The 104,708-nt window shown below is 41.7% G+C and overlaps 8 protein-coding genes across 12 annotated transcripts; 3 read left to right on the forward strand and 5 right to left on the reverse strand.

Annotated features, from left to right (window-relative positions):
* The first annotated feature begins 1,087 nt into the window (after positions 1-1,087).
* LOC110494661 (guanine nucleotide-binding protein G(I)/G(S)/G(T) subunit beta-1) lies at positions 1,088-24,747 on the forward strand. The gene is made up of 11 exons (XM_021569926.3): positions 1,088-1,549; positions 15,341-15,449; positions 15,650-15,688; positions 15,984-16,090; positions 18,081-18,144; positions 18,344-18,506; positions 18,649-18,715; positions 18,835-19,036; positions 19,348-19,564; positions 22,781-22,896; positions 23,026-24,747. The coding sequence occupies exons 2-10, from the start codon at positions 15,393-15,395 to the stop codon at positions 22,885-22,887; spliced, it is 1,023 nt and encodes a 340-aa protein (XP_021425601.1). The 5' UTR covers positions 1,088-1,549; positions 15,341-15,392; the 3' UTR covers positions 22,888-22,896; positions 23,026-24,747.
* A 958-nt stretch (positions 24,748-25,705) lies between these two features.
* Positions 25,706-30,172, forward strand: LOC110494662 (TAR DNA-binding protein 43). 3 transcript variants are annotated; one of them, XR_002469302.3, is made up of 6 exons: positions 25,706-26,540; positions 26,737-26,900; positions 27,433-27,573; positions 27,719-27,889; positions 27,983-29,033; positions 29,698-30,172. XR_002469302.3 is itself a non-coding variant. In XM_021569927.3 (5 exons), the coding sequence occupies exons 1-5, from the start codon at positions 26,300-26,302 to the stop codon at positions 28,484-28,486; spliced, it is 1,221 nt and encodes a 406-aa protein (XP_021425602.1). In that variant the 5' UTR covers positions 25,708-26,299; the 3' UTR covers positions 28,487-30,172. The 3 variants fall into 3 exon arrangements, 1 of the variants encoding a protein (XP_021425602.1); XR_002469303.3 differs by having other exon boundaries at positions 25,708-26,540; positions 27,983-29,508; XM_021569927.3 differs by having other exon boundaries at positions 25,708-26,540; positions 27,983-30,172.
* cenps (centromere protein S) lies at positions 29,869-33,167 on the reverse strand. Its single transcript, XM_021569928.3, has 5 exons — positions 32,890-33,167; positions 32,645-32,768; positions 30,923-30,956; positions 30,579-30,645; positions 29,869-30,375 (listed from the first exon to the last, which is right to left on the reverse strand). The coding sequence occupies exons 1-5, from the start codon at positions 32,974-32,976 to the stop codon at positions 30,268-30,270; spliced, it is 420 nt and encodes a 139-aa protein (XP_021425603.1). The 5' UTR covers positions 32,977-33,167; the 3' UTR covers positions 29,869-30,267.
* rbp7b (retinol binding protein 7b, cellular) lies at positions 33,060-37,624 on the reverse strand. The gene is made up of 4 exons (XM_021569930.3): positions 37,391-37,624; positions 33,975-34,153; positions 33,614-33,715; positions 33,060-33,523 (listed from the first exon to the last, which is right to left on the reverse strand). The coding sequence occupies exons 1-4, from the start codon at positions 37,461-37,463 to the stop codon at positions 33,470-33,472; spliced, it is 408 nt and encodes a 135-aa protein (XP_021425605.3). The 5' UTR covers positions 37,464-37,624; the 3' UTR covers positions 33,060-33,469.
* Positions 37,625-42,435: 4,811 nt separating this feature from the next.
* h6pd (hexose-6-phosphate dehydrogenase (glucose 1-dehydrogenase)) lies at positions 42,436-52,231 on the reverse strand. Its single transcript, XM_021569931.3, has 5 exons — positions 52,135-52,231; positions 49,152-49,827; positions 46,098-46,215; positions 45,717-45,986; positions 42,436-45,332 (listed from the first exon to the last, which is right to left on the reverse strand). Exons 2-5 carry the CDS (start codon positions 49,800-49,802, stop codon positions 43,984-43,986), a joined length of 2,388 nt encoding a protein of 795 aa, XP_021425606.3. The 5' UTR covers positions 49,803-49,827; positions 52,135-52,231; the 3' UTR covers positions 42,436-43,983.
* Positions 52,232-59,226: 6,995 nt separating this feature from the next.
* LOC110493270 (ephrin type-A receptor 2) lies at positions 59,227-79,509 on the forward strand. 2 transcript variants are annotated; one of them, XM_036950737.2, is made up of 15 exons: positions 59,227-59,458; positions 60,360-60,427; positions 61,838-62,477; positions 69,824-69,979; positions 70,181-70,641; positions 70,788-70,965; positions 71,076-71,175; positions 71,692-71,747; positions 74,329-74,454; positions 74,565-74,750; positions 75,389-75,660; positions 75,892-76,041; positions 77,093-77,286; positions 77,407-77,562; positions 77,897-79,509. In XM_036950737.2, the coding sequence occupies exons 1-15, from the start codon at positions 59,245-59,247 to the stop codon at positions 78,015-78,017; spliced, it is 3,078 nt and encodes a 1,025-aa protein (XP_036806632.1). In that variant the 5' UTR covers positions 59,227-59,244; the 3' UTR covers positions 78,018-79,509. The 2 variants fall into 2 exon arrangements, with proteins under 2 accessions (XP_036806632.1, XP_036806633.1); XM_036950738.2 differs by having other exon boundaries at positions 71,079-71,175.
* Positions 79,510-81,496: 1,987 nt separating this feature from the next.
* On the reverse strand, positions 81,497-85,696 carry LOC110494666 (rho guanine nucleotide exchange factor 19). The gene is made up of 12 exons (XM_021569932.3): positions 85,289-85,696; positions 84,696-84,860; positions 84,539-84,615; positions 84,156-84,424; positions 83,865-84,025; positions 83,324-83,476; positions 83,110-83,239; positions 82,885-82,959; positions 82,687-82,779; positions 82,360-82,511; positions 82,056-82,226; positions 81,497-81,983 (listed from the first exon to the last, which is right to left on the reverse strand). The coding sequence occupies exons 1-12, from the start codon at positions 85,519-85,521 to the stop codon at positions 81,899-81,901; spliced, it is 1,764 nt and encodes a 587-aa protein (XP_021425607.3). The 5' UTR covers positions 85,522-85,696; the 3' UTR covers positions 81,497-81,898.
* A 1,045-nt stretch (positions 85,697-86,741) lies between these two features.
* On the reverse strand, positions 86,742-97,835 carry LOC110494667 (uncharacterized). Of its 2 annotated transcripts, XM_021569933.3 has the most exons (9): positions 97,349-97,835; positions 96,720-96,849; positions 96,195-96,476; positions 95,936-96,062; positions 95,606-95,733; positions 95,073-95,201; positions 94,793-94,896; positions 94,474-94,666; positions 86,742-91,220 (listed from the first exon to the last, which is right to left on the reverse strand). In XM_021569933.3, the coding sequence occupies exons 1-9, from the start codon at positions 97,484-97,486 to the stop codon at positions 89,626-89,628; spliced, it is 2,826 nt and encodes a 941-aa protein (XP_021425608.2). In that variant the 5' UTR covers positions 97,487-97,835; the 3' UTR covers positions 86,742-89,625. The 2 variants fall into 2 exon arrangements, with proteins under 2 accessions (XP_021425608.2, XP_090062406.1); XM_090206280.1 differs by lacking the exons at positions 94,793-94,896; positions 95,073-95,201; positions 95,606-95,733; ... (2 more) ...; positions 96,720-96,849; positions 97,349-97,835 and adding an exon at positions 92,944-92,994 and having other exon boundaries at positions 94,474-94,561.
* Between the last annotated feature and the right edge of the window lie 6,873 nt (positions 97,836-104,708).

Here is a 104,708-nt window from a genome sequence, read left to right on the forward strand (position 1 = left end):
AGGACCATTCTGGAAGAAAACCTGATGGAGTCTGCAAAAGACCTGAGACTGGGACGGAGATTTGTCTTCCAACAAGACAATGATCCAAAACATAAAGCAAAATCTACAATGGAATGGTTCAAAAATAAACATATCCAGGTGTTAGAATGGCCAAGTCAAAGTCTAGACCTGAATCCAATCGAGAATCTGTGGAAAGAACTGAAAACTGCTGTTCACAAATGCTCTCCATCCAACCTCACTGAGCTCGAGCTGTTTTGCAAGGAAGAATGGGAAAAAATGTCAGTCTCTCGATGTGCAAAACTGATAGAGACATACCCCAAGTGACTTACAGCTGTAATCGCAGCAAAAGGTGGCGCTACAAAGTATTAATTTAAGGGGGCTGAATAATTTTGCACGCCCAATTTTTCATTTTTTAATTTGTTAAAAAAGTTTGAAATATCCAATAAATGTCGTTCCACTTCATGATTGTGTCCCACTTGTTGTTGATTCTTCACAAAAAAATACAGTTTTATATCTTTATGTTTGAAGCCTGAAATGTGGCAAAAGGTCGCAAAGTTCAAGGGGGCCGAATACTTTCGCAAGGCACTGTATATATATATATATGTATATGTATGTATATGAATATATGTGTATGTATGTATATGTATGTATGTGTATATGTATGTATATATGTGTATATTATATATATATATGTGTATATGAATATATGTATATATCTGTGTATATGTATGTATATTTGTGTGTGTGTATGTATGTATGTATATGTATGTATGTATATATGTGTATGTATATATATGTATATATATATATGTGTATATGTGTATATATATATGTATGTATGCACATGTATGTATGTATGTGTGTATATATATATATATATATATATATATATTATATTTTAATCCATTTATTAATGGAATATCAACATAGGCCCATTATCAGCAACCATCACTCCTGTGTTCCAATGGCCCAACCCATAATATACCTAGATTAATTAATTTATTGGACAATTAATTCGATATTTTGCACTGATTATTGGCCTATATTGTACTTTTTCTAAACGAATGTACAATCTAATTTTGTGTTTATGCGAGCGTTGCTGCAGAGCGTGGGGTTTCCCATAGTTTATTGCAGGGTTACCGCGCCCATCTCGCGGTTTGATTGCCGGGTGAAGTAGTGACTGAGTAGTACCGAGAAAGAGTTTAGGGCGGCCAAAGGGGAAGTTGCTTCTTAATGAAATATACATCGGGAACAGACAGTAGTGAAATTGATTATTGAGATTGTCAATAAGCCTACTTGCACTTTGCAGCAGGGATCTGTGTCCCGTCATCAGCAGGGAGTGGTGTGATTTTTACCCCCCCCCCCGGTTGGTCCAGGTTGTTGAAAAAGCTTACTGGCCAGCCTGGTTACGTTTGGGAAGGGTTGCTCCTCTGAAAGCTAGCTAGTTTGTAAACTAGCTGTTCGTTGATGCGTGGATTGGAGGAATAACTACACTGTTACCTTTTCCAGTCAATGCTAAATAAACAAGCCAACGCCAACTGAGAAAAAGGTAGGATGGTCACGGTGCAATGTCGCACATTTGGAAAACAAAATGCTAGTGTAATTGTTGGCCGATTTGGTAACGTTAGATTAGCTAGTTTACGTTACTGTCCGGGTGGGTTAACGTTAGCATAGCCAATTTTAACTGCTTTCCAGCTGCTGCAGACTAGTTCTAATGTTAGATAACTAACTCGGCTGGCTATATCGATCCTAATTTCAGCATGTATATTGAAATACTCGTATGTATTGTTAACGTACCTACCTAACTATATATCCAGCCTGATTTTGCAAGGGACGGGTTGGACCCTGTCCAATTCATGAGAAGTGGACAGCAAACACTTTCTTGGACAAGTCATTAACCAACTAACGTCAGCTAGCTAATTTGGTTAGGTACCCAAATAGCTGAGGTAGACCGCTGCGTTAACTAGTTAGCTACCAGCAATGTTGTCCAGCTAGCTTAATTTTTTTCCATCAAAAATATTAACCGTGCCTCAATACCCCTTTAATTTAAACTGCATTTCAAAACAACCATATTTAACTTGTTTATTAAAAGCGGACTTGTTAGCTGGGTAGCTAACATCCTGGAGATGGACGACTGTGGCCTAAAATGCAAGCGGTAACTAGCTAACGTTAGTTATCTGACTTGTCCATTGCTAGCAATTTATCTTGGGCACTATTCATAATGGGATGTGTTTAAAATAAGTTGAGGCATGGTTAGATATGCCGTTTTGGTAGTCAAGTATGATCACTTTTGCCAATCTACCACCTAGATAGCCATAGTTATAAATTCAGTTAACGTTAGCTAGTTAACTAGATGTCTGTTAAACACTAACGTTAGCTAGTTTGCTAACTAAAGTTAGCTGGATTGATGTTAAATAGCACAAACGTTAGCTAACTGCTAGCTGGTAAATAAACAATTTGTACCATTTAAATATTCTCCACCTTAACGGTAGCACAATTGCTTTACTTGGCTCTTGTGGTTTACATCAAATTAAACGGCTACTGCTGGCTTTAACGACATGGCTACTTCTAGTTAAGTAGGTAATTAATTGGATTTTCTTCGCCAACACTAGCCAGCTAACTCCTTAGCTAGTTGCTGGAGTAATTTAGCACACGTCTAGCACGGGGGCGAAACGATAGGAATGCTGGATCAGTGTGTTATATTCCCTTTGGGTGGGACTTTTCTGTTTGTCTGCACCCTGTTTCTGATAATCCCCGACGTCCGTTGTCGGAGAGTGAAGTTGGGCTGTTGTCTAGTAGCTAGTATTGAGGTCACTGCTATTGAGCAGGGTTATTTGGTTAGAAATCGTTGAGGCATACATTCTGATAATGGAAATTGAAATATAACATCTCGGTCTTTTCGCATGTTGTATTAAATACTGGGATTGCACATTTATTTTCACACGTGACATAGCATGAAAGTAAATCAATATACGTGTCTAGTTAGCTTCGATTCTTCAACCCTAGTAGCTAGGCCTATAAACAGCGGCAGCGAACAAGATGGCGTTTGCTGCCTCAGTCTCATGTTTCCATCGATGCAAGACACTAATTAGCATGCCATCGGTTGAGGCTTCATATGTGATCAGTGTAACTGTAGTAGTGGTAGCTACCCCAACTTCTTTAACATCAACTTTCAAGCCAGCTAATTTGCTTTTCTCTGTAAATGACAGACATCTGAAAGAGATGAGCGGGGGAGTTCTTGCATTTGCAGCATTGTAAGTTATCTACAATGAGCCTGAATTGTTCAAACAAATATTGTAGCCTCATCTGAATACCAACGGAGAGTGATTCATCAGTTTATTTGCAGGTGACATTCAAATTGGATGCAAATAGTGCTAATGGATTGCAAGCAAATTATTTGTACCACTATATTTGAGCACAACAATGTTTCCCGCTGCAGTCAAATTACACCAGGACAGGAGTGTTTCAAGCTTAATATCCAACCTGGTCTCAGCATTTTGTATAATTCTGTACGTAAATCAGAGACACTCATTTAATATATGTTTCGTACGGTATGTATAATTTGTGGATGTCCCTCACACATTTCATATATGTTCTAATTTACAGTTAATATATGCTACGAATTTTCAAAAAGTAATAGGTGGCTAACGTTAGCTAGGCGTTAAGTCTAGCAGTAACGGAAAGGGTTAACAACGTTGTAGTCCCCAATGTCTGTAAGGCTACTTGTTGTAAGTATGTTGTCGTAGAGACTAATGCCAGTGTGAATTTTACTGCAGGGTGTTGTTTTGACTGTGGTACACACAATTACATGAATTGTTGTATGACAAACTATTAATTATACCCCCATCCACCCTCTCAGCCCGATATGTTTGTTTAAGCATTAGTCCATTTTGATGAAAGGACCACATTGGTTACTATCTTGTGGCAGTGAGAGAATTAGAGATTCTCCTGTACTTTTGTCTACTTGGCTTTCAACCGTGGCTTAACCGTGGCTTTCAAACTAGGGTTTTTGTGGTTAATTGAGGTAAAACAGTAATTCTGCTCATAGATTATGCATGTATAAACGGGAGGTAAAAAAAAAAAAATAGTAGTCGCCAATGTCTTTAAGGCTACTTGTAAGCATGTTGTCGTAGAGACTAATCAGACATGCTTTTTTCAGAGTGGAAAACTGATTTCTGACTCCGGTGTGAGCTTTTGCCAGCTGTTTTCCTGTTAGTGGGCATAGATTGGATTAAATATTTACTGTCTGGATTTGAGCTTTTAGGATTACAGGCTTGGTCAGTGATAGTGCTGGTTATGGTCTTTTCTGTGATCCAGCTTTAGCCATATGACATTTGTTGCACTGATATAATAGCATCAAGCTTTCTACAATGCAGGCCTACATTTTGTGCTCTTTTAGTGTTTTATTATGCAATAGCGGAGGTGTATGAAGATGGCGGGGCCCCATGCATTTACCACAAATTCCTTGATTTGTTAAATTTGCCATATTTGTTCATTGCTCTCCGCTATACTTCTTTTGTATGGTCATTGGTAGGGCTGTGGTGGACATGACATTTTGTCAGCCAGGTGTTGTCGTGTAAAAGACTGCCGGTCTCATGGTAATTTGCCGTTAATTAACATAAACACGTTTAGCAAGCCACTATTGCGCGCCTTTGAAACATCTACATGTCTAATGAATCAGTTGAATTTACACCATCATAAATCAATGTATTTATTTTAGTCAGGTCTAAACAAACATGATGTGAAGAAAATGTATTTCAGAAGAACAGCATGTGTTGGCCTACAGCTTATCTGGCAGTGTGCCATGCATAGGCTTGTTTATTTAGCAGACAAGATATTCTTAAATCCTGTGCCATTATTTTATAGTAAGACTAATATAATTGAACTTAGCTGAATAAAATAGAAAGGATATTTTTCCCATTCAGGAGCATTTTGAGTGTAAAAGTGATCATTTTTAAACAGGTTCTATACGCTAGATTTAGAGTAACTTGACAACTTTAGTTGTGAATAATAAACATTTAGGATGCCTTGAATATCAAAAGATGTATGGGCTGCATGATGAAACTATAGGCTATTGATGATTTGAGAAAGTTGCAAAAAAGCTTGCGGTCTGTTCCTTGCCTCAGGCTGCAAATGCTGTTCTCTCATCAAGTGATCATACTTTCACCCATCAAACTATTCTCAATTGAATCTTGTCTTTACTAATATTACTAGAATTGCACATTATCAAATGTGTGGAACAGGGTCAGGAGAAAAAAAGATGTCATCTGTATGTACTCGAATAGCGAATGTAGGACACTTTCTGCTGCTTCGTTTTTCACTCATGTTGGGTAGGCTATTCTGGTTATTTTATTCCACACATCAACCTCTGTTTGAGGAGCATGCAGGGTCTCTCCGCAGCACAGGTGATATTTATCCCGACCTCTGTGTACCGTGGGGTCTCCAACCCTGTACTTGAAGCTACACAGTGCTTAATTTGGGAAACCAAGTGAAATCTGTTTGGGATCATTGATAGTAATACTTTTTCACAATGAAACATATTTAATTAAACTGTTAATAGCACCTCTCTCTGCGTGCTCGAGAAAGGTATGAAGGGAGGAGATGGAAATGCACGGAGGCGAGATATTCAATATTCTGTACCTAAAGGTAATGTCAACCTATTAATTATGAAAATATAAAAATGCCCTATTACCAGGCTATTTGAAACCATATACAAAGTCACTAATTGTAGGCCAACTCTAAATTATTAAATTTATGCAAGACCAATTATGTACCCGTTTTAAAATAAAATAAATTATGTTGTGCATAATTATGCGGTAGACTGTGTTGTATAACGGCATAATCATTTTTAAAAAAAAAAAAAAAAAAATGTAAGCTTGTGTGTGCACATTAGGGACAATATATCGGTAAGCATATCGGAATCAGATGAGATTAGCTAAAAATGCCAGCATCCGGTCTATGTATAACGCCAATGTGCAAATCCGATGTCAAAGCTGACGTGCATACCTGTAACATAGGTAGATGTAATGATGCCACGAAAAATACAGAGCTACATGTGCAACACAGCATTCCTAACCTAGCCCACAATGTCTGCCGTGTGGATCTATTTTGAAGTTTCCAAGGAAGATAACAAAAAGGTCATATGCAAAGTTTGTGCTGCTATTATTTCCAGAGGGGAGAAAGTGAAATCTTTCAAAACCACAAACCTAATTACTGATTTGAAAATCACCCCCAGACGTTCACTGACTACTTAGAACTAAACCAGAAAAAAAACTAAGCGCGCACTTCCAACAACTTAAGTTCAAGTCGAGCAGTCATTTGAAATAGAATTTCAGCGAGACAACTCAAAGGCGAAATTCATTAATGCCAAGATAATGGAATTAATTGCCCGTGACAATCAACCGTTCTCTGTCGTGGATGACGTTGGCTTTTGCCGACTGGTCGAGCACCTCGAGCCCCGGTACACACTACCAAGTAAGTGCTATTTTTCAGATGTTGCCCTACCAGAGTTGCATAGTATTTTTGAAACTCACATCCGTGAGCTACTTACAATGGGCGTCACTGAGATTAGCTTCATGACTGACATTTGGACTAGCGATATCAGACCCATGAGCATGCTGAGTCATACAGCACAGTGGGTCAACAAGGATTTCGTACTGAGGAAAGCCGTATTACAAGCTCAAGAATGTGCTTGTTCTCATTTTTATTTTTTTAAAATGTATTTTTTTAACCTTTATTTTAACTAGGCAGGTCAGTTAAGAACAAATTCTTATTTTCAATGACGGCCTAGGAACAGTGGGTTAACTGCCTGTTCAGGGGCAGAACGACAGATTTGTACCTTGTCAGCTCGGGGATTTGAACTTGCAACCTTACCACTACAGCCATTTCAATGGCATTTGAGAACATGTTTGAAACTTGGAAAATCCCCAAGAACAATGTGTTAATGCACGTAACATGACAAAGGCTTTGGAAGAATGTGGAGTCGCCAGCAACTGGCTGTGAATTAAGGTGTTTTGGCCCAACGCAGCATATCTGACACAGTGGGAACAGGTAGGAAGATAGTGGGTCATTTTAAACACTCGCAGCTAGCATACATCCATCCGCCTGCAAGCAGTACAGGAGCAGCTTGGAGTGAAAATGAAAAGGCTTAAGCAATATGTTTCCACCAGATGGAACAGTACTGTTTACATGGAGAGCCTGCTGGAACTAAAACGAGTGCTTGGCGTGTACGCAGCTGACTGAGTTACCTGCAACAATCAGTACAAACCAGTGGACTCTCATTGACATGAACACACTCCTAGCTCCATTGAAACAACTGCGAAATAAGCTCATCAACTGCGTCTGCAGCAGGCCCTCTCATGGTATTGAAAAGACGGCTCAACAAAACTGCCGACACAGACGTGGGGTTCAAACTTGCGAAAGTACTCTAGTAGAGGCTGTGAACAAGTGATCCAGTGGCATTCTCTCTGAGCCTCTTTACTGTGTCACCACCATGCTTGATGCTAGGTACAAGGACTGCTACTTCAATGGTGACACGAAACAGGGTTTGTGAAATGTTAAACACAGCTGGACAAGATGGAAACGGACACAGACAGTGAAGCACCGGGGAAGAGGACCCATGACAGAAGAGGCCACAGACAGGCAGACAGCTGAAACTTCACTGCTTGACATGTATGCTGAAATCATGGTTGAGAATGAAATGACTAAACAAATTAACAATAAAACAGCACAGCAAGTAAGTGAATAGGTTTTGATTGTTTTACTGGTAATGGGACATATGTAGATAACTTTTTAGTCAGTGTGTCTCTGTTAGAGACTCTTTGTATTGTCATTTTCTGTTACTACATCGGCCAACATTAGCCAATGTTGATCTATTCCTAATGATCCTTTGGAATGCAAGAATAATGAAATATGTTACATTAAGTGTCTTGGTGCTTCCCTGTACTAGTATGGACAGTGAGTGCCTTTTCAGTGCAGCTTCACACATTGTAGATGAAAAAGTAATAACTCTTGTGACAAAGCCAAGCAGGTCCTCTTTGAAGAAAAACCTCCCCCAACTGTTACAATATGACTGCCTATTTACAATTTTTAACACAGCCATTTCGTCACTGGGAAAAGAATGGACCAATACCAATGGCTTTTCTGTTTATTCATAGATGGTATAGGTGATGATTTTCATTTAATTTGAAACAAATCAGTTTTGTTTTTATTTCTTAAATGAAAGACAAGATGTGTTGTAAATTTGCTCGCATTTTACTGGTCGAGTAAGTTGAGCACATTTTAAAAGTTTAAGTTGTGCAGTCTATGACCGCCTAGAGACAGTCATTTTTTTTCAAGCAGTTAAAGCTAAATTGATTAACTGCATTTTAGTTTCAACCAATATTTGTTTCAAAGCATTTTTAAGTTTCTCCATACAGTCAAGATTGGATAGTAAGAAGGGACACTGACAACTTCACCACCTTTGTAATGTGGGGCAGCTAAAATATTTCTGTGAATATCTGTTGAGTGATCAATTTTTCTAATTTACAAGTTATTAAACAATCAGTTCCTAACTGAACAAAATAACATGACACTTTGTTTCAGCTGTTTAACTGTACTAGAATGCTTAAAAGCTGCTAACTTTAAATATATGTTCATTAGTGTTACCAGCCTCAGAAATTGCAGCCCAAATAAATCTCAACATCAACTGTTCAGAGGAGATTGCGTGAATCAGGCCTTCATGGTCAAATTGCTGCAAAGAAACCACTACTAAAAGACACCAATAATAAGAAGAGACTTGCTTGGGCCAAGAAATACGACCAATGCACATTAGACTGGTGGAAATCTGTCCTTTTGGTCTGATGAGTCCAAATTGAGATGTTTGGTTCCAACCAGTGTGTCTTTGTGAGACGCAGAGTAGGTGAATGGATGCTCTCCACATGTGGTTCCCACCATGAAGTGAGGAGGAGGTTTGGTGTGGGGGTGTTTTGCTTGTGACACTGATTTATTTAGGGTTCTAGGCACATTTAACCAGCATGGCTACCACAGCATTCTGCAGCGATACGCCATCCCATCTGGATTGCACTTAGTGAGACTGTCCAGTTGAAAAACAAATTACAATGACCCAAAACACATCTCCGGGCTGTGTAAGGGCTATTTGACCAAGAAGGAGGGTGATGGAGTGCTGCATCAGATGACCTGGCCTCCACAATCACCTGACCTCAACCCAATTGAGATGGTTTGGGATGAGTTGGACCACAGAGTGAAGGAAAAGCAGCCAACAAGTGCTCCGCATATGTGGGAACTCCTTCAATACTGTTGGAAAGTCATTCCAGGTGAAGCTGGTTGAGAGAATGCCAAGAGTGTGCAAAGCTGTCATCAAGGCAAAGGGTTGCTACTTTGAAGAATTTCAAATAGAAAATATATTGATGTGTTAAACACTTTTTGGTTGCTACATGATTCCATGTGTTATTTCATAGTTTTGATGTCTTAACTCTTATTCTACGATGTAGAAAATACTAAAAATAAAGAAACCCTTGAATGAGTAGGTGTGTCCAAACTTTTGACTGGTACTAATATACACTGCTCAAAAAAATAAAGGGAACACTTAAACAACACACTGGAACTCCAAGTCAATCACACTTCTGTGGTGTGTCATTTTTGTGCATGAGAGGAGATTACCGTGACTCAATCGTCACTTAGAATGTCACTCATGACTGCCGGTGTGGCGGTGATAGTCACCGCAACAGCTCTAGCCATTAGTAGAGTATACATGATCCCAATTTTAGCTTCAAGACGGCAGCAATTTGGAAAACCAAACCATATCGTGTGCCGTAGTTTAAAAACACGATGGATGGTGCTTAAACATTTCTTCCATTTTTATTTTTTGTTGGAAAAGGCAATAGAAACATCTGAAATATGGAAAATGTATCAACGTAAAACTAAAATAATCCTGAACACTACTGATATCATGCTCTGAAAGGTGAATTTGTATGGCTGCATGGAAACAAACATTATGAAAACATTTATGTTGAGCAGCAGACTCCGGCTGCCCTCGAGACCTCAGCAGTCAGTAAGCCACACCTCCAGGCTATTTGTCACCACTCCCTGTTTATCATGCTGTCAGCTGATTCCGATCAGGCGCTTGGAGAAATGAGGGGCAGAAGAACTTCTTACAGTAAGGGATTATGGACAGACTCAGAGCATCTAGTTCACCCACATTGCAGAATTTGTTCTTTGTTTTCTTACCCTGAGGTAGTGTAGGGATGAACTGTGACTGAGTCCTATGTTTAGGTTTGAGCATCTTCTGAATTGTGCCTGCATTGACTCCAAGTAACTTACAACCAAGACTCAACATCGAACTCAATGAATTAGGTGTTTGAACAAATGCCAGTGCAGAATGTAGTTTTTAATTACATATCCTCTCCATGATTAATGTCATTCTATGTCCCACATTCGGATGCCACAGTAATAGTGTGTTATACGGAAGTCGAGTCCTAGTGTCTCCCTCCTGATTTTGTTACTCACCCCCCCCCCCCCTCCCCTCTGATCTTAAGGACGGATGTGGATGGCAAGTAGTCATGGAATTAACAGTGATATTTTTATCAGAGGACCTTGAGTGTGATTTGCTCAGTTTAGAGAAGATCCTCAGTCTAGCACTCAAACACTTTGACCGTACAGAGTGAAATACATGAAGGTGATGGGGTTAGCTAGGAGGAAGAACTGGGGCTAAAACCAAAGGTTTTGTTTATAGTCCTTATGTTTCATTCATATCCAAATGTGCTAATCCAGTCTTCTGCGAATGTGAGGTCAAGGCTGTTTCCTGTATTACTGGTACCTTTCACAATGCTGGTGTGTGGATAATCTCTCTGTTTTTCACAATAGAATGTTATCCTAGCAGTTAAGAGTAACTGAAAGGTCTCTGGTTAGAATCTGAGCCTACTATGTAAAAAAAAATATCTGCCCTTGAGCAAGGCATTTAAGCCCAATTGCTCTGCTAAATGACTAAAATGTTAAGTGTTTTGAAAATGACCTCTGTTTTCTCTGACCATGTTCTGTATTTGACTAATAGGAAGATCAGTGCTTTAGGCTACTGTTTGGGGTAAATTATGTGTTTAGGTTGCCCAGACGAGTGTGATCAGATAAGCCTGTATCGCTATAAATGGTTTAGATTATCACTTAGCACCGTTGGCTGATCTAGTGAGCATCAACCAGTGGATTGGGGTCAGCAGGATAACTGATTTTCAGATCATCAGTGAAATTGCAGGGCACCAAATTCAAAACAACAAATCTCATAATTAAAATTAAAAAGTATTTTACACAATTTTAAAGATACACTTCTCGTTAAACCAACCACCGTGTCCAATTTCAAAAAGGCTTTTCGGTGAAAGCAGAATTTTTATTTTATTTTTATTTGTACCTTTTTATTTAACTAGGCAAGAACAAGAACAAATTCTTATTTCCAATGACGGCCTAGGAACAGTGGGGGCAGAATGACAGATTTGTACCTTGTCAGCTCGGGGGTTTGAACTTGCAACCTACCGGTTACTAGTCCAACGCTCTAACCACTAGGCTACCCTGCCGCCCCAGAGAGTCAAAAGTCATAAATAGCATTATAAATCTTCACTTACCAGGACTCCCACTTCCACAAGAAATGTTTGTTTTGTTCGATTACGTCCATATTTATGTCCAAATACCTCCGTTTTGTTTGTGCGTTTAGTTCACTGTTCCAAAGGCACAATGCACGAGCTCAAAATCCAGACGAATGGTCTGGAAGGTCAAGAGTTCATTACAGTTTGTAGAAACATGTCAAACGATGTTTACAATCATTCCTTAGGGTCTTTTTTATAATAAATCTTCAATAATATTCCAACCGGACAATAGCGTATTCATTACAGAGGAAAAAGAAGGAACGGCGTGACCGCGCAGTAAACAACTGATTGGCCACCGCCTAGTCCACTTGTTGAAACCGCGTTTATTTGACACCCTTCCACAATAGAAGCCTCACAACTTTCTAAAGACTTGACATCTGCTGGAAGCCTTGGGAAGTGCAATCTGGCCCCATAGACGCAGCATATTGGATCTTCGTCGGAACTCTTCTTTGAAGATGGCAATGTCCATCTATGCAATCACTTAAATGAAACTACAAACCTCAGATTTCCCACTTCAGGTTTTCGGCTGCCATATGAGTTCTGTTATACTCACAGACATCATTCAAACAGTTTCAGAAACTTCAGTGTTTTCTATCCAATACTACTAATAATATGCATATATTAGAATCTGGGACAGAGTAGCAGGCAGTTTACTCTGTGCACCTTATTCATCCAAGCTACTCAATACTGCCCCCCTGTCACCAAGAAGTTAAGTGTGTCTCAGGATTATGTCAATGACAATGAGGTGAGAAGATAGGACTGTGAGTCAGTAGCAGAGTTGTGAGGGCAGGAGAGGCGCTCTAATGTAGGATATGAGTGTATGGGCCTGCTGCACTGGCCAAGCCAACAGAAGTACTGTTATGTAGGCTATGAGAGTGTAGGCCTGCACCAGCCAAAGCAACGGTGTTACAGCCTACTTTCCCTTCCGATGCAATTTGTCGTTTAATGACTGCAAAACGTTTCCCTGTGGAAGGAAAGTAGTTACTAGTTCAGAAAATCAGTTTTCTGGTTGAGAGAGTTCTTTGAAGAGGACAATGTCCATCTATGCAAATGTGTCATTAGCCTATTTCTTTACCAAAGACTTGCACCTCAATCAGACCGACAGCATCATTGTATGTTGGTATATTAAAGTACATTCATTTCCAATGGAATTCTGCATTTGCCTTGCACCATTGCAGTTGTGTTTTGTGTGGTGCATACATTGGATTTATCCAACGCATGTGTCAAATTGTATGTGTAAATTTGACAAATAGAAGCAAAAGGTGAATGTTTTGTTGCACAAATTTCCACTTAAATGTTGGATTACATACAGTGCATTCGGAACGTAATCAGACCCCTTGATTTCTTTCCACATTTTGTTACGTTACAGCCTTATTCTAAAATGAATTGTTCCCCATAATTATCCATAATGACAAAGCAGAAACCGGTTCTACATTTTTACAAATGTATTTATTTTAAACGTAACATTTTACATAAGTATTCAGACCCTTTACTCAGTACTTTGTGTCTCGAGTCTTTACCGCCTACAAACTTGGCATACCTGTATTTGGGTTGTTTCTCCTATTCTTCTCTACAGATCCTCTCAAGCTCCATCAGGTTGTTTGGGGAGTGTCGCTGCACAGGTATTTTCAGGTCTCTCCAGAGATGTTCGATCGGGTTCAAGTCCGGGCTCTGGCTGGGCCACTCAAGGACATTCAGACACTTGTCCCGAAGCCATTCCTGCGTTGTCTTGGCTGTCTGCTTAGGGTCGTTGTGCTGTTGGAAGGTGAACCTTCGCCCCAGTCTGAGGTTCTGAGCGCTCTGGAGCAGGTTTTTATCAAGGATCTCTCTATACTTTGCTCGGTTCATCTTTCCCTCGATCCTGACTAGTCTCCCAGTCCCTACTGCTGAAAAACATCCCCACAGCACGATGCTGCCGCCACCATGTTTCACCGTAGGGATGGCATTGGCCAGGTGATGAGCGGTGCCTGATTTCCTCCAGACGTGACACTTAGCATTCAGGCCAAAGAGTTCAATCTTGGTTTCATCAGACCAGGGAATCTTGTTTCTTATGGTCAGAGTCCTTAAGTTCCTTTTGGCAAACTCCAAGCGGGCTGTCGTGCATTTTATGTAGGAGTGGCTTCCGTCTGGCCACTCTACCATAAAGGCCTGATTGGTGGAGTGCTGCAGAGATGGTTGTCCTTCTGGAAGGTTCTCCCATCTCCACAGAGGAGCTTTGTCTGAGTGACCATCGTTTCTTGGTCACCTCCTTGACCAAGGCCCTTCTCCCCCGTTTGGCTGGGCAGCCAGCTTCAGGAAGAGTCTTGGTGGTTCCAAACTTCATTCATTTAAGAATGATGGAAGCCACTGTGTTCTTGAGGACCTTCAATGCTGCAAATATTTTCGGTACCCTTCCCCAGGTCTGTGCCTTGACACAATCCTGCCTTGGAGCCCTACGGACAATTCCTTCGACCTCGAGGCTTGGTTTTTGTCCTGTGTCTTTCCCAATCATGTCCAATAAATTGAAATTATCACAGGTGGACTCCAATCTAGTTTTAGAAACGTCTCAAGAATGATGAATGGGAACAGGCTGCGTTAGAGCTCAATTTCAATTCTCATAGCAAAGGGTCTGAATACTTTTTTTCTTCCCCCGGTTTTTATTTTTAATACATTTGTAAACATTTCAAAACCTGTTTTCGCTTTGTCATTATGGGTAGGGTATTGTGTGTGTGTGTGTGTGTGTGTGTGTGTGTGTGTGTGAGTAGATTGAGTTTTATTCAATCCATTATAGAATAAGCCTGTTATGTGGAAAAAGTCTAAATACTTCCCGAATGCACTGTACATAATGAGAGAAGTTTGACTGCAGAATTGATTACGCTGTATTGATGTAATGGCGCTGTCGTTCTGATCGAGGTGTTAGGCCTATCCACGAATGACAGGTGATTTTATGTATCGTATGTTTTGTTTTCTGGAACAAACAGCCTTTTGTGACAGAACATCATCTAGCTTTGTTTGTCTAAATGATGCCATTTCAATGCTTTCACAGCTCAACGAGGGGAAAACATGATCAGTTGGTTACATAATGTGTATGAGTGACAAGCGATCTGGTGACATATTCCATCGCATTTTCAACTCTACTGATGGTTTTGGGAAAAATTTAAATTGCGTTATATTGAGAATGTGCCCACTCTGGTCTTGGCACATGCACTTTAGTCAACAGCTGGCAGGTACAGTGTGGGTAGGATAGCCTACATGATGACATTATGGACAAAATAGATACATTTTTCAAAAGGTAGCCACGCATTGATGTCTCCAGAATAAGACCCTCAATATTTATTGGACAGGAACATCATACCCCGATTGCACTTTCAACACCCTGTGAATTTCATAATTTATTTCATCTGTAGCCTAATAAAACGGCATTCTTTCCTGAGTCGTAGTGGGGGGACCATACGGTAGTGGGGCGTGACTCCCAAGTTTACTTCGATTTGATGGTTATTATATCAATATTTGTGCATAAAGGCATTTCATCGCCATTTCTCTCATAATTAATTTTATCGACAATTAAGGATCCCACCTTGACTAGCGTAACATTTGTCTACAATGTTTACCAACATTTGCTGTTTTCACCAGGCCTGTCGTGAATTAATTTTTTTGCCGATGTACTTTATTCGCATAAAAAGGTTTGCTGGAAACATGATTACTGAGACTCTTCTTTCTTCCTCTTTCAGATTAACAACTGTCCCAGCAGCTGGAGCGAGACAGACCTACTAGCAGGGCAAAATGAGTGAACTGGACCAGTTACGCCAGGAGGCTGAGCAGCTCAAAAACCAGATCAGAGTGAGTGTTTATCCCTCCATCTACCGTCAATGGGCAGGAGCAATTGTTTAAAACATACAGAAATGGCATATTTCAGAAATAATTGAATTGTCTCTGCGCTCATAATCAAGTCTCAACAGTGTCATAACAAAGCTACATAATCTTCTGACAGTGTTTGGTTGTTAAATTTGTGTGATGGTTTAATTGTCTTACTTTTGCAGGATGCCAGGAAAGCATGTGCAGATGCCACGCTATCACAGGTAAAAGTTTAGTTTTGGTTTTTGCGTCTTGTACTTTCGGTTTTGTACTGCAGCTTCAAACAGAGAAAAATACAATATTTTTGGTTATGGAAAATATATTTAACAATGGTTTATATGGTGCAATGATGCTTGCTTGCTTGTTTTGTCAAACCGAAATTAGGCAAACTTACAATTTTAACAACCATAAAATTGTGGAGTGATTTCTGCATAGTACATCTTTAACTAGGGATATGCAAAACATTCAATGCAATCTGCTATTGATGGCTTTATGTAACTGTGTTTGTGTGTTTTGCAGATCACAGCCAATATTGATCCTGTTGGCCGTATTCAGATGCGCACAAGAAGAACACTGAGGGGGCATTTGGCTAAGATCTATGCCATGCATTGGGGCACTGATTCCAGGTAAACCCAAGTGTAATTTTTATAGTGTCTTTCACAAGCTAGGAAGGTAATTTCCATTTGTTGTTCTGTACTACAAAAAAAACAGCTTGCTTGCTTTTTGGAGTTTTTGCAATGACAAATAGTTGAATGATTCCAGTTGTCAAATATAAAAGTTGGCATGGTATATAATTGTATAACCCTTGGCATGAATTGGATATTATGTACTGCTCAAAAAAATAAAGGAACACTAAATTAACACATCCTAGATCTGAATGAATGAAATATTCTTATGAAATACTTTTTTCTTTACATAGTTGAATGTGCTGACAACAAAATCACACAAAAATGATCAATGGAAATCAAATTTATCAACCCATGGTGGTCTGGATTTGGAGTCACACTCTAAAGTGGAAAACCACACTACAGGCTGATCCAACTTTGATGTAATGTCCTTAAAACAAGTCAAAATGAGGCTCAGTAGTGTGTAGCCTCCACGTGCCTGTATGACCTCCCTACAACGCCTGGGCATGCTCCTGATGAGGTGGCGGATGGTCTCCTGAGGGATCTCCTCCCAGACCTGGACAAAAGCATCCACCAACTCCTGGACAGTCTGTGGTGCAACGTGGCGTTGGTGGCTGGAGCGAGACATGATGTCCCAGATGTGCTCAATTGGATTCAGGTCTGGGGAACGGGCGGGCCAGTCCATAGCATCAATGCCTTCCTCTTGCAGGAACTGCTGACACACTCCAGCCACATGAGGTCTAGCATTGTCTTGCAGTAGGAGGAACCAAGGGCCAACCACACCAGCATATGATCTCACAAGGGGTCTGAGGATCTCATCTCGGTACCTAATGGCAGTCCGGCTACCTCTGGCGAGCACATGGAGGGCTGTGCGGCCCCCCAAACAAATGCCACCCCACACCATGACTGACCCACCGCCAAACCGGTCATGCTGGAGGATGTTGCAGGCAGCAGAACGTTCTCCATGGCGTCTCCAGACTGTCACGTCTGTCACGTGCTCAGTGTGAACCTGCTTTCATCTGTGAAGAGCACAGGGCGCCAGTGGCGAATTTGCCAATCTTGGTGTTCTCTGGCAAATGCCAAACGTCCTGCACGGTGTTGGGCTGTAAGCACAACTCCCACCTGTGGACGTCGGACCCTCATACCACCCTCATGGAGTCTGTTTCTGACCGTTTGAGCAGACGCATGCACATTTGTGGCCTGCTGAAGGTCATTTTGCAGGGCTCTGGCAGTGCTCCTCCTTGCGGTCCTGCTGCTGGGTTGTTGCCCTTCTACGGCCTCCTCCACGTCTCCTGATGTACTGGCCTGTCTCCTGGTAGCGCCTCCATGCTCTGGACACTATGCTGACAGACACAGCAAACCTTCTTGCCACATCTAACATTGATGTGCCATCGTGGATGAGCTGCACTACCTGAGCCAGTTGTGTGGGTTGTAGACTCCGTCTCATGCTACCACTAGAGTGAAAGCACCGCCAGCATTCAAACGTGACCAAAACATCAGCCAGGAAGCATAGGGACTGAAGTGGTCTGTGGTCCCCACCTGCAGAACCACTCCTTTATTGGGGGGTGTCTTGTTAAATGCCTATAATTTCCACCTGTTGTCTACTCCATTTGCACAACAGCATGTGAAATTTATTGTCAATCAGTGTTGCTTCCTAAGGGGACAGTTTGATTTCACAGAAGTGTGATTGACTTGGAGTTACATTGTGTTTAAGTGTTCCCTTTATTTTTTTGAGCAGTGTATTATTCCACATGATATAGTAGGAAATGTAAGTAGGTGTTATTATGACTAAGCATGCGTTGTTGCTATGATTGTCATTGCTTAGATTTGGCCCCAAGTTACAATTCAAAGCAGTCTTAAATTACTTTTAGTTTGCTTTTCTATTCCATATAGAATTTTAGCAAGTTATAGTTTGATTTTAAATAATTGCCTACAACTTCTTAAAAGGAACTGTAATTCCATGACCTTATGTTTCTGCTCTTTCTCACAGGCTCTTGGTCAGTGCTTCCCAAGATGGCAAACTCATCATTTGGGACAGCTATACCACTAACAAGGTCAGACTTCAGTAGCTCAACTTCCGTAGCTCTGTTTAGAGGACGACTACAACGTTTCCATTGCAATTATAGGCATTGCATTTTGTCCCTTCAGACATTCTACTTTAGTTGTTTTATTCACCTACACACCTGTAATAAGAGCTCATTACTTCAGGTGTGCAAAGGTTTCATGTTTTTTTTATCCACCACCTCCTTGCAGGTCCATGCCATTCCTCTGCGTTCTTCCTGGGTCATGACCTGCTCATATGCACCTTCAGGAAACTACGTGGCATGTGGAGGTCTGGACAACATCTGCTCTATTTACAACCTGAAGACACGTGAGGGGAATGTACGTGTGAGCCGGGAGCTCGCTGGACACACGGGTAGAGAGACTACAATTTCTGTTTGGCATGTTATTTGTTATGAAATCGTTCTCTCATTTTCTGCTACTTAAAACGCACTATGGGAACATTTCTGGGTTTCATTTTCTTTTTTAGTAATGCACAAATGAACTCTAATTTCCAGGTTATCTGTCCTGCTGTCGCTTCGTTGATGACAACCAGATTATTACAAGCTCTGGAGACACCACCTGGTAAGTAAAGGAATTACTCAGTGTCCTGTAAGGATGCTGCTCAGTCTATTTCCAATACAACATTGTGAATTTGTATAGAAACTCATGCCTCTTGTTTTAACCAGATGTTGTTTTTACAGTGCCCTTTGGGATATTGAGACTGGCCAGCAGACAACCACATTTGCTGGTCACAGTGGTGATGTCATGAGCCTCTCATTGGCCCCTGACACTAGGCTATTTGTCTCAGGTGCTTGTGATGCCTCGGCTAAACTCTGGGACGTCAGAGAGGGCATGTGCAGACAGACCTTCACTGGGCATGAGTCTGACATCAATGCCATATGTGTAAGGGCATATTTAAAGATAGCTATGCACACGTATTGCCTATTAGGGCATTTTACATTGAGACATCTTTATTTTAGGTTAAACAATTTGTACATTTTAAGAACAGTATTTAAAAGTACAAGAAACCCAAACCCATCAAACCGTAAAAACACTTATTTCCAATGTGGTCCTCAAATCATGAAATATAATCTCAATTTATACATTTCAGTTCTGATTGAAAAAAAATATATGTTTTTGAGATACAAATTTTAATTAAAATATAGTCAGTTATTTGCTCAGTAAGTAATTACTGTATGATCTGTGCTTTGCAGTTCTTCCCCAATGGCAATGCCTTTTGTACGGGCTCTGACGACGCCACCTGCAGACTCTTCGATCTTCGTGCCGACCAGGAGCTGATGTGCTACTCGCATGACAACATCATTTGTGGCATCACCTCTGTTGCTTTCTCCAAGAGTGGCCGTCTCCTCCTAGCTGGATATGACGACTTCAACTGCAACGTGTGGGACACACTGAAGGCTGACCGTGCTGGTGAGTCACTGATAACACCCCAGAGATGTCTCGTCACACGCTATAAAACTTCGGTACTTTTTCGATACTACAACATGAAAACGGTTCGGTATAAGTTTTTATATTTTTGGTTCTTAATGTCGCGTACTGCATGACAGGATCAAGTCTGTCTATCAGCCAATGAGCCTCTTGCCTGGTCCAGTCAAGCTGACCATACATTACACGATTTTGAACCGCAATAAAAACAATTCTCCCCAATTTTGTTGTATCCAATTGGTAGTTATTCTTGTCTCATCACTGCAACTCCCGTACGGACTTGGGAGAGGCGACGGTTGAGAGCTGTGCATCCCCCGAAACACAACCCAACCAAGCCACACTGCTTCTTGACACAATGCCCACTTAACCCAGAAGCCAATGTGTCGGAGGAAACACCGTACACTTGGCGACTATGTCAGCGTGCACTAAGTCTGGTCTGCCACAGGAGTCGCTAGTGCACGATGGGACAAGGACATCCCTGCCGGCCTAACCCTCCCCGAACCTGGACGACACTGGGCCAATCGTGTGCCGCCCCATGGGTCTCCCGGTCGCGGTCGGCTGCGACAGAGCCTGGACTCTAACCCAGAATCTTTAGTGGCACAGCTAGCACTGCTATGCACTACCACTGCGTCACTCTGGAAGCTTAAACTGCGATTTTGTAACGATTTCGGGATCGACCTGGGATCGCAGGTCATTTGTATGCTCCGCTCAAGATGTTGTAGGTCACATAATGTGAGCGGGTGAAAGAAGTGCGATTTATAAGTCTTGCACTCTCCTGAGCTGCATCTTCTGTCCCGGTTTGATTTTTCTGACATGCCAGAATTCGGACTTGTGCAACTCGTGAGAATGAGCCGTTGCTCGGCTCATTCTTGGCCACGGCGCCACAACATATATAGAATTCACAGGACCGGGCGGGGTCAAGATAAATCTCAATGTGAGCAGACTAAAAAAAAAAAAATACAAACATTTAAATGGAGGATAGGCATGCATAGGAACAGAGGTTTCAAAAAAATCCAGAAAATCACATTGTAGGATTTTTTATGAATTTATTTGCAAATTATGGTGGAAAATAAGTATTTGGTCAATAACAAAAGTTTCTCTCAATACTTTGTTATATACACTTTGTTGGCAATGACAGAGGTCAAATGTTTTCTGTAAGTCTTAACAAGGTTTTCACACTGTTGCTGGTATTTTGGCCCATTCCTCCATGCAGATCTCCTCTAGAGCAGTGATGTTTTGTGGCTGTTGCTGGGCAACATGGACTTTCAACTCCCTCCAAAGATTTTCTATGGGGTTGAGATCTGGAGACTGGCTAGGCCACTCCAGGACCTTGAAATGCTTCTTACGAAGCCACTCCTTCGTTGCCCGGGCGGTGTGTTTGGGATCACTGTCATGCTGAAAGACCCAGCCACGTTTCATCTTCAATGCCCTTGCTGATGGAAGGAGGTTTTCACTCAATCTCACGATACATGGCCCCATTCATTCTTTCCTTTACACGGATCAGTCGTCCTGGTCCCTTTGCAGAAAAACAGCCCCAAAGCATGATGTTTCCACCCCCATGCTTCACAGTAGGTATGGTGTTCTTTGGATGCAACTCAGCATTCTTTGTCCTCCAAACACGACGAGTTGAGTTTTTACCAAAAAGTTATATTTTGGTTTCATCTGACCATATGACATTCTCCCAATCTTCTTCTGGATCATCCAAATGCTCTCTAGCGAACTTCAGACGGGCCAGGATTTGAGTCCCTGGCGGCCTAGTGTGTTACTGATGGTAGGCTTTGTTACTTTGGTCCCAGCTCTCTGCGGGTCATTCACTAGGTCCCCCCGTGTGGTTTTGGGATTTTTGCTCACCGTTCTTGTGATCATTTTGACCCCACGGGGTGAGATCTTGCGTGGAGCCCCAGATCGAGATTTCTTCGAACCAAGCTGCTTACCTATTGCAGATTCCGTCTTCCCAGCCGGGTGCAGGTCTACAATTTTGTTTCTGGTGTCCTTTGACTGCTCTTTGGTCTTGGCCATAGTGGAGTTTGGAGTGTGACTGTTTGAGGTTGTGGACAGGTGTCTTTTATACTGATGACAAGTTCAAACAGGTGCCATTTAATACAGGTAACGAGGGGAGGACAGAGGAGCCTCTTAAAGAAGAAGTTACAGGTCTGTGAGCCAGAAATCTTGATTGTTTGTAGGTGACCAAATGCTTATTTTCCACCATAATTTGCAAATAAATTCATTAAAAATCCTACAATGTGATTTTCTGGATTTTTTTTCTCATTTTGTCTGTTATAGTTGAAGTGTACCTATGATGAAAATTACAGGCCTCATCTTTTTAAGTGGGAACTTGCACAATTGGTGGCTGACTAAATACTTTTTTGCCCCACTGTATATGCATATTCTAGTTTCTGGGGCTGAGAAATAGGCAGTTTCAAATGGGTACGTTTTTTTAGCCAAAAACTAAAATACTGCCCCTTACATGCAAAATGTTAATAACTCAATGCACATACACACTCCTATTGAAAATGCATTCACCTGTATTGTGAATATGTCTAGGCTACATCTTGATTTACCAAGTTTATCAATAGAGATTTACCATTCAAATAAATGACTACCGTTATGTAGTTACTGGTAAAAACAAAGTCAAATTGATTGTATAATTGATACATTCTTTAATGCATACATGGCTGTCCCTGAAAAAATGTTGACAAACAAAATGTCTAATTGATTATTGATCTCAAGACACTTTCTCTTTAGTATAGTGGTGTGTCCCTGCTTGTCACGTGGGAGACCGGGGTTCAATTCCCCAACGGGAGGAATAGGCCGTCTTTGTAAATAAGAATATGTTCTTAACTGACTTGCCTAGTTAAATATGTCCAACAATTGCACAGAGCAGTAGCTGTGTTTGTCTGCATCAAGTGCCATCCTGTGACTTTGGCTAATGTGCCTTTTTTTTTTGTCTTGGTATTGAGTATCGTGATACGAAACCTGGAAGCTATCGGTATTAAATTCAAAATTCTAGTATTGTGACAACACTATTGCACACCAAGCATGTTTCTAAGTTTTATATTGTACACCTGTCCTGGAAATGTGAAATTCAAAATAACTCCCAACAAATGTTTCAAGCTCATTTTAACTTATTTATAATGTCAGCTAAATTAAATCCATCATTCCCAGCACCGTCCTGAGACTAATATTGTGGTTCTGTTTTAGGTGTGTTGGCTGGACATGACAACCGTGTTAGCTGCCTGGGAGTCACCGACGATGGCATGGCAGTTGCAACAGGATCCTGGGACAGTTTTCTCAAGATCTGGAATTGAAACCTGAAGGTGCTTTGCCCTTTTTGTATTGCTGTAAAGCTACGCCTTTTTAGCTACTTATGGAACAACCGCTGTATACAGTGTGTTCATTGTTCAGTATAAGTTAACCCTGACTCATTCTTACTTTTTCTTCTTCAGATGTCATTTTGAACTCCAAAGTTGACTGGAAGACCATTACAACAACTTGAGAATGTTAAATTTCATAGCATCTTCTTCAACACCGTTTTAAACTGACTTGGACACCACAAACTAAGGGAAACCAATGCCTTTCCTACACAAGAAGAGCACAATTGTTTGTCAACTAGTTAAAAAGAAGAGTTCCTGTGGTATCAAATCAAAAACTTGTGCATTCCTTCTTGGACCCTTTTATGTTACCTTGAATGACAAAACACTATCATCCCATGCAAATGTATGTCTTGAAAGCAAATGTTTGAGCGTAATTGTACAAATTATTTAAACTTTCTTTTTTTAAAGAATTCTATTCTCTGATGGTTTGTTTTATTCAGTTGCTTTCGTTTGTCAGGTTCTTTTCAAATAAAGCTTGTCATATTAATCCAATTTAATCATGTAAGAAAGCTGAGACAAAATAAAACATGCAGAAAGCATGAAAGCAAAATATTGACCAGATTACAGGAGCCGCGTTCAGAAAACATCAATGATGTATTTATTTGCCAGCTATTTTTGTTTCATCACGGCTTTTTTTTTTTTTGTACAAAAATAAAATGTGCTTGAACTAATACTGTGTTAACTAAGCACATGCTATAAATTGTGATGAATGCTAATTTCAATACAGAAGTAGTTCATGAGTAACTTAATTTCAGTTAACCCCTTAACTCTGTCTTAATTGGGTGGAATAGGGGTTTAGGGTGGGTTTTGTGATTTGTTGGGGCTGGATTTAGTTTAATGGATGGGGATTTTTGTAAGTGTCCACTTAGTGAAAGACCACCTGACTAACAGACACCTTTCCTGTGCTTGAAACAGCAGTTGCTATTCTGTGAATGAAATGTACAAATCAATGTCTGAAAATAATTATCTGAAATTTTACATTTTGTTTTGTCTGCCATGGGTTAATTTAAGCATGCATGCTGTAGAATTGCTTTCCACGATGCAAAGATCCAAGTCATCTGTCTTGTTCGTAAGTTGTAACCGGTTAACTATTTTATTTTGGCTAAACACTGCATATGTACTTACACTGGCAAAGCTATGCACCAGAGTAATTGAAAGTGAAGAATGGATTTCCTATTGACTGCAGACTCCATGTGAAATATCATACCAGTTCTAATGATGCCAATTTTTTTTTAAATAATTCATAGTGAACCTTTTGATTAACCTCCTTTAAATGTTCACACCCAATGGAACAAAAACATGTTCTCTGATTTATGCCCTTACTAATTTTGTATTTTTTTTTCTTGGTCTTAAGTCATAGCATCTGAATGGCAGAAGAAAACAATTCTCCACTGTACAGAAGCACTTTCTTTAATAGTTGACATTTTTCACTTTTTCTGTGATGTACAATACATGTGATCTATTTGTGTGTGGCCACAAGTAAAAATGAATTGCAATTCAATTGAGATGGGTTTCCTTTTCTCCTTCCATTGATAAAGATGGAGCTCTGCACCCTTTTCACATTTTTTGTATTTTATTTCAATATTTTGTCCTGCGTTTACACAGGCAGCCCAATTATTGACACCTGTTGATCTGATTGGTCAAAAGTCCAAATAGTGAAAAAAAAGAACAATTGGTCTGCCTGTGTAAACAGCCTTGGTGTTCCACAGTGAGCTGGATCAAGATACTGTACTAAAATGTACTGTTATTGAAAATGTAATAAAAAGCCGTTTGAGATGTCTTGTTCTTAACCTATTCTCATGCCACTTGTCAAATGTTTTCTAGTTTATATGTAGATTAACTGTATTGCCTGTTAGTGCAAATAATGAAAGGAACCCTCACCAAACCACATTCCAACAATGCAAAGTAAAAGCGCAATAGGTTACTTAAAATGTTTGTACGTGACCCTAATGGTTGGTTGTTTTTGTCTTGGCAGATAGGGGTTTTAATGAATAGTTGACTCCTGTGTTTGTTTTGCATTCATGTTACGCGACCCCAGCCGTTTAAGCCCATTATAAACATATATTGGGGTTGTGGCTTGCGCATTGTGGTCGGGCAACCTTGGTTCTAATTCCTGTTGGTGCAATGGATTGGGGTGTCAGAAGTGGGACGTCCAGGGGTGGCTTGTAGACATTACTAGCGCCCCAAGTGTGTACAGTATCATTTCAACAAACTAGCCATTTGAGGTGCTTTCTTCCCTCCCGTGATGCATGTTGCTATGGCTAACAACAACATGGAGAGCGGGCCAGCAGCCTGGAATTCCTATCCGGAATGTTGGTGACGCTTGTTCCCTGATCTTGTCTAGATGGGATACAGTTTTTGTGAAATTGACGTCAATTACAATTTTGGGGTATTATGGCTAACCTTTACCATTTCTCCGCATTCTCCTAACCTGCTGTCATGAAAATTGAATTTGACAGAAGCTGTATCCCTTATAGACGAAACGTTCATTGGTCCCCAGTTGTCACAGAAAGTCATGGAGGGAAGAAAATGGGTTCATCCAATCTTTACATAGGGGGGGACGTCCCAGTTGTCCTCGAGTATGGATCTCAGATGGTATAATCAGTTTACCCAAGGTTACATTCTTTTAGGAAAATACAAATGTTTTAAGAGATCACAGTAAAAATTGTGTAGTTCCCTTGAAATAATTATTTATCATGTTCTGTAATTTCCTAGATGCACAACACCATCCCTCCGTTTACAATGAGATGATCTGACATGACGTACTTCCTCCATGACTGACATAATGCCATTTTGATCTGAAAGTACAGCGGTGTTTCATGTTGTCGCAGATGCTTTTGAGCGTAAATATTTGCTTTACATCTGCAGTGATACGTGCATGTTAGATAAGAAAACGGAGTTAAGACTTCACGTTAATTATATGATTGCTCGATTTCAGTTTTCTTAGACCACATTTCAATTTGTAGGACCAACAGTGCGATAGACGCCGTTAGCGCATTCATAGCCACATTGCTATAGCGAGGTCGTCGTCCGGTGTCGATGACACAGCTAGCTAACGTTAGCTAGCCAACCTAACAAAGGAACACTGGGAGTGGGACCGTGGTAGCCTCGTTTGCGAGAATATCTCAAACTCTATGTCGTTTAAATACAATTTGGTTTAATCAAGATAAATAGCGTCCATTTAAATATCTAAACTATTTTTGTTTGTTGCAAAACCTGTTTTTTTTCACGACTGTTTTGTACCAATCGGTTCGTGTCGTCGGGCATAGCCCTCTAAACACTTGACTATCTAACGTAAGCTTGCCAGTGCTGTGTTTTGGTCTAAGAAAAGGCGTTGTGCGTAAAAATGGCAGAGGTGTACATTCGCGTGGCCGAAGAAGAGAATGAGGAGCCCATGGAGATCCCATCCGAGGATGATGGCACAGTGTTGCTTTCTACTGTGGCAGCTCAGTTTCCAGGGGCCTGCGGCCTACGATTCAGGAGTCCAGTTTCGCAGTGCATGCGAGGGGTCCGTTTGGTGGAAGGGATTCTTCATGCACCTGAAAACGGCTGGGGCAATTTGGTCTATGTTGTCAATTATCCCAAAGGTATGGTGACGGACTTTTTACGTGTTATTTTATTAGCCACCAACTGGTGGACAAATGCATTACAATAAATGTATAATAAATTATTCAAGCGTCAACTGTTCCCTAGTTATATGCAACACATGGAATGAGTATCTAGCCAGGCAAATGTCTGTAGTGTTCCAACAGCGATTGAATGAGCTGTACCACACTATTTCAGACAACAAAAGGAAAATGGACGAGATTGATGCCTCCTCGGCTGTAAAGATGAAGAGGGGTGACATGAAGACTTCAGACCTGATTGTACTGGGATTGCCATGGAAAACATCTGAACAGGACCTGAAAGATTACTTCAGCACCTTCGGGGAAGTCATCATGGTACAGGTAAAGTATCTGATTAGCAATTTCATTCATGCTGGTCACTTGAGTGCTGTGGATCCATTTTTCTTCCCTTTTACACAGCTCTAATGTGCAAGGCCTTGCTATATCTGTGGTTCCTACTAAACTAACATTTGAGACATTTTAAAGCGGCAGTGAGCAGTTTAAACAATGACAAAGCGTTCTCTCCACCACCATTTTGCTACGGGTTGGATCTGGAGAAACATAGCCACGCTCAAATTCATAGATTGAGCTATGGATGCAAGGACTGACCATCAATGATATCAACATAATAGTTTTAACTATGTTTTGATGGTATAGTGTTTCTCTTACTTTAACAAACATTGGAGTAAAGCTTATTTTGGGTTGTGATGCGGTATGTACATTTAACTAAGCTCATAAGGCAGTTCTTAGTTAAATTCTTCATGAATCAATGGGTACATATCATTTATGTCCCAAAATGAATGTAGCAACTGCAGATTAACCCAAAATGTTTAAAGGGGAAATGTAGGTTTTAACCCCATGCTCCTACTTACAGGTGAAACGAGATGTGAAGACTGGAAACTCAAAGGGATTTGGCTTTGTGAGGTTTACTGAGTATGAAACTCAAGATAAAGTGATCTCTCAACGCCACATGATTGATGGAAGATGGTGTGACTGCAAACTCCCCAACTCCAAGGTAGGTGTTTGTATCTGTATGGCATGTAGTAACATAGATCATTAATGGCAAGAGCGCTTATTTCAGATCGCACAGTCCCACCACCTCCCCCTAATGCCATATATTGTTAATGTGCAATACTTTTTTTCTACCTTTTGTAAAACAGCAAGGTCCAGATGAGCCCATGAGAAGCAGGAAAGTGTTTGTAGGCCGTTGCACTGAAGACATTTCCGCTGATGAGCTGCGCCAGTTCTTCATGCAGTATGGCGAGGTCACTGATGTCTTCATCCCCAAGCCCTTTCGTGCCTTTGCCTTCGTCAGCTTTGCTGATGACCAGGTTGGTGCCACTGCAAATTGAAAGACATTCTTTTTTTTGCCATCTGCTGAATTACCCCTTTAATGTCACTGGCATGTTTTTTTTTCTGTCCAGGTTGCCAGTTCCCTATGTGGAGAGGACCTGATTATTAAGGGGGTCAGCGTGCACATCTCAAACGCTGAGCCAAAGCACGGCAGTAGGCAGATGATGGAGCGAGCAGGGCGGTTTGGAAATGGGTTTGGGGCTCAAGGCTTTGGTAGTAACCGCACAGGGTTAGGGAGCAGTGCTGGGAGTAATATGGCTAATTTTGGCAACTTTAGTCTGAACCCTGCCATGATGGCTGCTGCTCAAGCTGCCCTGCAGAGCAGTTGGGGAATGATGGGTATGTTGGCTAGTCAACAAGGGCAGACTGCCACCTCGGGCACCACCTCTACTGGGCAGACTAGCTCCACCAGGGATCAGAGCCAGGCCTACAGCACAGGCAACAGTAACTACGGCACCAGCTCAGCCAGTCTAGGTTGGGGTACCGGTTCTAATTCAACAACCAGTGGTAGTGGGTTTAGCTCAGGAGGATTTGGCTCCAGTATGGAGTCCAAGTCTTCAGGGTGGGGTATGTAAGTAATAGTTTGTATGGTAAGTATTGTGAGATGTCTTTTTCCAAATCTATTTCTGGTGTTACACGTATCTGATAGCTAAACGCTTTTGTCAAATGTTTTGTAAATTTGGAAAATGCTCAAGATTTAATTTAGAAAGTGTTTGAGGTGAATTATTATTTACCAGAGTGTTCAGCTTAAGTGCTACTTTAAGTTTGTCCTGACCTATTTTCAACTGGATTCTTAAAGGCATGTATTGTGAGTTGTGATGTTTCTGAAAATGCATGAGAAATCACTATGATTCACTATTCATCCATATATTTGACAACAATCTTGCATTGGAAAGAATCTGGTTGAAACTGAAATGTTTAAGTGCAACTTTATTTGCAGTCAAGTTCAATGGAAAAACCTTCACTACAATCTCTTCTGCAGTTCACTTCTCTTCCATTTTCCCGGGAAGAAGCTCCTCTTTGGCAGCATTCTTTGGGTGATGTCAGTATCACTCTCCCTCTTCCCATCTGTAAATGCTTTGCCATCAAACAACGGCTTCACTCCGCATGTTCTAAAAGACGGTGGGTGTTTCATTTTTTATCCACTTTTTAATGGAAAGAACTGCGCAGCTGACATTTTAAGAACTCATGAGTGCGACTGAGGATGGCTTGTGGCGAAGAGTGAATCGATGAGTGAGCGAACGGAGAGAGAAAAAGAAAGCGTGAAACGGACTGGTTGTGCGATGAAAGAGCCCAATTTGACTGCTTTTGTGAGAGTGAATGGAAGCTGCAGATGCTACAAGCTCCTTCCCCCTAAAATGGACTTTCATTTAGTAGTACTTCAAGATCTTTTATTGTAGCAATTTTTCCTACCCTTATTGATCAAGTGCAGAAGTAGTACACAAATGTAGTGTGGAATGTTGTGCTGAATATTTGTCTTGCTTATATAACCTACCTGACCTGAATGCTGTATGGTGTGTGTGGTTTCTTTCCTTGTTATTGATGCTCTGTAAGTGTGAACTTGATGTGGATGACACCTGCCGAGGACACTGGGGACGTGAGTGTTGGTGTGAGAGCATGGAGTGGTGTGGTTGTCATATTTCCCAGTGTGTTTCAAAGGTGTTTTAGACATGTCAAATAAGAGTTCTCTAATAAAACTTTGTTTTTGAATAGATATGCTTATATGAATATTGGGTACTTTTGTGACATTTGAGTTGTCGAAATCTAATTTAATTCACATATCTAGGGACCTTGGACACTGCTGACCGAGGTTTCCATCTGAACCCGGACTGGAGTCAGTGTCCTGAAGGATGAAGACTGAAGTCCTCACAGGCTTGAAATGGGGTCTCTTATATTTATGGTAACCTAAAAGGAGTCAGAATGGGGTAGTAAGTTTGGATACATTTCTAATCAGACCTGATGACAAGTATTGTTTATTTGGCTATTTTAAAATAACATTGCAGCATTGGGTAGAACTAATCTATTCTTTGGGACAAGACAATGAACAGGTTGATATTTCAGATTGTGTACACAGGATATTACAGCACATCTCAATGGTGAATGGGAACACCTGTTGCCCTTCAAAATTGTATTGAACTGATGTTAATGTGTAGATCTGTAAATACATTTGGAGAAGACATTGGAACAGTGCTTACATTTCAGCCAATGAAGATAATATTGCTGTACCACTTGGAATTGTAATCAATAAATATTTTCTGCCAGTTTGGTCGAGCAGTTGATGCTGTATTAGTAAAAGTACACATGCTATTAACTGTCTGTATAATCGCTTAGTACTAGGGTAGCAAGTTTTCCCTCCCTACACCATCTCTGTATTCTTCCTCTTCCCTGCAATCTTCTTCCTTGTGTCTCTCTGCTCCTGGTTGGCGCTGGCAATCTCTTCACTCTTCCTTTGTATGAAGTTAGCCTAGAAAAGAGTGTTCGTTATTTCAAACGTAGGGGACAATACCTATGTTGCTGTGGAAAGCAACTCCCTAATAAGGGTCCAAATATGACTGGTACCATAAAAACAGTTGTCGGGTTGGGTCCATCATAAAACGATACAATAAAGCTTCAAGAACTGACTGTTAATCAAACCTGTGACTTATTGTTAAATTAGCCAATACCCACCAGTGCTGTACTTCGACGAGCTGTAAGCTTCACATCCTCTACCGATACTGTGCTTCTTTTGGCATGCCTACAATTTACCACACGTTAGTTTTAATCTGATTATGAAGCAAGCAAATTATTAACCTTCATGGTCTTGCCTGATTTGATTTATACTTGCTGAAGGAACCTTTTATTCTGTTTACAATGGCCCCTGCAGAGCATTTGAGGCCAATCACCCCCCCGCCCCACCTAACTGAACATTGCATAAATGAGGGACTGGAAATCATTCATTTGTTACAGCAGGATTGTCAGTCAATAAACACGGATTTCATAACATCAATACAAGCTGTGTGAAGACCTTTTACCTTGCGAAGGCCTCCAAGTCCTTTGCAAAAATATCTAAAAAGGAAAAAAAGAAATGCTGTCAATCATCTGAAACATACAAGCAAAAGAATTTCAGTGTAAAGTGGCCCCCAGATCATCACCGATCCTACACCAAAATTTCACAGTGGGTGCGAGACACTGGCTTGTAGGCCTCTCCAGGTCTCGCCCCCACTGTGAAACTTGGAGGATCGGTGATGAACTGGGGGTGCTTCCGCAAGGCAGATTAGTCTTTGTGAAGAACGCATTAATCAAGCCACGTACAAGGTTGTCCTGGAAGAAAACTTTCTTCCTTCTATGACAATGTTCCACAACTCTGAGGATTGGTTTTTCCAGCAGGACAATGCTCTATGCCACACAGCCAAGTCAATCAAGGTGTGGATGGAGGACCACCAGATCATGACCAGCCCAATCTCCAGACCTGAACCCCATTGAAAACCTCTGGAATGTGATCAAGAGGAAGATGGATGGTCACAAGCCATCAAACAAAACCGAGCTGCTTGAATTTTTGTGCCAGGAGTGGCATAATGTCACCCAACATCAATGTGAAAGACACATGAAAGCTGTGATTGAAAATCAGGGTTATTCCACCAAATATTGATTTCTGAACTCTTCCTAAATTAAAACATTAGTATGGTGTTTAAAAATGAATATGAACTTATTTTCTTTGCATTATTCGAGGTCTGACAACACCGAATATTTTGTGTTATTTTGACCAGTTGTCATTTTCCGCAAATAAATGCTCTAAATGACAATATTTTTATTTGGGAGAAATGTTGTCAGTAGTTTATAGAATAAAACAAAAATGAGAATTTTACCCAAACACATACTTATAAACAATAAAACCAGAGAAACTGATTATTTTGCAGGGGACGCTTAATTTTTCCCAGAGCTATATTTTTCACCTTGTCGGCTTGGGTATTCGAACCAGTGACCCTTCGGTTACTGGCCCAACTCTCTAACCGCTAGGGATTTTGACTACGTGGTATACAGCTACGACCGGAAGTTATTTTTTCGTAGCAGGTAAGGAGTATTAACATAACAGGTTAGGGGAATTAGCTTATGGTTAGGAAAGTGTTAGGGTCAGCTAAAATGCTATCCTAATCTGCTACGAAAAGTCACTTCCGATCCTAGCTGTACTCCATCTAGTCACAACCTCCGCTAGGCTGCCTGACTATTTTTTGCCACATCAGTACAGATGAAGGAAAGGAGACAAGGGGAACAATCTACATCTGACCATTGAGATTCACAGAAAGTGTTATTTTTTATTTATGACGCTGACGTCAGAGGACTTGATAGTCAATGTATGTATGGTCATCTGCCCATCTATCCTTGGTCTTTCAGGAAAACGACGAGGAAAGGAAGACATGGGGGTGTTTGGACAAATCCTTTTGAGTCTCAAGATTTTCCAGTAAACCCCCCAAGACCCGAATATGTAAATAATATGTTGACAAGAATACCAAGCCTGTCATTTGGCTAGTTGGAACTACAGTATTACCACGTTTACCAATCAAATCCATCCCACGTAGGGGCAGTTTCTGGACTGGGACAGAATAACATGTGAATTTGACTGGTGCTTGGACAGAGCAAACCCAAGGTGGAGACCGTGCACAAAGATGTTCATAACGAACTCATACCAGTCATGCACAGCAATCTCTCCTTCCCTAAATACATTATTTGTTGATGTTTGTTATTATAATACTCACCACATTGCCTGAACGTCGTTTCAGCTATTGCTGCTATAACCTGTCGACTGAATTCCTTCTGATGATCCTCACCAATGCTTTGACACAGTCTTCCCACTGTATAGTGGACTGCTGCTTTCAGTCTCTACGTGTTTAGTGGAAACATAAGTAAATACTAGCTTTGTCCATCTTCATCTAACTGACAACACGTGCTTCCATGACACATATATAATTGTGAATTAATAAATCAAAGGTTAAAGTTGCACCTGAAGTTTTCTTTCCTCCTCGTCCATTGCTGTTGGCATTTTCTCCCGACAGTTCACGTTAGCTAGGCAGCTAGTAGTGGATAGCATACATAGCCTACCACACTGGTTTACTCATACACTTTTTCACCAGATGATTTTTAAAACAGAAAACGAAACAATATGTACAATCGTTTCTATAGTAGCTATTTAATGGGCATGGGATAATCTTTACGACAAATCAAATTCCGCTAAACTTGAAAAATTGCGCGCTTAGAAAGGCGGATGGTGTCATCCAATTGAACCAATACTAGGCCTATAGCACCACCTGCTGGGCTGGAGTATTACAAAACAATGCATTCATGGTCCAGTGCTTTATTCATGGTTTTTAGTAGATTAAATGTATTGTACATAGTCACGAAATCCTCAAATGTATATCATGTTATTTTTATTCATGTTGTTAAAATGTTGACTATTTTATTTGAACTATTTTGCATACTCAAAACATACCATGAGCATGTCATATTAGTGATACATTTATGAAGAATATTTAGCAAATGTAAGGTTGAAGAAATATTGTGCAAACTTTATGGTGAAAGAATTATCAAGCACTCCTTTTATAAATCTGCTTGCAGACTTTATCCCCACAGGTGATTTCCTATAAGAGAGAGGAAAAATGCATAACAGTTAGACCTACTAATACAAATGCCATCAATGTAGTTAAAAGATATGAGTACATGCTACATGCCAGATAGAGCTCATCTCCTTCTATCCAGTGTGTCCACCCTCTGTTCTTCTTCTCTCCCTTCTGAACACACACCAGTTTATCATTGTCCCAGTTGACCACCGTCTGTAATTAACAAGAGTACTTATCATAATGGGTTGTGTGGACCATAACTTTAAAACACCTGGGACAGCGCCAGCTTGCTTGAAACAGGCTTATAGACAGCTCTGTTACATATTGTCCTCAATGTTGCCATATTAATGGCCACAGTTCAATAAGCAATAAGGAGCAAAATAACAAAAATGGACCAATTCATCATGATAATGATATGACGTAAATTATAAAGTGCCGGCGCCCATAGGAACTGTAAATTGCAAGTTTCTACCTGGACTTTTCTGTTATCCATGGCTTTGGTCACCTCCTCAAACTCTTCCCCAATCTTGAATGAGACTGTGTAGTTTTTGAAGGTAGTGAATGTTTTGATGGTGAAAGAATCCCCGTCTTGCTCAATCACTTTCTGAGGTTTCAACATGTTTGCAATCTTGCGTGTTGCAAAATCAATGCCTGTAAGGAAAAAAATCCTGCATGTGTTACAAATATATCCTAAGGGACTGAACATTTCCAATCCATTCTCAGTAGGAAACTGGTGAGCTAGGCTATGAATCATAATTCCAAAGTTACACATTTGAATTCTTCAGAATGTATTTCGAAAGAAGTTAAGATTCATATTATATGGAGTTATAATTCTACTGGTGAGCATGTTGAGCAAAAGAAAGAAGATAGACATTGCAATTCAATATTAGGAAGGTGTTCTTAATGTTTTGTACTCTCAATGTATATTATAATAATATATATTATAATTTAGCATTAAAAGTTTAAGTTTGTTCCACCTGAGCAAGTCTGACCACAAGTCACAGACCACTATGAGGACACCAAATGTGTTTGATGAATCCTTTTTGTCTTCTTCTAATGCCTCTGGCGGGGAAAGTAATCCAAAAGTAACTGAAGAATCTTAAAACACGGGACGAGATGTTAAAAACTGTCCATTGTGCCAATAGATGGAATGCACTCACATGAGATTTGCTGTGATGTTGACAGAGTGGCATGGGAAGTTTATTTCTTAGACTGGGTTAAGATGTCGATTTTGGGACACATCCTCAGTAGTGTGCCTTCGAATCAGTGGGTGTTTCGGCCTTTAATCACTAAACACCCTCATCAAAGGTGGCCAGCTAAAGGGTGATCAAGCCTTAGCTTGTGTCCCATGCCCAATTAAGATTTCCCACGGGACTATGCAAGGCAGGAGCGTCCTCTTCCCTGAGCCAGCCCTACAGCTGACCGCATACCTCATATGCCCTCCTCAAGTTGGAGGGATCTGAATTGGGTTCTCAGGTGGGGGTGGGGGGTCATGAAGTTATAGCCTAGCAAGGGTCCTTCCGTTTGATCCAGATCCACTGGCTGCCTCTTTCAGCTGCTTGAGAAACTGCTCTGACGGTCTGCCGCAGAGCCTGTCCATGGATTCCAAGTTCTTTCAGCAACCTGATGGTGGAAGAAGCCACGAATCCTCTGCATCCCACTTCAACTGGCCAGACTTTTGCATTCCAGCCACGCTGAGTTGCGTCTGCTGCCAACTCTGTGTAACGCAGTTTCTTATGCTCGTAGGCCTCTTCAACAGAGTTTTCCCACGGGACTGTGAGCTCTATGATGTACACAGCCTTTCGTGAAGGGGACCAGAGTACCATGTCTGGCCTAAGGTTGGTAGAAGCAATCTCAGGTGGAAAAATGAGTTGCTGGCCAAAATCGACAAGCATCTTCCAGTCCCGGGCCATGGCTAGGTGTCCAGTTTCTGGCTTCGTAGGAGGATACTTGGGCCTTTTCTGTCCCTCCCGGATGAATGTTGTTGTTTTGACAGGATTGCTTGTTTTTGGAGGTAATGAATTGGTTGCACTCCTCTTGGTCTCAAGTGCTGCAGCCAGGCTAAGTAATACGATTATGTTACAGATTTTGGTGTAGGCTAATACAAAATGTATGTTACTGATTACACTTTTGGTCACTGTAACATATTACATTTAGAAAGTAGCCCTAACCCTGCAGGTGCCCCCATATGTGTCACATACTAAATAAAACATTTACACAAATGCATAGAGTTCAGACAATAACAATCACATACATGTTATTATTGTTTTGAATTACTGACAGAAAAGAGAAATTAGAATTATGAAAACGTATTGATTTGAAGATATAGGCCTATCTAATTAATCAATAAAAGTGAAAAAAATCAAAGATAATTTCAGTTGAATAAAACGGTACACTACCCTACCTAATGTCTGCATTAATTAATTACCAACAGATAGAGTGAGTATTGGTTAAGTGGGACACCTGGCAAAGTGTGACACTTAAGCTTTGTAATGGATATCTTTAAATGTGTACATTAACATTGTGCCTGTGTGTTAGTGAGGACGTATGTGATGATAATCATTGTGGGCGTGGCATTCCGTGTAATGACACCTGTCTCTAGATGCCTAACGTTAAGGTTATAAAAAACAAAGAAAGGATATTCAGTGACTAATTACGACCTATTTTGTAATGGGATGTCATTGTAAATCAAAATGACTGTAAATCGTTTTCTTACTACTCCCACCTTTTTAGAATATTGGCCTTTTGACAGTGTCCCAGTATGCCAATCGCCTACTGTCAAAATGGGACACTCCTCTAGGCCATTTTAATGCAGAAAATATATTTCAGGGGATTATGAAATACATGTTTTCTTAATAGAAATCCGTTTTCTAAATAGGATCACATGTTGCATTTCATTTTCTTCAAATCTGCTATCACCTAGCGTGCTATAAAAAGGGTAGCCTAGTGGTTAGAGTGGTGGACTAGCAACCAGAAAGTTGCAAGTTCAAACCCCTGAGCTGACAAGGTACAAATCTGTTGTTCTGCCCCTGAACAGCCAGTTAACTCACTGTTCCTAGGCCATCATTGAAAATAAGAATTTGTTCTTAACTGACTTGCCTAGTTAAATAAAGGTAAAATAGCAAAACTGCATTTTACTTAGAAAGATATTACCTAACCAACATAAAAAATCCTAGCTAGCTATATTCAGAACCTTACAGGTGATGACTAAAAAAGTGTATTTTGCTGTATTTGACAATAAAACAGTCAATGAAATTGTTGAGGGGTAAGGTCTTTCTGGTTTCATTCTACAAAATGTCCGTTAGAGTGTAATGTTGAGAATGTTGAGCTGATAGATCTAGATGAAGTTCATTTTATTTATAGGCTATACAATTACATATAGGCTACATCATAGAATTAATATCAAGAATGATGATGATGATAACAATAATTATAAATGATAATTCTTAATGTTCCACAAAAATACATAAAGCATGTTTTTATACATTTAATTTGTATGAACAATTGAAGTTTATCATACAAATATTGAAAATACTCATATACTTTAATTTATCCTTCTTTACAATAAAGAATGAAGTGTCCCACTTTGTCAATCAAGGTGTCCCAATTTGCCAGCATCAACTTAAAAAATGTGGCCTCAGCACAATTTGTGTTTGTAGAAAAGAGCCATCCATCCTGTGTTTAATATTTCTTTCTTAAGCTGTTTAGAATATCATGTTGGGGGTTAAGACAATGGGATGATTCGGTAAGGTGTTCGGGATACACTTTTTCATAACGTGTCCCACTTTACCAATACTCACCCTAATTAATTAACCAATAAATAGTCAATATTATTGTAATCAAAGTCACTTGCCTAAAAACAGAAGAAAATGTAAAAAGAGAACTTACCAAGAGCAACCATGTAACTTTCAAAGTTTTCATTACTAGTCATGTCCCATGTGCCACTGTAGTCGGTAGGCATGGTGGATACTTGTGTGGCCGTCTCAAACCTTCAATAGACAGCAGTTGTTAGAATGAAGAGATTTCAAGTCTCTAGGATGTCCCATGGTGTGTTAATATAGGGCGGGGGTTTGGTTTACCTCTCGTAGTTGGTTGCTTAGTTGGACAATAGAGTAGAGGAGTAGCCTGGTGGAGGGCGGAACGTGACTTTTTGCACAATTATATGAGGAAATAACATTTGAGATAGGCGTCTCGAAATAGAGTAGGCTATAATGCATCAAACATATGTGCACATTCTTTAGTGTCTCTCTTTCCAACAATGTGAAAGGGGACTAGAATACATGTTATACAGTTTCATTCACATGGACGCACACCAGAGTATGATGAAAAGCCTGGTTAGATGATCATTTTCACAGTAGTTAGAACTGGGGAGGATGTGTCATCAAGGCCTATCACCTCTCACTTCTTTGGCAGAGTTTATTCAAAATGAATGGGCACAATGCTACATTACGCATTAGCACAGTATACCCGGAATATCATACCAAGGGATCAAATGATAAATTGCAAGTATTGGAGGTGTTAAGGTCTATTCACAGATTGGGTATGGGTCTCATTTCTATGATGACAATGAACAATAACTAGTTGGTGGCTTCTTGTGTTGTGAAAAATAATCTGATGGCGATTTCTTTACTTGTCTTTGTACTATTGATGACATGTTTTCAATTAGTAACTTATTCTAAATGAACATGAACTAATTCTGGTCTTAGAAACCTTTTATTTGCAGTCAGATAATTAATCCAATCTTTGTGGCACTCGTTCTCATCCCTCAATTGTATGTGTTAACCAGGTAAGTCAATTCAAATTTACAACAAAAAGCTTTTCATTTGAAGTCATACATGCAGTGTGTACCATGTCAAGTTTCTGATTGAGAGTATAAATCCCTCAGGCCTAAATCCTCTCGATATTGCCAGCAGCCTCTTCTGAACAATCTCACTGCCTTCATTGTTTTATCCTTCATGGCTACATCCTGCTTTGTAAACATATTTTTGATAGCTATGTCTTGTAGTTTTAATGAGGTGTGCTCCTCACAATTGTTTGGCTTTTGGCAAAAGCAATGTTTCATTTTATTTTAGCCAAGTTCATAATAAATTGATTTGATTATGATGAAAGAGAGATGGCAGTAGAGACAAGCTTTGGTCATTCCGACCCTCCTCATAGTTCAATCAGATTGGGTCATTGCATTCGTTGCAACAATCTAAATGTGCTTTTAAAGTATGTGGGTCTTTCCACGAAAAGAGTGCTTTTTGATTCCCTTTGATATTTTAAGTAGAAATTGTGCACCAATACTGAATTTTAAAAGTCGTTTATATTAAATGAATTCCCTTTAATATAGACCACATAGAGAATTCAATAAATCAGATTCTCAATTTGAATAAAGGCTTGCTAAAATGCCAAAATTCAGCATTTTGACATGTTCTATCACTTCTAGTGATAATCCCGAAATTTCTCCAAGTTTCACCATCAATGTAAAGCCCTAATTATTTTGTTGCTTTGACAAAGTAATTTCAGAAGAGTATTATTTATTTCATGTGATTAGTGTATTATTTACATCTGTCCCACATTTTAAGGCCAACCCTGTTAATAAAATGTAAATCCTGTTACCCATAAATAGACAGGCTAGAAACCTTTTCGCAATACATATTTATTGAAGCTTGCAGCTGCTCCAGGCTGCAATTAGATACATGCTCCACAGAGCCATCCTTCCAGAATTTATGCTGTTTCTAGGATATCACTAGCAAGCAATACTGTTGCACAGTATGGTGACTGGTGTGGTATGTAGTGACTTTAAATATCCCCTTTCCTTAATTTGGTATACTACGAAAGCAATTGGTGTTCATATCTGTTTATAAGCATTAAATTAATCTGACTGTGAGTATCAAATTAACTATGAAGGGGCATATAGATTTTTCAAGCACCCAACATTTATGCTCAACTATTCCTTAGTTTGAAATCACACAGTTAAAAATAAAGAATCTGTGCAGAAAGGGCTGTGAAAGCTGTAATTTTATTTCCTTGTGTTTAAATAGTGACTACGTGTTACAGTAATTCCATTTGTGTACAGTATGTAGAAAAGTGGTGTTCGGTCCCCAGATGTAAAAAAATAACATTAGCGAATCCTTCATTCATAGCCTTTTTGAACCTCAAGTGATACGGAACAAACCACACTTTCACTTACAACAGTGGTCACCAACCTTTTCTGAGTCAAGATCACTTTCTGAGTCAAAATGCAAGCCGAGATTAACATTAACCAATTCTTAAAAACTTATGCATCAATGAGGTTTGTGCAGTAGGCTATAGGCCCAATACATTATCACTGCTTGAATTGCCCTGCCAATGTTCTCAGACCATTTTGAAATGATATTGAAAAAATAGTATATGATCACACTAGTAATAGATAATTTGTTGTATTACTTGTGAGGCACAGACGATGGAGCATAATAATTAGCTGGACTGATGGTCAGTCTGAGGGGTGGGATGGAGCAACAGGTAGGCTGCCTCACCTGACCAACCATCCCTCCACTCTCCCTCCCTCCGCTGAGAAAAGGAGACAGCCTTCCAGCTGATGGCGAAACTCAAGTAGCTCTTCATTATTTCTGCCTCATGCACCAATTCATGTTGTTACTCCTATGACATTGTCCAGAGAAAGTGAAATATTTCTCGATATTAAAAAAGACAAGCCATAAATAACAACGGATGTTTATCGAAACACTTTGCTACTCATTCATTCCAGCTGCAGTGCTGGTTGTAGTGTGAGTGGAAGTAGGGAGAAAACACATTTTATGGCTTATAAAAGTGTTGAACAAAGTGTTGACAGTGCTGAATAACAACTTAAACACGAACTTACTTGTAAAATCAGAAGCTTTTTGGTGTATTCATTGAGTCTCTCTCTAGTCATAGTTTTTGAAATCTCAGTATCAACTTTTCTGTGCGTTCAAGGCTTCTTTTTACAGTCTAGGCTTGAGGAAGCTGTGCAGACATGGTGATCTGAGCTATCTGATTGGCCAGTGGTAGGTCTATACATAGCCACGGGAAGTACGGGTGCTGAGGATGCTGCAGTACCCCCTGATAAGATATATTTTTTCCAACAAATTATTACTCCTGTATGAGCAACAAAAAATACTTGTCAGACAAAAATTCTACGCAGCACCTCACAGAAGTGTTTAGTGGTCAACTAGGAATGCCTTGGAGATCCGCTTGGAGAAAGCGATTGACCGGTTGGTGACGACTAACTTACAACATTGAGAATGATTAAGTGCAACAACATTTCGAGACAATGGGACTATAAGGTTCTAACTGTAGCTATTTGAATACGTAAATGATAGATAGACTCAGAAGACATCACTAAATACATTACGACAGGTATTATGATTAGATAAATGACTTACTTAATGATTACTGACAGGTTTGTTTTTTGCTGCCGTGCCATTATTGCTGGCTAGACCATACTTAGAGGGAAATGTCAAAGACGTGTTCTGATTGGTCTGTCTGTATTTGTTCAGGTTTGTGATTGGATTGCAGAAAGAACCTTATAGTGCCAAGTTCAAATGGGTTTATGCAGACAGAACTTATATGTACAGTAAGAAAGACACAGCGGTTGGAACCAAAAATCTCAAATTAAGATTGATGAGACTAAAGAACAGATTTCCACCGGTCTAATGTCCATTGCTCATGTTTCTTGGCCCAAACAAGTCTCTTCTTATTATTGGTGTGCTTTAGTAGTGTTTTGTTTTGCAGAAATATGACCATGAAGGCCTGATTCATGCAGTATACTCTGAACAGTTGATGTTGAGATGTGTTTGTTACTTGAACTCTGTGAAGGATTTATTTGCGCTACAATTTCTGAGGCTGGTAACTCTAATGAACTTATCCTCTGCAGCAGAGGTAACTCTGGGTCTTTCTTTCCTGTGGTGGTCCTCATGAGAGACAGGTAACTCTGGGTCTTCCTTTCCTGTGGTGGTCCTCATGAGAGCCAGTTAACTCTAATGAACTTATCCTCTGCAGCAGAGGTAACTCTGGGTCTTCCTTTCCTGTGGTGGTCCTCATGAGAGCCAGTTAACTCTAATGAACTTATTCTCTGCAGCAGAGGTAACTCTGGGTCTTCCTTTCCTGTGGTGGTCCTCATGAGAGCCAGTTAACTCTAATGAACTTATCCTCTGCAGCAGAGGTAACTCTGGGTCTTCCTTTCCTGTGGTGGTCCTCATGAGAGCCAGTTAACTCTAATGAACTTATCCTCTACAGCAGAGGTAACTCTGGGTCTTCCTTTCCTGTGGTGGTCCTCATGAGAGACAGGTAACTCTGGTTCTTCCTTTCCTGTGGTGGTCCTCATGAGAGACAGGTAACTCTGGGTCCTCCTTTCCTGTGGTGGTCCTCATGAGAGACAGGTAACTCTGGGTCTTCCTTTCCTGTGGTGGTCCTCATGAGAGACAGGTAACTCTGGGTCTTCCTTTCCTGTGGTGGTCCTCATGAGAGACAGGTAACTCTGGGTCTTCCTTTCCTGTGGTGGTCCTCATGAGAGACAGGTAACTCTGGGTCTTCCTTTCCTGTGGTGGTCCTCATGAGAGCCAGTTTCATCACAGCTTGATGGTTTTTGCGACTTGCACTTCAAGAAACTTTAAAAGTTCTTGAAAATTTCCGGATTGACTGACCTTCATGTCTGAAAGTAATGATGGACTGTCGTTTCTCTTTGCTTATTTGAGCTGTTCTTGCCATAATATGGACTTTTACCAAATAGGGCTATCTTCTGTATTCCACCCCTACCTTGTCACAACACAACTGATTGGCTCAAACGCATTAAGAAAGAAAGAAACTCCACACATTCATTTTTAACAAGGCACACCTGTTAACTGAAATGCATTCCATATGACTACCTCATGAAGCTGGTTGAGAGAATGCCAAGGGTGTGCAAAGCTGTCATCAAGGCAAAGGGTGGCTACTTTGAAGAAGCTTTGTTTAATACTTTTTTGGTTACAACATGATTCCATATGTGTTATTTCATAGTTTTGACATCTTCACTATTATTCCACAATGTAGAAAATAGTACAAATAAATACAACACCTGGAATGAGTAGGTGTGTCCAAACTTCGGACTGGTACTGTATACATATACAAACAATTTGAACTTAACTTTTTCAAAAATCGAACTTCACAGGCACATGAAGAACCATCTAAAGATCAATTATATGTGACTAACACATTTTTTACCAAAATGTCAGATAGAACCTTGTATCTACAAACATCAAATTTAAACCTAATGGAATCCTTTTCACAAGCACCATAAGTATATTAAACATACACCTCTTTGTATAATTAGGGCTGGATTCCATCCGCATCGCAGAAGATCTGCATTATAACTCAATAGAAATGATAAAAAGGCAAAGTTCCCGGGATCACTGAGACTGCATTCACGGTGAATGCTACATATGTCAGCTCAATCGGAAATGACCTTAAATGTATACGTGGAGCTTCCAGACCTTAATTAAGGTAAACGTAGTGAAGCGGTTCGACCAACCTTCATCAACCTGTTTTAAATCTATTTTAAAAGTATTTGGAAGGTCACAACTTTTAAAACCACATACAAGCACCATTTCACTTTCTCACATTAAAAGTGGAAGTATTAGGAAATACTGTGCTGGCTTATAGGGAAAATTGCACCCATTCGGGTCAAAGGCTGTGGACATTTTACATAGATACCAAGTAATACATTTGATCATCATTTTAGTTTTTTGAATTCACGAGCACTGATTAAAACAAAAGCAGCAATGGATCAGAATGTGCTTTGTGGTAATTTAATGTACTGGACAGTACAGGTTCTGGCCTTTCTAGGTAGTTTTTCCTAGCCACCGTGCTTCTACACCTGCATTGCTTGCTGTTTGGGGTTTTAGGCTGGGTTTCTGTACAGCACTTTGAGATATCAGCTGATGTAAGAAGGGCTATATAAATAAATTTGATTTGATTATGCAGTTTGATTTCTTTTGTCATTGAGGCACAAATACAATAATACATGGCTATAGCCTACATTATCTGTTGATCATTCATTTTTACCTAAATTATTGGCCTTTCACAGTTCAAAATCCCCTTTTAACAATCCTATTCTATGCTGGTTCAGTGGAGAACAGGTAGCTTTATGAGAAAATATACTGTTTTTACAACTATATAAAATATAGTATTTTAATAATTATTCATTATCTGAACAACAAACTTTCATATCCACTTTGCTTTCCTGAGATAAAAAAAATCATACTTCTTTAAAATACATGAGTGCATCACACACACACTACGTTAACCCTACATCTTGTATATTGAAAAAGAAAATATATACCACATCTACCTTCAACTTTAAGTAAGGTGCACGGAATCAACAGAACTTTATCATTACTTTACATTCTTGGTCAAAATATAGCAAAAGAGTAAAACTACAGCAAATCATTAATTTAATCCAAATCATTAATTTAATCCACATAATTTCATTGATACAGTATCCCCTATCCTAAAAGAGCATCATAGTCTATGTACCATACTAGCCTGCCACTGGTCGGCCGGATCCCAGTGATGGGCCAATGTTTTGGGTTGTCCTTGACTCGACTGAGCTGAGTGACCAGCTCATGTTTGCTCTTACCCATCACCAGCACACCTACTTTCTGGGCCTGGTTGATAGCCTTGAGGGTGAGGCTCATACGCTGGTGAGGCTTGGCTGGGCTCTCGGTGAAGGCTACTAGACTGTTCCCACTTGCATCTAGTTTGCTGCCTGGGAACAGAGAGGCAGTGTGGCCATCGTAGCCCACTCCCAGCAGGACAAAGTGGAAGCTGGAAGCATTAACCAACTGGGTGATCTCGCTCTCATAGAGCAGCGCTCCACTATCCTCCTCCACACACAGCCGCTGGTTCATCTGCACTGGCATGGGGTGGATGTTGAAGTAGGACATCTTCACGTGTTGGAGCAGGTGGTCGTGCAGGGTGCGGAAGTTGGAGTCCAACTCTGTGAGAGGCACGCATCGCTCGTCCACCATCCACACGTGGGTGTCCCTCCAGGGGAAGGAGTAGTGGTGACGGGCCAGCCTCTGAAACAGAGCTAGGGGACTGGAGCCCCCGGAGAGGGCAAGGTGGAAGCGTCCGCACTCCCTTACCGCGTTCTCCGCTGCAACCTGCAGGTCTGCGGCCAGCCGCACGATGAGCTCCTTGGACCAGGCAGACACCATGTCAGCGCTGCGGTACTTCCCCTGCATCACCTGGAAGCTCTCCCTCCCAGACCCGCCTATGTGGTCCTGGGTGACCATGACCAGTGCCTCATTGGCGAAGGTCACCTTCCGTCCCAACAGTTTGAAATCCAGCATGTTGCCATTGTCCGCTCCCCCGGGATACAGGCGGGGAAAGGTGTCGGCCAGGCTCTGCAGGAGAGGTGTCCAGAAACTCCAGGAGGCCAGCAGGTTCTCAGCACTGATAAAGCTGTCCTTCCGGCCTTGGAAGATGTGCAAAATGAGTTCTGCGTAAGCCTCCCTCTCCACTGTTGGCGTCAGCACATAGTAGTCTGAGATGGGCAAACCTAATACACTGACATCTTTGTGTTCTGTTACCTCCTTCCACTCAGTGTCCATCAGGTCTGGCTTGAACAGGTTCTTACTCACGAGAATGGCTGGGTACTGCAGAGTGCCGTGGCCAAAGTAGAACACAATCTGCTTGGGCTTGCAGTGGACGCTGCTGTAGCTCTGAATACAGAAGATGTCATTCTTGAACAGAATGCGAGCGTAGCCTACGCGCTCATCCAGCATCTTCCCTGAGGTCAGAATGACTGGCATGCCCTCGTACTGGGCTAGGTCAATGTGCACCATTATACCTGAAATAGAAAAAAACTGTTATATCACTGAAATAAAAAATATATAATAATCTATGTATCACATGTGATTTGGACTATCATGTCACATGACTGAGACTTTAACCTTTATTTTAAGCCTTTTGAAGAAATCAGAATTACACCAAAAATGAAAGCATTTGTCTGAGGATGGTGCTGGAACATCTGACATAAAAAGAAAGGGGGATAGTTTGATGAAAAAGCTTTAAATAAAAGGTTAACAACCAGATCATGTGACATGATTGCCCAAAACACATGTCCCTAATCATATGTTATTACTATATGACAAAACATTTCTCCTTTAATAAGCCTTTAATGCACAGGCTGAATAGAAGAACTCCTACAGACAAACGTTCTCATGACACTTACCAGCGAAGGCGGGGGTGAGGCTGAAGTGTTCCCTTGTTTTGCTCAGTTCTTCCTGTACCTCTGCATTGTAGGCCTGGTACTGACCAATGGCAGCACAGTTCCTGTCCAGGCGCTGCAAGGCACTGAAGATCTTCAGCTTGTTCTTGAGGACTTCATTAGTGTTGCTCAGGTTGGATGGGAGCTCCATGGTCAGAAGGGTCATGACCTCAGTCAGGTGGTTCTGTATCACGTCCCTGATCACGCCATACTGTTCATAGAAGGAGATGCGACCTGTGACAAAGGGAGAATAAATCAAACAACCAAAAACTCCCTGACAGGTGATGTTACTATCCCCATCACATATTTTATAGAGGGGGTTAATACACTTTAACTATACAGTACCTTTGGCATCCAGGGTCTCCTTTAGTACAATCTCAACTCTCTCAATGTGGTGCTTGTTCCAGATAAGATCCAGATGCTTGCTGTTCTCCCTTCTGAATGGCAAAATCTTAGAGACAACCTTTTGAGAATAAGAAACAAACATTAGAATTAAAACCAGTTGAGTTGACAGTCGTTTTGCACTGCTTCGCTAAGGTTTTAGTCATCAATCTTGCAAAAGGGCAGAATTGTATCAATGTAGTAGTGTCCCCCCCATGACCTTGGCTTTCACCTCTAATTGTTTATTTATGTCTGAGAAAAAAAACAGCGTTTCAACCCATATTATCTAGTAGGCAATATAAGTATAATAAAACATTTACGAATATAATATGATAAAAAGACAAAATTATCTTAATGAAGCCTTTTCATATTTTATAATGTCCATACAGTATAAAGTTAGAATCTGTTTCTAACTATCTACCCAAAATATTTCAACTTCTTTATTACTTTACCAAACATACAGTGCCTTGCGAAAGTATTCGGCCCCCTTGAACTTTGCGACCTTTTGCCACATTTCAGGCTTCAAACATAAAGATATAAAACTGTATTTTTTTGTGAAGAATCAACAACAAGTGGGACACAATCATGAAGTGGAACGACATTTATTGGATATTTTAAACTTTTTTAACAAATCAAAAACTGAAAAATTGGGCGTGCAAAATTATTCAGCCCCTTTACTTTCAGTGCAGCAAACTCTCTCCAGAAGTTCAGTGAGGATCTCTGAATGATCCAATGTTGACCTAAATGACTAATGATGATAAATACAATCCACCTGTGTGTAATCAAGTCTCCGTATAAATGCACCTGCACTGTGATAGTCTCAGTGATGTTAACAAATTTAACAGATTTTGGACTGTCTAAATCATCCCCATCCCTAAAGATTGGAAAGCTGCCATGGTCATCCCCCTCTTCAAAGGGGGTGACACCCTAGACCCAAACTGTTACAGACCTATATCCATCCTACCCTGCCTATCTAAAGTCTTCGAAAGCCAAGTTAATAAACAGATCACTGACCATTTCGAATCCCACCGTACCTTCTACGCTGTGCAATCCGGCTTCCGAGCCGGTCACGGGTGCACCTCAGCCACGCTCAAGGTACTAAACGATATCATAACCGCCATCGATGAAAGACAGTACTCTGTCAATCACCGTATTCTTATCGGCAGACTCATTAGCCTTGGTTTTTCTAATGACTGCCTCACCTGGTTCACCAAATACTTTACAAACAGAGTTCAGCGTGTCAAATCGGAGGGCATGTTGTCCGGACCTCTGGCAGTCTCTATGGGGGTACCACAGGGTTCAATTCTCGGGCCGACTCTTTTCTCTGTATATATCAATGATGTCGCTCTTGCTGCGGGCTAACTAACCTCAAACGAGCTTCAATGCCATACAACACTCCTTCCGTGGCCTCCAACTGCTCTTAAACGCTAGTAAAACCAAATGCATGCTTTTCAACCGTTTGCTGCCCGTACCTACCCGCCCGACTAGCATCACCACCCTGGACGGTTCCGACCTAGAATATGTGGACAATTATAAATAACTAGGTGTCTGGCTAGACTGTAAACTCTCCTTCCAGACTCATATTAAACATCTCCAATCAAAAATCAAATCTAGAATCGGCTTTCTATTTCGCAACAAAGCCTCCTTCAATCACGCCGCCAAACTTACCCTTGTAAAACTGACTATCCTACCGATCCTCGACTTTGGCGATGTCATCTACAAAATAGCTTCCAACACTCTACTCAGCAATCTGGATGTTACCAAATCACCTTATACCACCCACCACTGCGACCTGTATGCTCTAATTGGCTGTCCCTCGCTACATATTCGTCGCCAGACCCATAGGCTCCAGGTCATCTATAAGTCTATGCTAGATAAAGCTCCGCCTTATCTCAGTTCACTGGTCACGATAACAACACCCACCCGTAGCACACGTTCCAGCAGGTATATCTCACTGATCATCCCCAAAGCCAACACCTCATTTGGCTGCCTTTCCTTCTAGTTCTCTACTGCCAGTGACTGGAATGAATTGCAAAAATTGCTGAAGTTGGAGACTTTTATTTCCCTCACCAACTTTAAACATCAACTATCTGAGCAGCTAACCGATCGCTGCAGCTGTACATAGTCCATCTGTAAATAGCCCACCCAATTTACCTACCTCATCCCCATACTGTTTTTATTTTATTTACTTTTCTGCTCTTTTGCACACCAGTATCTCTACTTGCACATCATCATCTGCTCATTTATCACTCCAGTGTTAATCTGCTAAATTGTCACTATTCGCTCCTATGGCCTATTTATTGCCTACCTCCTCATGCCTCATGCACACACTCTATATAGACTTTATTTTTTCTACTGTGTCATTGGCTTGTTTATTGTTTACTCCATGTGTAACTCTGTGTTGTTGTCTGTGTCACACTGCTTTGCTTTAATTTGGCCAGATTGCAGTTGCAAATGAGAACTTGTTCTCAACAAGTTAAATAAAGTTGAAATAAAAAAAAAATATATATTTTTAGGCCATTTAAACAGCGTGTGTTCCTCCTATAGACAAAGGGAGAAGGGCTATGTAAAGGGATCAATTGTGTTGTTCTGAGCATATGCAATGTGTCTGCCTCTGATGTAAAACAAATTTTTGACTTCCACACAAATGACTTCTTTTAGGTTTAAGGAAGTGTAGAGCCATGAAAGTTATGTATTTAGATCCACCTCCTCGAGACAAATTAAGCGATTGCTTTGCCATATGTGTGTGTCGTGAAGCAGTCAAGCTGGATAAATGTTTTTCTAAGGACCACCCCCCAGAAGATGTTTACATAGTCCTAGGAAGCTCTGGCTCTTCTGACTTACAAAACGGTGGGAAATCAATAAAATAAGTAATGTCAACATACTTTAAAAAAAAGTAATTCTAGTGCCCGATTTCAGGACGGTCAGCTTAATTAAACCAAAGACCTGCTTCAAATGTGAAGTATTGTGTTAAAGTGTAACCTACTATGTATGGACTGTTCAAGAGGCCTACATCACCTGCTTCCCTAAATAGTGGTCGATCCTGTACATCTCGTTGTCTTTGAGGGAGGCACCCAGTTGAGTGGACAGGAGTTGGGCGCTACTGAAATCATGGCCAAATGGCTTCTCCAGCACCACCCTCAACCACACCCCGTCAGTCGGCCTGCAGCTGTTGTTGATCTTTTCTGCAATGTCCGCATAAGCGAAGGCTGGCACTGACAGGTAGAACAGCCTGCCGGCCTCCACTATGCCCTCCTGCCTCAGCTGCTCTGTCAGGTGTGTGCCCAGGGCCTGGTAGTCCTCTGAAGTATTCAACTGCCGATACTCAGCCAGCCTCAGGAACTGCTCCTTCACCAGGGCACAGCGCTCCACAGACAACTCCCGAGGACAGACCACTCCCTTCAGCACATCAAACAGGATCGGCGTGGCCTTATCGTTGGGCGACAGGCCTCCGCCATAAAAGGAGAAGCTGTAGCCGCTACTGACCTGGTTAGCGTACAGATGGAAGAAGCCCTGCCACAGGTACTTCTTAGCCAAGTCACCTGTACCTCCCACTATGACCACTGACACATGACCTAGGCTCTGTGCTCCCTTGGCCTCCTTGGTATAGCCTCTCTGGACACACACAGTGGCCAGAAGCAGCAGTGCTGCCCACACAACCTTCCACATTCTCTGGTCCAACACAGATCAGCACCTACAGGAGAGAGACAGAGCAAGAAGAATCAGAGAATTTCAAAAAGGTGATTTACAGACCGGTTGTGGATTGCTAAGTATTTCCACGTTATTAACCCACAATCACAGTGGCTGAATTACCCACTTAAAACACACATTGATTACAGTCGTGGATTGGTTTTCCACCAATGCAAGCAGGAATTCTGTGAGGCAGCCTAGCCTACTCTTAATAATGTAGCATATTTGGTTTGTGGGTGGAAAGTGTCGACTCTTAGCTATTCCATGAACTACAACATCACCCCCCAACATAATCGTCTTACATGTCTCTGTTATAGGTTCATCTGTAGGTAAAAGTATTTATTTTTTGTGTCAAATTGAGGGAAATTTGTGTCAAATTGAAGGAACTACTCTGTCAGTAGATAACATGTCAATCCTGTGGTAAATGTTCTTCACATTTTCCACATTGGTTGTATTCAAGTGCTTGAACCCCGAGGCCTACGTTTTGGGGTGGAAAGTTAGAGACAACCGTACTGCTCAAATTGCAGAGAGAGACAATGGTTTCTAGACTGAGCCCATTGAAAAGAGTGTGGCTAAGTCAACATTTACAAGATTAACAGACGAGGCATCTACCGTAAACAGCTTGCGTAACTTTACGGTAACGTCTGAAATCATAGTCTAGTATTGAAGTTTACACAACAAACAACAAAAGTCAATGCCGCTGATTTCCTCTGGGAATCACATACTTTTGGAATGGATGGAAACTTATTAAAACATTTACATTTTTAGCTGACAATAAGTCAAGATTAAGGAGTGGTCCTATCCAAACAACCCAGATCACAGCTCTGACTGCAGGATGTTGATCAATAAACAAGAGGAGTAAAGATGAACATAGGCCAGGTCATTCAGTGTGAACAAATATCCATGGCATTAAGTTCTTGAAACTTTGGGTAACCAAAACCTCTTTTACCACACGTAAGACCACACATTGTATAATGATTTCAGTCACAGTGACATAAAGACTTGCTCTGTACTGTATACACATTGTAAGTTAGGCTAGTGGCAAAGATATAGGAACCATAGTGGCAAAGATATAGGAACCATCTCAATAATCATTTTAGATACCTATCCCATGTGTCTAAATCCCAATCCTCTTGAGAAAATGTCTTTGACCTTTCAGGGAAATAAAAAATTACATGGATACATAGTTGTCCCATTTTTATACAGAACGACTCATTTATGATTATGAGGGATCAACTCAGCCCCAGCAAATAGTGTACAAAATACTATAAATACATATTTTGAGTACCGATTAAGTATTAACTCATGATAAGTGCAGAACTAACAAACCATTGAATTAATAACTTCTCAAAAGTTCTATTGTGGGGGAAAAACTAGATAGCCCATAGCAGCCTGATGAATAACAACAGGGCTCACATTGTTAACCCAGTCTGCCTATGAGGATATTAGAGAATTGCAACACAGTCCTCCAGATGATCAGAAAGGCTGGATATTGGAAAGTCAAAAATGTACCATCCTGAAATTATACAGTAGCCTACACTCAATAAATATGGAACTTTGTAGAAACTCATAACACACCCAGTGCAAATATATTGAGCCTTGAAACCTTCACGCAACTAAAAAACAGAACCAAATGGTTTAACATCCACCTTCTGCCTAGTGTGTTTATCACATTTACAATCAAATTATATGTTAAACCTTGAAAAATAAGCAATAATAGCTTGCTTTTGCATACTATTTTCTCCTACTATTAATTTCTGACTGAAATACAAAACGGAACTAAATAACCCTGGCTAAAATATGATGTATTTGTCATGAATAGTGTCCTCTCACCTATGGCCCTGCCATCACAATCTATCTATTGAAAGTCAATATATATACAAAATAAAATGTAAAAAAAGAGTTCTTAACAGGACAGTTACACCTGCTAGCTGTCTGACTTCAGCCATGCAGTAGATGGATACAATGTTACCCAACAACAGCGTTTCTGTCCATTTACAATCACAATAAAATCATTTTGTATAGCTAATCCATCTCACTCAAAATATTCAAACTAACCTAGTCTGAACATAAACAATTATAAATGAATCCATCTCACTCAAACTATTCAAACTAACATAGTCTGAACATAAAAAATAATAAATGAATCCATCTCACTCAAACTATTCAAACTAGCCTAGTCTGAAAAAAAATATATATATATACAAATATATATATGTATTTTCAGACTAGGCTAGTTTGAATAGTTCGAGTGAGATGGATTAGTTTATTATTTTTATATATATATACATTCTATGGAAATTAAGTTTACCTTCTCCCTCGACAGTCGGTTTCGATGAAAGATCGCATCCATCGATATTTATGTCAAAAGACACTTCCTAGAGCAGTCACGTGACATCTGAGCGCTTGAATAAATGATGCGTTTCACAGATATATGAGCATACCAAATAGCCCGTACATTTCACCAGAGGCGTAATTGTTCAGTCAGTTACATTGGGATCCTGCATTAAACCATTAGGTCAGATGCAAATGCATTTTATTTGTGTTGCTTTAGATTTTTATGAATTTTACAAGAAAAAAAAGAGTGCAGTTGTTCACCTGAAACTACACATAAAAAGTTACGGCTGACAGTTTTTGGGAATTGAAAAAGAAAACGAAAGCCGAGCATGGCAGTAGCCTGTCGCCTAGGCTATTTCACTGCGTGCGGCTGAACTGACATCGTCTTGCTAATGCCAGCCTCTCTGACAATCAACATAACATGCTTTCGGCAGTTGAATGTGAAAGAGGTTAATGGAATTCATATAATTTGCTACAATAGTAGTCAATTATTCAATAACACTGTTTAAAAATCAAACAAATCATGACAAATGTTGACCCTCTAATCTATATTATCCCATTTATTTAAAATCCCAGTTTAGTTCATACCACAGGAGGCTGGTGAAAGGAGGACGGCTCATAATAAATTATGGAATGTAGTTAATGGAATGGTATCAAACACATGGAAACTATATGTTTGAAGTGTTTGATACTAGTCCATTCCAGCCATTACTATGAGCGCGTCCTCCCCAATGAAGGCGCTACCAGCCGCCTGTGGTTGACACCTCTGGCCCTTGTCTTCGGGGCTCCCATCTCTCCATCTCCTAAACATGACTGCCCTCTACTGGTGTACTACAGTTATTTAGAATTTCCAACTGAGGTACTTGTTTGAATGTTGAATGACACCCATAACAGTACTGTACTTTGTAGAGTCACTTTGGTAACACTCTACCCCCCTGCCTTTTTCTTTTGTTATAGAATAATATATACAATAAATATAAAATAAAATAACAAGATTACAAAATATGGTAAAATTGCCTGGCCTACATTACATCAATATTATTGGTAAATATTGAGAAACTAACTCAAAATTGCCATACAGTAAATTCAATATTCTCTAAGAACTAGTCTTGGCTATGCACCAGAACAAGAATGATACAACAAAAAAATAAACATTTACCACCACATATTTTCTTTAACTAGATAATGACTCTTATAAGATATTAAAATAAATTACATATTTGGTTTTGTATCCTGAAACATTTGTTCGTACTGCATCAGCTGATAAGCCGTCTCATGCCATCATTTAGTGCCTATGGAACCAAGAAAAGGTAGAACCAAGTGCTCTTTTGGTCTTTTTTCAATACTTGCAGTCTTTACCACATGACAGATTTAGACTGAAGTCATCTTAAATCAACCTCCCTGCACAAAAACTACCAGATAAGGTCATGCAATTTTCCCTGAAAACACCACATTGACCTTCAACTGCACAAAACCTACTTATAACACTATATTAAATCCTGCCAATACACACACCACACACACACACAGCTTTAGGTCCAGTGGCCATACCCCAGAGCCCTCCCAAGTAGCCTTCCACTGTGAAATGTAAACAGTGCTTCCTGAGTGTGTGTGTGTGTGTGTGAGAGAGAGAGAGAGAGAGAGAGAGAGAGAGAGAGAGAGAGAGAGAGAGAGAGAGAGAGAGGAGAGAGAGAGAGAGAGAGAGAGAGAGAGAGAGAGAGAGAGAGAGAGAGAGAGAGAGAGAGAGAGAGAGAGAGAGAGAGAGAGAGAGAGAGAGAGAGAGAATGGGCCCATACAGAGTTTGCTAGCCCAGCTGTCCCTGCCATAACCCAAGACTTGAGAGGCAGCACAAGCTCCGCAAGACACAAGCTGGAGGGCCACTGTATTCTATCACCTCCTCCCCCCAGGCCTTCTACCCAGCCCCTAGCTACCTTCCTTCCCTTTGTTCAGACTTCAGGGCAGACGTCGTCAAGCTGAGCACACAAACGAACGCATATGAATGTCTGCTCTCATCTTCATCAGGCCCCCCTCGGCCAACACACATCACATTTACTACGGCTATTTACCAAATTACATTTCACTTTCGTTTGTCCTCTTACTCCCCTTCTACGTTCCACACAAGATCTGGGAGCAGGGAATTAACCTAAAAGCACAAACTGCTACTCATCTTTACATGGGGGTGGCTGTGGAAATGTACTGATACAAAGGACAATTGCAAGATAAGAAAAAGAAGTCTCATTCAATTTGATAAAATCTTTCTTTGTAAAGTAAATACTGTAAAATGTAATTAGAGTTTTTGTGATCTCAAATAAAACACTTGCCCCTTCAATTACTTCAAAACGCTCTCCTTTGGATTCACTGTTATTTCATTTATTTTATCATTGCATATGTATTTGGCACCACACTACAGGAGGGGATTTTAACATGTTACCCTGGACTGACTCTTAAACTTGATAACCACCATCACTGTGTCTTTCCTAAACACGATGCTTTGTCTAACCAGTTCCATTAACTCATTCTAGAAGTCTTTCATTCTGCCAACCACCAATCAGCCCTGATAGGTAATATGCTGCAGTGATGCAGATGCTGGCAGTGAGGATGACTGTTCAAAGAGTGAAGTCATAGTTACACTTCTCCCTTGTGTGAGTAATTGTTTGTGTGTTTCAACTGCATACTCACATTTCTTGCATCCATAGAGTGGAAACATGTCCGAACAGGCTTTTTTCTTTGCTTCTGAACACCACCCTTAAAAAAAGTCCCTTTTAAAACACACACAGACGCCGCCCAAATTCCAGTTGTGAGAGGTGCTGAAAAGATTTGGGTTTCAGTGTGATAAACTTAAGAGGACATTGTAAGACAAACAAAGCGCCCTCTCATTCTTAGAGAATATATGGGGTCCTTGTTGACAGGTGTGCAACACCACTCTATACTATAGATGGAAATCTAGAGGTACTTAGCCATGGACCTAGCCCCCATTTGTTTTACTGGAGCAAGTGACTTGCGAAGAAGATTTTCTGTTAACTAGTTCTTTATACGCTTTGTGTGTAGTTTGGTCCTTTAACTTTCGCCCAAACACACACAATTTGTCTTAAGGATTATTTAAGTGATTAACAATGACTGATAGAGGATTCAGCAACCAGAACAAACTCAATAGAAATCACTGACAGAGGCGGTGGCTTAAATTTTACGTTTCATCAAACTGGCAAAGGTTCATCATTGACTAACTATGTGTCTGGGCACCCTAACCGTGAGAACTGTCCAAAACAGTAGGCACATTTCATGTGAGCATTATACAAAAACTCCCCGGCCTTCACAATAGTGCTCCACCTCTCTGTTTGCTCAAAGCACGAGAGGTGCAAGAAAAGCTGTGGGTCTGGGTGTGGGAGAGCCTGAATGACATGGCGTTGATGCTGCCGCTGTTCGCTGACCCTCGAAATGCAAGCACAGACCCCAGTGTGAAGTGTCTTTGTGTTGGCAGATCCCAAAGTAGCAGGGAACCAGCAGAGGGGGGGGGGGGGGGGGGGGGGGAAGTACCAGCCGGGGGAGGGGGGAGGGGTTCAACACTCTTCTCTAGCAGGACGCATGCTCCATAGGAAGATTAAGAATACTTTATTATAATAGATAATTTGCATACCTCCCGAGGGCGTTAACCTTTGACACCTCTCTAGCACCACTGACAAACTGACAACAGAAACCGCCTCACTCAATATCAGAACCTTTCAATACATGAAGCAGATCTTGCAGACAGAAGAGTGTAAATAACTAGAAGCCTTTTATGAATACTCAGATGCAATGTTCTCCATGTGCATTGAATGTCCACATTTTCAAGTTAATCAATATCTTCATTTTTTCCAAATGATTTTGAAGCCTCTCATTGAAACATCCCAGCTGTTCGCACCCAGGCTCTGTCGCAACCAGCCGCGACTGGGAGGTCCGTGGGACGACGCACAATTGGCCCAGCGTCATCCGGGTTAGGGAGGGCTTGGCCGGTAGGGATATCCTTGTCTCATCGCGCACCAGCGACTCCTGTGGCGGTCCGTGCGCAGTGCACGCTAACCAAGGTTGCCAGGTGCACGGTGTTTCCTACGACACATTGTTGCGGCTGGCTTCCGGGTTGGATGCGCACTACAACGGGAGTTGTAGTGATGAGACAAGATAGTAGCTACTAAAACAATCGGATACCATGAAATTGGGGAGAAAAAGGGATAAAAAAAATAAAATAAAGAAATAAATTATTCTCACTTCATGTTCTATCAAGTGTTTATGGCTTGATTTTATTAGGACCTCATTTTGGACTAATCTTCCAAGAGTCCCTAACAAGCTTTAAAATGCTATTTACATTTTCAGAAATAACACACTGTTACAAACAACAGATATATCACACTGACAAAAACGTAATATATACAAAAGTAGATAAGAAAATAATCTAAACTATAATAATGATAAATACTCTGACAGTCTGAAAAGACACATAAGTTCAGTCATCTACCAGAGTCACGCATGACATCACAATGTCACGGCTGTCGTAAAAACGGGACCAAGGCGCAGCGGATGTTGAGTTCCACATATTTAATTCAAAGAGAAACTTAAACAGAACAAAATATATAAATAAACGAACAGCTAAACGTGACTACGTGGTGCACATGCACAAACACAAAACAATATCCCACAAACACAGATGGGAAAAATAGCTACTTAAATATGATCCCCAATTAGAGACAACGATTACCAGCTGCCTCTAATTGGGAATCATTCAAAACACCAACACAGAAAATATAAACTACAACACAACATATAAATTATAAACTAGAATACCCCCTAGTCACACCCTGACCTGCTACACCATAGAGAAACAAGGGCTCTCTATGGTCAGGGTGTGACTCACAATCTATTGTTTGTTGGTCCTAAAATATTGCTTGCATGGTTTTATTGAAAGATTTCTGGTTTGCTCAGATAAACTTTTATATTTTTTTATTGCTCTGAAACTAAATGCTAATTTGCCTATTTATTTTCATTGCTAGGGTAAGACATAGATGGTGGTGATCTTGTTCCTAGTGTTGACTGAATATCTGTCTCATACCAATTGAATCATGTTGTGAATGGAGTTTGGTCTTTTTAAACGGTGTACATAATGTAAGCATGTTTTTTTCAATTATCTTATCGATTGCTGACCACCCAAGAACATTGTCCATGACTACAACAGAATAATCATATATCCAGCTTAGAACAATCCTTGCTGCTTTGTTCTGTGCGATCTGCAGCCTCCTTATCTCACTTTCTGATGCTTCCCCCAGACCACAGAACAGCACATTAGTTCACCTGACTCCAAATTGATGCTTGGTTTCTTTGCCTGAGAGTTTTTCCCAGTAGATACTTAGCCATCCTTCTGACTATGCACGTTGTCTTAATCATTTTTGGTGCGTTGTGACAGAGAATGAATCATGTTAGAAATGCACTCTGGTGTATTGACTGAAAGTCTGCATTCTTCAAGCAGAGTCCAAAAGGCACAATTACAGTGTTTTCAGAAACTATTTAAACCCCTTCCATTTTTCCAGATTTTGTTACTTTACAGCATTATGTAAATAAGGTATTTGTTTTTTATGTTTTATACATTTGCAAAAAATTCTTAAAATCTGTTTTTGCTTTATCATTATGGGGTATTGTGTGTAGATTGATGCAGATTAATATTTTTTTAATCTATTTTAGAATAAGTATTCAAACCCTTTGCTATGAGAGTCGAAATTGAGCTCAGGTGCATCCTGTTTCCATTGATCATCCTTCAGATGTTTGTACAACTTGCTTGAGAGGATCTGCAGAGAAGAATGGGAGAAACTCCCCAAATACAGGTGTGCCAAGCTTGTAGTGTCATACCCAAGAAGACTCGAGGCTGTAATCGCTGCCAAAGGTGATTCAACAAAGTACTGAGTAAAGGGTCTGAATACTTATGTAAATGTAATATTTCTGTTTATTTTTTTCATTTGCAAAAAACAATCTAAAAACCTGTTTTTGCTTTGTCATTATGGGGCATTGGGTGTAGATTGATGAAGGAACATTTTAATTTAATCAATTTTAGAATAAGGCTGAAACGTAACAAATTTTTTTTAAAGGAAACGGTTCTGAATAGTTTCCGAATGCACTGTATAGTCCAAAGTGTACTTTACTTGTTAACACATTTTTAACCAACATCGTTCCTTCTGTCTGTTGTATGATTATTGTCCATGTATGGTAACATAAGACAAGACAATGTCTGTCCTCTTCAGTAGATTTTTCTGTGTCTTTGTGAGGACGGCTGTCTATGTTTGGCTCTCAGCTCAAGGGGCTCTCCTGTCCAAGTACACGAATCCTCACAAAGAGGACTTGACACTGAAATTCCTTCAGATGAGAGTTGCTAGGTGATGCCATTGTTTATGCCTTTTTTGTGTCCCCATATTCATACCCAAATTCTAAAGTTCTTTATGAAGACCATCTCATTAGTAGTCACATATTCATACCAGCCCACCCCTCCACTTGACCCCTCCCTTTCCTAGGGTGGGAAAGACCTGTTTTAAATAAGATGGTTTGTGGAAGATGCTTCCAGCTACTTGTAAGACTGTCCAACAAGATAAAGACTCTCGCTTGCTCATTTTTCAGAATCTTAACACCTCAAGATGACCACAAGTAACAACCACTGGTTTCTTGACTCTAATTTTCTCTCTTACCGAAGTAGTACTAGTAGTAGGTTAGAAGAAAAAATTTCACATTATAAATCATGTTATTACTATTGATAAGGATATAAGAATATAATACAGATATAATCCATATTCAATGAACTATTCTGGGGCAGGGGACGAGGTGTGTGTGTATGTGTGAGCGTGTGTATGTACGCGCGTGCTCACGTGTGTGTGGTGTTGTGAAAGAAATGTACAAATAGACATAGTACAATATTGCACATTTTTTCTAAAAGCTAAATACTAGGGGGATAGCCTACAGTCGTTTCACTGAATGTACATCCTCACTGCACAGGTAGTATAATCTTATGATTTGACCCCACCTCTACCGCATACCATATATGGATTGTGCCCACATTCCAAAGGCGGAGCTCATCATGCCACCTGTTTTTCTATGGAACTTTCGGCTGAAACGAAGGGCGGTTGACACCGGTAGTGCTCACAGAAGTTCGGCGATATTACGAGATCAGATCAGAGAGGAATTGCCGTCAAAAGTTTTAAAAAAAATGGATTTCCGTCGTGTTACTTTTGATTCTTTGTTTTTGTATGTATTTATTACCCATATATTTATTACTCTTCACGCGAAAGAACGTACGTACTCTATTTTTCGTTCTAAAATGCGATTGTAAAGAGCCTTGCTTTGTGTTTTATGAGTTGGGGGATTGGGCTGTGACATGGTATTCTTGAAGTTTTGTAATATTCTTGCGATATTGTCTATATTACAGTGTTATACAGTCTTTTTAAACAGTCTTTTTCCTCCAATATTTATATTTTCTGTTCAATGTATTGCTTTTTCTATGATATTGTTGGCTATCTTTGCTACTTTAAACATGCAATAATAATACTTTTCATTATTCTTAATTTATACAACTTGGTAATGGTGGTATTTGATCATGATTTAAAGGAAGGAATTTTACTTCACAAAGAGGACTTGACACTGAAATTCCTTCAGATGAGAGTTGCTAGGTTGTTCATTCAAAGTTTTTAGTTTCAGTATCGGAGTGGACAGGGTCTTGTACTGAAGGGAGAAGGGATGGGAGTGTAGGCTGTGATTGACTTGCATGGGTTCTTAGAGATGTTCCCAACAATTTTCACTCCCTTTATCATGCTATTTAACTTCCCATATTTTCCTCTGCCTTTTTCATGCAAACACGGGGGTTGAAGGACATAGTAATTCATAGTTTACTTAAATAGACATGGCTTACTTGATCAGATTTGTCATGCATGTCCTCTTGAAAGCCGTGGATGACGTTATATTGGGCCTATTTGGTGAATCTAGGCCTGGCAATTTCTAGCAGGCTACTTTAATAATTGTTGGCTCAGAGAAACAAAGTAACTTTTATAATCCAGTTTACTTGTAGAGTACATCGCTTATTACACATGTTCAATTTCTTATAACACATAAGAAGTTATGCCTATTATTTTCTAACGAAACAGCTCCTCAAATGAATTAAGAATGTTTACTAATATTGCTTTAAAATTATCTCTGTAGAGGTGCTGCTGGATATGAAAGCTTCGGGAGGCGAGTTGGGATGGTTGACCTGGCCATATGAAGAAGGGGTGAGTAGTAACCATAGCATATAGTGAGAAAATATAAGGATTGCAGTAGTCTAACCAGATGGATGGTCTACACATGATACACCAGATGGTGTGAACAGTAGGCTAGATGTCACACAAGGTAGATTCCAAGCCACATTTTGAATTGCACATTTTTGAAAGGTCACATGCAAGACATTCTCTCCGCTCTCATTCCTTCAGAACAGTTTTCTGTGAAAGATGGAATGAGTAGCAGCTCACAAAGTTTTGGCAAAGCTAGCCTACACTGGTTTTAGAGCAACCCTTTCATAATACAACTATAAATGTCATAAAATGTCAGCGTTAGAGCTGCATCTGAATTTACAGGACAAACGTACATTTTCTAACTGAAAATAGCCAACAGGTTGTCATCATTCCAACAATATTCCCCCAAAAACTTTTTGTTGTTGTTGCTGTGGTAATATAAATTTGGGAGGTTCCTGTCAGACAAACTGGAACACAAGACTGATGGAAGGAGAAAGGAAGGGAGACTGGTTGGAGGGGGAGAGAGGCATTCCTCTATCTATAGTAGTGTGGTTGACGGTCTTAAAAAAGCAACAGGACGTGGTCAGCGTCAGTGCGCTAACTGCTGTTCTTTTGTTACCGTGAAGTTTACAGATGCATTGCATTCTCTACGTATTGGGTAGGATTCCCCCCTATTTTATGATGTTTGGTCTATTCTCATCAAACTTCCTCAAACTTATGAAACACATTTACATCTGACTTTGGAGTGGATGTTTTAATAATGCACTTTCTTCTTGATCTATATCTATCTTCTCTTCCTTCTCACACTCATCCTTCTCACACTTGGAATAAAGCACTCACTGTGTATGGTCCAATGAAATATGCCTTTATGGAAGCCATCTGAGGGGTTAAATGATTTCATGATGGTTATTCTTTTACAGCCCTGTGCTTAATTAATGGATTCCTTAAATCCTGCTACCAGGCAAGCATTTCCTTATTTTCCCTCTCTTAAAACAGACTTAATCACAGCCAATATTGCTGCCATGTCTTTTCCATGAACTTGTAAAAAAACCTTTTACTGCCATAATGCTTGGTATTCCACAAAAGTATTTGTTTTAGTGTTAGTCTGTGTCACACAGGCACCCACGTCAGTTCGTGGAAACCACACACGCAGTGAGCAATCCACGCGTCCAGACCAAATCCTTCCCTGGCGTGTGGAAGAAAAGTAGCAGGAAAGCTTGAGCAGTTTATAGGCTTCTCAGCAGACAGACAGGTTGTTTCATCAATAAAACAGCAACTGATCCTTGACGAGAACATAATCCCCTTAATCTTATGCTCATTCTCTTAAAACCCTATCTCTCCTTCCTTCACTTGTTGTGTCTTGCCCTGTACATTGTGTTAAACTAAACCTCTGTTCTCTCTCTGTTTCAGTGGGAGATAGTCCAGACAGTGGTGAATGGCTCCCTCCTCTACACTTACAGTGTGTGTAACATCGACGCGGGTGAGCAGGACAACTGGCTCCGAACCACCTTCATCCAAGGACGCCCAGGGACCACCCGCGTCTCTGTGGAGCTGCACTTCGTTGTGCGGGACTGCAACACCTTCGACGGCACCTCGCTCGCCTGCAAAGAGACCTTCAACCTGCACATGTTCGAGGCCGATGCCGACGTGGGCACCAGCTTCCATAAGGGCCAGTTCCGCAAAGTGGCCACCATCGCGTCGGATGAAATCACGCGGGGCCGCGGTGTGCTGAAGGTAAACGTGGAGACACGGACAGTGGGCCCTCTATCCAGGAAGGGCTTCTACTTGGCCTTCCAGGACATGGGAGCGTGTGTGGCACTGCTCTCTGTGAGGGTGTACTACAAGACTTGTCCGTCCACCGTGCAGAGCCTGGCCGCCTTCCCAGAGACGGTAACAGATGCCCTGAGGGAGGTGGAGGGAACATGTGTGCAGAACGCCGTGAGCCAGGCCACCCCACGCATCTACTGCACCGCTGAGGGAGAGTGGGTGGTGCCCGTGGGACAGTGCCAATGCCGCGGAGGCTATGAAGTTGTTGGAGACTCCTGCCAAGGTAAGACTACAGCCAGGCTTCACGTAATGCATCTCCCTGCACACCCCAACCATACCTGTTGTAATGTTGGGTGTTAGTTTTCAACAGCAGCTGTATTTACAGAAGTGCAAGGACTAACCACCACACTGGCTGGGTTTTTAGAAATGACTGCACACTGTGCACAAGAATGTGAATTGTGATTTAAAACATCACAGAGACATGAATGTTAATTTGGATTTCAAACACCTCACAGACATGAATGTTAATTGTGATTTAAAACATCTCAGAGACATGAATGTTAATTGGGATTTCAAACACCTCACATACATGAATGTTAATTGTGATTTAAAACATCTCAGAGACATGAATGTTAATTTGGATTTCAAACACCTCACAGACATGAATGTTAATTTGGATTTCAAACACCTCACAGACATGAATGTTAATTGTGATTTAAAACATCTCAGAGACATGAATGTTAATTGGGATTTCAAACACCTCACAGACATGAATGTTAATTGGGATTTCAAACACCTCACAGACATGAATGTTAATTGGGATTTCAAACACCTCACAGACATGAATGTTAATTGGGATTTCAAACACCTCACAGACATGAATGTTAATTGGGATTTCAAACACCTCACAGACATGAATGTTAATTGGGATTTCAAACACCTCACAGACATGAATGTTAATTGGGATTTCAAACACCTCACAGACATGAATGTTAATTGGGATTTCAAACACCTCACAGACATGAATGTTAATTGGGATTTCAAACACCTCACAGACATGAATGTTAATTGGGATTTCAAACACCTCACAGACATGAATGTTAATTGGGATTTCAAACACCTCACAGACATGAATGTTAATTGTGATTTCAAACACCTCACAGACATGAATGTTAATTGTGATTTCAAACACCTCACAGACATGAATGTTAATTGGGATTTCAAACACCTCACAGACATGAATGTTAATTGGGATTTCAAACACCTCACAGACATGAATGTTAATTGGGATTTCAAACACCTCACAGACATGAATGTTAATTGGGATTTCAAACACCTCACAGACATGAATGTTAATTGGGATTTCAAACACCTCACAGACATGAATGTTAATTGGGATTTCAAACACCTCACAGACAAAAATAAAAGCAGGTCAGGTGTAGAATGATATACAGGAATGAATTTAGACAAAACAGTGTGAGGTATTTGGACATGTTTTTGTTTGTTTTGACAGCAATGCCAAGAGATGTTTAGGATTGTAACACTATTTCCAAACATGATATGGGAGAGGGACTGCATGTGGGAGAATGTGGCAGAGGTACAAGGCAAAGGGGAATTTTGGGGAAGTTTTGACTGCTGTAAAGAGCACTCCTGGTCATGAATCATTCTACCTGGCCAACATTTTCTTTCCACTGTGTTTGTCTCTCAGGACGTAGAAATGGGGTGGGGTGCGGAGGATACTGTTTTATGGACAATGAAAATTGTACGAGGGAAATCTGTTGTAGACTATAGGGGCATGAGGTGTAAAAGTTTGTAGTTTAAGTAGGAATGGTGTTTAAGAATGTTCAAATGCATATAATCCGGATACATCTGTTTGTTTGAGGCAAGGGGACTGGTAGAGAGGCATTTGGTTTTTTAATGTTGTATATGAGAAACACTGAGAGTACGCCTAGATGGAACACATTGCAGTAATGAATTGAAATGTAAATGATTGTTTGCTCACATTGTTTGTATGAAAGTTGCCATGTCTTTGGTATTCCGGGGTGTGGTGTGATGAGCTATCAGGAGGAAACTGGAAAGGAGGGGGAGAGGGAGGGAGGAACATTACATTACTTTATGCTCAGTGAACTGGGGATTTCTGAAAGGAATTCGTTCACCCTCACGTCCCCTCCCGTACTGATTGGCTAAGGAGAGCCATGTGACTTGATGTGCCAGCTGAAGAGTACCTGAGCAGTGTGTCTTCTCCACACAGCTATTTGTGTGCGTCCATAGCCATGGCTGAGGTGAACCACAGATTACAGGGACTGTGCCGTCACGCCCATCTCAGTCAGGAAGGTTATACTGAGTCAGTCTGTGGTTTATGACGGGACAAGAGGCTCCCTTGTTGAAGCCAGAGATCCCGGTCACCTTGGGTGGTATAATTACTTGGATTGTATCCCTTTGACTCCCTATTACAGTAAAATATAGCCAATAGGCTAGGCAACCAGGTTAGCTCATAGATAAGGGATCATCAACTAACTGAACAAAATATAAACGTAACATGTACAGTGTTGGTCCCATGTTTCATGAACTGAAATAAAAGATCCCAGACATTTTTCTATACGCACAAAAAGCTTATTTCTCAAAAATATTGTGCGCAAATTTGTTAACATCCCTGTTAGTGAGCATTTATCCTTTGCCAAGATAATCCATCCACCTGACAGGTGTGGCATATCAAGAAGCTGATTAAACAGCAAGATCAATACACAGGTGCACCTTGTACTGGGGACAATAAAAGGACACTCTAAAATTTGCAGTTTTGTCACACAACACAATGCCATATATGTCTCAAGTTTTGAGGGAGTGTGGATTTGGCATACTGAGTACAGGAATGTCCACCAGAGCTGTTGCCAGAGAATTTAATGTTAATTTCTCTACCATAAGCCGCCTCCAACGTCATTTTAGAGAATTTAATGACCCCAAGCATACAGCCAATGCAATGCTGAAATGGTTTCAGAACAAGAATGTGAAAGTCCCTTTGTGGCCCAGCCAAAGCCCAGACTAGAATTGAAAATCTGTGGAAAGACTTGAAGATTAGGGTTTACCGCCGCTCCCCATCTAACTTATGAAAGCTTAAAATCCCCAAATCCAGATGTGTCTCTTGTGGATACAGACATACCCAAGACGACTCAAAGCTGTAATCGCCGACAAAGGTGCTTCTACAATGTATTGACTCAGGGGTGTGAATACTTATGTAAATGAGACATTTATGTATTTCATTTTCAAAAACATTTCTAAAATATCTAAAAACTGGGGGCCAAACCCGGCCCGCAGGCCACCAGTTAGGGAACCCTGTCATAGATTGTTATGTTGTTACCGTACTACATTAAAGATACATTTACATTTATCTTAACATTGAGAAAGTATTCCACCATACCATAGCTCCAAGCCTGAGGAAGGGTAACCTGAAGGGTCTGATAGTTCCAGGCGAAGGGGAAGGCCAAGGAATGTTCCATGTCCAGGACCGCTGTCAGTGCTGCTGTGAATCGCATTACAAGAGACATGCCAAACAGAAGATGTATTTAAAAAATACATTATTGATGCAATTTCAAGGTTGTTTGAGTTTCTTTGTGCATTATCACATTTGCTTGAGATGATTTTACTGCAACACTGCTCACTGCATCTAAGCTTGTTGACATAGGCGTTTCAAAGAGCTGTCAGTCAAGGTGAGCTCATGAATATAAGCTCTCCGCCACTCAGCCTGTCTTTTCAAACTTCCTGATAGTAAGCCATGAGAGAGAAATGCCTTTTTACCTCAAATATTTCAGCATTTCTACCCCAAAAAAATATTATGGGTGATATTTTAGTCACTCAAAAGGCCATTTTACATGGGAATGACTGTTCGGGACCTTTAAAAAATATTTTCACAGTTGAATTCGGAAGTTTACATACACCTTAGCCAAATACATTTAAACTCAGTTTTTTCACAATTCCTGACATTTAATCCTAGTAAAAATTCCCTGTCTTAGGTCAGTTAGGATCACCACTTCATTTTAAGAATGTGAAATGTCAGAATAATAGTAGAGAGAATTATCACATTCCCAGTGGGTCAGAAGTTTACATACACTCAATTAGTATTTGGTAGCATTGCCTTTAAATTGTTTAACTTGGGTCAAACGTTTCAGGTAGCCTTCCACAAGCTTCCCACAATAAGTTGGGTGAATTTTGGCTCATTCCTCCTGACAGAGCTGGTGTAATTGAGCCAGATTTGCAGGCCTCCTTGCTCGCACATGCTTTTTCAGTTCTGCCCACACATTTTCTATGGATTGAGGTCAGGGCTTTGTGATGGCCACTCCAACACCTTGACTTTATTGTCCTTAAGCCATTTTGCCACAACTTTGGAAGTATGCTTGGCGTCATTGTCCATTTGGAAGACCCATTTGTGACCAAGCTTTAACTTCCTGACTGATGTATTGAGATGATGCTTCAATAAATCCACATTTCCCTCCTCATGATGCCATCTATTTTGTGAAGTGCACCAGTTTCTCCTGCAGCAAAGCACCCCCACAACATGATGCTGCCACCCCTGTGCTTCACGGTTGGGATAGTGTTCTTCGGCTTGCAAGCCTCCCCCTTTTTCCTCCAAACATAATGATGGTCATTATGGCCAAACAGTTCTATTTTTGTTTCATCAGACCAGAGGACATTTTTCCAAAAAGTACTATCTTTGTCCCTATGTGCAGATGCGAACCATAGTCTAGTTTTTTTATGGCGGTTTTGGAGCAGTGTCTTCTTCCCTGCAGAGCGGCCTTTCAGGTTATGTCGATATAGGACTGGTTTTACTGTGGATATAGATACTTTTTTACCTGTTTCCTCCAGCATCTTCACAAGGTCCTTTGCTGTTGTTCTGGGATTGATTTGCACTTTTCGCACCAAAGTACATTCATCTCTAGGAGACAGGCTTCGTGGTCCCATGGTGTTTATACTTGCGTACTATTGTTTGTACAGATGAACGTGGTACCTTCAGGCATTTGGAAATTGCTCCCAAAGATGAACCAGACTTGTGGAGGTCTATAATCTTTTGATTTTTCCATGATGTCAAGCAAAGAGGCACTGAGTTTGAAGCTAGGCCTTGAAATACATCCACAGGTACACCTCCAATTGACTCAAACGATGTCAATTAGGTCATCAGAAGCTTCTAAAGCCATGACATCATTTTCTGGAATTTTCCAAGCTGTTTAAAGGCACAGTCAACTTAGTGTATGTAAACTTCTGACTTACTGGAATTGTGATACAGTGAAATAAACAATTGTTGGAAAAAACAAAGTAGATGTCCTAGCCGACTTGCCAAAACTATAGTTTGTTAACAAGACGTTTGTGGAGTGGTTTAAAAACTAATTTCAATGACTTCAACCAAAGTGTATGTAAACTTCCAACTTCAACTGTAGATATATATATATATATATATATATATATTAAAAGAGGACAAAGACAGAAAAGACCCAAACAGGCTTGACATGACAAACTTGTTCAGTTCATTATTATACTAATTTATAATACTGAGTCATATCCTAATTCTCTGTGCAGTCAAGCAGAAACACATTCCTGTCAATGGCAAGGGATTTATGTCTCTAAAGGTCCAGAGAATATGTTCTGGGAACGAGGAAGTAAAGGGGAAGGTTGGGCCAGGATGACTCAAATAAGATGGTTGTTCGTGACTCAGTATGAAGTCATTAGGGAGGGTAGTTGGTGGTTAGTGGACAGTTGGCGGGCGCATGAGAGGTTGGTCAGTTAGATGTGTGGAACTGCCAGGAACTTGATTAATTTAGGCAAGGGGCGGTAGGTAGCCTAGTGGTTAGAGCGTTGGACTAGTAACGGAAAGGTTGCAAGATCAAATCCCCAAGGTAAAAATCTGGTGTTCTACCTCTGAACAAGGCAGTTAACTTAACCCACTGTTCCTAGGCCATCATTGAAAATAAGAATTTGTTCTTAACTGACTTGCCTAGTTAAATGAAGGTTAAAAAAAAATTGTCAAGAGGATTAGTGTGGAGCAAAAGGACAGCTGTTTGCGAATGATATGCCACATGCAATGAGCTCCTTGTTCCCACTCATTAGAACAATGGGCTGACACAGAGATCAAAACATAGATGAGATTAACAGATACATTACTGCCTCCACCACTCCATTCATAAAGAGCACCGCCGTGTCCAAAGGAACTGACCAGGACAATGTGAGCCATTATTTCAGGTCCCACTTTCAGTCAGATATTTTTTTTTATTTCCTTAGTTTGTAAGAAAATTCAATTCATCAATAACAAACAACCACATTAATGTGTAATAATTCTGTCAAATTAATTTTTTTAGTCTTGTAAAGTTTCACTCACTGAGATTCAAACATTCTCAGAGTGATCTTGAAAGAGTGCTGTCACTGATATATGCAGCGCACATTCCACCATTTTAGGGCTCTAATGAATAAACACAACATATTTATGGAACCACTCAGTCCAATCCCAGTCACAATAGATGAATAGGGGTAGGGGTGCTTTGATACTTGGCAGGAGTCCTGCTGCTCCTTCTCCAGATGAAACAGGCTAGCCCCCTTTTCTTATGCGTTCGTAGCACTATACACCCCTACACTCCCAGAGTGATTCCCCAGAGAGAACTTCTGTTGGTACTTGCAACCCTAACCCATCCCCCATCCATCTATTCTTCTCAATCCCCCCTACTCAAACTCAAAACTCATCTCCATTGTTCTATTGTGGGGCTGGATGTTACGCAGCGGTCCTTCTGCCATGGTGGTTAAGTCACTGGCAGATCCCTCTTGTCCATCACAGGTCACCCTCTTCACTATAGAGGCCTGATGAAAGACTTATCCCCTGGGGAGACATTAGAATAAAGGGTGAGAGAGAGGAGATCGCTTCTTAAAGTAAACATTCACATCGATTCTCCTAAAAAATGTGTATTGATTTAGGCTCCAACAACACGGTTGGTCAACAACATCTCCCCTTTAGCAGTTCTACTTCCTCCAGACTTCCTCTCCCTTGCTCCATCCTTGCATGTTGTCATTTGTCACCGGAGGAAGGAAGGAAGTACAGTTTCAGACTTGCAATCCCTGCATCCTGGTTTCTGTCCAATACAAACACACACACACACACACACACACACACACACACACACACACACACACACACTTCCGGAATGGAAGGTACATTTTTTCTTCATATCCTACAGGTCAGTTGAATATCTTCAGCAGTAACCATTTTGCTGTTTCCGTTAGGCTCCTCAGACAATACCCACACCAGCATTCACAGTGCTGATGTTGGAGTTCAAAGGGAACGGTTGTACAGAGTGAACATCTGCTATGTTGAGTGTTTCCGTGGCATCCGGTTGACTGTCAGTGCAACTTGAGAATGGAACTTGAGGCGCAAAGGACAAGTGGAGGCAAATCGTCCGGAAAATCCCATTCCATTCTGTTAAAATACAAAGCCTCAGTGATTACAGTTTAACCACAGCCTGAGTTTCCTGTCAAGCCCCAGGGGACTGACAGAGATATCTTTTTAATGTATTGTAACTCAATCACACACTCTTTCCCTTGTGTACGTGTGGATACTAATAATACTATAACTAATAAGCATCCTCCTGTTTCTTTCAGCGTGTACGCCAGGCTCCTTTAAAGACTCTGTGTCCAGTGAGTCCTGTGAGGTTTGTCCTGAGAATACTGAGCCATCCACAGCCGGCGCCCTCCTGTGTCCATGTATGGAGGGATTCTACCGCTCCCCATCAGACCCTCTTATGTCAGCCTGCTCTGGTAAGAACAATGGCCAGATAGTCAGCTACAGCCAGGCCTATCACTAACAAAGGATTAGCCAATTCTACAGCCATTCCTTATTTTATCCTGTGTCCTCATAGGCTATACTGTCTTTATGTCATCATCATTGTTGATAGAGGGATCTGAGCGTTCTTCATCTGGTGTATTAACATTTGGAATGTCTCACAATAACTCCTTTAGCCCCACCCAGCGCCCCTCGTGACCTGGCCTCCACCACTCTGTCAGCGGACGGCAGGCTGCAGCTGTCCTGGAGCCCCCCACTGGTGACAGGAGGCCGCCGGGACATCTGCTACAGCGTGGTGTGTGAGCGCTGCACCGGGGCCCTGTGTGTGCCCTGTGGGGAGAAGGTCCGCTTCCAGCCCGACCCCACGGACCTCCAGGACACCATGGTGACTGTTAGCCAGTTGGAGCCCCACCTCAACTACACGTTCACTGTAGAGGCCCGCAGCGGAGTGTCTCAGTACAGCAGCCAGAGACCCAGCAGCACCATCACCACCGCTCTGCACTTCACTGATCCCCCCAAGGTGACGTCCATCCGTCTGGAGGAGCGGAGCCCCACCAGCCTGTCTCTGTCCTGGGCTCTGTCCAGCCGAGCACCATCCCATATCACCCACCGCTACGAACTCATGTACCGCAGGAAGGTAAGACAGACAACTACACTCCTCCCTCTCTCTTCTCTCCATGTCAGTCACACATTAAACACAACATATATATATATATAATAGTATTAGTATATCTCTATAGTGAATCCCCTCTCAGTGCTCCTCTCTCTCCCTGTCCCATGCAGGAGGACGACAGTGAGCGTGATGTCACCACATACACAGTCCTGGTTCTGGACAAGAGTACGGTGCAGATCAGTGACCTCTCCCCTGACACGGCCTACGTGTTCAGAGTTCAGGCTCTCAGCCCTGAGGGAAACCCAGGGGGATACAGCATGAAGCATGTGTTCAAAACCTTGCCCATTGGTAAGTGTGGCCCTAGAGACACCACACTGTTTGTCTCTAATATCCAGGCAAGACGTTTTAAAATGTGAGTGTATTGTGATCTCACTGTGTTGTCTGTGGTTGTGTTTCAGCAGAGTCTCAGGTCCAGAACTACACAGGGGTTATGGGAGCTGTAGTAGGAGGAGGAATCATGCTGCTCGTCGTTGTAGTCCTTCTACTGCTGCACAAACGGTTAGAACACACTAATTCTATCATATCCCTCTGTCCTAAGATGTAGTTCACATTTGGTATTTCATTACATTTCCATTTCAGTAATTTAGCAGATGCTCTTATCCAGAGTGACTTACAGTTAGTGCATTCATCTTAAGATAACTATGTGGGACAACCACATACTGTATCTCAGTCATAGTGAGTAAATGTTTTTCTTAATAAGCTGATTGAGAATGTAATGCCATGTCATCTCTAAGAGGGTTTTTATCAGTAACAGCCAGAGTAGCTGTTAAAAACTGTAACTGTAGCTGACTGGGTCTGTGGCTGAAGATGATCCTGCCCTTACTGATATGACAGCCTGTCTGTATATACGAGTATAGGACGAGTCAACAACATTATCTGGATATGAGTTAACAGAATATGAACGTTTAAAAGTGAGATGTTCACTGGGCAGTTTAATGATACCTTACATAATAAGAATGTCTTAACATTGCATATTGTCTGGCCAATCATAATAGTGACTTTGCTTCCTAACAGGAGAAAGAACTACCGTCATAGACAGGGATCAGAGGACCCCTACTTCTTCAGCACAGGTAGGAATCACAGCATCCAAGAAATACACTGCATGACCAAAAGTATGTGGACACAGGCTCGTCGAACATCTCATTCCAAAATCATGGGCATTAATATGGAGTTGGTCCCCCCTTTGCTGCTATAACAGCCTATACTCTTCTGAGAAGGCTTTCCACTAGATGTTGGAACATTGCTGCTGGGACTTGCTTCCAATCTGCCACAAGAGCATTATTGAGTTTGGGCACTGATGTTGGGCGATTAGGTTGGGCTCGCAGTCGGCGTTCCAATTCATCCGAAAGGTGTTCGATGGGGTTGAGGTCAGGGCTTTGAGCAGGCCAGTCAAGTTTCACACCAATCTCAACAAACCATTTCTGTATGGACCTCGCTTTGTGCACGGGGGGCATTGTCATGCTGAAAGAGGAAAGGGCTTTCCCCAAACTGTTGCAACAAAGTTGGAAGCACAGAATCGTCTAGAATGTATGCTGTAGCGTTAAAATGTCCCTTCACTGGAATTAAGTGGACTAGCCTGAACCATGAAAAATAGCCCCAGGCCATTATTCCTCCTCCACCAAACTTTACAGTTGGAACTTTGCATTGGGGCAGGTAGCATTCTCCTGGCATCCGCTAAACGCAGATTCGTCCATCGGACTGCCAGATGATTTATCACTCCAGAGCACGAGTTTCCACTGCTCCAGAGTCCAATGGCGGTGGAGAAATTTGACTAAGTGACTTGTTGGAAAGGTGGCCTATGACGGTGCCACGTTGAAAGTCACTGAGCTCTTCAGTAAGGCCATTCTACTGCCAATGTTTGTCTATGGACATTGAATTGCTGTGTGCTCGATTTTATGCACCTGTCAGCAACGAGTGTGGCTGAAATAGCAAAATCCACTAATTTTAAGTGGTGTCCACATACTTTTGTATATACAGTGCCTTGCGAAAGTATTCGGCCCCCTTGAACTTTGCCACATTTCAGGCTTCAAACATAAAGATATAAAACTGTATTTTTTTGTGAAGAATCAACAACAAGTGGGACACAATCATGAAGTGGAACGACATTTATTGGATATTTCAAACTTTTTTAACAAATCAAAAACTGAAAAATTGGGCGTGCAAAATTATTTAGCCCCCTAAGTTAATACTTTGTAGCACCACCTTTTGCTGCGATTACAGATGTAAGTCGCTTGGGGTATGTCTCTATCAGTTTTGCACATCGAGAGACTGAAATTTTTTCCCATTCCTCCTTGCAAAACAGCTCGAGCTCAGTGAGGTTGGATGGAGAGCATTTGTGAACAGCAGTTTTCAGTTCTTTCCACAGATCCACAGGTCTAGACTTTGACTTGGCCATTCTAACACCTGGATATGTTTATTTTTGAACCATTCCATTGTAGATTTTGCTTTATGTTTTGGATTATTGTCTTGTTGGAAGACAAATCTCCGTCCCAGTCTCAGGTCTTTTGCAGACTCCATCAGGTTTTCTTCCAGAATGGTCCTGTATTTGGCTCCATCCATCTTCCCATCCATTTTAACCATCTTCCCTGTCCCTGCTGAAGAAAAGCAGGCCCAAACCATGATGCTGCCACCACCATGTTTGACAGTGGGGATGGTGTGTTCAGCTGTGTTGCTTTTACGCCAAACATAACGTTTTGCATTGTTCCCAAAAAGTTCAATTTTGGTTTCATCTGACCAGAGCACCTTCTTCCACATGTTTGGTGTGTCTCCCAGGTGGCTTGTGGCAAACTTTAAACGACACTTTTTATGGATATCTTTAAGAAATGGCTTTCTTCTTGCCACTCTTCCTTAAAGGCCAGATTTGTGCAATATACGACTGATTGTTGTCCTATGGACAGAGTCTCCCACCTCAGCTGTAGATCTCTGCAGTTCATCCAGAGTGATCATGGGCCTCTTGGCTGCATCTCTGATCAGTCTCCTCCTTGTATGAGCTGAAAGTTTAGAGGGACGGCCAGATCTTGGTAGATTTGCAGTGGTCTGATACTCCTTCCATTTCAATATTATCGCTTGCACAGTGCTCCTTGGGATGTTTAAAGCTTGGGAAATCTTTTTGTATCCAAATCCGGCTTTAAACTTCTTCACAACAGTATCTCGGACCTGCCTGGTGTGTTCCTTGTTCTTCATGATGCTCTGCGCTTTTAACGGACCTCTGAGACTATCACAGTGCAGGTGCATTTATACGGAGACTTGATTACACACAGGTGGATTGTATTTATCATCATTAGTCATTTAGGTCAACATTGGATCATTCAGAGATCCTCACTGAACTTCTGGAGAGAGTTTGCTGCACTGAAAGTAAAGGGGCTGAATAATTTTGCACGCCCAATTTTTCAGTTTTTGATTTGTTAAAAAAGGTTTGAAATATCCAATAAATGTCGTTCCACTTCATGATTGTGTCCCACTTGTTGTTGATTCTTCACAAAAAAATACGGTTTTATATCTTTATGTTTGAAGCCTGAAATGTGGCAAAAGGTCGCAAAGTTCAAGGGGGCCGAATACTTTCGCAAGGCACTGTATAGTCAAATTCCCTCTATTGGAACAGCGATGTGCATTACCAAAGAGATTATCTCCCATCTTCAATCTCCTCCTCAGATCAACTGAAGCCCCTGAAGACCTACGTTGATCCACACATGTACGAGGACCCCAACACTGCTATCCTGAAGTTTGCCAGCGAGATTCATCCCAGTCTTGTCACTAAGCAAAAAGCCATCGGAGCAGGTAAATGTCAAACTAGTTTACAGTAATATTTTGAACAAATCTCATCGATCCTCTCCCCCAAGAAGAATGCTATGAATTCATATTATTCTCTGTGTGTTTCTGTTTCACAGGAGAGTTTGGGGAAGTGTACCGTGGTGTGATGAAGGCTCCAAGGAGAGGAGAGGTAGCGGTAGCCATCAAGACATTGAAGCCAGGCTACACAGAGAAGCAGAAGCAGGATTTCCTTAGTGAAGCCAGCATCATGGGCCAGTTCTCCCACCAGAACATCATCCGCCTGGAGGGAGTCATCACCAAGTGTGAGTTTCTTCTCTCAGACACTGTGTCTCAAATGACAGCCTCTACTGATTCACTGAATAGTCATTTATTGTCAGGTGTGTGCGTACTGGTAGAAAAGTAAGGTGCAGGAGAGCAGAGAGCTGTGAACAGGCGCACACTTTATTGAGTCAGGAGAAACCAACAGACGGACGCAACTGCGTCAAAACCTCCAGCCCATAGGCAAAAGTGTAAAACGCGCCAAACAGTCACAATAATTTATGTTTAACAATCTTTGTCAACAACACTGTATAAGCAAACCAGTCTGGCGCGTCAACAATTAACACGTAACACAAACAATTTCACACAAAGACATGAGGGGGAACAGAGGAACAAATACATGCAGTGTGATTGGGGAATGAAAACCAGGTGTACAAGACAAAACAAATGGATACATAAAAAATGGAACAGCGATGGCTAGAAAGCCGGTAACGTCGACTGCCGAACGCCGCCAGAACAAGGAGAGGAGCCGACTTCGGCCGAAGTCGTGACATTTATTAGTTATTATTAAGTTATTTACTTTATCTAGTAACATCCCCTATTTCCCATCCCCACCATACTGTGCCTCTTTTGTTGACATGAAGTACTACATTTGTACCTTTTTATAATTTTCTTCAAGCAGTCAAGCATGCCATGATTGTGACAGAATACATGGAGAATGGAGCGCTTGACAACTATCTAAAGGACCATGATGGGGAGATTTCCTCGTACCAGCTGGTGGGCATGCTGCGTGGCATCGCGGCCGGCATGAAGTACCTCTCTGACATGAGCTACGTGCACCGAGACCTGGCTGCCCGCAACGTTCTGGTCAACAGCAACCTGGAGTGCAAGGTGTCTGACTTCGGCCTGTCCCGCGTGCTGGAAGACGATCCTGAGGGCACCTACACCACCAGCGTGAGTCAAACATCCATTGTACTGATATTAATGTATGTAAAAAGTGGGGGTATTACTATGCACTCAGTATTCTTCCTATGTCTTTACTTATAATTGGTTACAAATGATTGGTGATGTTGACAGACACTCACTCCGCCTCCTAAACCTTTACATTAGTAATAGCCATGCCTCTAGTGAATACATTCCCTTCAGTCTCATTCTTATGATTAGTTATTGTTGCTGTTCCTTCAGGGAGGGAAGATCCCCATCCGCTGGACCGCCCCAGAGGCTATCGCCTACAGGAAGTTCACCTCGGCCAGCGACGTGTGGAGCTTCGGCATAGTCATGTGGGAAGTCATGGCCTTCGGAGAACGACCCTACTGGGACATGAGCAACCATGAGGTAGGCCCTACTGGGACAGGAGCAACCATGAGGTAGACCCTACTGGGACATGAGCAACAATGAGGTAGACCCTACTGGGACATGAGAAACCATGAGGTAGACCCTACTGGGACATGAGCAACCATGAGGTAGACCCTACTAGGACATGAGCAACCATGAGGTAGACCCTACTGGGACATGAGCAACCATGAGGTAGACCCTACTAGGACATGAGCAACCATGAAGTAGGCCCTACTGGGACATGAGAAACCATGAGGTAGACCCTACTGGGACAGGAGCAACCATGAGGTAGTCCTACTGGGACATGAGCAATAATGAGGTAGACCCTACTAGGACATGAGCAACCATGAGGTAGGCCCTACTGGGACATGAGCAACAATGAGGTAGACCCTACTGGGACATGAGAAACCATGAGGTAGACCCTACTGGGACATGAGCAACCATGAGGTAGGCCCTACTGGGACATGAGCAACAATGAGGTAGACCCTACTGGGACATGAGAAACCATGAGGTAGACCCTACTGGGACATGAGAAACCATGAGGTAGACCCTACTGGGACATGAGAAACCATGAGGTAGACCCTACTGGGACATGAGAAACCATGAGGTAGACCCTACTGGGACATGAGCAACCATGAGGTAGACCCTTCTGGGACAGGAGCATCCATGAGGTAGTCCTACTGGGACATGAGAAACCATGAGGTAGGCCCTACTGGGACATGAGAAACCATGAGGTAGGCCCTACTGGGATATGAGCAAACATTACACTTCATCTGTCACATTTCCTTCACTCCCTTCCCTGTTTTATGGAAATAACAGAGCGCTGTAGGTCTGGGTAAACACAAGGCCTGTGATGCATCATCTCTGGGTATTTATCCTGGGTGGAGTGTTTAAAACAACCCACTAAGGGCCTCTTAAGTCAAAATAGTTCCCACAGTCCTCTTCACATAAAACTGTTAGTGCCCACATGCATTAACACAACACATAATCTTGGTCTAGATCATAAACACTAGCTCTGTGAGACATGGTCTAAACCCCGCTTCTTCCTCAGGTGATGAAGGCCATTAACGAGGCCTTCCGGCTGCCTGCACCCATGGACTGTCCATCCACCGTTTACCAGCTGATGCTGCAGTGTTGGCTGCAGGACCGCTCCAAACGACCTCGCTTCCCAGACATCGTCAACATCCTGGACAAACTGCTCCGGAGCCCAGAATCTCTGAAAACCATTGCTTACTTTGATCCCCGGTAAGATGTGAATTGAATGAAGCTGATTTCCCCTGGACTTGACAGTTGATTTTTTTTCAATCACATACTGTGAATATAGCATTTTCTTACCAATCTATTTCCCCGTTTTTTTCCATACAGTGTGTCCATCCGCCTCCCCAGCACCAGTGGCTGTGACGGCTCCCCCTTCAGGTCTGTGCCGGAATGGCTGGAGTCCATCAAGATGAGTCAGTACACTGAGAGCTTTGCCTGCGCTGGAATCACAACCATGGATCAGGTGCTATCCATGAGGCATGAGTAAGTACTACACACATACAGTAACCATGCACCAGCCTCACCACATTACATGAGCTTAGTAGGGACACTGCCACATTTGAAAAATACAGTAAGAGTATTCAGATCTTTGTTAAGCATTTGTTGTCCGGTATGCCACACTCTCATTCATGCTGCACTCATCAAATGCCCCTCCCTCATACCATTCCTCACTGCCCCACCCTATATAGCACCACTGGCTGTATCATGTCCAAGTAGGAAGTTTCAAATGCAATCCTATTTTATCATGTGCTACCTATTGGTTTGAATGTGAAACATTTTCCTAACAGCTCCTGTCTCTATCTTTCTTGTCTCTCAGGGACATCAGGAACATTGGCGTGCGGTTACCAGGTCACATGAAGAGAATCGCCTATAGCATCGTTGGACTTAAAGACCAGACCAGCTCACTCAGTGTTTGCAGTACAGTGTTTGCAGTGTGAGACCCCCAATTTGAGATTCCCCCAAAATAGGACTGCACTGACCACCTTATTCCACTGTCACATTGAATGGGGAAATGGAACAAGTTGGGTTGAACATGTAGTAATAATGGCTGAGCTATGCTGCTTTAGACTGGTCAGTGGCATGACTGAAGAGGACCTTGCCTGCCAGCCACTCAGAAAAGACGGGCACGTAAAACCATATATGTCAGTCCTCCATGACAAGAGACCCTGAGAGATGTGGTTAAAGGAGAAGTAATGCATCATATATAAATATATTTTCATATTATCAAGTATGGAAATATGATGTCAGATAGGAAACGACAGGCTTTGGATGAAGCTGTATGAGACCTGAGACCTTTTTTCTCAACTGGAAGTCTGAAAAACAAGACATTCTAAGGCACTTCAGGACTGGGTCTACCTCCTCCTCAAGCACTCACCTATTCCTCTAGTCACTTCTGGACTTATTCGTTTCAGGAAGATTTGTAACAGATAGATAGCGTAACGTAACAGATAGATAGATGAGAATGCCAATCTACTCAAATGACAGGTTTATTGGTCTTCTGAATTATTCCAGTCAGGTCAAGAAGTCAAATACTTTTTCTTTCTTTTTGATTTTGTAGGTTCCATCCTGTCTGCAATCCACCTCATATACTTTTCTCTCATACATTTTGAAATAGTATTTTTCTTTAGTTTACAGTTCGTCTCCATCTACTCTTAGTGGTTCTTCCATTATTATTTAATATTTATTTCATATTTATTGTATTTTTTAAATTAATGACACTACTCTGGCACGTTTTTAGAAATGTAGTTTTCTGTTTCAATAAAATCATTGTTTCCTTGTAGCAGAAAGGAAACATAGCAGAAAACAATATCAACTACTGTACATTGTAGTTATACTATTTATTCACTGGATTCTCAACATTGCTCACTGTAATATCTACTGCTGTACATATCATTCTAGGTATATATATTTTGTGTAAATATGCACAGATTGCATTAGGATTACTAATACAATGTCGTTTGGGTTCACTGGATTCGTTCTGATATTTATGATTTCTTGTTTCTGATTATTATTTGTGTGCTTGTTTGACTTTTTGCATTGTTAAGGAGCTAGAAACAAGCATTTCAGCACATGAAACATTTCCATTTGATAAAAAAATACAGGCAAGAAAAAAATGTTTGATTGAAATAAACATTTTTGGGGGTATTTCCTTGACAACCACCCTCAAGTTAGCGATAAGCACAGTCAGCTTCGATGTCAGTTAGTGACTACCATTGCAGTCTGGAATGTTCCATCTCTACTCTACTGTACTTCATCACATATGTATCATCTGTTACTGAGCCCCTGCTAAATTCTTTCTCGCTGTATCTCGGGCTCAATATTAATTCCTCTTCAATTAATTGTTCACTTGCAATTTTGAGTAGGACAGTAATTACAATGTCTCTAAATGTAATATTGACACATCTATACTGAATAAAAATATAAACGCAACATGTAATGTGTTAGTTCCATGATTCAAAAGCTGAAATAAGAAACAAAAAGCTTATTTCTCTCAATGTGCACAAATTTGTTTACATTCCTGTTAGTGAGCATTTATCCTTTGTCAAGATAATCCAACCACTTGACAGGTGTGGCATATCAAGAAGCTGATTAAACAGCATGATCATTACACAGGTGCACCTTGTGCTGGGGACAATATAAGGCCACTAAAATGTGCAGTTGTGTCATTACACAATGCCAGATGTCTCAAGTTGAGGGAGCATGCAATTGCAATGCTGACTGCAGGAATGTCCACCAGAGCTGTTGCCAGAGAATTTAATGTTAATTTCTCTACCATAAGCTACCTCTGTCATTTTAGAACATTTGGCAGTACGTCCAACCAGCCTCACAACCGCAGACCACGTGTAACCACACCAGCCCAGGACCTCCACATCCGGCTTCTTCACATGCATGATCATCAGATGGGGAGGGCAGGGTGACGAAATAATTAAATGTTCTTTTTGCACAGATATGAACGCGTTTCTCCTCCACATAGACGTTCTACTCAGTCCTTGTATGATTGTACAGTGAGATCAATGGAAGGTTGAGGCCATTGCTGCACCTCTGCCCAGTCATGCGAAATCCATAGATTTCGACCAAATAAATTTGAATCCTAAATTTAAATCCTAATAGTAACTCAGGAACATCTTTGAAATTGTTGCATTTAGATTTTTGCTCAGTTTACATGTCCTGATGTGCATTTGTGTACATACAGCTGAAGTTTACATATACCATAGCCAAATACATTTAAAGTCAGTTTCACAATTCCTGACATTTAAATCAGAGTAAAAATTCCCTGTCTTAGGTCAGTAAGAATCACCACTTTATTCTAAGAATGTGAAATGTCAGAATAGGAGATTTATTTCAGCATTTATTTATTTCATCTCATTCCCAGTGGGTCAGAAGTTTACACAGTCAATTAGTATTTGGTAGCATTACCTTTAAATTATCGAACTTGGGTCAAACGTGTCAGGTAGCCTTCCACAATAAGTTGGGTGAATTTTGGCCCATTCCTCCTGACAGAGCTGATGTAACTGAGTCAAGTTTGTAGGCCTCCTTGCTCAAACACGCTTTTCCAGTTCTGCCCACACATTTTCTATAGGATTGAGGTCAGGGCTTTGTGATGCCACTCCAATACCTTGACTTTGTCCTTAAGCCATTTTGCCACAACTTTGAAAGTATGCTTGGGGTCATTGTCCATTTGGAAGATGCATTTGCCACCAAGCTTCAACTTTGTGACTGATGTCTTGATGTTGCTTCAGTATATCCACATCTATTTTGTGAAGTGCACCAGTACCAAGATGAACCAGATTTGTGTAGGTCTACTATTTTTTTCAGAGGTCTTTTGATTTCCCCACGTCAAGCAAAAAAGGCACAGAGTTTGAAGGTAGGCCTTGAAATCCATTCACACCACCAATAGGCTAATGGACATCATTTGAATCAGACGAGTCTAAAGCCATGATATCATTTTCTGGAATTTTCCAAGCTGTTTAAATGCAGTCAACTTACTGTATGTAAACTTGACACACTGGAATTGTGATAGTGAATTTAAAAGTGAAATTCTCTGTAAACAATTGTTGGAAAATTACTTGTGTCATGCAAAGTAGATGTCCTACCGCCTTGCCAAAACCATTGTTTGTGAAGAAATTTGTGGCGTGGTAGAAAAACAAGTTAATGACTCCAATTCTAAGTGTATGTAAACGTTCGACTTCAACTGTACCTGGGAATCCTGGAATGAGCTTTTGTATTTTATTGCTGTAAGAGTGGGTTAGCTAGCATGCGCTAATTGTAATGTTCACATTAGCTACCTGCTAATTCAGGCATTGCCACGCTAACTGACATTTATTCTGTACTGAGGGCGTTATAGTTACAACCATGCTGCTCAAAATGTAACTATAGAAACGTACAGGCGATTTCAGCAGGAAAAGGGTTCAACGGGGACATTTTAAAATATGACACTTTATTTATCATGCATAAAATTCACAAAAATGTCAAACTGATGTTTCCTAAACTAATTGTGAGCTGGTAACTAATCTGTCCAAGTCATCCATGTACGAACAAGAGTTGTGGTCCATCGAAAATAACCAATTTAGTGCTATACAACCCCCCAAAAAGTGCAAATAGGAAAACTAAGTGCCAAATATACACAAAGTGAATAAGATGCAAGTACATGCAATCCAGTAACAGATTAAAACTGTCGCATCAAATTGCACAATATCAGAAGCTGAAACGTCTCTAAAAAAATAAAACTGTAAACACTTTTTCCAATGCAGTAACACTGACAGACAACTAAAACTGCTGCTCTTCCAGAGAACCGTCAACTAATAACACATCGGAAACTCTACACAGTACAGTACTTCACAGGTCCTTCATACATGTCCCCACTGACAGAGGACAGAGCTTTCATCCAGGCTTCTTTGTCTGACCTGGAAACACAGGCATATGGAGTCAGTGTGAATTAGATGCGAGGGGACAAAGGAATTTCTAACAATTCTTACCTGGTAGTGGTATGTGGGGCGAGTATGAAAGCAGTGGCATGCCCAGTGTGGTTCTGGGAGAGGCGCAGCACGAAGGACTCTAGGGGCAGACCAAGGGCCTCTGTTTTCAGCTGCTCAGTGTGCACGTGGGTGGGGAACACCGCATGATCCAGCACTCTGAAACGCATCTCTCTGAGAAGACCAAAGGGAAGTTGGGTGACAGGAATACAAATAGAAAGTGGTACTTTATTTTTAACAAGCACAGTGCTTGGAAATATTGTTCATAGATGCATGTATGAAGATGTATGAAGATGTGGAAGCATACTTTTTCAATGAGATGAGCAACAGGTCATTGAAAAGGTGCAGGTAAACATCCATGTAGGAAATCCTGGATCCTGGCACATAGCCCTCTGGAGTGAGCTGTCTCAAGGGGCCTTCATGCACCAGAAAGCGGACACTTGTGATCAGAGGAATGGACTGGAGAGAAACAATGAGGTAAATGGTGAATCGCAATGCTGAGGCACTACTGCCACCTATAGGTTAAACAGGGAGAACAAGCAGGCTGTTGTGATTATGACCTTGTTGAAATAGAAGGGATACAACGATGTAACACAAGTGTCACTGAAATAATGAGACTGCAATGATGTCAGACCTTAACATTGACAAAATCCATGTGCTTGTCCAGGTACACCAGTTTCTCAATCTGCTTCATCCGCAGAACCCCCCCATCACACTCCATCACTATCTGGTCTCATTGGAGGAGATAAAAATAGCAGTGTTGTAGCCTAACCAGTCAACAGTTGAACCCAAAACCAAAGCTTTATTCAATTGTGTAAATAGTGACCTCTACCTTGTGTATGGCTTCAATGGCCTGTTTCAGACAAGGGATCGATTTAGAGTCTTGCCCAGTCAGCTTCAGGATGCTCTGCAAGGACCATAGAAAGTCTCAGCATTTACCTCCACAAGCATGAAGTCTGTTGCATGGAATCCTGTATACCGAACCCTAATCAGTCAAGTAAGGGACACCACCCAATATTGCGCTCACCCTGTAGACTCACATCTGAGGCCTGCCTACCTCCATGATGATCTTCAGACGTGTGATCCTCTGGAAGGGGAGGACTAGGAAGTATTTCAGGGTCTGTCGCCGACATATTGGATCACTCTCCAGTTTCTTCACTGCTAACAGAAACTCTCGGTTCTCCTGCCTGGGAATAGGGAAAAGAGCAAGACTGAGGTAAAAAAATGAAGACAAGACATTAACGGAAGCATAATGAGAGGGGAAAACCCACAGCAGTAACGTGACCAGGGCCTCCTGGTACATCATGTTGGTCACATATGGCACGTAGAGCGATCGGAACGTGAGGCAGTGACGCAGCACAATGTCGCCAACCTGAGAGATCACCACACTCTCCCCCAGACGCACCTCCAGGTCCAGCAGAAAACTGTAGGTATCAGAGCAGTCACAGCCTAAAGCCTCATAACACACAAGTTGGTATGGAATGTCAAATAAACAAAAATGTAGACTGAAGATTTTAGTCCTGTCATTTTAGCAAGACTGTAATTCAACAACAGTGACCCAAAGACACACTCCAAGGGCAGCAGGTAGCAGCCTAGCCGTTAGATTGTTTGGCCAGTGACTGAAAGGTCACTGTTGGAATACCCAAGCTGACAAATATGTCAATGTCCAAGGCACTTAACCCTAATTTGCTCCAGGGGAGCCATACTATGACTGACCCTGTAAAATAGCACATTCCACTGCACCTATGACAAAAAAAAAATGTATGCCAGTCTGGTCAGTCATGTAAAGACTAGTACATTGGCAGTCCTTACCCCTCACTGGCTGCCATCACACTGCGCAGGTTGGAAAACAGAATGTGATGCTCCATGCGATGGAGGGTCTGTTTCAGTGTCTTCGAAGCAAAGAAGTGATTCACAGCTACCCCCAGGCTTCTCAGGTAGGAGGCCTCAGAACCAATCATCTCAAACATAGCCTTCAGAGCAAAAACAGATGACTTAATCTGTATTCCCCACTACACTTCAAGTCATACCAGAGATGTTCACTATTATATGGGATGACAAACACAGCATCAGCAGAAAACATTCTTTGTACTACCCACCCACCTCCTGTAGACGGATCTCGCTGAGGGAGAGTGTTTGAAGTAGGCCACTCTCCTTCACCTCAGACAAGTCCTGCCAAAAGCTGCATGGGTTTACTGTGAGAGGAGACAGTGGTGGGGGAGAGGTGACCACATATCTGGCCATGCGGAAGACAGGTGGGGACTGTAGGCCAGGTAGACACTGGGCGGTCACCAGCTCAGACAGACTGTTGTTGTTTATCCTGTTTAGGTCAGCTTTTACAGATTGCAGGCAGTAGTACTGATACAGAGGAACTGGAGAAAGGAGGCAAATATTGCACTTTAGCAAAGCACTTGGACGACTAGGGATTGAGACTAAATATGTGGGTTCAATTACCCCAAAAAAGTAGACAATTGAGAGAAACTTACAAACATGAGTGTACTTAGACTCAAACAACTCCTTCAAAGTGAAGTCTGGAGTTTCCTCTTTATTGGCATCTGCTGCCCTACAGGAACAAAACAGGGACTTTTAATCTAGAATACAAAACCTGCAAAAGAAAATAAATGAAAGCCTCTGCACGCTCACCCTTCGTTGTCATCATCCTTATAGAGTGATAATGGAGAGGCTGTAGCCTCCCTGTCATCCTGCCCTGGAACAGAAAGTAAATTGGGCACAGATCGCTGCACCTGGCCTCCAAGACCCCATGTATGTAAAGTGGCCACAGACAGAGTTTCTGCTATGCCTCCAGAACTAAGGAAAAATAGAAGGCATTAGTTACAGGACAGTCATGGTTTGAAGAATAAGAACTTAACAGTGGGGTACAGTACTTTTGTATCTTTTTGTTTGGGGGAGGGGGGGGGGGGTATATGTACTTTACTCCACTACATTTACCCTGATACCCAAAAGGAATCATCACATTTCAAATGCACAGGTAGGGCAGCAGTATAGTCCAATTCACATTTCTACCAATATAAAGCATTGTTATCCCTACCACCTCTGATCTGGCTGACGCACTAAAACACAAATACAGTATTTGTAAATGTCTGTGTGCCCCTGGCTGTCTGTAAATAAATACATCTTGCTGTCTGGTTTAATTAATAAGGAATCTTATTATAGCATTTACTTACTCAGGTATGACAATCAAGTACTTTTTACACCAGTGTAAAATAGTCACATACCCAAAGAGATCCTCCAGCTGGTTCTGATCTTCTGTCACACCACCTACAGTGTTTTCACTCATCCCTGACCTGTTACTCTCCTCAATCCCGCCAGGTTGGTCTGAGCACTCTACCGATGATGGCATCTGTTCCGTAAGATTATCCTCAAGGTGGTCCAAAATCCCCACACGGGGATATGTGTGGTGAAATGACTCACTCCTTAAGTGAACTACCAAGTCTGGCAGCTGAGCCATTGTGCTCTAGTAATCAATCGGTGGACAGATTCTGATAGTTAGTGTATTGTTGGACTCAAAAACACCTGCACAGAGTCATACTATGCAGTGGTAACGGTTTGAGTTGGGGGGTGAAAACAAATCAAGGTACAATCACAAATGTTTAAAGGTAGTCTAAGCCTACCATGAACATGCTTCAACACAGGATGTTCCAGTTTATTGGTTTCAGCTGGGCATTATCACCCTAACAATCCCAAAGCAACTAGTTACAGGTGTGCATTATGTGGGTTCTGTCACACTGGTTATTATTGCTAGTATGAATAAATGCCTGACTGCGCTTCTGCCACCATTGAATTGCTTGCTACAGACAATTGTGTCACTAAGGCTACATTTACACAGACAGCTTTATTCTGATCTTTGGCCACTTGATTGGTCTTTTGACCCATCAGATCACATATTTTGCCATTAATTGGACAAAAGGATAGAACACTATGTCATTAAATGAGGCTACATCAGTGCAATTCAGGGATAGATGACTAAATAAATTATTCTGTGCTGCAATGAAAGTTAGGTCAGCAGCACTTTTCATATCTACTATCCTGTGTCTACTGTGCCCATGCCTCTTAAGGCAGAATTTACACAGGCAGCCCAATTCTGATATTTTCCCCCTAATTAGTCTTTTGGCCAATCATATCTTTTGCCAATAATTGGGCAAAAGATCAACATTGCGGTCCCTGTGTAAACACAGTCTATCAAATCAAAGTCAACATGTGATTCTGTCTGTCCCCACTTCATTTCCCTGTTCATGACACTTCTGGACATTAATAATCAGTTTACCCTTAAATGGTCAAGCCACGTCTGCAGTTGCCATACAGCATTTACTGTGATACGGCCTCTGCCACAGTCAGGGTATTCATACTTGTTGCGCTTCAAGGAGCAGAGCTGTTGTCAAGGAAGTGAGTGTTTATACAGGATCTCCCACCCCCACCTACCATCAAACAAGCATGTCTACGCAGAACTATACGGCACCCTCCTTATTGTTACAACATTTGGCAGGGGCACGTCAATGCAGTACAGCGGTCGATTTGGCCTCTGGATCGCATTGTCGGAGCAAGCAGAAATTGTCCTTAAGGATAGCGCCGCCATAAAACATGTTATTTTACTCCACTAATATATACATACAAATATGTTTGCATAATATGCAAAAGGAACTATAAGAGCAAGGAATAACAGAAGACAGATTAGAAAAACATGGCTTTAATTACAATCCTTAACACCCAATCCCTAGAAATATCCCAAACCCCACACATACAATACAAAGAACCAGTTTTACCTTAGAGTTTAAAATGGAGTACAAGATAACTAAATCATTTAAACGTGCCTCAATGTTGTTGGTATATGAATATGACCCAAATAATACAATTTAAAAAATATACAATGGATTCATGAATGAGCAAATAAATCAGTGGGCTGGATAGGGTAGACTTGGACTGTGGGAGAGATTACCAGTTGATGGGGGAGGGAGTAATTCTAATGCATGATAGATATCTGAAACAAACCAAGGTAAACTGAACAGGAAACTCCAAAACCCTTTTATAACTTAGAAACCACATTTCCAGACATCCCCATTACACGTGCTGTTATATTTGAAGACCTCTTTATCCTTCACGATCACACACTGACATTTTCCAGAAAAATTCAACGTGTGGTTTACAACTTTGCTGAATATGTCATCTATTTTGACGTTCCTCTATAAATCAAAGGAATGAGAAAAATAAAAGGGTCATTTGAAAAATAGTGCTGCCTGATTTTTTTCTTCTTCGTGCAAGACGTTTAAAAATTAAAACCACCATCAAGTTCCTCAGGATTGGCAATAATTACTTGACTGAATGTCATATTACAACATGATAACATTGGCAGAAGAAGGCAAAGATCACCCGTTAGCAAGGCTTCTTAAAATGGAGCTTTTTCCAGTGCAATAAGTTGACGGTCTGGTGGGTTTTATTAGCAGAATCTGAGTTTAAAAAAAATTTATCTAACATTAATTTAAAACCAATTAATTGTTTGGCGCATCAATAATACTCTTCACAAACCTGACATTTTCACTCATCTTCAGCCCTTTATAAAATGCTATTTCACACACAACTGTAAACATTTACCTAAATCAATCAATTCCATAGTGTTTATAATGAAATACAGTGCCTTGCGAAAGTATTCGGCCCCCTTGAACTTTGCGACCTTTTGCCACATTTCAGGCTTCAAACATAAAGATATAAAACTGTATTTTTTTGTGAAGAATCAACAACAAGTGGGACACAATCATGAAGTGGAACGACATTTATTGGATATTTCAAACTTTTTTAACAATCAAAAACTGAAAAATTGGGCGTGCAAAATTATTCAGCCCCTTTACTTTCAGTGCAGCAAACTCTCTCCAGAAGTTCAGTGAGGATCTCTGAATGATCCAATGTTGACCTAAATGACTAATGATGATAAATACAATCCACCTGTGTGTAATCAAGTCTCCGTATAAATGCACCTGCACTGTGATAGTCTCAGAGGTCCGTCAAAAGCGCAGAGAGCATCATGAAGAACAAGGAACACACCAGGCAGGTCCGAGATACTGTTGTGCAGAAGTTTAAAGCTGGATTTGGATACAAAAAGATTTCCCAAGCTTTAAACATCCCAAGGAGCACTGTGCAAGCGATAATATTGAAATGGAAGGAGTATCAGACCACTGCAAATCTACCAAGACCTGGCCGTCCCTCTAAACTTCCAGCTCATATAAGGAGAAGACTGATCAGAGATGCAGCCAAGAGGCCCATGATCACTCTGGATGAACTGCAGAGATCTACAGCTGAGGTGGGAGACTCTGTCCATAGGACAACAATCAGTCGAATATTGCACAAATCTGGCCTTTATGGAAGAGTGGCAAGAAGAAAGCCATTTCTTAAAGATATCCATAAAAAGTGTCGTTTAAAGTTTGCCACAAGCCACCTGGGAGACACACCAAACATGTGGAAGAAGGTGCACTGGTCAGATGAAACCAAAATTGAACTTTTTGGCAACAATGCAAAACGTTATGTTTGGCGTAAAAGCAACACAGCTGAACACACCATCCCCACTGTCAAACATGGTGGTGGCAGCATCATGGTTTGGGCCTGCTTTTCTTCAGCAGGGACAGGGAAGATGGTTAAAATTGATGGGAAAATGGATGGAGCCAAATACAGGACCATTCTGGAAGAAAACCTGATGGAGTCTGCAAAAGACCTGAGACTGGGACGGAGATTTGTCTTCCAACAAGACAATGATCCAAAACATAAAGCAAAATCTACAATGGAATGGTTCAAAAATAAACATATCCAGGTGTTAGAATGGCCAAGTCAAAGTCCAGACCTGAATCCAATCGAGAATCTGTGGAAAGAACTGAAAACTGCTGTTCACAAATGCTCTCCATCCAACCTCACTGAGCTCGAGCTGTTTTGCAAGGAGGAATGGTAAAAAATTTCAGTCTCTCGATGTGCAAAACTGATAGAGACATATCCCAAGCAACTTACAGCTGTAATCGCAGCAAAAGGTGGCGCTACAAAGTATTAACTTAAGGGGGCTGAATAATTTTGCACGCCCAATTTTTCAGTTTTTGATTTGTTAAAAAAGTTTGAAATATCCAATAAATGTCGTTCCACTTCATGATTGTGTCCCACTTGTTGATTCTTCACAAAAAAATAGTTTCATATCTTTATGTTTGAAGCCTGAAATGTGGCAAAAGGTCGCAAAGTTCAAGGGGGCCGAATACTTTCGCAAGGCACTGTATGTATATACGGAGTTGGGGGGGGGTAAAGGAAATCAATCTACTAAAGCCCATCTATAAAATACATAAAAACATGTTTCTTCTGAGGCACCAAATCAAACACACCTCAGATCATATCGGATAAATCCAGAACAAATAACAGTTGGTTGTATGGTCTGTGAGAAACCAAGAGACTGACAGCATTTCCCCTTCAGCATGAAGTAGCTGTGAGGCCAGGGAATTCAGATGTCACCATCAACAATAAGACAAGAGCACAGATTAAACCCATGTTGACAGAGGCTAGGACTCTTACATGATTGCAATATTGTGCGTGTCTAGGTGGGCACAGTGATCTTGCGGGCCAGTAGTGCCAGCAGAGCCAGCTCCACACTGCCCTGGGCCTGTTCCAGTGCCTCCGCAGCCTCCCTGGCAGAGAAGCCAGCTGCCTGGATCCTTTGGATGTGATCATCGGTAAAGAGACGTGGAGCAGACATGAGAGGGGCTGAGGAGGGGTGGTCCGGGGCCTGAGGAAGAGGTGAAACGCCAGACTCCTCCCCAGGTAAGCCAGCAGCCATGGACAGGGGGCTCTGCTGTGTTGTGTCAGGTTGGAGGTTGAGTGTGTTAGGGTTGTCATTGCCAGAGGCTCTCCCATCTGCCACACCCCTCCCCTGCTGCCCCTCAGGGGGCTCCCTGAACACCAGGTCTGCTTGAAGTGAAGAGGGGCCTTTGGCTTCAGACACAGTCCCTTTGCTTTTACTGTTATCTAGCCCATACCCATCTGCCCTCCTTCTTTCCCACCAGGAGCTGTTTGGACACTGTGGTTCTGGTTCCCCGTGTCCCTCTCCTGGTTCAGCCTCGGTCCTGGTCTCCAGGCTCTGCTCAGAGGAGCCTGGCAGGACACAGTCAGGAGGAGGTCCTCTGTTAGACACAGCAGCAGGGTGGTTGGCTTTGGCATCACATGGTTCTGCACCAGCTGTAATGGCAGTAGAGGGGGACTGTTGGGTGCTGTTTTCAGGTGTGAGGGGCTCTACGGTGGGGTTGTGGTTGTCGTCCAGTCCGTCAGCGTTCTGTCTGTGTGAGGGGGAGCAGGAGGCACTGCGGTCCTGAGGGGACAGGCTACGGCTGTTAGACACCAGCAGCTCATGGAGCTCCAGCAGGGCCTGCGCTAGAGATGGGATCTGGTCTGAGTAGGAACAGCGCTTCCCCTCTGGCTGGTCCCTCTCTGATGGCACAGTGTTCTGGGAGGAGGCAGGGGGAGACTTGATCTCCGTAGAGGTGGATCCAAAAGGACAGGGTTCTAGTGTGAGTGATGGGGGATTAGAGACGGGCTGGTGGGGATATTGGGAACCCCCTTCACTCTGCTGATGTGGGGTACTCAGACAGGTCCAGTGATCTGTAATGGTGTCTGACATGTCCTCCTCCTGCTCCATGGGCTGAGTGGTAAGGCTTTCCTTTGGGTGGAGGAACACTGAGCTGTTCCCTGCCTTCTCAGAGGCACACCCAATCTCTGTGGCTGAAGGGATCTGACTGGCTGAATCTCCCAAGGTGGGAGTCCCAGTCACCATCTTGTCTGCAGGAAGGGAGCGTGTGGACAGAGCCGGGGGAGTGGTGATGGTGGAAAGGAGGGGCTGGGTGGGGTTGGTAGGGCTGTGGCCTGAGAGAGGAGACTGTTGGGCTGTAGGTGCTGTGTTCTGGACCTGGGATGAGGGTCCAGGGATGGGGAGACCCTGGAAGCCAGGCTCTGTTTGGCTCTGGCTCGGTCCTGGTGTTGGGGCCCCAGCCTGGCGCATGTAGGCTGGAGCAGACTGGGAGCGGTCCAGGAAAAGGCTCCGGGGATGGCCGGGGGAAGGGGACAGGGGCATGTTGTTCAGGGGTTTGGGCATTGGGAATGGTGGGGGTTCCGGTGAGGTAGTTTGTCCATCTGCAGTGTCTGATGGTAGAGATCAGTTCGTGAGTTAAACAGTACTGTTCAACAATTGAAACATGCTACGGACCAAAACACTCATGCACACAACATGCATCGTTTTTGTCCATGCCAGCTTCTAAAATTAAACATGAAATGCAGAGACCTTCGTGATTTGCATCTTCTACTTTTTAAAATAAGTGGGAAAACATGGTAAATACAATTGACTATATACACTGCTCAAAAAAATAAAGGGAACACTAAAATAACACATCCTAGATCTGAATGAATGAAATATTCTTATTAAATACTTTTTTCTTTACATAGTTGAATGTGCTGAAAACAAAATCACACAAATTATCTGGGCATGCTCCTGATGAGGTGGCGGATGGACTCCTGAGGGATCTCCTCCCAGACCTGGACTAAAGCATCTGCCAACTCCTGGACAGTCTGTGGTGCAACGTGGCGCTGGTGGATGGAGCGAGACATGATGTCCCAGATGTGCTCAATTGGATTCAGATCTGGGGAACGGGCGGGCCAGTCCATAGCATCAATGCCTTCCTCTTGCAGGAACTGCTGACACACTCCAGCCACATAAGGTCTAGCAATGTCTTGCAGTAGGAGGAACCCAGGGCCAACCACACCAGCATATGATCTCACAAGGGGTCTGAGGATCTCATCTCGGTACCTAATGGCAGTCAGGCTACCTCTGGCGAGCACATGGAGGGCTGTGCGGCCCCCCAAAGAAATGCCACCCCACACCATGACTGACCCACCGCCAAACCGGTCATGTTGGAGGATGTTGCAGGCAGCAGAACGTTCTCCATGGAGTCTCCAGACTGTCACGTGCTCAGTGTGAACCTGCTTTCATCTGTGAAGAGCACAGGGCGCCAGTGGCGAATTTGCCAATCTTGGTGTTCTCTAGCAAATGCCAAACGTCCTGCACGGTGTTGGGCTGTAAGCACAACCCCCACCTGTGGACGTCGGGCCCTCATACCACCCTCACGGAGTCTGTTTCTGACCGTTTGAGCAGACACATGCGCATTTGTGGCCTGCCGGAGGTCATTTTGCAGGGCTCCTCGCACAAAGGCAGAGGTACCGGTCCTGCTGCTGGGTTGTTTCCCTCCTACGGCCTCCTCCACGTCTCCTGATGTACTGGCCTGTCTCCTGGTAGCGCCTCCATGCTCTGGCCACTACGCTGACAGACACAGCAAACCTTCTTGCCACAGCTCGCATTGATGTGCCATCCTGGATGAGCTGCACTACCTGAGCCACTTGTGTGGGTTGTAGACTCCGTCTCATGCTACCACTAGAGTGAAAGCACCGCCAGCATTCAAAAGTGACCAAAACATCAGCCAGGAAGCATAGGAACTGAAAAGTGGTCTGTGGTCACCACCTGCAGAACCACTCCTTTATTGGGGGTGTCTTGCTAATTGCCTATACATTTCCACCTGTTGTCTATTCCATTTGCACAACAGCATGTGAAATGTATTGTCAATCAGTGTTGCTTCCTAAGTGGACAGTTTGATTTCACAGAAGTGTGATTGACTTGGAGTTACAGTGTGTTGTTTAAGTGTTCCCTTTATTTTTTTGAGCAGTGTATATATATATCTATCAAAAAAAATTTTTTATATTATCATACTAATCTTTATCATTGGTTTTTCAACAAGCAAAACTGATTTTGTTACAAAATCCCCAAAAAGAATATGGGTGACGACCTTGGCATTGATTCTCTGTAAGTTTGCAGTACCTGGTTGGAAGGGTTGACTCCAGCTGTCTCTCCAAATGCATCAGTGCTGTCCTGCTCATGGTTAGGCCACACACCACACATCATGCAAAGGGACGCAGAGCATTAGCACTCACACACAAAGCATGCGCCACACTGTCAGACTGCTCACCTAGTGGTGAAGTGTCAGCCAAGACAACTTTATTTCACCTATGACTCCAGATCCAAATTGGGCCGCAGAGGGACTTGTGTATTTTGAACTTAGAGAACTATTCAACCAAATACATTTACAGAACCGAACTTCCAAGATGTTTTTTTTTAAATTTGTATTTATTTTATTTTTTAACCCTTTTCTCCACAATTTTGTGATATCCAATTGTCTCGTTGCTGCAACCTCCCAATACTTTTAAACACTACAGTAACTAGACTTAATATAAACCCAAAATTGGGCCTTAGCCTATTTTCATATCTAGTCAAATTCCGGGTTCATACACATTTCGACAGACGGAATTTCATAACTTCTCCATGAATTCAAAACAGATTTCCATGACCAACAATTGGCAGCGTACATCAAAAAACAAAAACAAACATGTAATGTGGACACTGGGAGACTGCTCACTGATCCCATGTACCATCACCTGTCGTTGAGCAGGGCACAAAATTGTTGCATATATATTTTTGTTCAGTGTAGCTAAACAATTAACTTGAGGGTACAAGATATGTTTTGAATTGGCCACCTAGTTATTGGTCTGTTCTCTATCATATGATAGACTACATAGGCATACCTGCTGCTACAATGTCCGACAGTCTCCCTCTCCTTGAGCAACGGCCCACTCATCTCGCACATATGTAAACAGCCCATCCAACTACCTCATCCCCATACGGTATTTATTTATTTATTTTGCACGCCAGTATCTCTACTTGCACATTCATCTTCTGCACATCTATCACTCCAGTGTTTAATTGCTATATTGTAATTACTTCGCCACCATGGCCTATTTATTGCCTTCCCTCCCTTAACTGTGTCGAACTGCTTTGTTTTATCTTGGCCAGGTCACAGTTGTAAATGAGAACTTGTTCTTAACTAGCTTACCTGGTTAAATAAAAGGTTAAATAAGTATGCAGGTGATGCGCGCAAACACAGACAATCCTGGCTGATATGTTGATATGTATTTGATTGATAAAATATTTAAGAACTGTGCCTAAATAAATGACATAAAACAGAAATGTTTAAATAAATTACCATGAAACTATTCGAGGCCTGGAAAACACAATTTTAAAACTCTAAGACTAAGGACTTTCATGACGGCAAGAACCCTGCAGATTATAAAGCTTATTTTTCATTTGCTGAGGTGATGAAATCAGTGATCATGTGACTGAGAAGGCAGATGAGTACAGAAACAGGGCTCAGGAGTAAAGCAGCTAAAAAAAGACCCATGCAAAAGTGCTTCTGGGTCATGTCTCTGCTGTGCTGCAAAAATGTCCACTGCTTTAGTATGCAGACAAAGAGCTGAGGAATCCCCATAGCCCTCTCTCCCAGACCGCGTTCCTTACCGCTCTCCTGAACAGATCTCTGAAGTGCCTCCGCCAGCTCTCTGTCTGCGATCTCGTCTGGCTGGGCGTCCTCTGGGCCCTCCGGCCCGTACGCCAGTCGGGCACACTCTGGCAGCTCCGCCTCGGGCAGAAAGCGGGTCTCAGTGCCCGTCGTCCCGATCAGTAGCGTGTTCTTCTTCAAGTCAATAGAACACTGAAGTAGCAGGATATAGAGAGAACAGCCATTTACACACAGGGATATTTTTAAAGACCTACTTTTCCAAAGGATGTCATTGTGTGGTAGTTAGTGTGCATGGATTTGGAGGGACAGGTATCTGACCTGATGTCTCTTGAGCATGTCCAGTCCAAGCAGCATGTCCATAGGCTGGTCCTCCAAGATGGAAAAGGAGCAAGGCAGGAAGTCCCCTTCTATCTGGACCTGAGCTGGGTAGGGAAAAACACACAGATGATACCACCAACACTTGCTTTCAGGTTTGTATATATTTGCTTTCGACAAATTTTATAAGACAAGGAAAACATCTCATGAGCGTCTAGTCTACAGGAACACAATGTTGTGCATCCTTAAGAAAGCGGTTATCTGAGACATGATTGATGCCCACCCAAGTGGACTCTGCCAATGATCTTTTGGGTGCCCACTCCCTTGGCGATGCCGGCCCAGCGTCGGTCCACCAGGCGCATGATGTTACAGCGCTTAGCACACGCCTGACTCATGATGGTCATCTGCGCCCCTGGAAGAGGGGAAGCAGGCAATGGGAGAGAGGGTGAGAGGAGCAGAACAAAGACAATGAAGGGGGGATAGAGACAGGACAGGAGAAGTAGGGAAGGGAAGAACAGATGGGGGGGTGTATGAAGTACAGGCAAGCAAGTTGGAAGACTTTTTTTTAATCAAGAGATGTCAGAAGTGGTGTAGAGAGAATATATGCAGGTGGAAAGCGAAGTAAAAAACTAGCCAAGACACACTGAATACTAGTGGATATACAATCATGAGAGCAAAGCCATGTCAAAACTAGCCAAGACACACTATACTGGACACCACAAAACAGACAAACCCTGAACTGAAGAGTCTCCCTACTGCCCTAGTCAAAAATGCTTATGCTTTTGCACTGAGGGAGAACATTATAGGATACAATACCTGAGTCAACAAAAGCTTTCACATGGTATCCGTTCACTATACAGTCGATGTAGAGCATAACCACCTGGCCAAAGCTCTCTGGGGCCTCCTCCATCGCAATGGTCATGTTTTCCTCAACATTGTGCTGCCTGTAATACAAATTGTGTGTGATTATGTATTGAAGCACATGTACACTTAATACTCTCAAATAGTTCAGACAGGGGGCATAAGTCAATATGTAAACTAGCACGTTTTTAATTGATTTCAGAAGAGACCCTGACTAAAGCCGTCTGACTCCAACCCAACCCCTTTCCTTTCCCCTCTTGGATGTGTGACATTAGATGTGTGTACCTGATGTCCTCTTCTATCTTGGCCTGGGCCTCCATGTCAAATGGGTCGGCAGTCAGAAGCCGGATCCTCTCTTGCTCTCTGCGAGCTCGATCCTGCTGCTGCTCCAACAGCACTTTGGTGAAACGCTCTACGGGAGGCAGTCAGAAACATGGTTAGAGCTCCCAGTTGAACACTTAAGACCCATAAGCCGTTATAATGACAAGATATTCAACTCAGAGATAGGGGTTGATGCTATCCCGCTAACACCACTTCTACTCACCCAGGTCTCCACTCAACAGGGCCTCAGCCAATGGCGGATTGCGCTCCTTGAGCAGCGACAGTTCGTGTGGATTGGCCAAGAGCATCTGCTGCAGTAAGGCGGGGTCATCCAGACCCGGAGGAGAGGAGGTGGAGCCCAATAGGGATGGGGGTGCAGCAGGGGGTGGAGGGCACTGCTGCTGTGGGGTCGGGGCCTGTTGCTGCTGTCTACGGGTTGACCGTTGACTGGAACCAGAAGAGGTGCCAGGGACTGCGATGGAACTGAAGTCAATACGGGGCAGACCTGGAGAAGAAAGGGGAGACAGGGAGGGTAGGAGAGAGAGTAAGCATGACTGTGGGTTGAGTAACATCATGCCAGGTAGACATTTGGGATGAGCTATTAAAATGGAAAGCCATTACTGACTGAGGAACAATAGAACCAACAGAATGAAGCGCTTTAGTGAAGGGTTACGACTGAACTCTTACTAGAGCAGCCAGACTGTAGATTTCTCACTTGTTCTGTCTTGCCCACTGGCACTAACTTTACCTGGGAAGACTGGTTGTGCTGGCGGTTGCCGTCTTTCTACCTGTCTGAGCACCACCACATCACCATCCTTCAGACCATAAGTCCCTAAAGCACAGGTCAGATCTTTTAGGGGCTGCTCTGCATATGTGATCTGAAGAGGGGGAAGGGCCACAGGAGGAAAAACAATTATTAAAAAAAAGAAGTATTCCCTTTTCACACTTGAAGAAAAGTAAGAGGACAAATTAAAATGCTGCCTGGTGGCCAAATCAACTTAATTTATTAGCTAGGTGGTTAATCAAAACGTGGCAATCAAACCAATGGACAGCTAGCTAGGTAACGTTACATGAGTCAGTAGAAGTTGTTGTTGTTCTGTTCTGACTGTTGACATATGCTATGTTAGCTCAACTTAGTTAGCAAGATGGCTAGCGTAACTAGCTAATTAGACAGTAGTTGCATCAACTAACGTTCCCTAGCTAGCGACCAATGACAAAGTTAACTCTGACTGTTAATTCAGTAGGTTTAGCTAGTTCTGTCAAGTAGGACAATATATATATCTTCTTTTAATGAACTAGCTGATATAAACAATGAGATGTAGCTAGCTAACTTAGCTGCGAACACGTTTATGCTATGCTAACTAGCTAGTAGTTCACCTGAATTTCACCAGCAGGGATTCCTGATTCTAATTCACACAGAGCAACAAAATCTCTGAGTTCAAGCTCTGGAGAGACATCGAGTGCAAATGTGATTTCCGAATGGTCATTGGGGCAGCAGAAAACGGTTACCAGCATCGCGCTTTTGTGCAGTTACTTGAACCCGTTAACGTAAAGTCACTCTCAGTTTGTTGACACTACTACTAGCTAGCTAACGTTAGCGTGCTAACTAGCAACGTTAGCTAATTTCAGTATCGTTGTGAGCACACAAACTTCTGTTTCAGCAAAACTCAATAAAGATAATCTAACATGAAATATTCACGGGCGCTAGCTACGTAGATAAATGTATGACGTTTCGTCTCCTCAAATACTACTAAATAGGCACTCTGGTTATTTTATGTATCCTGAACCAGGGCTGCGTGCATTACGCTTTTAAGTTCTGGAACGTTCAATTGCTCTTTAAATACGTAACTTCAAGTCACACCCACCAAACGGGAGCAACACTTTTTACAGTCATTAGGTAAGGGTTCCATCCAATTGGTGACAGATTTTCATGCCGATATTCAAAAATCAGCATAAAAATTTCATGAGATGTGTTTATCAAATGTACTTTTTGCGGATAAAAAGGCTGTGCATGATGACGTAGTGCACATAAAAATACCCTTTGTGATTAAATTCCCATGTACCTAATAAAAATACAAAGTTTAATGGGGTTCCATTGCATTTTCAACTCTATTGATGGTTCTCTCACAACTGTTTTTGCGCTCTAGCCAACAGCTTGCAGATACAGTGCAGGGCAGTAGAGCTGCTGAGGGGAGGACGGCTCATGATAATAGCTGGAAAAGAGCAAATACGTCAAATCATGTGTTTGATGTATTTGATACCATTCCACAATTCTGCTCCAGCCATTACCATGAGCCTGTTCTCTCCAATTAAGGTGCCACCATCCTCCTGTGATGCAGGTATAGCCTACCTGCACGACAAGTTTATTATGGACAAAAGAGTGAGATTATTTTTATTTGTCAAATGGCAGCCATGCATCGATCATCATGTCACCAGAATAAGACCCCTGATATTTACTGGAAAGGAGCATCAAGCTCATCACCTTGCACTTTTCCTTCCCTGTGAAGTTCATCATCATTTATTTTATATGTTGCCCAGTAAACCTCATGTTTTCCCGAGGAGATGCAGTGAGAGGAACACACACAATATCATAGTGTCTCCAAGTTTACATCAATATGATGGTTATTATATCAATATTTGAGCACCTACATTTCTAGCAGAATTAATTTTACAGACACAAAAAGGTCCCACCTTGTCTAGCGTATTTTGTTTTGTGACATTTGGACATAAAAAAAGTTGGATGGAAACCTGGTTAGTAGCTAAAATCAGCGTAAAGAAAACATGTGCATTTTCCCACCAATAGCTAGGTTTCTGTGTATGCCAGTAGCTAGGTTTCTGTGTATGCCAGTAGCTAGGTTTCTGTGTATGCCAGTAGCTAGGTTTCTGTGTATGCCAGTAGCTAGGTTTCTGTGTATGCCAGTAGCTAGGTTTCTGTGTATGCCAGTAGCTAGGTTTCTGTGTATGCCAGTAGCTAGGTTTCTGTGTATGCCAGTAGCTAGATTTCTGTGTATGCCAGTAGCTAGGTTTCTGTGTATGCCAGTAGCTAGGTTTCTGTGTATGCCAGTAGCTAGGTTTCTGTGTATGCCAGTAGCTAGGTTTCTGTGTATGCCAGTAGCTAGGTTTCTGTGTATGCCAGCAGCTAGGTTTCTGTGTATGCCAGTAGCTAGGTTTCCATCAATTGGCGACAGATTTTCATGCGAATATTCTAAAATATGCATAAAAAATATGCACATTTTCCCACCGGTGGTGTGTTTCCACCAAATGTACTTGTTGCGTATCAAAAACACACAAAATGTAAATTTTCGCTTAAGTTTTCATGTATCGAATAAAAATCTAAATTCAATGTGTCTCCATCTCCTTTTCAACTCTACCATTTGTTTTGTCACAAAAACTGTTGCGTTAAATAGTAAATGTGCCAACTCTGGTTTTGGCATATGCACTCTAGCCAATGGCTCGCAGATACAGTGTGGGTAGGCTGGGCAGGTAGGCTGAGATTATAATAATGAGATTATTATGGAGAATATTTCAGTAGTCAAGCATCAATCATCATGTCACCAGAATTAGACCCATATTGTAAAGGTGCATCAAGATTTCAGTGCACTTAATGCTGAGGCTGGCACTAAGACCACACTCAATGAGCTGTATTCCTCCATAAGCAAACAGGAAAATGCTCATCCAGAGGCTGCACTCCTAGTGGCCGGGGACTTTAATGCAGGGAAATTTAAATCTGTTTTACCAAATTTCTATCAGCATGTTAAATGTGCAACCAGTGGGATAAAAACGCTAGACCACCTTTGCTTCACACACAGAGATGTGTACGAAGCTCTCCCTCGCCCTCCATTTGGTAAATCTGACCATAATTCTATCTTCCTGAATCTTGCATACAAGCAAAAAATTCAAGCTTGAAGCACCAGTGGTCAATAAAAAAGTGGTCAGATGAAACAGATGCTAAGCTACAGGACTGTTTTGCTAGCACAGACTGGAATATGTTCTGGGATTCTTCCTATGGCATAGAGCAGTACATCACATCAGTCATTGGCTTCATCAATAAGTGCATCAATGACGTAGTCCCCACAGTGACCGTACGTACATACCCGAACCAGAAGCCATGGATTACATGCAACATCCACACTGAACTAAAGGCTAAAGCTGCCGCTTTCAAGGAGCAGGACTCTAACCCGGAAGCTTATAAGAAATCCTGCTATGTCCTCCGACGAACCATCAAACAGGCAAAGTGTCAATACAGGACTAAGATTGAATCGTACTACACCGGCTCCGATGCTCGTCGGATGTGGCCGGGCTTGCAAACCATTACAGACTACAAAGGGAAGCACAGCCAAGAGCTGCCCAGTGATAGGAACCTACCAGATGAGCTAAACTGCTTCTATGCTCGCTTTGAGGCAAATAACACTGAAACATGCATGAGAGCACCAGCTGTTCCGGACGACTCTGTGATCACGCTCTCCGCAGCCGATGTGAGTAAGACCTTTAAACAGCTCAACATTCATCAGGACATGTGCTGCGAGCATGTGCTGACCAAACTGGCAAGTGTCTTCACTGACATTATCAACCTCTCCCTGTCTGAGTCTGTAATACCAACATGTTTTAAACAGACCACCATAGTCCCTGTGCCCAATAACACTAAGGTAACCTTCCTAAATGACTACTGACCTGTGGCACTCACATATGTAGCCATTAAGTGCTTTGAAAGGCTGGTCATGGCTCACATCAACACCATTATCCCAGAAACCCTAGACCCACTCCAATTTGCATACCGCCTTAACAGATATATCAGTATATCTTTGTGTTTATTATAATGACTGACTGAGCAGGTGGTAGGCAGTAGCAGGCTCGTAAGCATTCATTCAAACAGAACATTACTGCGTTTGCGGGCAGCTCTTAGCAATACTTTAGGCACAGCACTGTTTATGACTTCAAGCCTATCAACTCCCGAGATTAGGCTGGCAATACTAAAGGGCCTATAAGAACATCCAATAGTCAAAGGTATATGAAATACAAATGGTATAGAGAGAAATAGACGACGCGTCATAATTCCTATAATAACTACAACCTAAAACTTCTTAACTGGGAATATTGAAGAACTGGGAATATTGAACCACCAGCTTTCATATGTTCTCATGTTCTGAGCAAGGAACTTCAACTTTAGCTTTTTTACATGGCACATATTGCACTTTTACCTTCTTCTCCAACACTGGGTTTTTGCATTATTTAAACCAAATTGAACATGTTTCATTATTTATTTGAGACAGAATAGATTTTATTTATCTATCATATTAAGTTTAAATAAAATGGTTTATTTTTCATTCAGTATTGTTGTAATTGTCATTATTACAAATATATATAAAAATCGTCCGCTTAATCGGTATCGGCTTTTTTTGGTCCACCAATAATCGGTATCGGTATCGTTGTTGAAAAATCATAATCGGTCGACCTCTAGTCCAAGCACACCAAAACAGTCGTGAAGAGGGCACGACAAAACCTATTCCCCTCAGGAGACTGAAAATATTTGGTATGGGTCCTCAGATCCTCAAAGGGTTCTACAGCTGCACCATCGAGAGCATCCTGACTGGTTGCATCACTGCCTGGTATGGCAACTGCTTGGCCTCCGACTGGAAGGCACTACAGAGGGTAGTGCGTACGGCCCAGTACTTCACTGGGGCCAGGCTTCCTGCCATCCAGGACCTCTATACCAGGCGTGTCAGAGAAAGGCCCTAATTATTGTCAAAGACTCCAGCCACCCTAGTCATAGACTGTTTTCTCTGCTACCGCATGACAAGCAGTACCGGAGTTCCAAGTCTAGGTCCAAGAGGCTTCTAAACAGCTTCTACCCCCAAGCCATAAGATTACTGAATATCTAATCAAATGGCTACCCCTTTTACGCCGCTTCTACTCTCTGTTATTATCTATGCATACTTTAATAATTCTACCTAGATGTACATATAACCTCAATTACCACAACTAACTGGTGCCTCCGCACATTGACTCTGTACCGGCACGCCCTGTATATAGTTCTACTATTGTTATTTTGCTGCTGCTCTTTAACTACTTTTTACTTTTGTTTCTTATTATTTGTATTTTTTAAACTGCATTGTTTGTTAGGGGCTTGTAAGTAAGCATTTCACTGTATGGTCTACACCTGTTGTATTCGGCGCATGTGACTAATAAAATGTGATTTCTCTGCAGATTCTCTCAAGCTCTGTCAGGTTGGATGGGGAGCGTTGCTGCACAGCTATTTTCAGGTCTCTCCAGCGATGTTCGATCGGGTTCAAGTCCGGGCCAGTCAAGGACATTCACAGACTTGTCCCGAAGCCACTCCTGCATTTTCTTGGCTGTGTGCTTAGGGTCGTTGTCCTGTTGGAAGGTGAACCTTTGCCCCAGTTTGAAATCCTGAGAGCTCTGCAGCAGGTTTCATCAAGGATCTCTTTGTACTTTGCTCCGATCATCTTTGCCTCAATCCTGACTAGTCTCCCAGTCCCTGCAGATGAAAAACATCCCCACACCATGATGCTCCCACCACCATGCTTCACCATAGGGATGGTGCCAGGTTTCCTCCAGACGTGACACTTGGCATTCAGGCCAAAGAGTTCAATCTGGTTTCATCAGACCAATCCTGTTTCTCATGGTCTGAGAGTCTTACTGTGCCTTTTCGCAAAAACTCCAAGAGGGCTGTCAAGTTATTTTTACTGAGGAGTGTCTTCCGTCTGGCCACTCTACCATAAAGACCTGACTGGTGGAGTGCTGTAGAGATGGTTGTCCTTCTGGAAGGTTCTCCCATCTCCACAGAGGAACTCTAGAGCTCTGTCAGAGTGACCATCGGGTTCTTGGTCACCTCCCTGACCAAGGCCCTTCTCCCCCGATTGCTCAGTTTGGCCAGGCGGTTTTTGACTTGGTTGTTGTTCTGATATGCACTGTCAACTGTGGGACCTTATATAGACAGATGTGTGCCTTTCCAAATCATTTTCAATCAATTGAATTTACCACAGGTGGACTCCAATTAAGTTGTAGAAACATCTCAAGGATCATCAATGGAAACAGGATGCAACTGAGCTCAATTTCGAGTCTCATAGTAAAGGGGTCTGAATACGGTATGACTTTAGTCATGTAAAACTGTGGATGGAAAAGTGGTTTATGGAGCAAACGTACCTCAAAATCTGTTCAAGAAGGTATTGGGGAAACGTGTCTTTCAGTAGGCCTACAAACCATTCTGCAACACGTGTCTTTCAGTAGGCCTACAAACCATTCTGCAACACGTGTCTTTCAGTAGGCCTACAAACCATTCTGCAACACGTGTCTTTCAGTAGGCCTACAAACCATTCTGCAACACGTGTCTTTCAGTAGGCCTACAAACCATTCTGCAACACGTGTCTTTCAGTAGGCCTACAAACCATTCTGCAACACGGGTCTTTCAGTAGGCCTACAAACCATTCTGCAACACGTGTCTTTCAGTAGGCCTACAAACCATTCTGCAACACGTGTCTTTCAGTAGGCCTACAAACCATTCTGCAACACGTGTCTTTCAGTAGGCCTACAAACCATTCTGCAACACATGTCTTTCAGTAGGCCTACAAACCATTCTGCAACACGTGTCTTTCAGTAGGCCTACAAACCATTCTGCAACATAATAAAGCATCAGCGAACTGAATGCAACTCTGTTTCTCATTGCATATTCCAGGAGCTGTGTTCTCACAATCAAATAGGCACATTTTAAATAAAAAACACTTGATCTAATAAACAACTAGAAAAAGCCTAAATAAATAATAATTACAATTATTAACAATAAAAAAAATCGACCTTCAATCAAACAAATAACAGCAGTGCACATAAAAGTACATTCTTATGAAACTATCTAATGCAAAAATACACAATACCTCTTGTGCTTTATGGCTGCATCAATAAGGCAATGTATTTTATGACTGTCCATTGAGATATAATGGGATTGAAGGTGTACAAACTACCTACAACCTTGCATTTTGCGTTTTGATAGGATAAGCCAGCTGTAAATGCATATGACATGTATAATATAGGAATGTGTATATGTTATAATTATTGATTTGTATTAAATCAATTTGAATTCATAAGTATTTATCAAGAGTCAATGGGTAGTTTTCAATTGAAATTACTATTGCACTGCAGTGGGAAATAACCCCATTTTTTAAAACATTTTAATCACAAGGATATACTGTATAGGCCCACACCTCTGCATCTACTTTTTGTTAATGTCATTTTGTTTGTAGCTTTGAGGTGAGTAATTAAGATGTCAAACCACAAAATTTACAATTCTCTATATTTTGGTGCCATGTTTTATTTGAGATTTTCCTGCATGGATGTTTGATTGATTGCATATGTGTGCTCTATCTGCTGCTAATCGTAGATGAACATCATGAATGTAACAATGGCTGGCAGATGATAGGGAGAGGAAACCAAAACAATGTTGAGTGTTCTCCCTCCCCAGTGGAAGTTGCGTGGTTGTAACCTATCTTGCAGATTAGCAAGAGATGTGGTTCTATCTGTAATAGCAATCAAAGCACCGACAACACCTGAACTTCTTAGTGGCAAAACATGTTTAAACAGTTTCCGTTAATAGGCCCAAAGTCCCTGGCATTCATTTCTGCAGAAACCATCTCCTTATTGTCTTCAAAAAATAAAAACATGTATACAACAATTAGGGAAAAACATAAATTGGGCTTGCTTACGTGTTACATGGTGATGAAATGTA

Source organism: Oncorhynchus mykiss, chromosome 17 (genome assembly GCF_057628025.1).
Source record: "Oncorhynchus mykiss isolate SJ-2025 chromosome 17, ASM5762802v1, whole genome shotgun sequence".
In the NCBI taxonomy this organism is placed as follows: domain Eukaryota; kingdom Metazoa; phylum Chordata; class Actinopteri; order Salmoniformes; family Salmonidae; genus Oncorhynchus; species Oncorhynchus mykiss.

Coding starts and splice junctions, on each gene's coding strand:
- LOC110494661 (XM_021569926.3), top strand. CDS start 15,393: ATGAGTGAACTGGACCAGTTACGCCAGGAGGCTGAGCAGCTCAAAAAC. Junction 15,450..15,649: donor AGCTCAAAAACCAGATCAGA/GTGAGTGTTTAT, acceptor TTACTTTTGCAG/GATGCCAGGAAAGCATGTGC. Junction 16,091..18,080: donor CATTGGGGCACTGATTCCAG/GTAAACCCAAGT, acceptor TCTTTCTCACAG/GCTCTTGGTCAGTGCTTCCC.
- LOC110494662 (XM_021569927.3), top strand. CDS start 26,300: ATGGCAGAGGTGTACATTCGCGTGGCCGAAGAAGAGAATGAGGAGCCC. Junction 26,541..26,736: donor TGTTGTCAATTATCCCAAAG/GTATGGTGACGG, acceptor ACACTATTTCAG/ACAACAAAAGGAAAATGGAC. Junction 26,901..27,432: donor GGGAAGTCATCATGGTACAG/GTAAAGTATCTG, acceptor TCCTACTTACAG/GTGAAACGAGATGTGAAGAC.
- cenps (XM_021569928.3), bottom strand. CDS start 32,976: ATGCTATCCACTACTAGCTGCCTAGCTAACGTGAACTGTCGGGAGAAA. Junction 32,769..32,889: donor AGGAGGAAAGAAAACTTCAG/GTGCAACTTTAA, acceptor CTAAACACGTAG/AGACTGAAAGCAGCAGTCCA. Junction 30,957..32,644: donor AACGACGTTCAGGCAATGTG/GTGAGTATTATA, acceptor TTTCCTTTTTAG/ATATTTTTGCAAAGGACTTG.
- rbp7b (XM_021569930.3), bottom strand. CDS start 37,463: ATGCCTACCGACTACAGTGGCACATGGGACATGACTAGTAATGAAAAC. Junction 34,154..37,390: donor AAGTTACATGGTTGCTCTTG/GTAAGTTCTCTT, acceptor TTTTCCTTACAG/GCATTGATTTTGCAACACGC. Junction 33,716..33,974: donor TGGATAACAGAAAAGTCCAG/GTAGAAACTTGC, acceptor TGTTAATTACAG/ACGGTGGTCAACTGGGACAA.
- h6pd (XM_021569931.3), bottom strand. CDS start 49,802: ATGTGGAAGGTTGTGTGGGCAGCACTGCTGCTTCTGGCCACTGTGTGT. Junction 46,216..49,151: donor ACCACTATTTAGGGAAGCAG/GTGATGTAGGCC, acceptor TATTCTCAAAAG/GTTGTCTCTAAGATTTTGCC. Junction 45,987..46,097: donor GGAGACCCTGGATGCCAAAG/GTACTGTATAGT, acceptor CCTTTGTCACAG/GTCGCATCTCCTTCTATGAA.
- LOC110493270 (XM_036950737.2), top strand. CDS start 59,245: ATGCCACCTGTTTTTCTATGGAACTTTCGGCTGAAACGAAGGGCGGTT. Junction 74,751..75,388: donor GGAGGGAGTCATCACCAAGT/GTGAGTTTCTTC, acceptor TTCTTCAAGCAG/TCAAGCATGCCATGATTGTG. Junction 77,287..77,406: donor ATTGCTTACTTTGATCCCCG/GTAAGATGTGAA, acceptor TTTTCCATACAG/TGTGTCCATCCGCCTCCCCA.
- LOC110494666 (XM_021569932.3), bottom strand. CDS start 85,521: ATGGCTCAGCTGCCAGACTTGGTAGTTCACTTAAGGAGTGAGTCATTT. Junction 84,026..84,155: donor GCGAGATCCGTCTACAGGAG/GTGGGTGGGTAG, acceptor TTTGCTCTGAAG/GCTATGTTTGAGATGATTGG. Junction 81,984..82,055: donor GCCCCACATACCACTACCAG/GTAAGAATTGTT, acceptor CTGTGTTTCCAG/GTCAGACAAAGAAGCCTGGA.
- LOC110494667 (XM_021569933.3), bottom strand. CDS start 97,486: ATGCTGGTAACCGTTTTCTGCTGCCCCAATGACCATTCGGAAATCACA. Junction 96,477..96,719: donor AGCACAACCAGTCTTCCCAG/GTAAAGTTAGTG, acceptor TTTCTTCTCCAG/GTCTGCCCCGTATTGACTTC. Junction 95,734..95,935: donor AAGATAGAAGAGGACATCAG/GTACACACATCT, acceptor TTTGTATTACAG/GCAGCACAATGTTGAGGAAA.